Source organism: Hoplias malabaricus, chromosome 17 (assembly GCF_029633855.1).
Source record: "Hoplias malabaricus isolate fHopMal1 chromosome 17, fHopMal1.hap1, whole genome shotgun sequence".
NCBI classification, from domain to species: Eukaryota; Metazoa; Chordata; class Actinopteri; order Characiformes; family Erythrinidae; genus Hoplias; species Hoplias malabaricus.
In genome coordinates this window covers 17,273,089-17,417,267 of record NC_089816.1, presented here as the reverse complement: position 1 = coordinate 17,417,267, position 144,179 = coordinate 17,273,089, and the positions used below count along the sequence as shown (strand labels likewise).

The following is a 144,179-nucleotide window of genomic DNA, read 5'->3' as shown; positions in this document are numbered from 1 at the left end:
AACAGTTTTATTAGCTGAACAGTACTCAGTATGAAAGACTGTCAAAGAAAAGCTTGCTTTCCACAAACTGCATCTTTGTTCATACAGATATAAGTAGAACATAGAAAAACACTTTCTGACTTGTTTGCAATAAACACCAGAAACACAGAGATGTACTTCCTAAACCGCTCTGCATAAGGAAAACGTTCAAAGAACAGTTTGTATGAAGCATTCTGCAACTTTGCTTTTGCCATCCAGTATGAAGCACAAACACACTTTCAGGCTTGATGGCAATGAACAGTTTTATTAGCTGAACAATACTCAGTACGAAAGACTGTCAAAGAAAAGCATGCTTTCCACAAACTGCATCTTTCTTCATAAAGATATAAGTAGAACACAGAAAAACACTTTCTAGCTTGTTTGCAATGAACGCCAGAAACACAGAGATGTACTTCCTAAACCGCTCTGCAGGAGGAAAACTTTCAAAGAACAGTTTGTATGAAGCATTCTGCAACTTTGATTTTGCCATCCAGTATGAAGCACAAAAACACTCTGAGGCTTGATTGCAATGAAAGGCAGAAACAGTTTTATTAGCTGAACAGTACTCAGTATGAAAGACTGTCAAAGAAAAGCATGCTTTCCACAAACTGCATCTTTCTTCATACAGATATATGTAGAACACAGAAAAACACTTTCTGGCTTGTTTGCAATTAACACCAGAAACACAGAGATATACTTCCTAAACTGCTCTGCATAAGGAAAACTTTTACAGAACAGTTTGTATGAAGCATTCTGCAACTTTGCTTTTGCCATCGAGTATGAAGCACAAAAACACTTTCAGGCTTGTATGCAAAGATAGGCAGAAAGAGTTTTATTAGTTGAAAAGCACTCGGTATGAAAGACTGTCAAAGAAAAGCATGCTTTCCACAAACTGGATCTGTGTTCATACAGATATAAGTAGAACACAGAAAAACACTTTCTGGGTTGTTTGCAATAAACGCCAGAAACACAGAGATGTACTTCCTAAACCGCTCTGCAGGAGGAAAACTTTCAAAGAACAGTTTGTATGAAGCATTCTGCAACTTTGATTTTGCCATCCAGTATGAAGCACAAAAACACTTTGAGGCTTGATTGCAATGAAAGGCAGAAACAGTTTTATTAGCTGAACAGTACTCAGTATGAAAGACTGTCAAAGAAAAGCATGCTTTCCACAAACTGCATCTTTCTTCATACAGATATATGTAGAACACAGAAAAACACTTTCTGGCTTGTTTGCAATTAACAACAGAAACACAGAGATATACTTCCTAAACTGCTCTGCATAAGGAAAACTTTTAAAGAACAGTTTGTATGAAGCATTCTGCAACTTTGCTTTTGCCATCGAGTATGAAGCACAAAAACACTTTCAGGCTTGTATGCAAAGATAGGCAGAAAGAGTTTTATTAGTTGAAAAGCACTCGGTATGAAAGACTGTCAAAGAAAAGCATGCTTTCCACAAACTGGATCTGTGTTCATACAGATATAAGTAGAACACAGAAAAACACTTTCTGGGTTGTTTGCAATAAACGCCAGAAACACAGAGATGTACTTCCTAAACCGCTCTGCAGGAGGAAAACTTTCAAAGAACAGTTTGTATGAAGCATTCTGCAACTTTGATTTTGCCATCCAGTATGAAGCACAAAAACACTCTGAGGCTTGATTGCAATGAAAGGCAGAAACAGTTTTATTAGCTGAACAGTACTCAGTATGAAAGACGGTCAAAGAAAAGCATGCTTTCCACAAACTGCATCTTTCTTCATACAGATATATGTAGAACACAGAAAAACACTTTCTGGCTTGTTTGCAATTAACACCAGAAACACAGAGATATACTTCCTAAACTGCTCTGCATAAGGAAAACTTTTACAGAACAGTTTGTATGAAGCATTCTGCAACTTTGATTTTGCCATCCAGTATGAAGCACAAAAACACTCTGAGGCTTGATTGCAATGAAAGGCAGAAACAGTTTTATTAGCTGAACAGTACTCAGTATGAAAGACGGTCAAAGAAAAGCATGCTTTCCACAAACTGCATCTTTCTTCATACAGATATATGTAGAACACAGAAAAACACTTTCTGGCTTGTTTGCAATGAACGCCAGAAACACAGAGATATACTTCCTAAACCGCTCTGCATGGGGAAAACTTTCAAAGAACAGTTTGTATGAAGCATTCTGCAACTTTGCTTTTGCCATCGAGTATGAAGCACAAAAACACTTTCAGGCTTGTTTGCAATGAAAGGCAGAAACAGTTTTATTAGTTGAACAGTACTCAGTATGAAAGACTGTCAAAGAAAAGCTTGCTTTCCACAAACTGCATCTTTCTTCATACAGATATATGTAGAACACAGAAAAACACTTTCTGACTTCTTTGCAATAAGAACCAGAAACACAGAGACATACTTCCTAAACCGCTCCGCATAAGGAAAACTTTCAAAGAACAGCTTGTATGAAGCATTCTGCAACTTTGCTTTTGCCATCCAGTATGAAGCACAAAAACACTTTCAGGCTTGTTTTCAAAGAAAGGCAGAAACAGTTTTATTAGTTTTACAGCACTCAGTATGAAAGACTGTCAAAGAAAAGCATGCTTTCCACAAACTGCTTCTTTGCTCATACAGATATAAGTAGAACACAGAAAAAACTTTCTGGCTTGTTTGCAATGAACGCCAGAAACACAGAGATATACTTCCTAATCCAGTCTGCATAAGGAAAACTTTCAAAGAACAGTTTGTATGAAGCATTCTGCAACTTTGCTTTTGCCATCCAGTATGAAGAGCAAAAACACTTTCAGGCTTGTTTGCAATGAAAGGCAGAAACAGTTTTATTAGCTGAACAGTACTCAGTATGAAAGACTGTCAAAGAAAAGCTTGCTTTCCACAAACTGCATCTTTGTTCATACAGATATAAGTAGAACATAGAAAAACACTTTCTGACTTGTTTGCAATAAACACCAGAAACACAGAGATATACTTCCTAAACCGCTCTGCATAAGGAAAACGTTCAAAGAACAGTTTGTATGAAGCATTCTGCAACTTTGCTTTTGCCATCCAGTATGAAGCACAAACACACTTTCAGGCTTGATGGCAATGAACAGTTTTATTAGCTGAACAATACTCAGTACGAAAGACTGTCAAAGAAAAGCATGCTTTCCACAAACTGCATCTTTCTTCATAAAGATATAAGTAGAACACAGAAAAACACTTTCTAGCTTGTTTGCAATGAACGCCAGAAACACAGAGATGTACTTCCTAAACCGCTCTGCAGGAGGAAAACTTTCAAAGAACAGTTTGTATGAAGCATTCTGCAACTTTGATTTTGCCATCCAGTATGAAGCACAAAAACACTCTGAGGCTTGATTGCAATGAAAGGCAGAAACAGTTTTATTAGCTGAACAGTACTCAGTATGAAAGACTGTCAAAGAAAAGCATGCTTTCCACAAACTGCATCTTTCTTCATACAGATATATGTAGAACACAGAAAAACACTTTCTGGCTTGTTTGCAATTAACAACAGAAACATAGAGATATACTTCCTAAACTGCTCTGCATAAGGAAAACTTTTAAAGAACAGTTTGTATGAAGCATTCTGCAACTTTGCTTTTGCCATCGAGTATGAAGCACAAAAACACTTTCAGGCTTGTATGCAAAGATAGGCAGAAAGAGTTTTATTAGTTGAAAAGCACTCGGTATGAAAGACTGTCAAAGAAAAGCATGCTTTCCACAAACTGGATCTGTGTTCATACAGATATAAGTAGAACACAGAAAAACACTTTCTGGGTTGTTTGCAATAAACGCCAGAAACACAGAGATGTACTTCCTAAACCGCTCTGCAGGAGGAAAACTTTCAAAGAACAGTTTGTATGAAGCATTCTGCAACTTTGATTTTGCCATCCAGTATGAAGCACAAAAACACTTTGAGGCTTGATTGCAATGAAAGGCAGAAACAGTTTTATTAGCTGAACAGTACTCAGTATGAAAGACTGTCAAAGAAAAGCATGCTTTCCACAAACTGCATCTTTCTTCATACAGATATATGTAGAACACAGAAAAACACTTTCTGGCTTGTTTGCAATTAACAACAGAAACACAGAGATATACTTCCTAAACTGCTCTGCATAAGGAAAACTTTTAAAGAACAGTTTGTATGAAGCATTCTGCAACTTTGCTTTTGCCATCGAGTATGAAGCACAAAAACACTTTCAGGCTTGTATGCAAAGATAGGCAGAAAGAGTTTTATTAGTTGAAAAGCACTCGGTATGAAAGACTGTCAAAGAAAAGCATGCTTTCCACAAACTGGATCTGTGTTCATACAGATATAAGTAGAACACAGAAAAACACTTTCTGGGTTGTTTGCAATAAACGCCAGAAACACAGAGATGTACTTCCTAAACCGCTCTGCAGGAGGAAAACTTTCAAAGAACAGTTTGTATGAAGCATTCTGCAACTTTGATTTTGCCATCCAGTATGAAGCACAAAAACACTCTGAGGCTTGATTGCAATGAAAGGCAGAAACAGTTTTATTAGATGAACAGTACTCAGTATGAAAGACTGTCAAAGAAAAGCATGCTTTCCACAAACTGCATCTTTCTTCATACAGATATATGTAGAACACAGAAAAACACTTTCTGGCTTGTTTGCAATTAACACCAGAAACACAGAGATATACTTCCTAAACTGCTCTGCATAAGGAAAACTTTTACAGAACAGTTTGTATGAAGCATTCTGCAACTTTGATTTTGCCATCCAGTATGAAGCACAAAAACACTCTGAGGCTTGATTGCAATGAAAGGCAGAAACAGTTTTATTAGCTGAACAGTACTCAGTATGAAAGACGGTCAAAGAAAAGCATGCTTTCCACAAACTGCATCTTTCTTCATACAGATATATGTAGAACACAGAAAAACACTTTCTGGCTTGTTTGCAATGAACGCCAGAAACACAGAGATATACTTCCTAAACCGCTCTGCATGGGGAAAACTTTCAAAGAACAGTTTGTATGAAGCATTCTGCAACTTTGCTTTTGCCATCGAGTATGAAGCACAAAAACACTTTCAGGCTTGTTTGCAATGAAAGGCAGAAACAGTTTTATTAGATGAACAGTACTCAGTATGAAAGACTGTCAAAGAAAAGCTTGCTTTCCACAAACTGCATCGTTGTTCATACAGATATAAGTAGAACACAGAAAAACACTTTCTGACTTCTTTGCAAAAAGAACCAGAAACACAGAGACATACTTCCTAAACCGCTCCGCATAAGGAAAACTTTCAAAGAACAGCTTGTATGAAGCATTCTGCAACTTTGCTTTTGCCATCCAGTATGAAGCACAAAAACACTTTCAGGCTTGTTTTCAAAGAAAGGCAGAAACAGTTTTATTAGTTTTACAGCACTCAGTATGAAAGACTGTCAAAGAAAAGCATGCTTTCCACAAACTGCTTCTTTGTTCATACAGATATAAGTAGAACACAGAAAAACACTTTCTGGCTTGTTTGCAATAAACACCAGAAACACAGAGATATACTTCCTAAACCGCTCTGCATGAGGAAAGCTTTCAATGAACAGTTTGTATGAAGCATTCTGCAACTTTGCTTTTGCCATCCAGTATGAAGCACAAAAACACTTTCAGGCTTGTTTGCAATGAAAGGCAGAAACAGTTTTATTAGCTGAACAGTACTCAGTATGATAGACTGTCAAAGGAAAGCATGCTTTCCACAAAATGCATCTTTCTTCATACAGATATAAGTAGAACACAGAAAAACACTTTCTGGCTTGCTTGCAATGAACGCCAGAATCACAGAGATATACTTCCTAAACCGCTCTGCATAACAAAAACTTTAAAAGAACAGTTTGTATGAAGCATTCTGCAACTTTGATTTTGCCATCCAGTATGAAGCACAAAAACACTCTGAGGCTTGATTGCAATGAAAGGCAGAAACAGTTTTATTAGATGAACAGTACTCAGTATGAAAGACTGTCAAAGAAAAGCATGCTTTCCACAAACTGCATCTTTCTTCATACAGATATATGTAGAACACAGAAAAACACTTTCTGGCTTGTTTGCAATTAACACCAGAAACACAGAGATATACTTCCTAAACTGCTCTGCATAAGGAAAACTTTTACAGAACAGTTTGTATGAAGCATTCTGCAACTTTGATTTTGCCATCCAGTATGAAGCACAAAAACACTCTGAGGCTTGATTGCAATGAAAGGCAGAAACAGTTTTATTAGCTGAACAGTACTCAGTATGAAAGACGGTCAAAGAAAAGCATGCTTTCCACAAACTGCATCTTTCTTCATACAGATATATGTAGAACACAGAAAAACACTTTCTGGCTTGTTTGCAATTAACACCAGAAACACAGAGATATACTTCCTAAACTGCTCTGCATAAGGAAAACTTTTACAGAACAGTTTGTATGAAGCATTCTGCAACTTTGATTTTGCCATCCAGTATGAAGCACAAAAACACTCTGAGGCTTGATTGCAATGAAAGGCAGAAACAGTTTTATTAGCTGAACAGTACTCAGTATGAAAGACGGTCAAAGAAAAGCATGCTTTCCACAAACTGCATCTTTCTTCATACAGATATATGTAGAACACAGAAAAACACTTTCTGGCTTGTTTGCAATGAACGCCAGAAACACAGAGATATACTTCCTAAACCGCTCTGCATGGGGAAAACTTTCAAAGAACAGTTTGTATGAAGCATTCTGCAACTTTGCTTTTGCCATCGAGTATGAAGCACAAAAACACTTTCAGGCTTGTTTGCAATGAAAGGCAGAAACAGTTTTATTAGTTGAACAGTACTCAGTATGAAAGACTGTCAAAGAAAAGCTTGCTTTCCACAAACTGCATCGTTGTTCATACAGATATAAGTAGAACACAGAAAAACACTTTCTGACTTCTTTGCAATAAGAACCAGAAACACAGAGACATACTTCCTAAACCGCTCCGCATAAGGAAAACTTTCAAAGAACAGCTTGTATGAAGCATTCTGCAACTTTGCTTTTGCCATCCAGTATGAAGCACAAAAACACTTTCAGGCTTGTTTTCAAAGAAAGGCAGAAACAGTTTTATTAGTTTTACAGCACTCAGTATGAAAGACTGTCAAAGAAAAGCATGCTTTCCACAAACTGCTTCTTTGCTCATACAGATATAAGTAGAACACAGAAAAAACTTTCTGGCTTGTTTGCAATGAACGCCAGAAACACAGAGATATACTTCCTAATCCAGTCTGCATAAGGAAAACTTTCAAAGAACAGTTTGTATGAAGCATTCTGCAACTTTGCTTTTGCCATCCAGTATGAAGAGCAAAAACACTTTCAGGCTTGTTTGCAATGAAAGGCAGAAACAGTTTTATTAGCTGAACAGTACTCAGTATGAAAGACTGTCAAAGAAAAGCTTGCTTTCCACAAACTGCATCTTTGTTCATACAGATATAAGTAGAACATAGAAAAACACTTTCTGACTTGTTTGCAATAAACACCAGAAACACAGAGATATACTTCCTAAACCGCTCTGCATAAGGAAAACGTTCAAAGAACAGTTTGTATGAAGCATTCTGCAACTTTGCTTTTGCCATCCAGTATGAAGCACAAACACACTTTCAGGCTTGATGGCAATGAACAGTTTTATTAGCTGAACAATACTCAGTACGAAAGACTGTCAAAGAAAAGCATGCTTTCCACAAACTGCATCTTTCTTCATAAAGATATAAGTAGAACACAGAAAAACACTTTCTAGCTTGTTTGCAATGAACGCCAGAAACACAGAGATGTACTTCCTAAACCGCTCTGCAGGAGGAAAACTTTCAAAGAACAGTTTGTATGAAGCATTCTGCAACTTTGATTTTGCCATCCAGTATGAAGCACAAAAACACTTTCAGGCTTGTTTGCAATGAAAGGCAGAAACAGTTTTATTAGTTGAACAGTACTCAGTATGAAAGACTGTCAAAGAAAAGCTTGCTTTCCACAAACTGCATCGTTGTTCATACAGATATAAGTAGAACACAGAAAAACACTTTCTGACTTCTTTGCAATAAGAACCAGAAACACAGAGACATACTTCCTAAACCGCTCCGCATAAGGAAAACTTTCAAAGAACAGCTTGTATGAAGCATTCTGCAACTTTGCTTTTGCCATCCAGTATGAAGCACAAAAACACTTTCAGGCTTGTTTTCAAAGAAAGGCAGAAACAGTTTTATTAGTTTTACAGCACTCAGTATGAAAGACTGTCAAAGAAAAGCATGCTTTCCACAAACTGCTTCTTTGCTCATACAGATATAAGTAGAACACAGAAAAAACTTTCTGGCTTGTTTGCAATGAACGCCAGAAACACAGAGATATACTTCCTAATCCAGTCTGCATAAGGAAAACTTTCAAAGAACAGTTTGTATGAAGCATTCTGCAACTTTGCTTTTGCCATCCAGTATGAAGAGCAAAAACACTTTCAGGCTTGTTTGCAATGAAAGGCAGAAACAGTTTTATTAGCTGAACAGTACTCAGTATGAAAGACTGTCAAAGAAAAGCTTGCTTTCCACAAACTGCATCTTTGTTCATACAGATATAAGTAGAACATAGAAAAACACTTTCTGACTTGTTTGCAATAAACACCAGAAACACAGAGATATACTTCCTAAACCGCTCTGCATAAGGAAAACGTTCAAAGAACAGTTTGTATGAAGCATTCTGCAACTTTGCTTTTGCCATCCAGTATGAAGCACAAACACACTTTCAGGCTTGATGGCAATGAACAGTTTTATTAGCTGAACAATACTCAGTACGAAAGACTGTCAAAGAAAAGCATGCTTTCCACAAACTGCATCTTTCTTCATAAAGATATAAGTAGAACACAGAAAAACACTTTCTAGCTTGTTTGCAATGAACGCCAGAAACACAGAGATGTACTTCCTAAACCGCTCTGCAGGAGGAAAACTTTCAAAGAACAGTTTGTATGAAGCATTCTGCAACTTTGATTTTGCCATCCAGTATGAAGCACAAAAACACTCTGAGGCTTGATTGCAATGAAAGGCAGAAACAGTTTTATTAGCTGAACAGTACTCAGTATGAAAGACTGTCAAAGAAAAGCATGCTTTCCACAAACTGCATCTTTCTTCATACAGATATATGTAGAACACAGAAAAACACTTTCTGGCTTGTTTGCAATTAACAACAGAAACATAGAGATATACTTCCTAAACTGCTCTGCATAAGGAAAACTTTTAGAGAACAGTTTGTATGAAGCATTCTGCAACTTTGCTTTTGCCATCGAGTATGAAGCACAAAAACACTTTCAGGCTTGTATGCAAAGATAGGCAGAAAGAGTTTTATTAGTTGAAAAGCACTCGGTATGAAAGACTGTCAAAGAAAAGCATGCTTTCCACAAACTGGATCTGTGTTCATACAGATATAAGTAGAACACAGAAAAACACTTTCTGGGTTGTTTGCAATAAACGCCAGAAACACAGAGATGTACTTCCTAAACCGCTCTGCAGGAGGAAAACTTTCAAAGAACAGTTTGTATGAAGCATTCTGCAACTTTGATTTTGCCATCCAGTATGAAGCACAAAAACACTTTGAGGCTTGATTGCAATGAAAGGCAGAAACAGTTTTATTAGCTGAACAGTACTCAGTATGAAAGACTGTCAAAGAAAAGCATGCTTTCCACAAACTGCATCTTTCTTCATACAGATATATGTAGAACACAGAAAAACACTTTCTGGCTTGTTTGCAATTAACAACAGAAACACAGAGATATACTTCCTAAACTGCTCTGCATAAGGAAAACTTTTAAAGAACAGTTTGTATGAAGCATTCTGCAACTTTGCTTTTGCCATCGAGTATGAAGCACAAAAACACTTTCAGGCTTGTATGCAAAGATAGGCAGAAAGAGTTTTATTAGTTGAAAAGCACTCGGTATGAAAGACTGTCAAAGAAAAGCATGCTTTCCACAAACTGGATCTGTGTTCATACAGATATAAGTAGAACACAGAAAAACACTTTCTGGGTTGTTTGCAATAAACGCCAGAAACACAGAGATGTACTTCCTAAACCGCTCTGCAGGAGGAAAACTTTCAAAGAACAGTTTGTATGAAGCATTCTGCAACTTTGATTTTGCCATCCAGTATGAAGCACAAAAACACTCTGAGGCTTGATTGCAATGAAAGGCAGAAACAGTTTTATTAGATGAACAGTACTCAGAATGAAAGACTGTCAAAGAAAAGCATGCTTTCCACAAACTGCATCTTTCTTCATACAGATATATGTAGAACACAGAAAAACACTTTCTGGCTTGTTTGCAATTAACACCAGAAACACAGAGATATACTTCCTAAACTGCTCTGCATAAGGAAAACTTTTACAGAACAGTTTGTATGAAGCATTCTGCAACTTTGATTTTGCCATCCAGTATGAAGCACAAAAACACTCTGAGGCTTGATTGCAATGAAAGGCAGAAACAGTTTTATTAGCTGAACAGTACTCAGTATGAAAGACGGTCAAAGAAAAGCATGCTTTCCACAAACTGCATCTTTCTTCATACAGATATATGTAGAACACAGAAAAACACTTTCTGGCTTGTTTGCAATGAACGCCAGAAACACAGAGATATACTTCCTAAACCGCTCTGCATGGGGAAAACTTTCAAAGAACAGTTTGTATGAAGCATTCTGCAACTTTGCTTTTGCCATCGAGTATGAAGCACAAAAACACTTTCAGGCTTGTTTGCAATGAAAGGCAGAAACAGTTTTATTAGATGAACAGTACTCAGTATGAAAGACTGTCAAAGAAAAGCTTGCTTTCCACAAACTGCATCGTTGTTCATACAGATATAAGTAGAACACAGAAAAACACTTTCTGACTTCTTTGCAAAAAGAACCAGAAACACAGAGACATACTTCCTAAACCGCTCCGCATAAGGAAAATTTTCAAAGAACAGCTTGTATGAAGCATTCTGCAACTTTGCTTTTGCCATCCAGTATGAAGCACAAAAACACTTTCAGGCTTGTTTTCAAAGAAAGGCAGAAACAGTTTTATTAGTTTTACAGCACTCAGTATGAAAGACTGTCAAAGAAAAGCATGCTTTCCACAAACTGCTTCTTTGTTCATACAGATATAAGTAGAACACAGAAAAACACTTTCTGGCTTGTTTGCAATAAACACCAGAAACACAGAGATATACTTCCTAAACCGCTCTGCATGAGGAAAGCTTTCAATGAACAGTTTGTATGAAGCATTCTGCAACTTTGCTTTTGCCATCCAGTATGAAGCACAAAAACACTTTCAGGCTTGTTTGCAATGAAAGGCAGAAACAGTTTTATTAGCTGAACAGTACTCAGTATGATAGACTGTCAAAGGAAAGCATGCTTTCCACAAAATGCATCTTTCTTCATACAGATATAAGTAGAACACAGAAAAACACTTTCTGGCTTGCTTGCAATGAACGCCAGAATCACAGAGATATACTTCCTAAACCGCTCTGCATAACAAAAACTTTAAAAGAACAGTTTGTATGAAGCATTCTGCAACTTTGATTTTGCCATCCAGTATGAAGCACAAAAACACTCTGAGGCTTGATTGCAATGAAAGGCAGAAACAGTTTTATTAGATGAACAGTACTCAGTATGAAAGACTGTCAAAGAAAAGCATGCTTTCCACAAACTGCATCTTTCTTCATACAGATATATGTAGAACACAGAAAAACACTTTCTGGCTTGTTTGCAATTAACACCAGAAACACAGAGATATACTTCCTAAACTGCTCTGCATAAGGAAAACTTTTACAGAACAGTTTGTATGAAGCATTCTGCAACTTTGATTTTGCCATCCAGTATGAAGCACAAAAACACTCTGAGGCTTGATTGCAATGAAAGGCAGAAACAGTTTTATTAGCTGAACAGTACTCAGTATGAAAGACGGTCAAAGAAAAGCATGCTTTCCACAAACTGCATCTTTCTTCATACAGATATATGTAGAACACAGAAAAACACTTTCTGGCTTGTTTGCAATGAACGCCAGAAACACAGAGATATACTTCCTAAACCGCTCTGCATGGGGAAAACTTTCAAAGAACAGTTTGTATGAAGCATTCTGCAACTTTGCTTTTGCCATCGAGTATGAAGCACAAAAACACTTTCAGGCTTGTTTGCAATGAAAGGCAGAAACAGTTTTATTAGATGAACAGTACTCAGTATGAAAGACTGTCAAAGAAAAGCTTGCTTTCCACAAACTGCATCGTTGTTCATACAGATATAAGTAGAACACAGAAAAACACTTTCTGACTTGTTTGCAATAAGAACCAGAAACACAGAGACATACTTCCTAAACCGCTCCGCATAAGGAAAACTTTCAAAGAACAGCTTGTATGAAGCATTCTGCAACTTTGCTTTTGCCATCCAGTATGAAGCACAAAAACACTTTCAGGCTTGTTTTCAAAGAAAGGCAGAAACAGTTTTATTAGTTTTACAGCACTCAGTATGAAAGACTGTCAAAGAAAAGCATGCTTTCCACAAACTGCTTCTTTGTTCATACAGATATAAGTAGAACACAGAAAAACACTTTCTGGCTTGTTTGCAATAAACACCAGAAACACAGAGATATACTTCCTAAACCGCTCTGCATGAGGAAAGCTTTCAATGAACAGTTTGTATGAAGCATTCTGCAACTTTGCTTTTGCCATCCAGTATGAAGCACAAAAACACTTTCAGGCTTGTTTGCAATGAAAGGCAGAAACAGTTTTATTAGCTGAACAGTACTCAGTATGATAGACTGTCAAAGGAAAGCATGCTTTCCACAAACTGCATCTTTCTTCATACAGATATAAGTAGAACACAGAAAAACACTTTCTGGCTTGCTTGCAATGAACGCCAGAATCACAGAGATATACTTCCTAAACCGCTCTGCATAACAAAAACTTTAAAAGAACAGTTTGTATGAAGCATTCTGCAACTTTGATTTTGCCATCCAGTATGAAGCACAAAAACACTTTCAGGCTTGTTTTCAAAGAAAGGCAGAAACAGTTTTATTAGTTTTACAGCACTCAGTATGAAAGACTGTCAAAGAAAAGCATGCTTTCCACAAACTGCTTCTTTGTTCATACAGATATAAGTAGAACACAGAAAAAACTTTCTGGCTTGTTTGCAATGAACGCCAGAAACACAGAGATATACTTCCTAAACCTCTCTGCAGGAGGAAAACTTTCAAAGAACAGTTTGTATGAAGCATTCTGCAACTTTGCTTTTGCCATCCAGTATGAGGCACAAAAACACTTTCAGGCTTGTTTGCAATGAAAGGCAGAAACAGTTTTATTAGTTTTACAGCACTCAGTATGAAAGACTGTCAAAGAAAAGCATGCTTTCCACAAACTGCATCTTTCTTCATACAGATATATGTAGAACACAGAAAAACACTTTCTGGCTTGTTTGCAATTAACAACAGAAACATAGAGATATACTTCCTAAACTGCTCTGCATAAGGAAAACTTTTAAAGAACAGTTTGTATGAAGCATTCTGCAACTTTGCTTTTGCCATCGAGTATGAAGCACAAAAACACTTTCAGGCTTGTATGCAAAGATAGGCAGAAAGAGTTTTATTAGTTGAAAAGCACTCGGTATGAAAGACTGTCAAAGAAAAGCATGCTTTCCACAAACTGGATCTGTGTTCATACAGATATAAGTAGAACACAGAAAAACACTTTCTGGGTTGTTTGCAATAAACGCCAGAAACACAGAGATGTACTTCCTAAACCGCTCTGCAGGAGGAAAACTTTCAAAGAACAGTTTGTATGAAGCATTCTGCAACTTTGATTTTGCCATCCAGTATGAAGCACAAAAACACTTTGAGGCTTGATTGCAATGAAAGGCAGAAACAGTTTTATTAGCTGAACAGTACTCAGTATGAAAGACTGTCAAAGAAAAGCATGCTTTCCACAAACTGCATCTTTCTTCATACAGATATATGTAGAACACAGAAAAACACTTTCTGGCTTGTTTGCAATTAACAACAGAAACACAGAGATATACTTCCTAAACTGCTCTGCATAAGGAAAACTTTTAAAGAACAGTTTGTATGAAGCATTCTGCAACTTTGCTTTTGCCATCGAGTATGAAGCACAAAAACACTTTCAGGCTTGTATGCAAAGATAGGCAGAAAGAGTTTTATTAGTTGAAAAGCACTCGGTATGAAAGACTGTCAAAGAAAAGCATGCTTTCCACAAACTGGATCTGTGTTCATACAGATATAAGTAGAACACAGAAAAACACTTTCTGGGTTGTTTGCAATAAACGCCAGAAACACAGAGATGTACTTCCTAAACCGCTCTGCAGGAGGAAAACTTTCAAAGAACAGTTTGTATGAAGCATTCTGCAACTTTGATTTTGCCATCCAGTATGAAGCACAAAAACACTCTGAGGCTTGATTGCAATGAAAGGCAGAAACAGTTTTATTAGATGAACAGTACTCAGTATGAAAGACTGTCAAAGAAAAGCATGCTTTCCACAAACTGCATCTTTCTTCATACAGATATATGTAGAACACAGAAAAACACTTTCTGGCTTGTTTGCAATTAACACCAGAAACACAGAGATATACTTCCTAAACTGCTCTGCATAAGGAAAACTTTTACAGAACAGTTTGTATGAAGCATTCTGCAACTTTGATTTTGCCATCCAGTATGAAGCACAAAAACACTCTGAGGCTTGATTGCAATGAAAGGCAGAAACAGTTTTATTAGCTGAACAGTACTCAGTATGAAAGACGGTCAAAGAAAAGCATGCTTTCCACAAACTGCATCTTTCTTCATACAGATATATGTAGAACACAGAAAAACACTTTCTGGCTTGTTTGCAATGAACGCCAGAAACACAGAGATATACTTCCTAAACCGCTCTGCATGGGGAAAACTTTCAAAGAACAGTTTGTATGAAGCATTCTGCAACTTTGCTTTTGCCATCGAGTATGAAGCACAAAAACACTTTCAGGCTTGTTTTCAAAGAAAGGCAGAAACAGTTTTATTAGTTTTACAGCACTCAGTATGAAAGACTGTCAAAGAAAAGCATGCTTTCCACAAACTGCTTCTTTGTTCATACAGATATAAGTAGAACACAGAAAAACACTTTCTGGCTTGTTTGCAATAAACACCAGAAACACAGAGATATACTTCCTAAACCGCTCTGCATGAGGAAAGCTTTCAATGAACAGTTTGTATGAAGCATTCTGCAACTTTGCTTTTGCCATCCAGTATGAAGCACAAAAACACTTTCAGGCTTGTTTGCAATGAAAGGCAGAAACAGTTTTATTAGCTGAACAGTACTCAGTATGATAGACTGTCAAAGGAAAGCATGCTTTCCACAAACTGCATCTTTCTTCATACAGATATAAGTAGAACACAGAAAAACACTTTCTGGCTTGCTTGCAATGAACGCCAGAATCACAGAGATATACTTCCTAAACCGCTCTGCATAACAAAAACTTTAAAAGAACAGTTTGTATGAAGCATTCTGCAACTTTGATTTTGCCATCCAGTATGAAGCACAAAAACACTTTCAGGCTTGTTTTCAAAGAAAGGCAGAAACAGTTTTATTAGTTTTACAGCACTCAGTATGAAAGACTGTCAAAGAAAAGCATGCTTTCCACAAACTGCTTCTTTGTTCATACAGATATAAGTAGAACACAGAAAAAACTTTCTGGCTTGTTTGCAATGAACGCCAGAAACACAGAGATATACTTCCTAAACCTCTCTGCAGGAGGAAAACTTTCAAAGAACAGTTTGTATGAAGCATTCTGCAACTTTGCTTTTGCCATCCAGTATGAGGCACAAAAACACTTTCAGGCTTGTTTGCAATGAAAGGCAGAAACAGTTTTATTAGTTTTACAGCACTCAGTATGAAAGACTGTCAAAGAAAAGCATGCTTTCCACAAACTGCATCTTTGTTCATACAGATATAAGTAGAACACAGAAAACACTTTCTGGCTTGCTTGCAATGAACGCCAGAAACACAGAGATGTACTTCCTAAAACGCTTTGCATAACGAAAACTTTAAAAGAACAGTTTGTATGAAGCATTCTGCAACTTTGATTTTGCCATCCAGTATGAAGCACAAAAACACTTTCAGGCTTGTTTTCAAAGAAAGGCAGAAACAGTTTTATTAGTTTTACAGCACTCAGTATGAAAGACTGTCAAAGAAAAGCATGCTTTCCACAAACTGCTTCTTTGCTCATACAGATATAAGTAGAACACAGAAAAAACTTTCTGGCTTGTTTGCAATGAACGCCAGAAACACAGAGATATACTTCCTAATCCAGTCTGCATAAGGAAAACTTTCAAAGAACAGTTTGTATGAAGCATTCTGCAACTTTGCTTTTGCCATCCAGTATGAAGAGCAAAAATACTTTCAGGCTTGTTTGCAATGAAAGGCAGAAACAGTTTTATTAGCTGAACAGTACTCAGTATGAAAGACTGTCAAAGAAAAGCTTGTTTTCCACAAACTGCATCTTTGTTCATACAGATATAAGTAGAACATAGAAAAACACTTTCTGACTTGTTTGCAATAAACACCAGAAACACAGAGATATACTTCCTAAACCGCTCTGCATAAGGAAAACGTTCAAAGAACATTTTGTATGAAGCATTCTGCAACTTTGCTTTTGCCATCCAGTATGAAGCACAAACACACTTTCAGGCTTGATGGCAATGAACAGTTTTATTAGCTGAACAATACTCAGTACGAAAGACTGTCAAAGAAAAGCATGCTTTCCACAAACTGCATCTTTCTTCATAAAGATATAAGTAGAACACAGAAAAACACTTTCTAGCTTGTTTGCAATGAACGCCAGAAACACAGAGATGTACTTCCTAAACCGCTCTGCAGGAGGAAAACTTTCAAAGAACAGTTTGTATGAAGCATTCTGCAACTTTGATTTTGCCATCCAGTATGAAGCACAAAAACACTCTGAGGCTTGATTGCAATGAAAGGCAGAAACAGTTTTATTAGCTGGACAGTACTCAGTATGAAAGACTGTCAAAGAAAAGCATGCTTTCCACAAACTGCATCTTTCTTCATACAGATATATGTAGAACACAGAAAAACACTTTCTGGCTTGTTTGCAATTAACAACAGAAACACAGAGATATACTTCCTAAACTGCTCTGCACAAGGAAAACTTTTACAGAACAGTTTGTATGAAGCATTTTGCAACTTTGCTTTTGCCATCCAGTATGAAGCACAAAAACACTTTCAGGCTTGTTTGCAGACAAAGGCAGAAACAGTTTTATTAGTTGAACAGCACTCAGTATTAAAGACTGTCAAAGAAAAGCATGTTTTCCACAAACTGCATCTTTATTCATAAAGATATAAGTAGAACACAGAAAAACACTTTCTGGCTTGTTTGCAATGAACGCCAGAAACACAGAGATATACTTCCTAAACCGCTCTGCATGGGGAAAACTTTCAAAGAACAGTTTGTATGAAGCATTCTGCAACTTTGCTTTTGCCATCGAGTATGAAGCACAAAAACACTTTCAGGCTTGTATGCAAAGATAGGCAGAAAGAGTTTTATTAGTTGAAAAGCACTCGGTATGAAAGACTGTCAAAGAAAAGCATGCTTTCCACAAACTGCATCTGTGTTCATACAGATATAAGTAGAACACAGAAAAACACTTTCTGGGTTGTTTGCAATAAACGCCAGAAACACAGAGATGTACTTCCTAAACCGCTCTGCAGGAGGAAAACTTTCAAAGAACAGTTTGTATGAAGCATTCTGCAACTTTGATTTTGCCATCCAGTATGAAGCACAAAAACACTCTGAGGCTTGATTGCAATGAAAGGCAGAAACAGTTTTATTAGCTGAACAGTACTCAGTGTGAAAGACTGTCAAAGAAAAGCGTGCTTTCCACAAACTGCATCTTTCTTCATAAAGATATAAGTAGAACACAGAAAAACACTTTCTAGCTTGTTTGCAATGAACGCCAGAAACACAGAGATGTACTTCCTAAACCGCTCTGCAGGAGGAAAACTTTCAAAGAACAATTTGTATGAAGCATTCTGCAACTTTGATTTTGCCATCCAGTATGAAGCACAAAAACACTCTGAGGCTTGATTGCAATGAAAGGCGGAAACAGTTTTATTAGCTGAACAGTACTCAGTATGAAAGACTGTCAAAGAAAAGCATGCTTTCCACAAACTGCATCTTTCTTCATACAGATATATGTAGAACACAGAAAAACACTTTCTGGCTTGTTTGCAATTAACACCAGAAACACAGAGATATACTTCCTAAACTGCTCTGCATAAGGAAAACTTTTACAGAACAGTTTGTATGAAGCATTCTGCAACTTTGCTTTTGCCATCCAGTATGAAGCACAAAAACACTTTCAGGCTTGTTTGCAAACAAAGGCAGAAACAGTTTTATTACTTGAACAGCACTCAGTATGAAAGACTGTCAAAGAAAAACATGCTTTCCACAAACTGCATCTTTGTTCATACAGATATAAGTAGAACACAGAAAAAACTTTCTGGCTTGCTTGCAATGAACGCCAGAAACACAGAGATATACTTCCTAAACCGCTCTGCATAACGAAAACTTTAAAAGAACAGTTTGTATGAAGCATTCTGCAACTTTGCTTTTGCCATCCAGTATGAAGCACAAAAACACTTTCAGGCTTGTTTTCAAAGAAAGGCAGAAACAGTTTTATTAGTTTTACAGCACTCAGTATGAAAGACTGTCAAAGAAAAGCATGCTTTCCACAAACTGCTTCTTTGTTCATACAGATATAAGTAGAACACAGAAAAAAATTTCTGGCTTGTTTGCAATGAACGCCAGAAACACAGAGATGTACTTCCTAAACCTCTCTGCATGAGGAAAACTTTCAAAGAACAATTTGTATGAAGCATTCTGCAACTTTGCTTTTGCCATCCAGTATGAAGCACAAAAACACTTTCAGGCTTGATTGCAATGAAAGGCAGAAACAGTTTTATTAGTTTTACAGCACTCAGTATGAAAGACTGTCAAAGAAAAGCATGCTTTCCACAAACTGCATCTTTCTTCATACAGATATAAGTAGAACACAGAAAACACTTTCTGGCTTGCTTGCAATGAACGCCAGAAACACAGAGATATACTTCCTAAACCGCTCTGCATAACGAAAACTTTAAAAGAACAGTTTGTATGAAGCATTCTGCAACTTTGCTTTTGCCATCCAGTATGAAGCACAAAAACACTTTCAGGCTTCTTTTCAAAGAAAGGCAGAAACAGTTTTATTAGTTTTACAACACTCAGTATGAAAGACTGTCAAAAAAAAGCATGCTTTCCACAAACTGCTTCTTTGTTCATACAGATATAAGTAGAACACAGAAAAAACTTTCTGGCTTGTTTGCAATGAAAGCCAGAAACACAGAGATATACTTCCTAATCCACTCTGCATAAGGAAAACTTTCAAAGAACAGTTTGTATGAAGCAATCTGCAACTTTGCTTTTGCCATCCAGTATGAAGAGCAAAAACACTTTCAGGCTTGTTTGCAATGAAAGGCAGAAACAGTTTTATTAGCTGAACAGTACTCAGTATGAAAGACTGTCAAAGAAAAGCTTGCTTTCAACAAACTGCATCTGTGTTCATATAGATATAAGTAGAACATAGAAAAACACTTTCTGGCTTGCTTGCAATAAACACCAGAAACACAGAGATATACTTCCTAAACCACTCTGCATAAGGAAAACGTTCAAAGAACAGTTTGTATGAAGCATTCTGCAACTTTGCTTTTGCCATCCAGTATGAAGCACAAAAACACTTTCAGGCTTGATTGCAATAAAAGGCAGAAATAGTTTTATTAGCTGAACAGTACTCAGTATGAAAGACTGTGAAAGGAAAGCATGCTTTCCACAAACTGCATCTGTGTTCATACAGATATAAGTAGAACACAGAAAAACACTTTCTGACTTGTTTGCAATAAACACCAGAAACACAAAGATATACTTCCTAAACCGCTCTGCATGAGGAAAACGTTCAAAGAACAGTTTGTATAAAGCATTCTGCAACTTTGCTTTTGCCATCCAGTATGAAGCACAAACACACTTTCAGGCTTGTTTGCAATGAACAGTTTTATTAGCTGAACAATACTCAGTATGAAAGACTGTCAAAGAAAAGCATGCTTTCCACAAACTGCATCTTTCTTCATAAAGATATAAGTAGAACACAGAAAAACACTTTCTGGCTTGTTTGCAATGAACACCAGAAACACAGAGATATACTTCCTAAACCTCTCTGCATGAGGAACACTTTCAAAGAACAGTTTGTATGAAGCATTCTGCAACTTTGCTCTTGCCATCCAGTATGAAGCACAAAAACACTTTCAGGCTTGTTTTCAAAGAAAGGCAGAAACAGTTTTATTAGTTTTACAGCACTCAGTATGAAAGACTGTCAAAGAAAAGCATGCTTTCCACAAACTGCATCTTTGTTCATAAAGATAGAAGTAGAACACAGAAAACACTTTCTGGCTTGCTTGCAATGAACGCCAGAAACACAGAGATATACTTCCTAAACCGCTCTGCATAACGAAAACTTTAAAAGAACAGTTTGTATGAAGCATTCTGCAACTTTGATTTTGCCATTCAGTATGAAGCACAAAAACACTTTCAGGCTTGTTTTCAAAGAAAGGCAGAAACAGTTTTATTAGTTTTACAGCACTCAGTATGAAAGACTGTCAAAGAAAAGCATGCTTTCCACAAACTGCATCTTTCTTCATACAGATATAAGTAGAACACAGAAAACACTTTCTGGCTTGCTTGCAATGAACGCCAGAAACACAGAGATATACTTCCTAAACCGCTCTGCATAAGGAAAACTTTAAAAGAACAGTTTGTATGAAGCATTCTGCAACTTTGCTTTTGCCATCCAGTATGAAGCACAAAAACACTTTCAGGCTTGTTTTCAAAGAAAGGCAGAAACAGTTTTATTAGTTTTACAGCACTCAGTATGAAAGACTGTCAAAGAAAAGCATGCTTTCCACAAACTGCATGTTTGTTCATACAGATATAAGTAGAACACAGAAAAACACTTTCTTGATTGCTTGCAATGAACGCCAGAAACACAGAGATATACTTCTTAAACCGCTCTGCATGAGGAAAACTTTCAAAGAACAGTTTGTATGAAGCATTCTGCAACTTTGCTTTTGCCATTGAGTATGAAGCACAAAAACACTTTCAGGCTTGTTTGCAATGAAAGGCAGATATAGTTTAATTAGTTGAACAGTACTCAGTATGAAAGACTGTCAAAGAAAAGCATGCTTTCCACAAACTGCATCGTTGTTCATACAGATACAAGTAGAACACAGAAAAACACTTTCTGACTTCTTTGCAATAAACACCAGAAACACAGAGACATACTTCCTAAACTGCTCCGCATAAGGAAAACTTTCAAAGAACAGTTTGTATGAAGCATTCTGCAACTTTGCTTTTGCCATCCAGTATGAAGCACAAAAACACTTTCAGGCTTGTATGCAAAGATAGGCAGAGTTTTATGAGTTGAACAGCACTCAGTATGAAAGACTGTCAAAGAAAAGCTTGCTTTCAGCAGACTGCATCTTTGTTCATACAGATAAAAGTAGAACACAGAAAAAAATGTTCTGGCTTGTTTGCAATGAACGCCAGAAACAGAGATATATACTTTCTAAACCGCTCTGCATAAGGAAAACTTTCAAAGAACAGTTTGTATGAAGCATTCTGCAACTTTGCTTTTGCCATCCAGTATGAAGCACAACAACACTTTCAGGCTTGTTTGCAATGAAAGGCAGAAACAGTTTTATTAGTTGAGCAGTACTCAGTATGAAAGACTGTCAAAGAAAACCATGCTTTCCACAAACTGTGTCTTTGTTCATACAGAAATAAGTAGAACACAGAAAAACACTTTCTGGCTTGTTTGCAATGAACGCCAGAAACACAGAGATATACTTCCTAAACCGCTCTGCATAAGGAAAACTTTCAAAGAACAGTTTGTATGAAGCATTCTGCAACTTTGCTTTTGCCATCCAGTATGAACCACAAAAACACTTTCAGGCTTGTTTGCAATGAAAGGCAGAGACAGTTTTATTAGCTGAACAATACTCAGTATGAAAGACTGTCAAAGAAAAGCATGCTTTCCACAAACTGCATCTTTGTTCATACAGATATAAGTAGAACACAGAAAAACACTTTCTGGCTTGCTTGCAATGAACGCCAGAAACACAGAGATATACTTCCTAAACCGCTCTGCATGAGGAAATCTTTCAAAGAACAGTTTGTATGAAGCATTCTGCAACTTTGCTTTTGCCATCCAGTATGAAGCACAAAAACACTTTCAGGCTTGTTTTCAAAGAAAGGCAGAAACAGTTTTATTAGTTTTACAGCACTCAGTATGAAAGACTGTCAAAAAAAAGCATGCTTTCCACAAACTGCATCTTTGTGCATACAGATATAAGTAGAACACAGAAAAACACTTTCTGGCTTGTTTGCAATGAATGCCAGAAACACAGAGATATACTTCCTAAACCACTCTGCATGAGCAATACTTTCAAAGAACAGTTTGTACGAACCATTCTGCAACTTTGCTTTTGCCATCCAGTATGAAGCACAAAAACACTTTCAGGCTTGTTTACAATGAAAGGCAGAAACAGTTTTATTAGCTGAACAGTACTCAGTATGAAAGACTGTCAAAGAAAAGCTTGCTTTCCACAAACTGCATCTGTGTGCATACAGATATAAGTAGAACACAGAAAAACACTTTCTGACTTCTTTACAATAAACACCAGAAACACAGAGATATACTTCCTAAACCGCTCCGCATAAGGAAACTTTCAAAGAACAGTTTGTATGAAGCACAAAAACACTTTCAGGCTTGCATGCAAAGAAAGGCAGAAGGAGTTTTATTAGTTGAACAGCACTCAGTATGAAAGACTGTCAAATAAAAGCTTGCTTTCAGCAGACTGCATCTTTGTTCATACAGATAAAAGTAGAACACAGAAAAAAACTTTCTGGCTTGTTTGCAATGAACGCCAGAAACACAGAGATGTACTTCCTAAACCGCTCTGCAGGAGGAAAACTTTCAAAGAACAGTTTGTATGAAGCATTCTGCAACTTTGATTTTGCCATCCAGTATGAAGCACAAAAACACTCTGAGGCTTGATTGCAATGAAAGGCAGAAACAGTTTTATTAGCTGAACAGTACTCAGTATGAAAGACTGTCAAAGAAAAGCATGCTTTCCACAAACTGCATCTTTCTTCATACAGATATATGTAGAACACAGAAAAACACTTTCTGGCTTGTTTGCAATGAACGGCAGAAACACAGAGATTTACTTCCTAAACCGCTCTGCATAAAGAAAACTTTCAAAGAATAGTTTGTATGAAGCATACTGCAACTTTGCTTCTGCCATCCAGTCTGAAGCATTAAAACATTTTCTGGCTTGTTCGCAATGAATGGCAGAAAGAGTTTTATTAGCTGAACAGCACTCAGTATGAAAGACTGTCAAAGAACAGCTTGCTTTCAGCAGGCTGCATGTTTTTTCATACAGACATAAGTAGAACACAGAAAACACTTTCTGGCTTGTTTGCAATGAACGCCAGAAACACAGAGATATACATCCTTCAGAGGGGAGGCTGGGCTTACCTCCACCTTAGCCCAGAGGGCGTCACTCCTTGGGCATGAACTTACCATCACTGGTGTGTATGGAAGTCTTAACTTAGGTTTTTTTAACCTCCAGAGGGGAGGCAGGGCTTATCACCACCTTAGCCCAGAGGTGAACCACTCCTCGGGCATGAAATCCGCATCACCGGGTTCTAATGGAAGTCTGGAGTTTTTGGTGACTTCCAGGGAGATTCAAACCTAATATTCCCAATTTTCAAGCCCAGATGTGAACCACAGCCTTGGGCATGTCATAGTTACATAGGGTGAACGCAAACTTTTGTCTTTTTCAACCTACCCCTAATATCCTGACGAGACCTCACTGGAAACACCACTTCCCCCTCGAATTTGGGGGGTCTCACCCATACCGACGTTGACCGACGAAGGTGCATCTTCTCGGGCTTGCTACAAGGATGAAGGAGGTGGATGAAATTGTCCAAAAATTGACTTTCAGCCACTGGGAGATCTGGCTTTGACCAAACCAAAAAATGCTGGCTGAATTGTATTTTCACATCACAGACCTGCCAATTAAACACACGGGAAATACGGTTCTCTATTGCCCCATGCATGAGGCACTATTATCGGCCATGGGACCTCTGGGGTGAGGCCCCCCTGGCTCCTACAACAATTATTTAAGTTCATTCTGCCCACTGCGAGACCTGAGGAACATCCACGCGTTACTAAGGGAGCGACCTGCCTCCCTATGCCCACCACTGGCTCCATTTAACCGGTGTACAGACTCTCGGGGCCCACGCCCCAGAGGACCAGACGTTCAGAAATTGCACTAAGTCCTGACTTCCAGGACTTTTTAAGGGAGCAACCTGCCTCCCTATGTCCGCCACTGGCTCACCCTTACCGGTGTACGGACTCTCGGGACCCACGCCCCAGAGAACCAGAGTTCCTGAAAATTCTCAAAGTCCAGTTTCACCCACTGCAAGACCTGGACTTTTCCAGAAGGCCGGGTGGGTTAAGGGCCCTAGGGCATTCACCTCCCCCGACAAATGTTTGAGTGGACGGGATGACTTTCAATGGATCGTGGTATATGCACCCGCTCTGCCACTTATGACACCCACACTCAGAATCAGATCATTAACGAGTCATTTCTGGAGTGCACTCTGGAGGTTTAAAAAAACTAAGTTATGACTTCCACACACCCCAGTGATGCTAAATTTATGCCCGAGGAGTGATGACCCTCTGGGCTAAGGTGGAGGTAAGCCAGGTAAGGTAAGTCCAGACTTCCATAGACCCTGGTAATGCGAAATTCAAGTTGAAGGAGTGACACCCTCTGATCTAAAGTGGTGATAAGCCCGGCCTTCCCTCTGGAGGTTTAAAAAAACAAAGTTAAGACTTCCATACACCCCAGTGATGGTAAGTTCATGCCTGAGGAGTGATGCCCTCTGGGCTAAGGGGATGGTAAGCCCAGCCTCCCCTCTGGAAGCGAACAAAACCTAAGTCCAGACTTCCATACACCATGGTAATGCGAAATTCAAGCTGGAGGAGTGACGCCCTCTGGTCTAAAGTGGTGATAAGCCTGGCCTTCCCTCTGGAGGTCTTAAATTTTAAAGTGAAAAAATTCTATGTTGACTTCAAAAGCAAATTCAGGTACCCCCTCAAGCCTTGTAGTGTGTCCGAGGAGGGTGCATCATTCTCGGTCAAAGTCGGTTGGGGCGAGACCCCCCCAAAATCAAAGGGCACTGGCGTTTCCAATGCGGTCCCGTCGGGATATTAGGGAGGTGTTGAAAAAGACAAAAGTGTAGGTACACCCAATGTAACTATGACATGCCCAAAGGAGTGGTTCACCTCTGGGCTTGAATATTGGGAGTTTTATGCCTAATCTCCCTGGAAGTCACCAAAAACAAAGTCCAGACTTCCATAGACCCTGGTGATGCAAATTTCAAGCCCGAGGAGTGATGCCCTCTGGGCTAAGGTAGAGGTAAGCACGGCCTCCCCTCTGGAAGTGGACAAAAACTAAGTCCAGACTTCCATAGACCTAGGTGATGTGAAGGGCTAAGCCAGAGGAGTGGCAACCCTCTGGGCTAAGGGGTTGGTATGCTCAGCCTCCCCTCTGGAATTCTAAAATTCTACCTTGAAAAATGTCTAAGTTCAAGAATGAGCACTGGCAGAACTGGTAAAAGACTTCCATAGACCCCGGTTATGCGAAGAGTTAAGCCCGAGGAGTGGCGACCCTCTGGGCTTAAGGGATGGGCAGGGGAACCCTCCCTGGTGGAGACTTACCTCCATCGAAAACTGGTTCTTTTTGAACTGAGGTGCCCAGAGGAAGTGGCAACCCTCTGGGCTAAGGGGATGGTGTGCAGGGCCTCCCCTCTGGAAATATTAAAAACTCTAAGTCCAGACTTCCAGAGACCCCTGTTGATGTGAATACACAAGCCCGATGAGTGACCCCCTCCAGGCTAAGGGGTTGGTATGAATGACCTCCCCTCTGGAAATATTAAAAACTCTAAGTCCAGACTTCCATAGACCCCCGTTGATGCGAATACACAAGCCCAAGGAGTGACGCCCTCCGGGCTAAGGGGTTGGTATGCTTGGCCTCCCCTCTGGAAGTCTAAAATTCGAACATGAAATATTTCTAAGTTCAAGAACGAGCACTGGTAGAACTGGTGAAAGACGTCCATAGACCCCGGTGATTCTAAATTCAAGCCGGAGGAGTGACGCCCTCCGGTCTAAAGTGGTGATAAGCCCAGCCTCCCCTCTGGAGGTGTTAAATTATAAAGCAAAAAATTTCTATGTTCACTTTATAAGCAAATTCAAGTACCCCCTCACGCCTTGTAGTGAGTCAGAAGGGGTGCATCACTGTCGGTCAAACGAATGAGGTTCCAATGCCTGGATGTCTAAAGGGCATATGCCTTTACAGACTGGTCCCGTCGGGATATTAGGGAGGCATTTAAAAAGGCGAAAGTTTGGGTAACAGCAATGGCAATATGCTATGCCTGAGGGAGTGGCGCCCCTCTGGGCTTAAGGGGATGGTATGGCACGGCCTCCTTTCTGGAAGTTGAAACATTTCTAAGTTCAAGAACGAGCACTGGCAGAACTGGTGAAAGACTTCCATAGACCCAGGTGATTCTAAATTCAAGCTGGAGGAGTGACGCCCTCCGGTCTAAAGTGGTGAAAAATTTATATGTTCCAGCTTATGCTCTCTCCCCAGGTTACCCCAGGTTGTAGTCAACTTTTTACCTTGCCTCCTTGCTTGAGCTCCTCTGCACCTTTTGGATTTTTCTCTTTCAGAGTTTTCTCCTGTGTGACAAAATGCCTTCTCTCTATCTCGCCTTTCCTGCGGTGCTGACCATTTTGGGCTTCTTAACTGGCCTCATCTGTCATCCCTCTAGATCACGATTCTGTTCTCAATTCCCTCTATGCCATTGGAAATGCACCACCAGGGCATACCTGCCAACTAAGCATATCTCGCTTTATTAACTCTGCCCCTCTGTAGTACTTGACTTCAAGGCTGCTACTAATCCACTTTCCACCTATTGTTGCCAGCCTCAGACCCCTCACTATTGCCCAATCACCATTAATTACACTGAAGAAGAAATTGGACTTAGCAACACTCTGTCCAGTGCATCCAGCCTGATGCACTACCATGGTGGCCCCAGATAAATGTCACTATTATTGTTACACTGTAGCTTAATGACATTTAGCTGGTGATACTTTAAAATTCTATTATTAGTTGATCAATTTGATTTCTTCAGACGCGATGATCTTGTCCTTCTTAAAACCAACTCTGACTCTATATCACTTTTCGCAATCATATCCCCTTTACCGCTGCGGCATCTGAATACTCAAATTACCAGTCATGCTAGAATTTCCATTATCATAATCAATAAAGGACATTCAGCTTACTCATGCTATTTCTCTACCGTCTCACATGACACTCAGTCATGCACCAGTTTATTAAAGGTAGTTCATTCAAAGACTCACTAACCCCTTCATTCACCTACACACAATCAGGACACCAATAAAATCCTTGACCAGAGTACCTGAACCTATCCATTCTGCAGCACTTAATGACCAGCATTCCTGTACATTTTTGGGGGTCTGGCTTCATACACATTCAAAAGCCGCCCTGAATTCTTCCCCAAAAGACTTCTGAGTTCACCTCCCCGTTTCAGCCTCTATGGGCGTGGTCCGTACTAGCAAAGAAAGCCATGAGAGTCTGACGCCTGCAAGGAAGCCTGCAGAGTCATTTCAAATCATGAGTCATTTTCCTCTTTAGCCTTGAAAAATGCTAAAAGAGAGAAAGTGTGAAGTGAAGAGAAGGTGTGGGGAAAGAAGCCTGCAGTGTCTGAAGCCTTGAGTAGAAGCCTTTTTCATTTGGCGCCACTGCCTTTTACCAGAATTTAGAAGACCCACTTTAAAGACCTGATTGGATCTCAAAGATTGAGATCTTGCTCCTAGTGATATCACATAAAGTTTATGACCCTTGACAAGACAAAGACGATTCCTATTGAATGACCATCCAAAAATGTCTGAATCATACTTTTGCGATATAAAAGATTATATGTTAACACAAAACAATATCATTCATGCAAACCATGTTTCATCATTTTTGACTAGATAACACAAAGTATTTGGCTACCTCGTTTCTACATAAATTCATATAAAACAAAATTGACTTTAAACACATGTAAATTAATCCCACCTATTTTGATTGTCCAAATGGAATTAATTTCCTCACCCTGCTTCTTATGGTACTGTTTTCATTGATTCCTCCAGCTGACCTCTCCTCTTGGCAACCATGTTGTTCCAGCTTATGCTCTCTCCTCAGGTGTTGTCTTGAATAGCCGCCCTTCCCAGCACTCAGGCACTTGAAGCCACCTCAAATTCAATTCACCCTATCACATGTTGCCTCTTCTGTGGCACCTGTTTTCACCATCTAGGCATCTCTGTTATCCTTGAGTCAACTTTCTACCTTGCCACTATGCTCCTCAGCAACTTTTGGAATTTTTTTCTTTCAGAGTTTGCTCCTGGGTGTCAAACTGCGTTCTCTCTGTCTCACATTTCATGCAGTGCTGACCCTTTTGGGTCTTCTTATTTTGCTTCATCTGTGATCCCTCTAGATCACCCTTCCATTCTCATTTCCCTCTCATAGATTTCTGTCATTGTCATAATCAATAAGGGGTATTCTATTTACTCAACCTAATGCTCCTCCTCTACCATCTCACGTGGTGCTAAGTCATGCACCAGTTTATTAAAGGTAGTTCATTCATGGACTCACTAACCCCTTTCATTCACCTTCACATGATCCCGGACACCAACCAAACCCTCGACTAGAGTACTTGAACCTGTCCATTCTGTAGCACTTAATTTAGGAATGATGGTCATATCATTCCAAATTTGGGGTCCAGCTTCATATGCATTCATAAGCCACCCTGAACTCCTCCCCAAAGACTTCTGAGTTCACTTCCCCATTTCAGCCTCTATGGGTGTGGTCTGTACTAGCAAATTGAAGTTATGTAATAACATAATTTGTGAGTAGGACCACGCCTGAACTCCTCTTCTCAGCCTTATATATACCCCTGAAATTCATGTCATTTGATGTTCAGTTAGTAAGAGTATTCTTCTGTTTAAACAAAACATTATGAATAATGATGTGGGACACAGATGACTTTCATCCAAAAAGGCCTGTATCTCTTTAAAATTATGCTCGGAGAAGAAATTAGTAAAATATCTGAGCTATCAGCAAAGTGTACACAGGCATGATGTATAAGTTTAGGGGTTAAGCAAACTCTGTCTTTACCTGTCCAATAGTACATACTCACTCCAGATTAGTACATATATTTTTGCAGGTTTTTTTCTTCCAATTTTGGTATGTAATAGTACAAAGACTAATTGTCAAGACTAATAAAATACCAGATAGGGGATGATCCTAAAAGTAATTTTTGTTGTGCACTGTTGGGGAATTTCAACTCCACCGTAATTTCCACCACTTCCCAAAGGATAAATCCTTAAGACAAATATAGATATGGAATTTAAGAGGAGAGAATTTATTCATTAAATTACCATGACCGTCTGTAATAGACATTTAATTTTCACTGATGTTTTTTGGGGAACAGACATGGTTTCAAGATTGTAGCTAGATGAAATATCAAGGCAAACAGCAGACGGCTGATTTAGATTGTCTCATGGCCTTGGCTCTCATTTTATCAGCAGCATTTAATCTTACTGGGTCACTAAGTAAAATACAATGTGAAATGCTGCAAGAAAGCAGAGTGATACCCTCCCAGGAGTGGTGACATATTTTCTATAAACCCCACACAATTTTCTGAACCCTGAAACCTTTCAAAGAAACAAGATTCAAATGGGGAAAGTATAAAGTTTTCTTGCTTTTGCCCCAAATTACTGCAGTGAAATGCCCAATATTCAATATTAATCCTGAAAACAAACAGCTGCTTGATGTGTGGCAAAAGTGAGAAAACTTTACATATTCCTCATTTGAATCTTGTTTCTTTTAAAGGTTTCAGAGTCAGTATATTTTAAAAGTTGCTTCAGGACAATGGTTGCTGCAAAACAAAATAATAATAATTTTTATTAAAAAGTCATGACCTATTTTAAACTAGAATTTGTTTACTGTTTTGTTATTCTGGTAAAGATGAGCAAAAATACATACATGAAAATGGTATATGATGAGATAATAAGAAGGCCTTTATTCGAGAACTTGGAAAGGTCAGAGAATAAACAAAGAAGACAAAAGGCAAATATTATTCAAAAATCTGTCAATGACTATAAATGATCACATCATACCTGAAAATACACTGATTAGCCCATCTAGAAGAGAATGGAAGTTTCTTCTTCCCATACACATTAAGGAAAACTGTAAAAGCCAACGTGTTGTCCAATTTTGGACAATTGCTGAAAGTTAGTTGCAACTTAAGATCAAAAATACAAATATATGGCAAACAGAGGGAGGGTGTAGCATACAAACAACAAGGTAATATAGAAAAAAAAGGAATCCTCAATGTACAGTATGTGCTACAAAGGGGCCTAGGAACGTAGCTGAGATTTATAGCTGCATTTGCTCAGAGATATCTTTAAACATATGCTGGGCAAGCGAAAATACACAGAAGAGGATTCCAGGCAGTGTAATGACCAATGGGATATTTCAGAAAACATCTAAGAAAATTTGGTCAGCGCATTGTCACTAGCTCCTCTGAAGAGGTAGGGTGAATGGCAATAGTTCTGTCAAAGTCTGCTTTGGTAGCACCCATCTTGATGGCCACTGCAAAACCCTGAAGCATCTCATCACATCCAAGTCCTTGCATATGGAGCCCAACCACCTACAGAACAGAGAGAGAGAGAGAGAGAGAGAGAGAGAATAAGAAAATTGGTTTGCAGGCTTCCACGGGTGCCTCAGTTTCAGTATTAAGGCTCATGATATTTTATTTTTGACAGGCTACTCTACATTTTGTAAACCCTAAAACCATTTTTGTTTTACAAAAGTAGCTTTTTAAATCCAAACTGATCTTAAAGTGTTGGCATTTTAAATGATTCAATCCAAAATTGTAACAGGAATCTGATTTCAGTCAAGCTAGATGTTGGCTCTGAATAATGTTTGGGTAAATTGTTTTTGTTATCTAAATTTGGCAGTTCATAAGATTAAACACTATTATTACTGAGGGACAATATATTAGAATAAAGTGTATCGAATTGTTGGTGCAACCATCCCTGAAGAATCTAATATATCTAATAAATATTGGTTCTGTCATTATGTTATTACATGTATGTTATTACATGTACATAGACAGCCTCTGAAATATATGGTACCTTGAGCATTGTAAGCACATGCACTGCATTACAGTGCAGTACCATAGATTTGTACAGTATAGAAAATAGCTGGCTAATGGTTTATAAATAAGATTGCTGTAAGCAATCACACTCCTTAAGACATTATTAATGTGATTTCAGTGTTTGAGTTATTAGGGCATTGGGGAGGGAAGACAGCCCCATAGATATCAATGCAATTTGTTAAAAAGATAATAAAATGTTGTAATTTTGTCACGGCTGAAGGGAGGATGAGGGATGCAGACATACTTGCAAGGAATAATTTATTTTCAAAACAGAAACAAACACAAAACACAACATGAAAATAAACAAGAGCAGGAGAAACAGAAAACAAACTAGACTAAACTGAACAGAATAAAACAGGAACAAACAAGAAACAGCTGTGAACCGGTGTTGACATACATAAAGACAGACAGAGAAACGTATCTACACACACACACACAAGACCGCACAAAGGAGCACTGAAACTGAAAGAGATGGCAGTGGCAGTGCAGCAAAGGAGGCATAGACGCGGGGACTAAGGCAGGGCTAAGACAGAGAGAAGGGAGGAGACAGAGACAAAACAAAAAAAGAGCCATGTGATTTTTACCACATGGTAAACAAGGGAACTTGGAAACAGACAGAGCAGGACTATACAAAACAGGGAAAAAGCGTGACAAATTTGAGCTTGTGAAGGCCCTTTTTCTTGTGATAATCTTGTGATAATGAAGGCACTTACCTTGCTATGAAACCACAAATTCATGCTAAATTGGAACCGTTTTTTCCTCTAAAGCAATCATCAAAATATCCTTACCTGAATAATGTCACTGGTCAGGCAATTTGGGAAATATTTGTCTATGCTTTGAGCATTTGTTTGTACTGAGGCAAATTAGTTTTTTTCTCCTTTCATTGCAGTGGCACCAATAAAACCACACGTTCTTGCTCAATCTGTACAGTTCTTGCACTTAAGTGAACATTCAAGTGTCTTTACCAGAATAATGCCACGGGTCAATATTATCTAAAGTTTGAGCATCTGTTTGTAGTGATGAAAAACCACTTTTTTATAATTTTCCAGATTAGATTTAAAGACAAATTTTGCCCTGCCAACTCAAAGTTTAAAGAGTTCTTCCTCATTCATATTTAAGTAACAAACACCAAATTTGCAGGCCTGTACATAAATTTTCACATGGGAAAATACTCTGTTGTTATTATTATTATAAGCACCAGTGCAAAGCCTTAGTGTTTTGGTGTGTTTGTTATTAGGGCTTGAGAGGAGCCAACCATATTCTTTTCAGTTTTTATTATTCTTTTTTTAAATTTTTTTAATTTATTTTTTTATTTTAATAAATAGGCTCTTTAGGCTTTAGGGTCATGATGTGTCTGGAGCCTACCCAGAATCACTGGGTGCATGGCACACCCTGGAGGGGACGCCAGTCCTTCACAGAGCAACACACACTCACACACATCCTAGGGACACTTCTGAGTAGCCAATCCACCTAGTGTTTTTGGACCATGTGAGGAAACTGAAGCACATGGACACAAGGAGAACACAAACTCCTCACACCCAGTCACCCAGAATGGGCCTCAAACCCACAAGCCCAGGACCCTGCAGTGCTCTGAGGGAGGGGCACAGGCCTGACGCCCGCCAAACTTAACTTTGTCAATTTCCGATCTGCGTCAATCTGTTACGTTCCGCTTCACGCTCTTGAATTTTAATTTCCAGCTCCAACTCCTTCAGCCGGACAGCCAGGCGGAGATCTAATCAGAACAGCACTTGAAGCAACACCCAGGGAAGTTTCCCTTCTAGGTAAGATCCCTTTACTAATGAGCTCAATGTCAAATAAACGCTTCATTTCATATTTTGGAGCAGAACGGGAAACACTAATAGAAAAAAATATCAGCCACCAAAAGAACGTCGTCTTTTCGACACAAATCAAAACTTAAGGTAGGCTCGAGTGCAAACGCAACTAAGTCAAATCTAGCCATGTCACCCACTACCTTCCCACCCACAAAAAAAAAACCACCAGCCAGAACAAAGAAAACAAAAGGGACGAGCCCTCAAATATGTTACAACCCAGTCTAGGTCAGACCGCAACACAAAATGAAATAATGGACAGTGTGATGTTTGCAAAAAATATACTACAACTAGGACAGTTTTTGCGAAATGTATTGAAGGTAATTTATACAATTTAGTGAACCAGAAAATTGACTTCAGGAGTGACCCAGGCCAAAACAACAAACAAACCCCACACTAACTAGTTTAGGTACACTAAGTAACCTGTGCAGGACAACAAAAACACAGTGCTAACCTTACTCCCTTGCTATGGATAAAGAGAGACAAATCCCAGTTCCCCAAACAAAAATGGCAGCCACTCCCTACAACCGGTACTAGTTTACAAATATATAAAATAAACAGATAGCCAAAGATCACAAATTACAATTAACAAGTCAAAATACGAACAGAGTACAACCGCACAAAAGATAAACAGTCTAGTGAGGAAATCTTCCTCCAGAGTGTGACATAAACATCTCTTTTATAGTGGACAGTTGAAGCCAAACCATGGACACAGATCTGGATCCTAGAATATATAAACAGGACAGGATAGAGACACAAAAAAAACATCCATGCCCAAAACAAGCCAGAGACCCACACAGTCAGCCAGAGCTAATTCCCAGCATGCAATTTCACCTGCTCTTTGTTGTCTACGTGTCTCAATAAAAATACTTTATGAGTATTTTCAGTTGTAATGCTGCACTATGGAAACAATAACTATTAAAAATTTCTGTACATAATTATTTTTCAAATAATGATGTATTAGGATTCTCATTATGTACAACAAAGTTACAATACTTAATTAATCAGTGCATTTCTTCCACAACCCTTAGAACCTCACAACCTGTCAGGAAAAGCGGGGCGGACTGACGGAGGCGGACGCACACGCTAAAACGGTTCCTTTATTTACAAAAAGGATAACAAACCAAAGACAAACTAGGTCTACAAAACAAAGGAAACGACTTGACAACAAATGGAAACGACAACATGAACAAGGAATATAGGTGCAGCAGAGACAGACTAGACTGGGCAAAACGATGATAGGAAATTAAACAATACAATACTAGACAGGGAGAGCTAAACAAACAAACCTAGACAGAGAGAGTTAAACAGACAATACTAGAAAGGGAGAGCTAAACAAACAAACCTAGACAGGGATAGTTAAACAGACAAACCTAGACATGGAGAGCTAAACAAACAAACCTAGACATGGAGAGCTAAACAAACAAACCTAGACATGGAGAGATAAACAAACAAACCTAGACATGGAGAGATAAACAAACAAACCTAGACATGGAGAGATAAACAATACTACTAGACTTAGGAAAGGAAACAACAAGACTTGGAATTGGAACGAGAAACAACATGACCTGGGAATTGGAACGAATGACCGACAAACAAGAACTGAGACAAGGGAACTTAAATACATGACACAGACAAGACACACCTGAGACAGATAACGAGGAGGACGGACAAGGAGGCGGAACAAAGGCAGGACATCGGCAGAGACATGGACAATAACAGACAGAGCCATGTGCTAAGAGACCACATGGCGGGGAAAACAGACATGACAGGACGAGGGCGTGACACAACCCACAACCCTCCACAACCCAATCAGTTGTGAAGCTCAAGCATTGTTGTGAAGCATTGTTTTATATTATGAAGAATTGTTTATATATATATATATATAAAACACACACACACACACACACATATATATATTTCCCCATAACTTTCCCCATAACAGACTATTGCCAGTCCTGGGCATTCTCCAGTTGTTTTGGTTCCCCTGTCTCTCCCTTTTCTGGTCCCTGTCTCTGTCCTTGTTCCTGTGCCTGTGTCTGCTTTTGTCTCGGTTCCTGTCCCTATCACTGTGTTTGTGTCTGTCCCTGTAAACATCCTGGTCCCTGTTCCCCTGCCAAGTCCTGTCCAGTCTCCTGTTAATCCAGTCCAGTCCTCGTTTCAACCCTCTGTTCTGTCTCAAGTCCCGTCTCCTTGATTAAAAGTTTATTGTGTTTTAGCAAGTGCGTCCGCCTCCGTCAGTCCGCCCCATGATCCGTGACATCTATTTGTTTATTTTTTTTATTTGTCTAAATAAAATCCAACACATTTTGAAATGAAATTAATAAATTTCAAAAGAAAATATAGTACTGGACCTAATCTGATCAAGATCTCTTTCATCTTAAAAGCAGACTGCTTTTGTTTAAGTCACCAGCCTGATTTCTCTAAAGATTAAAGAAGATTGGGGATGATCCAATCACCCAATCTTGCAGTTGGCACCCTTTGTGATTAAAATGTATTGACACAAAAGGTAATACATGGCCCTACTCACAGCTGAAGATAACCTAACCCAATGAGTTTGAAACAATCAGGATACCTTATATAGCTTATATATAGCTATATAGCTTATATAGCTTTTAAACTAGCAGTTATTAAACCTATGATCAAGAAACCAAATCTTGATGCTAGTACACTGTCTAATTACAGGCCTATTTCTAATTTGCCATTTCTGTCCAAGATCTTAGAAAGAGCTGTGGCCCAACAACTTAGTTCATATCTACATAAGAATCATATATATGAAAAATTCCAATCTGGATTCAGGCAACATCATAGTACAGAGACAGCTCTAGCCAAGATAACAAATGATCTTCTTCTTGCCTCTGATCAAGGCCACGTATCCCTGTTGGTGCTTCTTGACCTAAGCGCAGCCTTCGATACAATAGACCACAATATTCTCATAGAAAGGTTAGAAAACATGGTTGGAATCACAGGGACAGCCCTATTATGGTTCAAATCTTACTTAACGGAACGTTATCAATTCGTAAAAGTAAACAATCTAAATTCAAATTATTCTAAAGTAAGATTTGGAATTCCACAAGGCTCTATTTTAGGACCATTATTATTTACATTATACATGTTACCGCTAGGCACAGTTATAAGAAACCATGACATTAACTTTCACTGTTACGCAGACGACACACAATTGTATATTTCAGCCAAGCCCGATGACAAACACAGATTAAAGAAAATAGAGGACTGTTTAAAAGACGTGAAAGGCTGGATGTTGCATAACTTCCTCCTTCTAAACAGCAACAAAACAGAGGTCCTGCTTTTGGGTCCAAAAGTGGCAAGAAATAAATTATCAGATTTAATTTTAAATCTCGCTGACTCTCCAATTAAACCTGGTTCAGCAGCAAAAAATCTTGGTGTCATAATTGACCCGGATTTATCATTTGATCAACACATAGGTAGTATCACTAGGACAGCTTTTTTACATCTTCGCAATATTGCTAGATTAGAAATGCCTTATCCCTTCAGGACGCAGAAACATTAGTACATGCCTTTATTACTTCAAGGCTTGACTACTGTAACGCACTACTGTCAGGATGCACCGGCAGCAATTTAAGAAAACTTCAACTAGTTCAAAATGCTGCAGCTAGGGTCCTCACTAAAACTAGAAAATTTGAACATATAAGCCCAGTTTTATCATCACTTCATTGGCTGCCTGTTAAATTCCGCATTGACTACAAAATTTTGTTATTAACATATAAAGCTCTACATGGGCTTGCTCCTGAATATCTTCAAGATACAATTTACTATTATGAGCCTCCACGTTCACTCAGATCACAGAATACTGGATTTTTAATTGTTCCCAGAATTCAGAAGGCCTCAGCTGGGGGAAGAGCCTTTTCTTATAAAGCCCCCAGACTCTGGAATGATCTTCCAGAAAATGTTCGGGACTCAGACACAGTCGCAATCTTCAAATCTAGGCTAAAAACACATTTGTTTAGTTTATCTTTTGGTAGCTAATGCTCCCCCATAGATAAAGGCGGCAGATCCGGGGGGTCCATGGACACAGGGAATTATAGTAAACTGAGATGCTTGTGCTGTCGTCCCGCCGGTTCTCGCGATCACTCAGGTTTGTTGACGGTGGAGCGGAGGGATGCCAGTGTTTCAGGATGCTCCCGTGTCTGTGTGTCCTCCTGGTTCTCTCCTTTTAGTTAAAGCTGTCATAGTCAGATCTGCCGGAGTCATTAGCCACACTCTGGAAATATATATTTTCTACTTTACAAACACAAAACAGTTCAAAACTAATTCCATCCCTTTACATTTTTCCGAGTAAACAACTGCCCACCTGTCTGTCTGGACACTGATGGATGACTGTCGGTGACCTCCACACTTCAGACCAGCTGCCCACGCTCCAGCAACCACCAAGTGCCTTGAAGCTGTCCCTACACTGAAGTTCTCATGGACTACTAACTATCATCACCAGTAGATTGACCAGAGGAGGATGGGTCACCCCTTGTGAGCCTTGGTTCCTCCCAAGGTTTCTTCCTCAGCTGGGGGAGTTTTTCCTTGCCACTGTCGCCCCTGGCTTGCTCACTTGAGGGTTTTACATTTGTTTTTACATTTCATGTCAAATCTTTGTCTTACTGGAATTCTGTGAAGCTGCTTTGTGACAACAACAGTTGTGAAAAGCGCTATATAAATAAATTTGATTTGATTTGATATCTGATTGTATAACATCTGAAAAAAAAACGTCACGTAGTAATTTCAACAACAACAAAAAAGAAATCTCTTCTCCGATGTGCAATATTGAATGGATATTACAACCAAACTTATCATCTTACAAACCATCCTGCATCATTGTGACCCTGATGGGATCCACTTGGATTGTAAGGTGAATGTGCTGCATTTGTTTTGTTTACGGGCGACGTTCAGTCATACAAATTCCCCACAGAAAATATGAGTCAAATTACTAAGCCTGTTTTGTTATCTTTTTAATAAGATCAGTGACTCTAGCCAGTAATCTAAAATATTTTATACTTTTATACTGAAGCCCATCAATGGATAATTTCCTAGATGCTTGGTTTAACAAAAACAAACAAACAAACAAACAAAAACTCTTTATTTCATATATTATTCTGTATTTGGGTTAAACTGTTTGGTCATATGCTATGTATCAATGATTGTGGGATAGTCCACCAGGAAACATGTTTTATTCCAAATATCTTTCTTTATATGCCAATTAATTCCTGGGCGAGCTCTAAGTGAAGGACCAGCCAGTCGAGATTGTAAACTGATGAAATGAAGTTTATTGGATGTGCAAGTCTGAAACTCTCTGTACAAAACCATTTTCATTCGCATACTCAGAGATGGCTAACTTCAAACGCACTTAATGAATAGCAGCATACAGATTATACAGATTACACATTACACAGGATAATCCCTGGTTTGTTAGGGGCATCCAGTCTGTCTGCAGCTTGGCCTAAATGGTTGCAACAAATGGTAACTATGGTAATTACTTTTTCTTTTGAGTGGCTTGTTGAATTACCAAGGCACCAAGGTGACTGCGTCCTGAATTATCTTACAAAGTTCATGTGACGAAGAGAGAGAAAGAAAAATGATGTACAACAGTTATCAATACTTAATGGCAACAAGTACCTGAATTACTGCTTCAGATACTCTTTCACAATCTTAGGCAGAAAGCTAAAAGGACCTGCTGAGCAGGCAATCACCCCAGAACACGATGCTTATACAACTTTGGCTAGACATGCAGGACAGTTATAAGAAGGGGGACCTAGTATGAATCAGGATTCATCCTTCATCCAAATCTAAAGCTGGAGTCAATTTTAGTGCCAAATTAGTACCAAAGATGTTAAAATGCCTTGGTAATATGAATTACACAGTAGCTGTGATTAATTATCCTGATCATTTCCACATAGCAAATTTGAAAAAGTATTCTGGGCTACGCTTTTGTCTGTAGGAGGGAGATTTTAACTATTGCCTAAGGTTACTTAATCAATGTGAATTGAATATTCTTGTAATCTTTACTCCTGCCACTAGAGGGCAGGAGTGCAATCTGTAACTTCTTAAGAGAAGTGTTTCTTTGTTAGCCAGAACAGCATGCTACAAACAATGTAGTGGTTACTTCTTTCTCAATTTTATGTCCTCATTTTGAGAAACAAAATTTTGAGAGTGCAGGTGTGATTTTGGTTTCGTTTTCAAATTATGGACAACAAAAAAATAAAGCCTCAAGTACTTCTTTATATATATATATATATATATATATATATATATATATTTACCATTGTCAAAGAAATGAAATTTTATTTGAATGAAGTATGCTTTGATATAATTATATGTAACAAAAATCAAACCACAACTCCTCCACTCTCAACAATAAATAATGCGCAAACTATGCTCTCTCCCTCCCTCATTAGCGGCATGGGCTGATTCTGTATTATACTTTGCAGCTGAAACGTTGGCACAGGCAGCGCAGGACGTTTCTGCATTATACTCAGCAGAAGCATCGTTGGCACAGGCAGTGAGGGGCGATTTTGCATTATACTCGGCAGCCGAAGCATTGGCACAGACAACGTGGGCCATTTCTGTATTATATTCAGCAGCTGGAGTGTTGGCTCAGGTGGCGTGTGCAGGTTCTGTATTATACTCAGCAACTAGAGCATTGGCACAGGCAGCATGGGCCTATTCTGTATTATATTCTGCAGCCGAAGCATTGGCAAAGGCTGTGCAGTCAAATTCTGTATTACACTGTGCAGTACAATTCTGTATTGGCAGCCAGAGTGTTTGCACAGGCAGCGTGGTCAGATTCTGTATTTTACTCAACAGCTGCATGCGGCTAAAATACAAACAGCCAAAAAACTTTCAAAACACTCATCTGAAGCTGGTAATTTGTCATTTGTTAGATTGTTTTGTTCGTTTGTATGTTTTTTTTACTATAGTCTATATATATTATGACTGAGACATTTTTTCCATATATGCTTACTTATTTATTGATTCACTGCATCTTCAAGCTAAACTAAATATGCTAAATACTTCTTTTAAAAGACTCATCAGAAGCTAAAATTGTGTTATTCGTTAGATCATTATTTTTACAATATATAAAATATATACATATTTATTTATTTATTTAAAATAAACTATAGTCAAAAAAATAATGTAGACATTGATTAATTTCTTTCTTTCTTTCTCATATATATATATATACATATATATATATATATATATATATATATATATATATATATATATATATATATATATCCATGCTAATGTCAGCTGGTATGCAGTACATTAACAGAACATAAGCTGTACCCAGCATATTCATAGAGACTTAGAGAGAACTATTTATTACTAGATTATGATAAAAGCAGCTGATCTAGCAGATGAAGGCATACATACACATGTAAGAGAATGGAAAATGTCAGTGAGGAAGTAGCCCAAAATGCCTTTACCCCTAATTATCCCCAACAAGCTATCCGCAAATTTTAAATGCAACCCTATCAGTGACTGGAATGCAAAATATATGCAACAAAGAATAGATGAATACCAGTGAGAGAAAAGAACAGCCACAAACCATGATAGGTTTAGTCAACTCAAAAGCTATTCCACAGCATGTTAGCCTGTTTTTTCCCAGTCACCAATTCACATAATATAAACCAGCATCATGCCCCCTTTGTACCCTCACCGTGCCTGCCCACTGCATGATCATGCCGCCTTCCTGCAACAAATTGTCTGCCGTGCTGCTGGAAGACATGGATTATTCTGGTCCAGTACATTCTGCCGTTTAACTTGCATGCTGTTCTCAGGTGACTGCTTTAGATGACTCTGTAGTAAGCAGGCAGAAGATTCTAGGATATACTGAAGAGACACTACAGCAGATTGAACTAAGTGGACTGGATCTTGATAAAAATCTTGATATGTCTGAGCAGTGTAAGTGAGTTGTTCACTCTGGTTATACAATATGAAGATGTTTTTTTCTTGCCACCATATCGAAGCAAAGGTGTTGCACATTCTTCACTCATCAAGCTAACTGGTCAGCTACACTAAGTGCAATACTGTGTTTAGCACTATGGACCTAACCTCTGGATTTTACAACATGCCACTCTATGAAGAGGACAAGAAGTACTCTGCTTTTACAACCCCGATGGGGCCGTACGAGTACAATCATCTCCCTCAAGGTCTCTGTAACAGTCCTGTGAGCTTCATGCGTATGATAACAAGTACTTTTGGTGATCACAATATTTTGAGCTTACTGTACTACCTAGATTATTTGCTTGATTTTGCACCAAACAAGACAGTGTCCCTGGAAAGCTTAGAGATTGACTTCACCAGACTGGTCACAATCTAAAATTGGCTCCCAAGAAACATTTCTTTCTTCAGAAATCTATTACATTTCCCGGCAATATAATCAATGAGGAAGCTGACCTTGGAAAGTTTGTGTGCATCGCAAAGTCAACTAGTGCTGACCTTATTGGGGAAGATGGTATGCCGCCATGCCTGAGAGGTGTCAGAATATTTCTTGGTATGATCAATTACTACCAACATTTTGTGCTAAGCCATTTTTTTGAGTTGCTATCTGGTCAGAATGGGAAGTATACAGGTGCATGGAAGCCAACCAGAGTATCTCACTGTCAGAAACCAGGCCCCACGGACTGGACACCTGAACACCAGCAAGCTCGTTGCTGATGCCCTTAGACGAGTGCCATTTGTAAATGTGAGCTGTAGACTATTGAACAAGTCTATTTCTTGCTTTATTACTGATTTTAGGGACGTGTCCAAGTTTAAATTTAAATGAAATTTGTCGTTCCAGATTCCCTCAAAGCTATAGTCCTGAAAGGTATTCACAAGCATGTAGGTCACCAAGGCCAACTGAGTCTTAATTTAGCAAAAAAACAAATTCTTCTGGATACATTCTTCTGAATACATCTGGACTGTAATGTGAGAGAATATCTCCGCCACTGCCAGCACAGTAAAGCTGCTCAATAAGACAGTAGAGCACCACTAGGGACCATAGCATCAACAAGAACCCTAGGGCTTGTGTGCACTGATTTTTGGTCAGTAGAAGATGCGAGTAATAAGTCCAATGACATTCTGGTTATCACTGACCATTTGCAAAAATAAGGCCACAAACTCCTGTGGGATAAATACTTCTGTATGTATGGTTTTCCAGAAAGGGTTAATTCTGATCAAGGAGCAAGTTTTGAAAGTTATTACAAAGTGAACTCCTCAGAATCTCTGGAATACCAAAATCCCACACAACTCCTTATCACCTGATGGGAAACGGCAGAACTGAACAGTTCAACAGGACCCTTGGTAATATGATTCAGACACTTGTCTCAAAGAGAATACTTGACTGGCCAAGACAACTCTAGACACTTTCTTTAATGTACATATGTACAATCCATGAGAAGACAGGGTATGCACATTTTTTTAATGTTCGGGAGAATTGTTATGTTCAGAAGTGTTCTGAATGACAGTGCCAGCAGACTATGACAAGTATGTAATATAATTTATAATTCATAATTCAGTCTGAGGATCAACCAGAGCACTCAATAAACAGCATTATATACAGACTGGTCTCCTCTCTTCACTTTGAAACCACCAGAAGACAAGTTTACAACAGTTGGTGTTTCCGCCCGGTTCTGATGGTTTCAGATGGTTTCTGAACACTCCTGGTGGCTCTTCATGACGGTTTTGCTCCCTAAATCTGGATGGAGTGGTGATTCTCCCTCTGACGACAACAAACTACATGCAAGCGGTGAGCTACTAGAACCTTATGAGTCCATTTATGAAGAAAAAGAGCTGTTAAATTAAGAGAGTCTATGTTTTGTCTTTGTATTGTTTTTGGCTTCTTCGTACTACCGTGTTTCCCCGATAGTAAGACACCCCCGATTGTAAGACGCAGTGTGGGTTTTAGGGGGGTCGGCTAATGTAAGACGTACCCCGAAAGTAAGACATAGTAAACTGTACGTTGGAAAAATATAAGCCATAGTACCGGTACCTTTTGCTGCATTAACTGCGGGATGCGGACGGATCTGGAGCGGAATGAGCGGAGGGATGTGGAGGCCGCCGGAGCAGCAGTAATGTTGTCCGTGGTCCAACACGCAGCCTCAGTGCCCTCATGTGCAGCCGCTGGTGGCCGCTCTGATTGGCATGGCCATGGTTGTCATGGAATAAATCTGTTTTATCTTCCAGTATAACATATTCAAACTGTTCGTTCTTACCGTTTTCATTGTTTTACATGTTATACATGGAAATACCGTCATGATACGGTTGTAACAAGACATTCTTGGCACTTGCTTTTATAAAACTGTTTTATGGTGAATACCATACTGTTCAGGTTGTTAATAAATGTTAATTTTATGGTTAAAACAAAAATCGACATTTTTTACCAATATAAGACATACCCCGAAAGTAAGACATAGTGGGACTTTCGGGGGTAAAAAGAATGTAAGACACTGTCTTACTTTCGGGGAAACACGGTAGTTCTAAGAAGTGAGGCAGGGTGTTTTCCTGGCCTTAGCACACAGTCGTTCCTAATTGGGTTTATTAGGATTTAGTGGGATTTGAATGTGATCAGATCCAGTTTCCGGTCTTTTGCTACACGCAGGTATTTTTCCTAATTGTGTTTCATTAGGACAACAGGTGTAGGAATTATTTGCCTAAGGTCTGTTGCAACACTGCGATATTCTTAAGTGTGTTTCCTTAAGACAGAAGACAGTGTGGGGCAGAGTGTTTCTCGTGCCCATAGAGGTGTGCTTAAACTTTCCCTAGGAGTTCCTGGTCAAATAGACGCAAGGGTAAAACGGAATTATCTCTAGGGTGTGTTTGTTTGTTTAATTTGTGTTTTGTGTTAAAATGTCTACATCGGATATTAACATGGCAACAGCATTTGTAGACAGAGCTTCATTTGAGGCTGGTCTCACAAAAATGTTAGACAAATTATGCTCCAAAAGGAAGGCTAAGTTATGTAAGAAATTTAATATTCCAGTAGAGTCAGACTGGAATCAGGAGCAGTGTTTTACAGTCTTAGCAAAATGTATGAAAAAGAAGGACCTTGGGGGTGTGTTCAGGTGTTCAGACAGTGGCATTCTTTACCAATGAATGAACAGAAGGAACAAAATGCACAACTGTTACAGGAGTGTGCTAATCATAAACGTGCAGCCATTAGTGCACAGAACACATGTGAACCCACTCAACGCACTCTCAATGCACTACAAGTTAAAGTAGATAAACTTATAAAAGAGAAAAGGGACCTTCAGGAATTAGCTGCAAAATAGGTGGAGAAGCTGTATCCATCTCTTACAAAATTTCAAAGTCTAGAAGAGAAGTCTTCCAGCTCAGGTTCTAGTAACAGCACTGATGAAGAAAGTTATGATCTAACAATGTTAGAAGCTGCTCCAGTTGTAGTAAAACAAGTAAAATCTAGAGAGTGGGAGGATAAAATTTCAGTTAAACACATCCCACTAAATCCAGAACAGATAGATCGCCTGTCTAAAGAATTTAAGCACCCTAAGGAAATGGGCATTGGTCCTTTCTTAACACAAATGACACGTAAAATCAAACTGTACTCTCTCCATCCATTAGACATCATATCTGTGTGCTCGCAAATACTCCTGCCAGTTGAGATTGAAGGCATGGACGAATATTATGAGTCACAGATAGATAAGTTGAAATCTAGAAAAGCAGTGCAGGACTGTAATATGGGGTTGCTTACAGTACTTAGAAACAGTTTATGGTCTACTGTTTGCTGGCTAAAAGTTGTGGAATGTCATCTGGGGAAAAATGAGCCTGTGAGTCAGTACACACAGAGGTTTGCTGAGGTGTTTTTGCTCCATGGGGGAAGTTCAGAGTTTGTATCACTAGCAGACGTTCTGAATTCTTGGGTGTCAGTGGCCCAGTGGGCTGATGGCTTATCTCAGGAAATGAGGAAGGTTTTGCCACTGTTGAAGCTCAACTGGCGCACTAGTACACTGACTGAGTTATCTGAGTGTTTAACAGCATACGAGAGAGATGCGCAGGTTAAACTACATGTTGCCTCTGTTTTGCAAACTGTTCCCCAGCTGACAAGTAGTCAGGTCCTCCAGAATAAACATAACAACGTGTGTCACTTTTGTGGGAAAAAGGGACATTTGAAACGAGATTGTAAAAAGAGGAGATGGCAAAATTATAAATACAAGTCTAGTCCAGAAGAATTACAGTCTCAGTCAGATAGTCCTCTCACCTCAGAGGTAGCAGGACAGCTGCTAAAACTTATACAACAGGCTACTCAGCTGGCTGCCCCCACTCGGATTTCTGCTCTTTCAACAGATTCAGAGCATTTAAACTAGAGATGTCAGCTGTGAGAGCGTATTTGGAGCCAATTCTCCAAAATAATGTCAATAGATTGTATGTGAGAACCACTGTGAATGATAATGAATGTGATTTTTTGATTGACACAGGAGCACAAGCTACTTTACTACCCACTGCAATGGCTAAAAAATTAAAACTGTCTTTGGTTAATACTGGTACTGTGATTACAGGTGTAACAGAGCCTGTGTGTTTAAGGTTTGGTCCTAAATCTATTTCTCTCTCCCTCATAGTAGCTCCAATTAAGTCACCTCCAATTTTGGGTATTGATGCCATTTCTCAATTGAAAATGCGATTGGAATTTGGAGCTGGGAATCCTAGGCTATCTGTCCTTCCAGTTCAAGTGTTTGATCCTCAAATTAAAGATCATCCTATCTGGTCAAAAAACAAGGATGAATGTGGACTGTTGGACATTGAACCAGTAAAGCTCACAGGAAAACCTCCACTTATGACTAAGCAACATCCGCGAGCCAGGGAAGCAATTGAAGGTGTTCGACCAATTATACAAGAATTGGTTGATAAAAGTATATTAATTAAGGCACAGAGTGAGTCATGCTCTCCAATTTGGCCTGTAAAAAAGGCTTCAGGGGCATGGCGTCTCACAATAGATTATCGCATTGCTTACACGTGCATAGATCGTATAACACCTATGGTTGCAGATACTAGCAGCATTTTTGATGGAGTACCAAACACACACACAGTCTTCTCTGTTATTGATATGTCTAATGGATTTTGGTCTGTTCCACTTCACCCAAACAGTTGAACATGGTTGGCATTTTTCATGGTGAAATGACATGGTGAAATGTTTCAGTGGTCAAGACTACCACAGGGCCTACACAATAGCCCAACTATTTTATCACCAGGCACTAAGGCGGCATTTGGCAGAACCACAATGTCCTGTTAAAAATTCCACACTAGTTCAATACATTGATGATGTCATGCTTGCTTCACCTAATAAGGAAGTGCACATCAATGAACTTGTGGCATTACTAACACATCTCAGTGCACATGGTCACAAAGCTAGACTGGCCAAAGCAAAGTTAGCCACACCTTCAGTGCATTATTTAGGGCAGTTAGTAACTGCTGGACAAAGGTCCATTCTTCCTGACCGTGCTTCTGCAGTGCGTGCACTCCCAGTACCAACCACCATCAAAGGTCTTAGGTCATTCTTGGGCTTGTGCAATTATTGTCGTCCATGGATTGAAAATTATGCTCAAATTGCTCAGCCATTATATGATATTTTGAAGAGAAGCCCCAAAGAAACAGACAGTGTTCAGGTTTCCAACACGGCTGAAATAGCAATTAAAGAGCTTAAGGATGCTCTGACATCTGCCCCAGCATTAGGTTTTGTTCAATCCGATCTGCCCTTCACATTGTATGTTCATGAACATGATGGTTTTATGACAGCATGCCTCATGCAAGATCATGGTGGGCAAAGGGCACAGATCACTAATCCCTCGTCATTAATGATGACTGCATTGTCTGATACTTGTAATGAGGGTGAAGATGATCATGACTGTGTTGTTTTGTCACACAGTCCACATATGGATATTTCTGAAATTCCCTTGGAAAATCCTGATTTGATTTTGTTTACTGGTGGTTCAGCACAGATTCTGAATGGCTGTAAACATGTTGGATGGGCTGTCTGCTCGCCACATGCAGTAATTGCTCAGGGTCGTCTTCCTGATCATTTTTCTGCCCAAGCTGCTGAATTGGTGGACTTAGCTAATGCTTGTATGCTAGCTTCAGGTCTAACTGCAAGAATTTATACGGATTCCAGGTACGCATTTGGTGTAATTCATGATTTTGGCCATATTTGGCGTTGTCGTGGTTTTCTGACAGCTGCTGGTACCCCTATTAAACATGCCTCTTTGGTTTCTGATCTCATGTCAGCTAGTGAGCTTCCAACAGAACTTGCAGTTGTTAAAGTAAAAGCTCATAATTCCTCTTATACTGATGAAGCACGGGGTAATGCCATGGCTGATGCAGCAGTAAATGCTGCAGAGAAATTACCAGCAGTGACAGTGGCTGCTACAAAAACTAATGACACTAATTTACAAACTGTACGTTCATCACTAATGCAAATGTACTCTGATGCTCCTGCTATTGAAGTGTGGTCTTGGGTGGATAAAGGTGCGTGTCTTGATTCCAGTGGGTTTTGGACAAAGGGAGTGAAGAATATAGCACCTGAGGCACTTTTACCATACTTGGCTCAGCAAATTCATAGTTTAGGACATGTGGGTGTCCACAGCATGGTTCACTGGTTCTCCTCAGTATGGTGGAATCCCAAATTCCGCTCCCATGCATCTGAGGTAGTGAGGCGGTGTATATTGTGTCAGTCAAACAATACAGTGGCGGGTGTCTCCACACCTGCTGTGCACACAATGGCACCCCCAGGACCATTCACACATCTGCAAGTTAATTACATCACACTACCTCCCTGTCAGGGAAAGCAAGATGTGTTGATTGTGGTTGATAAATTTTCACGCTAGATAGAAGCTTATCCAACAAAAAAGGGAACTGCTTTGCACACAGCCAAGGTTCTGGTCCAAGACTATATTCCACATTGGGGTTTGCCTGACATCATAGAGTCTGACCAGGGAACACACTTTACAGGAAAATTAGTGCAGGAAGTGATGAAAATGTTGCATGTTAAATGGAAGGTCCACTGTCCGTACAGACCTCAAGCATCTGGTCAGGTGGAACGACAGAACCAAAATATAAAGCAGCGTTTGTCAAAGCTACACCAAAGTGGGGTTTCTTGGGTGGATGAGCTACCTGCTGTATTGTGTAGCATCAGAGCCTCACCTACACGCAAAATTGGTTTGAGTCCATATGAAATCATTACAGGACGTGCCATGTCTCTACCAGGAAGCATTGACCTTAGACAGGCAGATGTGCATCTTACGTCATGCCTGTACTGTAAGCAGCTCACCAATTCTGTACATTCTGCTCAACAACGTGTTAAAGGTGCTTGGACTGAGCCTTCCAGGGGGGACATCCAATTGTTCCAGGACAATTTGTGATGATTAAAAATCACATAGCTGGTCCACTTGAAGCAAAATGGAAAGGCCCATTCCAAGTGCTATTAGTAACAGATGCAGCAGTATTGTGTCAAGGGAAGAAAGCTTGGACACACGTGTCACATTGCAAAGTAGTGTTACCACCTAACTAGGGACAGATGGCTGAACTGGTTGGGAGAGCTTTGGGAAGAACTGTATGCATGTAGGCTACAGGGGCCACACCCAAAGTGAAGACACCCTCTTTTCACCCTACGATTAGCGTTCCACACTTCCAGCCAGTATCTTAGGAGCCCAGTGTTAGGTAGGGTAAGACGTGGTAATACTCGATGTAATAGTGAAGTGATGCTCCTCAAAATGTTAAAAGTTTATATACAGCCAACATGATACTGCCAAGTCTTTTAGTTTTTGTTTTTGATTTTTATTTTGTTGTTAACATGATACTGCCAAGTCTTTTTGTTTTTGTACCTTCTAGGTAAAGTCAAGAACAACAGTGGATGAAATGAATCTCCCCTGAAGATTTCTGCATGGATGTGTTCATCTCACCATTCCTGATAATCATCAAGGAAGATGTCACAAATGAAAATGTTGTTTCTTCTACTGACTCTATGGACTATATGTGCTGCTGTTCACATCTCAGATGTGAGCTGTGACAATGTCTGTCAACTACACTACACTACGCTACACTATATCTAATGTAAGATACATTAGGAAAGAAATAAGGTCTATTCCACTTAGGAATATGAAACGTTTTTTTGTTTTGTTTTGTTTTGTTTAATTTTTCTTTAATTTATGGTGTGTAGGTTTCTTTTACGTACAAGAGGGAGGAATGTTGTATTGTTATTTTTCCTTTGGATCTGAATTGTACCATTTCTCCTATAACATTTTGGACTGTTTAAGTGATCACACATTCCCAGTTTTAAACACCTTTGATAAGAACAGCTGTTAACTTTACGACAGTACACCAGGAACTCAGATGATGGATATGGCCTAGGTTGTTTATGGCTTGTTCATGACAGTGATGTGTTACGACAGTTCCTGGTGCTTCCAGATCCTGTTTTAGGTAAAGATCAATCCATGTGTGAAGTTGTAAAATGGGTATAAATATGTGTGTCCCTTATGTTGTGAAAAATAATTTTATTACTTTGTGTTAGTGGATAAATATCCTTAAATGATTAGTTAAAATTAAGCAATTATAATTGTGTGAAACCTTGTATCTTATATGTACTCAGATGAATGATTAACCAGTATTTTAACCATGCATTTAAACAGTTTAGAATCTGCACACCTTCTGACATGCTGACTCAGTGTTTACACTTTTCTAATTTCTTAGATCTTTAACAGATCTGCACTTAGGCTTGTAGTATAAATTCCAAGTGTTAGTTAGGACAGTTGAACTTTAGGGCACCTCAGTGACCTTAACTCCATTAGTGACCCCTCTGGATCTTGGTGACAGAAAAGGAGTGAAGGAGTGTGGGTAATAAAACCTACAGAGTCAGAAGGGCAGGATGAGTGTTTTGGGGTCATAGGTGCATGGGAAACATGCACGCAGAAACCTGAGTACTAACATGTCTAATTATGCATATTAATATATGTTAATCAGCCAGAAACGCCTTGCCAGTAGGGTATTCGTGTGAAGTGTGAGAACAAGACCGACTTCGGACTCCTTTCCACTCGCGGCCGCAATTTATTGAGGTGGGTGAGCAGACCCTGTTTTATTCAAATTCTGCATATTGGAATTTCTAAATCAGAGTGGTGCGGAGGTCTGAAGGCGGTCTGGAGTGAGGTAATGAGCAAATCAATTTATTTTAAATATGTTTTTATAATTTTTTATTGGTTTATACATTTGGGGTTGCTTGGTTATGGTATTTATTATGGTTTCGATGGAAGTTGTGCCCATCATGGTTTTTTATAATGGAATTTATAATGGTTTAGATGGAAGTTGTGCCCATCTGAGACAGAGTGGTGGCGTCCTCAGCTCGGAACCTGACGAGGTTTCGTGTTAATTGCCTGGTCTAAGGGTTAGTCCGTGAGAGTTCGTCTCCTCTAAAGTATATTAATATTAGCGGATGTCGTGCCCGCGAGCGGAAGTTGTCCCCGCGTATTTATTGATTAAAAGAGCGGATGTTGTTCCCGCCACAATTTGTTGTATATTTTAATGAAATTTGATTGTGTATTCATGTTTTATGTCTGGTCTGAGAGGCTGTGTTATTTTTTGGGGCTGTTTGCATGACTGTTGTGTACGTCTCTGCTCGCTAGAGGGCGATAGAGGAGTGTCTTGCTGTGTATGTGTATGTGTGTGTGTCAGCTGAAAGAATTTTTTTTTTTTGGGAGAAAAGGGAGAAAGTGGGGGACTGATCAAACCCCTTTTCTTCTGCGGTTGCTTTAGACAGAGTGTGTTTAAAGAGAACGGAAAGTGTTAGAAAGAGAGATTTAGACATTAATAGGGAAAGAAATTTGTAATGGTATAAATTATGAGCTTCGTTCAAGGACAGTTATTTAAAGAATATGAACCTCAATAAAATGAGGGGTTTGTTTATCTATGACAATGAGCCTGAATGGAAGACGTTTTTAAAGTAAAAATGTATAAAGTAAATTAAATGAGCTTTCTTGGAGACTATACATTAAGAAAATATAGACAATGAGCTCCAGAAAGACGTTTTTAGAGGTTGAGAGTAGGAGAAAGGAGAGCAAGGTGTAAAGCTGAGTTATTGATAGGATATATTGAGGTAATTGTAAGGTTTAAACATGGGAATTAAAGGGAAAATTGTTAATTGAACACTTGCTCTAATTTTGAGTATGGTTTCTTTGATATTGTTAATTTAGGCTGGTGGTGGATAAAATATATTTTGTTTACTGCTTATTGTCCTAAGAATCTTATTTTTCCGGTTTAGTTAGTATTTTTTAACTATGGTAGTTTGTCTAAAAAAAAAAAAATTTATTTTCTGCCACGGTTTGAATTTTTCGTTCATCATAACATATTTTGTAACCTGCTTGCTATTTCTCTAGTTCATAAAATTTTGCTTTCACTTGCTATAATATATCTTGTGATTTCACTGTGGCCTGTGGACTGTTGAGTGTGGCTGGAACCTTGTTTTCGTTTTTAAAATATAGTCGTTGGTTTAATTCTGTGTTGTGAGATACTAGTCCTGCTTTTCTTGCTTTTTCTATTTACTATAAATTGTATTTCGTATATTGGCGTGGTATTTGCTTCTGCCTAACAAGCTTTTTTCGGTCCGTGGGTCGGTTTCATACTTCATGTAAATTAGGCTTGACTTGCTTTTATATTCAATACTGTGTTTGAAGACAAACTTATGTTTTATATCTACCTGTGAAATTCTTCACAGGGTTGAGGAGGTCCTGCTTTTATTGGCTGAGTTTGTAAACTTGACTGTAAAACTTTGGACTTTTTCTTTTATATAAACTAAGGCGGACTGTGCTGAGAGCAGCGGCGGCTGCGTGGGCGATTTGCGTGGGTGTTGGGAAACTGTTTTAATTCACTCTGAATTGCAATGAAACCTAGCGGTGATAATTGATTTGCAATTAAAGGGTGAACTAGAACGAAGACCATTTCAGGTAAGGTCAAATTTTTTAATCAGCTTCTTACAGACATTATGGCTACTACTAGAGACTTACATAATGAATTAAACGCCATTTACGGCGTGGGGAATTGGGAATGGAAACCGTTTGTACAATAAATTGAAATTATTACTGAGGGATTAAAACAGGGAGAAATATATTTGAAAAAGCGGGATATTGTGCACAAAAGTGTGCTACAGAGATTTGAAACATGGGCTAAAAATACACACAGGAGAGAAAACTTCTTTAATTTCCGGTATTAATCAGTTGAAAAGAGAGCTGGAGGTAAGATTACGTCAGGCTGAAGCAGAGGTTAGTAAGGCTAGCCTTTTCCAAAGACCTAAGGCAAACGCAAGTTTAAAAATAGCTAAAATAGACATTGCGGAGCTTCTAAATTTTAAAATGGCATTCCTCAGTCTCATTACGCAGCTCTTACTTTGAAAACAACAGGTCAGTCACACTCGAACGCCGTTTAACTCACTGCCGTGAACACGGAAGTGGACATTGAGTATATGAAACACAAGGGGGAGGAGCCTACAGCTCCTACAGCTCCGCCTCCCCCATATAACATAGGTCACGTCACATTAGTTGATAATGTCCCACCAGTTGATAATATCCTCCCTGTTTTCAGTGTTGATTCCGGCAAAGTGAGCGTACAGACAGACACAAGAGGCCGGGATTTTGCTTGTGAGCAGCCAGCTCAAAGTGACACATATACAAAAGCACACATACACGACCCATTCCAATTGCGAAAGCCACATGAGTCAATTTTAAATACACATACGGATATTAATACTGACCGTTATGACATTATAGATGACACGGGAAAGCATGTAGAACAGGATAATCTGCGCCTTGTCGATAAACAAACACTAACAACATCATTTAAGAACTCGATGCCACGTAAAAATAAACAAAACATCAGGATTAAAGCAGATTTAGAGGGACATGTCACAACGGCTGACTATAATCAGGATGACGGACATATAGCAGATGATGAGGACAGTGAGAATGGACGACGTGGTGGTAGACGGCTTTCTGATTTGAACAAAACATTACGTGCCATGGAAAAACTTATACTAGAAGAACAGAGACAGTTGGACTTAGAAAAACAGACTTTAGAATGCGACATGCAAACTTCAGACAAAACGGACATTTTGAGACGAAGCACCAGACCCCGACACCCGCCTGACAGGTATACAACTGACACTAACGTCGGCACTATGCTTCCATTAGTGGCCACTAGTACAGGAACATATAAATATGTACCATTATCACTGACTGATGCACAGACTTTGGTCGATCAGCTTCCGCCTTTATGTAGTGGAGCGGCTGCCTGGATTAGAAAGCTGGACAGTCTGACAGGTGGCATGACTGTAGCACTTGGGGATTTTAGAAATATTATTAAAAGATCAACTACTTCCATGGAAGCAACTGAAATAGAAAAACAGGCTTTGACATTTAATAAACCTAACTATGATCTTTTCTATATGAACAATTATAAGGAAAAATTTGATAATATAGACAAGGAGATATATAAGTTACAAAGAGACTTACTAACTGTTATACTAGCAGAAGCCAGGAAATCTATAAATAATAATAAAAAGCAAACAAAGTCTGACACCATGATGCCTATGACTGCACTGCCACATATGCAATCACCACAAATAATTATGAACAAAAATACATACATGCCTACTTAATCTGGGCCACCACAAAACCCACCATATAATTATGGACTAAGTCCATATTTCCCATATCAGCCCTACTCAGGAGGCAGGGGGCGTGGTAATGGTGGGAGGAGGGGCAGGGCCCGCCGTCGGACAGCGGCATGTCTAAGATGTGGAGCTTTGGACCACTGGGCAGCACAATGTAGGGCACCACTGTCTACTGACACCAGCTATCCACAACAGGCACCACACCCACAGGCGGCACCAAAACCGGAGCCATCACATCTTCCTGCTGGCCAATACAGCATGGAGCCGTGGGGTGGACATTGACGGGGCCAAGAGGAGCACCAGGACAGCAGGGCCAGGGCAGAACCATGCTGTCATTAACTGTGGGGGCCTCCGAAATCTTTTTTCTGGTAGACAAGGGAGCCACATGGTCAGCCATCAATAAAGTATTACCTGCACATCTGATGAGCGCTATTTTATGCCAACCAGATGGGATCACACTTATGTGGTTGGACGGATACAAAACTGTGGCAGTGGTGGGGTACACTGACGGTATGTACCTGATGAGACCTCAACAGGATGAGTCGATAGACATTTCCTGGGCTTTAGTGACTGGACAGACGGACCGGTCACCACGACTCATTGCCTTGTTCCACCACTGGTCGACTTGGATTACAGCCATGGCACCCTACGTTCCTCCGCCCGACCCATTCCATGTCACCCTGTTTTATGATGTAGGGGGAGATTTAACTTATTATGAATATTTTCAAACAGAATTAGAGGGCATACAGTGGTCGGTTAATACCACAGGGATTTATGTGGGTCTTGAAGGGGTGGCATCTCCTGTTTCACTAACACCACAACAACATTGTTGGTACAAACTGTCTGACACGGCGGCACCACACATTTCACTAGCTGTCGATCAGAGACACGAGGCCAAGCAGTTGGGCCGTATGGTAAAAAGAGCAAAAGAGGCCACGGATTGGGTCTGGACCCAGCTGCCTGGTGTCATGTTTTCGCAGTCCACACAGACATATCACATCACTGATAACTCACCAATCTTAGTCACATTACTCCATTAATTGCTGCCTAGACACCATGGTTGTGAGGACTGTGATTATCTACAGATGGAGGTATTATTAGCATCACTACCTGACACATTGTGGTCCACAGGACCAGATGATGTATGATAGACTAATCAAACACTTGTCTATTTTTGTATGAATATTACACAACCAATTTGGATTGCACAATATAAACTAAAAACTAGAGACTGTGTAAGAACATGTTAGCATTTTTAGAACTGACTGGTTACAGCAGACAATACATTACTGACTTTGTTGGACGAACATAACCTTTTAGACATGGTGAAATCTCTAGGGATGAGAAATTTGTCTGGTAAGCTTAATTGGACGGTGGAGTCTGAACAGGCGTTTATAGACGTTAAACAAGCCTTATCCGTTGCAGTTGACTTGGCCAGACCTGACTATTAATTACCTTTTTACATGAATGTTTCTGAAACAGACACTGTGATAAATGGTGTACTGTTTCAGAAAAAGGGGGATGGTAGAGCAGTACTAATGTATTTAAGTGTCCCATTGGACCTTATAGAGAGGAGACAACCACAGTGCACAAGACATGTAGCAGGACTGACCAAATTAGTACAGAAAACAGCACATTTGGTAGCAGGATATCCATTGCGCATTCTAACCACACATGGAGTAGTAGCGTAAATAAGCTCACAGATGTTCACACTCACTACATTGAGACAGAGACGCATTCACAAAGCATTGACTGCACCCAACATCACCTACACACGAAGGAGTTAATATGGCGGATGGGATGATGGAAGGTCCACCACATGAGTGCGAGGAACAGGTGGAAAGGCAAGGAAAAGTAAGACCAGACTTACAAGCCACACCCATTCCAGGGTCATGGAATCTATGGACGGATGGGTGTGGGTACAGGGCAGATACAGGTGAAGTCAGAGCAGGATACGCAGTAGTTCAGGAAGCGAAGGGGGAAACACAAGAGTTTCAGACAGTTATTGCAGACGAAGTGAAACAAAACTCATCGGCGCAGAAGGCAGAACTGCTAGCAGTAATTTCAGCATTAGAAGTGGCACATATAGGAAAACAACAAAACACTGGAAAATCTAAAACAATGGTGGCACCCATACATGTCAGCATTAGTGGTTGATTACATCACTAAATGTCAGATTTGTAACACTCAGAATGTAACAAAAGCATTTAAACTAGCTCCAGGAAGGTTTCCATTGCCAGATTCTCATGGACATGAGATTCAAATGGATTACACAGATATGATTGACCCCATTAGGAGATATAGATATCTCCTGGTCGTAGTAGATAGATTCTCGGGGTGGGTAGAGGCACTCCCCACTCTGAGGGAAGATGTAAAATGAGTCTGTAAGTTTCTGATTAATTGTTGGATTTCGAACTATGAGTTTCCTAGGAAAATTTTTTATTTTTTATATTTTTTCAGATAGCGGGAGTCATTTCACGAGTAAAACACTGCAGTGGGTGGAGCAGTCGTTGGGGCTGCGCCATAGCTATGGTTGTGTGTATCATCCTGCCTCACAAGGTCAGGTGGAGAGGATGAATCAAACTTTGAAAACCAAATTAGCAAAAATCAAACTGGCCACGGGCATGAATTGGCTTGATGCCCTTCCAATTGTTTTAATTAGTGTCTGTAGTTCAGTAAATAGAACTATAGGATTTACTACTTTTGAATTAGGGAGGGGCATCCCTTTTTAAGGCCCCTCCAGCGCGCTTGCGTCCCCCCAGAAACTACCTCAAGCAGAGTACCGACAGCTATATGAGAACTAAAAGCTGTTTGTAAAGATTTCTCTGTATAGGTGCAGGAAAGGAGAGAAGGAGAAGAAACGGAGGAGAAGGATCCAGAAGTGACAGTCTCACCCTGGGTCCTCCTGAAGGTCATCAAGCGGAAGTGGTACGAACCTCGCTGGACAGGACCCTACCAGGTGACAGAGAGAACCAGTTGGGCAGTCCGGCTGAAGGGTAAAGGCTTATAGTGGTACCACCTCACACAGTGCAGAGCCGCACCGACACCTAACATCAAACATTCACTGAAGGAAAACAACACCTCAGAAGAGGCTGATCAAGCAGCCTCAACCAACATAGGGGCAGAATAATCCCCTGAGGCAGGGGCACGACAAGGAAAGTCTATCCTTGCCCCCAGCGCAGATCCCTACCAACGGATGAAGAATACACTTTAACACATACACATATAGGGCTCATTGTAATCTCTTAGTCCAGAGAGTGAGTGGTAGGACAGAGGTGTCCACTCCTAACAGGAGTGGTGTAATTGCCCGCTACCACCACAATCTGCCATCACGCTCTACCTAAGTCACTCGCCAAGCCGGGGGTGACCTAGGCAGACCAATTTAACATTAATTGCTTACCATTTATCTAAATGTATTGACCTGTCAGTTGGACAGGTCAAAAGGGGGAATTGTTGTGAAAAATAATTTTATTACTTTGTGTTAGTGGATAAATATCCTTAAATGATTAGTTAAAATTAAGCAATTATAATTGTGTGAAACCTTGTATCTTATATGTACTCAGATGAATGATTAACCAGTATTTTAACCATGCATTTAAACAGTTTAGAATCTGCACACCTTCTGACATGCTGACTCAGTGTTTACACTTTTCTAATTTCTTAGATCTTTAACAGATCTGCACTTAGGCTTGTAGTATAAATTCCAAGTGTTAGTTAGGACAGTTGAACTTTAGGGCACCTCAGTGACCTTAACTCCATTAGTGACCCCTCTGGATCTTGGTGACAGAAAAGGAGTGTGGGTAATAAAACCTACAGAGTCAGAAGGGCAGGATGAGTGTTTTGGGGTCATAGGTGCATGGGAAACATGCACGCAGAAACCTGAGTACTAACATGTCTAATTATGCATATTAATATATGTTAATCAGCCAGAAACGCCTTGCCAGTAGGGTATTCGTCATTTGGGGTATAAAACTGTGGAGTCAGATGGGAAGGTCAGAACTTTGCGTGGAAGGGCACTAGGTTGCGTTTCTTATGTATTAGTTCTCCTGGTACCAGTATTGAAATAAATACTTTGGTTTGCTTTGAACTTCACTCGACTGGTATTTGTAACGCTTCCGGAATGAGCACGCCTCCCTCAGGAGAGAGGGTGTATTTTGGATCTTTTGGAGATCTTTTAAATTTTAATTACTTTGGGAACGGTCCAAAAAGAACATTTAATTCTTCACTTACAAACAATTAGATCAGCCTGAGATTCAGCCTGTGACCAGATCATTCTGAGGATCAACCAGAGCACTCAATAAACAGCATTAAATCCAGACTGGTCTCCTCTCTTCACTTTGAAACCACCAGAAGACAAGTTTACAACAGGCGCAAGGCAGGAATACATTCTGGAGGGGGTGCCAGTCCTTCACAGGGCAACACAGACACACACACACGGACACTTTTGAGTCGCCACCGGAAACTGGAGCACCCAGAGGAAACCCACACGGACACGGGGAGAACACACCAACTCCTCACAGACAGTCACCCAGAGCGGGAATCGAACCCACAACCTCCAGGTCCCTGGAGCTGTGTGACTGCGACACTACCTGCTGCGCCACCGTGCCACCCTAATTTATATTTATATTCACTATGTCTAGGCAAGATGTTGTTAAGGATGCTAAAGATAATGTTCAGACCTTGTTTAGGTCAGTTTTTCTGATTTTCAGTCATTGTGATGTGAGTTGATTGTGATAAGTATTCTAGACCTAATATTTGTTAATATTATGGAAGATGTCTGTGTGGGAGTGTGGCACTACTACTACTACTACTACTAATAATAATAATAATAATAATAATAATAATATCCTCACCAAATATTAAAAAAAATGTTGAAAATTTTTTCTGGATCTTTTTTCCAGCCAGTACTCTTGACACAAACATGAGGATTACTCAAGAACGGTTTGACGGAGAGACTCAAATTCAGTCTTGTTTTGAAGGGGACAGCCTAAGGTAAGCACTGCTATGCTAACTTTGTTTGTGAGCTGCCTGTGGGCTCTTCAGGCTTCAAGACGCAGCAGTTTTGTCATTGGTGAAGGAAGAAATCTGGGCTTATATCCTCATGATCCTGAGAGTCTGCCAAAATTTGTACTGTCACCAATAGTTTTTCATAACAATTTCCTGACAAGGTATATTTTGAACAAAAATACTCATTTATTGAGTGGAATTATACATAAAAGTATACATTAAATCAATGAAAAGCAGTGACTTTAAGCTTTAATTTGGTACCTTGACTGTCGACATTGGACCTGTAGTACTTGAGATATACTTACGGATATAACTAAGTGATTTTTTTTTGCTCGCCGGCGTCCAAAATTGAAAAATCAGTGGCCTAAAAGTTAATGGAACTCCGTGAAGCTGCTTTTTGACAACGTTAGTTGGATGGGTATTGCTGGGTATAAAAGGCATCCTTACAGCCTGTGGTTGATTTGAGGTTTTAGTGCTGCTCTCCTTCCACTTCATCCACAAGGACACTTCTTAAAGTTGGCAGCCCACTTTAGGACACTTTGTTTGGTAGAGGTTTTACTTGCTTTGTATTTGTAGTTTTGGCAGAATTCAGTGAGGGTGTGTGTAACAGGGCTGAAAATAATGTAATTGAATGCATTCAACCAAAATTATAATTTTTTTAACAGTGTAAATTTTATGAAATTATACTTTCCTGTAATGAAATTCACTGTTTGTGTGCAGAGAGAGAAATTAAAGAGAGAGTGATCTGGAAAAATGCCTAACAGTCCTTTTTTGAGCATACGTACACTCAAGTCAGATCTGTCCCGTAACAACCATTACATCTGCTTAGACAACTTAATGATAAAATGTATTGCCATACACTCTCTTGCACACAGAGACACATGCACAATACTCTGTGTGTGAGTATCTGTCTTTATCTTTCACTCACACATGCATGCACACAGCTCCTGATCAGAGATATGGACAGATTTCAATGTATTCCTATGGGAGTGTCCTCAATGCTTAAAGCTCGGAAAAACTACTGCTTACGCACGTGAACAAATGCTTATGTAAACGAATGCTTTCGGAAAACTGTACCCGGATCATTAAGAGAAACTGAAGCAGTGTTTAGGTATTGGTTCTACAATTTCATATATTTTGTTGCTTCTACCTTAAAAGCTGTATGAGCTGGAAATCTGGATCACTCTCTCTCTTTAATTTCTATCTCTGCACACAAACAGTGAATTTAATTACTGGAAAATATAATTTCATAAAATTTACAGAAAGAATCGGAAAAAGCTAATAAATTAGCTGTGTTATAGCAGTTTAAACACAAATATGTTTTGAAAACACTTGTGCACACCCACCCCAAAAATACATTTAAGTCTATGGAGCAGTGAACTGTCCCAACTACTGAGCAAATGCTCATAACTCGAAAACTGTATTGTGAAATTATTTCAAATGTACAGGTATTAGAGATGAGGGATATTTCTGCTATTTAAAGTTGCCCAAAATCTAGGTGAATGTATAAGGATTATAGGAGAAAATGTTCAGCAGAAAAGTGAAATTAACCAGTTTCAAATAGCTAATTCAGATGAAGGGAGGAAAACAGAATGAGAGATAAAACAAGACCAATGAGTGTGATCGGTTTAAATTTGGCCAAATTTAGCCGATGTGGCTACAGGTTTTTGTTGCAGGAAGAGATCAGTTGTTTAAAGACAGAGACTGACTGATTAAAAAAGTGGAATCAAGTGTACTCTTCTTGTTTGAAGTGAAAACCTGAAATCACACTTTTATAATAGGGTTCTACATGGCAACAAAATCGGTTCATTTATTGTTACAATGTCAAGTTATTAAAGCCAAAAGAGATTTTTTTTTGGAAAGAATGTTTAGAGTTAACTTATGCAAAATATAGATTATATTAATGACTAACTGCTCTCACATTATTTTTGCTGAATTTGTGCTGAATATAAGGATGTACATTAGAACAATTAGCATTACGGGATTACAGTTTTTATGTACACTCAAACATAATGGTGCTACAGAAGTTGGTTTGGGTGATGCCATAGAAGAACCACATTTGTTTCCATAAAAATTCGCATTTAACAGATGTGTGGGTGTGAAGAACCTTTTAAAGTTATAAAAATCCATCCCTTGATCCTAACGTTTTTCCCATTTAAACTGATTAAAGTTTATTCATCATTAAAAATTAACAGTTAATGTTCTGTTTCTGTATAACAATTTTATGTATCCATTTTTTTACTTATACTGTTAACTAAAAATTGCAGACAGACACGTCCCCTTTAAATGCCCTTTTGAAAAACTAGAGCTCCTGCCCTCAAAAGTGTGTGCACACTACTTTCTGACAATTTCACTGTTCAAAAAAACTAGGCCTAGGAGAATAAACAACATCAATATATTTTGCAATATATATGTCATAAACAATAATCAGAAAATGTTTCATAGATTCAATAAACCACAAACTACAAATGTTTGGCTAAATGAAATTTCTCCCACGCTGGCTTTAAAAGGAAATGTCTACGATTGTGGGGAAATGCAGTTTTTTGTTTTGTTTATGTTCAGAAGCTCCCTGTCTTTTAGTGTTGAATGGTTTATTTGAGGAGAAAAATGATTGTTTGTAGGTGGCTAACATTTAACTTGTCTATATTTTTTATTCACTGTTAGCACTCGTTCACAAACTGGTCTGTGTTTAGTTTTATACAGTTTGCAGTGTTCCAAATGTGGGGTCCTACCTAATTATCTGAAACAGAAAAATTAAGTCAATATTACCTACCCATGGGGCAGGAATAAAGCAATATCTCATATTTTTTCAATGTTGGTGATCTCTTTACAATTTCTAGGAGCATAGAGAGAGAGAAAGCCTAGTATGTAACTTTGTTTTGTTTTTTGATGTTGTTGTTTACTGACACAGGATTCATAAACACATTAGACTGGCTTCAAATGTGCAAACAGACTGGAAAACATATGGCTAGATTTAGGGTTAGATGGAGAAAAAATTGTGAGGAAACATTCATTCATTCATTCATTTATTATCTTTAACCGCTTATCCAGTTCATGGTCACGGTGTGTCCAGAGCCTACCTGGAATCACTAGGTGAAAGGCAGGAATACACCCTGGAGAGGGGCCCAGTCCTTCACAGGGCAACATACACACATTCACTCAAACCTACGGACATTTTTGAGTTGCCAATCCACCTACCAACATGTGTTTTTGGACTGTGGGAGGAAACCGGAGCACCCGGAGGAAACCCACCAAACTCCTCACAGACATGCACCCGGAGCGTCTCTTGAACCCACAACTTCCAGGTCCCTGGAGCTGTGTGACTGCGACACTACCAGCTGTGCCACCATGCCATTCCTTGAGGAAACATACTCAGAAATTTATAAAAAGTGTTTTAGACATGAACGTTGCCTTTAAACAGACAATCTTGATAAATGAACATGTCAGGATTTACATGCAAATTACAGCCAAACATGTATCACAGGGTTTATCACTTGGCTGCATCTTGTACTTAACAACAAAAACAGTGTGTGTGTGTGTAAAAATTTGTGCAGCCACAGGCAATCATGAATTAAAAAAGCAAAATCAGTTATTTATTACTTTGAAAATATTTCTGTGTTTCAACTAAAAATACAATGCTTAAAATAAAGTGGTAAAATTCATTTTAAAAAAGTGTAAAAAATGTATTAATATCTGTTAAAATATTATATTGTGCCAGCCCTAGGAAGAGTTTTAAAAAATATTTATATTAACAATCACTGATAATAACTTACCTTTTCCTCCTTTCCTACACACACCAACTTCATGACACACTGAGTTTTACGTGTCGTAATGGCATGGTACATGGGAGTGAAGGAAGTTGTATAACTCTTCACATTTGCCTTTCCCCAGATCTTGATCGCATCATCTAAAAAACATGTAAATATTAGAACTGTTGATTGATTAAAAATAAACTTATTTAACAATTTATTTGATTAATTACAATTACTTGTATTGTCCCTTCTTAAGACTGAAGCTTTAAATAATGGTTATCTTAAGAGCAGACTCCTTTTATTTAAGTCACACATCTGTTTCTTAATTAAAAATGCATGAAACAGAGGTTACACAGAGCTCCCATTTCACACATTGAGAAAATCTCTTCAGGTGAAGGAGCCAGATGTTTGTAGGTTGACACACTCACCATTGATATGTAAAAAAAAAATATCAAGACAGCCTCTGACTTTCTAATCAAGTCAAATCATGGAATTCCAATATAAAAAAGAAATACGTTCAATATGTAATGTTCCCATTCATTATGGAGTGGAGATCACAACCAAACACTAGGACTTCACATGACAATTAAATTGACATTAAAGTATGATTCATAAAAAGAGATCCTGAATAAAGCTTTCAGTGTAATGTGCTTTGTGTTCTGTTCTGTTTTTGTTCCTTGTTTGTGCTCCCCTTGTCATGTGACTGTTTCCCCCTGTCTTGTGTGTGCTTCCTGCTTGTTCCCTGGTCATGTGATACTCTTCCCTTTTGTTTCTAGTGTCATGTGTCTTAATTAGTACCCAGGTCTTTCTTGTTGGTGTTGTCTTTATATAGTCCTTGTCAGTGTTTCTTGTTTGTGAATGAATGAATGAATAAATGAATGAATGAATGAATGAATGAATGAATGAATGAATGTATGTATGTATGAATGTTTTCTCTGATTGATGGCTCTGTTCCTTAGCCTTGCTCTGTGTTTAGCCCCTTAGTTCTGTTTAGTCCTTGTTTTATGTTTAATTCCTTGTTTAGTGTTTAGCTTTGTTTAATGTTTAGTGTTTAGCCCTGTTTATAGTTTAGCCCTTGTGTTTAGTGTCCTTCTGTCTAGTTGAATCTTCAGTAAGAGTGAGTTGTTTTGGAGTTTAGTTCAAGTGGAGTTTGGATCATCAAGTTCCAGCACGGAAAATCAACTAAGCAACAAATCGACTTCAGGATTCACCAATGAACAAAGGACAACTCACTCCAGCTTTACAAAGGAAAGCCCCAAAACAAAAAAGAACTGACACTATTTTAAATATTGAGCCTTCTGCAGAAATACAGTACTTTTGATATTGTTTTTGTTTTGTTGTATTTTACTTTGTTAATTTGTTTAATTTATTGCTCTACAAAAGCTTCCATGTTAGAACAGATCAACAGCTGATCAACTTTACTCAGCCAAGCAAGTAGACTGCCCTAGATTAGTCCACAGATTAGAGATTATAAAAGATGCATTATAATAGATGGCATTCTTTCAGGTGTCAACAACCACGGCTAGCCCATGATGTGGACTCGTGGTGTCTGCAAGGCTTGAGGAACCAACCCTTCACCACCAGGACCTGGCTACTCTTGAAGAGCCCAATTGATCCAATGATCAAACCCGATAAGCAATCCTTCTGGTCCCCCTTATCAGCAAGAGGACCAATTGCCCAGGAGCTCCACCGTAGATGCTTGGCATTCATTCAGGTGTCAACAACCACGGTCAGCCCATGATGTGGACTCGTGGTGTCTGCAAGGCTTGAGGAACCAACCCTTCACCACCAGGACCTGGCTACTCTTGAAGAGCCCATTGGATCAAACCCAATAAGCAATCCTTCTGGTCCCCCTTATCAGCAAGAGGACCAATTGCCCAGGAGCTCCACCATAGATCCGAATCATTTGCTGGGAGCCAGTGGCCAAAAGAATTCACGATTGTGTGCAGTAAGGCTTCATTTCAAACATGCTTTCAGAGTGAATGCCAATTTTTAATCTAGGGAAACTGCATATTTATAATTAAATAAAACTGTATGAATTACCCACTCAGCTAATTAATAATTAATAAGTCATTAATTCATGACTAATTAATTTACTGATTCTGGTACATATTTTATTTGCACCCAACGTGGGGCTTGGTAAAGGAACTTCTATGAGCAAACTCTATACATAAACACCAAAGCTAAGAACAATCTTAGCTTGGGGTGTACTGAATACATATTCTTCTGTTTTTAAATCTCTATCGCTGATTAACATTCTCATTTTAAGGCATTACGAAGTTAAAAGCTTGAATGTGGGCAAATTTGTTCTGTGTTATTTAATTGTGTGTTTAAGTCCTGTTGCTGTTTGGTATACCATACATTAATAGCGTAAGATACACTCATTAAAAAGGCCTTAGCAATAGCCAAACTGCGTGAATTCTGCATTGGTGATTTGCTCCTCTTGATAATCCTCATTGCAAATTCCAGTGACAGACTATCGACCTGGCCCCTTCGCTCAGCTCAGAAATCTCAGGGTCACTTCCGGAGCTGAACGGTTGCAAACTAAGCAATAGAAGGGTTATTTTCTCAACAACTGCTTAATCTGGTTTGGTTGAACGTGAAAGCCATGTAAATCACCTATGCTATAAAGTACAACGCTGCAAATGTCCGGCTTGTTTAAAAAATTACATGGTAAACCGCGTTACATTGCAAAGCAACTTTGTAAAGCAATTTAAATTTAACTTCAGCTTTATCTAGAGCGTGACACTCACCACTATTTACCCTTGCTATTGCAGTTGAAATTGCTTGGGTATTCTTCATATTTAAAAAAACAAACAAAAACTGTTAGTGCAAGTTGATATGTTCTTTCCAACTTTTGTATATCTAAGTAACTGTGCTGTTAACTAATTTTAAATTACATACAGATTAATAAAATGGCAATATGGTTTATATAGCAACTAAAAATGATGTCCTAGCTTCTATACCGACTGATAAAGTTGTAACAACTTCTACTTCACTCAGCTATTATTCACTCATCCATTTATTCATTCAGTCCCCAAGTGGACTTAGGGAACAAACAATTCATAGCATTAATCACTAGGGTGTACTGGTTGTGACTATTCTGTGTCCACATTTATGGTTGACCTGCTTTCTTGTGCTTAGCACCAGATACTACATCTCTCTGCTCTGAGACCATAGGTTTTGTAATTGGAAGGTTCCCAATTTTGAACAGTGGTTCTGGTCCATCTGGAGAGTCTTAAATACACACATTGTTTACTGTGCTCCTTGTTAAAAGCTCCCTGTGTGTTCCAATAATGAGTTTCCGGGAAGATAGTTTGTCAGATGAAATGTTTGCGGCAATGGCAAGCCTCACCGGTGATGTCCTGCCAGAATTTGCAGCTGCGAACATATGATGACCAAGTGGGTAAATGTCCACTTGACTGATATACTCAAGGGCAAACCTTTTGTAGAAGCATTAAGCCAAATAACCATCCTAGAAGTACTACAGATTAGAGCCAGTGAACAAGATCTAGATAAAGGTGTCATGGTAACACTAGGCAAAGCCTGAGAAAGAATTAAGCCAGATTAAATAAGAAATGGAAGTTACAGCCTTACTACATTTCTCTCCTTGTATTCCTCCAGCCACAACAAGGGTAGGACAGGATCACCAGAAAAATAAAGATGACCAGGTACCAGACTTTGTACCTATAACCTATGGAGCTGCTGCAGCAACTCTTCCAGTATCAACAGGTTTCAATATGCCCATGCATCTCCTGTAAGCCGTCCTCACACATTCATTATCTGTAACCGCTCATCTAGTTCAGGGTCGCAATGGCCCTGAAATCATTGGGCGCAAGGCTGGAACACACCCTGGAGGGGTCAGGGCAACTGACCTCCAGTCGAGACGTCATTAATTTTATTGAACGCTAGCCAGAATATGTGAAATCGCAATATGAATTGCTTTGCAAAGCACTGGAGGAAGAATTCTCCAACCACCTGTCACAGACAGGACTGTCTGCTACTTTAAGTTTAAAACAACAATGTCAGGAATCACCTCAACTATATTATAGCAGACTCAGGCAAGCATATTTCAAACTGCAAAATGACTCTGGAATGGAAGAAGATTTAAACTTTAAAACATTGTTTGTTCAAAATATCCATCCCAATCCTAGCCACCATTTAGGAGTTTCCACTTGTCCACACATCCTGTCTAGTAAACAGTTAAGGTTTCCTAAAATCTCAAAATGCAAATAAATGGTCTGAAACTCCCCAGGTTTTAAATATTAATGCTGATTCTTTGCCCTTATGATTAGAGGGTGCCACGCTGATCCACCAAATCCGTTCGTGAATCCCAGGTCCACTGGCCAAGAAAAGGCTTGGGATCTCCCCGACTTGCACTATGTTGCGATCACTACGAACCACAAAGGACGGACAGAAATCGCCACACAGATTTCTGGGATCACCGGACCAGGCCTTATTATGGATGGGACAATTACCCACCTGAGAACCAAGGCAATGGCTGTAGTAAAAACTCATATTCCCATAAGGGATATGATAGGTCAGCTTGAAACCAGCCATCTGACTCAACTAACAAGATGAAAGACATTACCTTAATGTCCTCTACTCTGTTCCATCAGGTCAAAGCCATCACTCTTGAATTCAAATCTTGAATTACAGCACCAAAGCTGTTCCCTATATATTTAACCATACCCCCATATGGGTATTATAATTGAATCTGTGGCATTGATACACTTATATATAGGACCTATGAGCTTTGTCAATTCTGTCCATGTATCCCCTCTTGAAACTATACTGATCCTTATTGGCAAAGATCTCCTTAATTGATTTGAACAACTGATGTGAAGAACTGAACTCAAGTGAGTAAGCCTCTGCACATATTTTTTCCAAACCACCAGGAAGCTCAGTGTTGCCGCCTCAAGGCTTGTCCCAACTCACTATGAAGTTCACACCTTTCATTGAACCCATGGTTGCCACTCAAGAGACCACAGTCTTGAGTGGTCGGATAAGACACCGGATTGACAGGCCTCAGCCTCAAAAGCCTCAAAAGACTGAAGTCTTTTTGCAAAGGATTCTATGGACTCCCACACACCTAGTATTAAAGGCATATTCCCTGAAACTACATTTGAATGTGCCTACTGATCCCCCTCCTCCACAGACTTCTTCAATGTCCCCTGAGGAAAATAGACTCATAAAAGGGGGGATGTGTAGTGGACTCAGGACTAATCTGATCAAGATCCCTTTCATCTTAAGGGCAGACTCCCTTTGTGTAAGTCACCCATCTGTTTCTTCTAAAGACCAAGGTAGAGTGGGGGATGATCCAGCCAACCCAACCTTGCAATCAGCACCTTTTGTAATTAAAAATGCCCCTATAGCATGAACAAATCCCATTGAGATAATCTCTTCAGCTACAGACATCTGTAGGTTTGACACACTCACCATTGATAAGTAAAAAACGTATCAAGACAGCCTCTGATTGAGTCAAACCATGCAATTCCAACATTGAAATAAAGTTAAGAAATCTATATTCCTTTGTTCACAACCAAACACTGAGACATCATGTGACAATTAAATTGACATTAACTAAGATTCATAAAATGAGATCCTGAATATAGCTTTCAGGAGCAACTGTGTCTACACTTGAAGCCAGAGTGCCCCCAAGCAGACATCCTGAGATACAACACCACGCGATATCAAATAAGTCCATTGTTCCTGTGCCTGTGGGAATTCCTGTATATTCTAATTTCTATAACTTTTAGCCTGTTAATCAAAGTTGTATCATCTTACAAACCTTCTAACATTCCTGAGTCCCTGATGGGATCCACCTGGATTGTAAGATAAGTGTGTTGCTTTTGTTTTTGTGTACGGGCTATGCTCAGTCATAAAATTCCCCACAGAAAAAATTAATCAAACAACTTAATTTACAACAGTTTAATTTTTTTATGATTATTGACCCAGTTAGTAATCTAAAACAGGAGAAACTCATTCAGAGACCATGTGAAGGGATAAAGTCCTAAATGTTTGATTTAACATGGCTTTAAAGAAACCCCTCTTTATTTTATGTACTATTCTGTATTTGGGTTAACACAATTTAACTTGTATGCTATGTGTAATGAACTGTGGAATCTTCAGTAAGAACAGTAACAGCAAAAGTAAGTTATTTTGGAGTTTAGTTCATGTGGAGCACAGATCTTCAAGATCCAGCACGGAAAATCAACAAATCAACATATCAACTTCAGGATTCACCAATGAACAAAGGACGGCTCACTCCAGCTTCACAAAGGAAAGCCTCCAAAAAAGAACTGAAGTATTGAGCCTTCTAAAGAAAGATAGTACTTTTGATAATATTTGTTTAGTTTTATTTTACTTCATTCTTTTGTTTTCTTTATTGCTATACAAAAGCTTCCACATTAGAACTAATCAATGGCTGGTAAACTTAATTTGGCCAAGCAAGTAGACTGCCTTATATTAGTCCACAAATTAGAGATTATAATTTAATAGATGCTTGACATTCATCCAGGAAGCACGCCAAGAGAAGCTGAACCTGTGACCATAAGTGTCCGACAGCTTCAGCATTAGACACAGAAGCTTTAACTAAGAAAATTAGCACTAAAGTGCAGCTCATGGCTCAAATGAGTGAGGTACATCATGAAACAGGAGCTCTATCTCCCTGTGTGAAAGCATGAGAGACAGAGAGCGAGAGAGGAAAACGTGAAAGAGTGGGAGTTAGTTATGATATTTAATATTTCACCAATTTTACATATTTCATTATAAATAAAATGTAACCTACAATCTGAACTCAACAGTAGTGATGCCCTGTTTACCATCCTTAAATTAATCGGCTAATTCGTCACTATGAATTGGTGATGGAAAAATGATTAAGTTTAAAAGATTAAGCAAAAAAAATCAATATAAATACACAAACACACATACACTTGCTAAAGTTTACTCTGGGGTGTGACTATGTGGGTTCTGACCACTGAAGAACAAGTTCAAATGGTAAATAATGGATATGTTTGTATGTAAAACAATAGTTTAAAACATGGGAAAGCTAAGGTCACAAAAAAAAGCATGACTATATATTATTATTTATAATATTATTAAGGATTTATTAAGAATCTCTGGAAAAGAAAGTTATTAAATTGCAGGTAAACAAAAAAAATAACTTTGTTTTACTCATTAAACAAAATAAATGAACAAAAACCCCTCCCTGGATCACCACTTTAACGTGGTGGAGGTTTGCCTCCCCGGTAAGGTCTATGCTGAGGAACTGGCGGGAGTATGGGGTTCTGGGCTCTTTGCAACGAGCTATCCAGTCCTTGTATAAACAGAGCAGGAGTCTCATTCATATGGCTGGCAGTAAGTTGGACTCAGGGCTGTCCGTTGTCACCGGTTCTGTTCATAATTTTTATGGACAGAATTTCTCGGTGTAGCCAAGTGGTGGAAGGTGTCCGCTTCAGTGGTCTCAGGATTCCACGTCTGCTTTTTGCGGATGATGTGGCTTCACCTACAGCTCTTGCTGCACCATTTTACAGCCAAGTGTGAAGTGGAGGAGTTCAAATACCTTGGGGTCTTGTTCATGAGTAAGGGAATGATGGAGCAGGAGAATGACAAGCAGATCGGTGCCACATCAGCAGTAATGCGGGCTCTGTACCCGTCCGCTGTGGTGAAGAGAGAGCTGAGCAGAGAAGCAAAGCTCTTGATTTACGTCCCAACCCTCACCTATGGACATGAGCTTTGATTAGTGACCGAAAGAAAGATTGCGGGTACAAGCGACTGAAATTAGTTTTCTCCGCAGGGTGTCTGGACTCTCCCTTAGAGACAGGGTCAGGAGCTTGGACATCCAGGAGAGACTCGGATAGGAGCCGCTGCTCCTCCATGTCAAGAGGAGCCAGTTGAGTTGGTTCAGGCATCTGGTTCAGATGCCTCCTGGACGCCTTCCTGTTGAGGTGTTTCGGGCATGTCCAACGGGGAAGAGGCCCCGGGAAGACCAAGTCTCAACTGGCCTGGGAACACCTCAGCATACCCCCAGGGGAGCTGAAAGCAGTGCCTGGGGAGAGGGAGGTCTGGGCTTCTTTACTTGGACTGCTTCCCCTGCAACCCGGACCCAGATAAGCAGTATATAATGGATGGATGGATGGAAATTAACAAAAAATGCATACTCTCTCAGAGGACATTATGACAGCCTACCCCATAATAGCTAGTATTAACCCCTTTGGCTGAAATAACATCAGTGAGACACTTCTACCAGTCTCTGACATCAGTCGGAGGAAAGTTTGTCCCACTCCTCAATACAGAATTTCTTCAGCTGTGAGATGTTCGAGAAGTTTCTTGCATGTACAGCCTGTTTAAATTCATCCCGCAGCCTCACAATGGGATTAAGATCTGGGATTTGACTTGGCATTCCATGACTCTTCTTAGTTTTCAGCCAGTCCTGGGTGGATTTACTTGTTTGTTATGGCCCATAACTGCAAAGATCTTTTTTTCTGATGGCATTAGTGGTGTTCACTCTCACTTTAACAGTCAGGAGTACATCAAGCAAAATGCCTGAGGTTTAAATTAGGCAAGCATATTTCAAAATGCTGAGTAACAATGTTCTAACCACATTTACCCAATGTGATACACCTGTGTGTTATTTTAGCAATTTGAAGTGGGAATAAATGTGGGGGTGTCCTAATTTATTCATCACCTGAAATTACTCTTTTTGCCGGACTTGTCCTCTTTTCGGGACCTAAAAAATGCGTCCGGCCAGGATTCCAAAACTGCCCGAGATTTTGCCGTGCACAGTCTCCCCCCTGTCCCAATTCTTACAGGACGCCCTAATCCCTTTCTTGAAGTGTGCACTTAGATGGCTTTGTTTTCGGTGAGCAAAAGGGGTGCACAGGGATCAAGTGTTCAAGGGGTCGGAGCTCAGAGCAGAAATGCAACACACTTCGCCGCTCGTGCCTTCTTGTGCTTCACTGGAGCCTTGAAAAATGTAATTATTTTATCATTTTTGCTTAGGGCCAAATTTTGAATGGAAAGGAATCTGTCCAAAAAGGCATTTGTTATTTATCTTGTTAACAAGTATCTGTTTATGTATTAAAGTTCAGCAGCATATTTGCATGGTTATGGAAGTATTTATGCTGCCAAACTGCCTCATGTGTCCTCTTTTTTGAAAACTCAAATATGGTCACCCTATTAAAAAGTCTTTTCCTTCAGTTGTAATTGTTTAGTTAAATTACTTGTATCTCACAGCATTGTTAGCATTGATATTAAATATACATTCATTGTCTATAACCGATTATCCAGTCCTGGCTTGGGGTGGGTCTAATCTATATCTATATCTATATGTCTATATATGTTAAAAAACAAGTAGGCTTTCATAGGGTGTTCTAATAACTATAAAACACAAACACTCTTTATTTTTTTCTTTTACTGAAAGGCAATACCAGATATATGCACATTACTTACCTTCAGTTTGACCCACTGTGCCAATAGGTGGATGGCTGAACACAACAGTAGGAATATTACTATAGTCAATTTTAGATTCTGATTTCCCCTCAAACAGTCGATGAGCGAGTTTTCGTCCAGCAGCAATGGCAACTTGCAAGAGAGAAATAACACACACACACAAATTCAGTCAGTCTTGCTGGATTGTGCTGTTTTCTAAACCCAAGTTCAAACCCAAACCCTATCTCATGTATAGGTGAATACAAATAGGCAAGCCTTATATTAGAGACTCCCAAGGCTGTTGTGCAAGTCTATAATATGCACATTACATTTTTGTACATAAGAATATACAGTGGGGCAAAAAAGTATTTAGTCAGATACTGATTGTGCAAGTTCTCCTACTTAGAAATAAGAGAGGTCTGTAATTTCCATCATAGGTACACTTCAACTATAAGAGACAAAATAAGAAAAAAAAAAGAATTTATTTGTAAACTATGGTGGAAAATAAGCATTTGGTCACCCGCAAACAAGCAAGATTTCTGGTTCTCACAGACTTGTAACAACTTCTTTAAGAAGCTCTTCTGTCCTCCCCTCGTTACCTGTATTAATGGCACCTGTTTGACCTCGTTATCTGTATAAAAGACAATTGTCCACAGCCTCAAACAGTCAGACTCTAAACGCAACCATGGCCAAGACTAAAGAGCTGTCAAAGGACACCAGGAAAAAAATTGTAGACCTGCAGAAGGCTGGGTAAAATGAATCTACAATAGGCTAGCAGGTTTTTGTGAATCAATCAACTGTGGGAGCAATCGTAAGAAAATGGAAGACGTTCAAGAGCATTGATAATCTTCCTTGATCTGGGGCCCCATGCATGATCTCATCCCATGGGGTCAAAATGATCTTGAAAATGGTGAGCAAAAATCCCAGAACTACACAGAGGGACCTGATGAACGATCTGCAAAGAGCTGGGACCAAAGTAACACAGGCTACCATCAGTAATACACTATGTTGTGAGGGACTCAAATCCTGCAGTGCCAGGCATGTCCCCCTGCCAGAGAGCATACGTTGGCCAGAGAGCATATGGATGATCCAGAAGAGGACTGGGAGAATATCATGTGGTTAGATGAAACCAAAATAGTCTTTGTGCTGCCCCTCCAAACCACCAGAAGTCGCTTCTGAGTATTAAGCCCAATTTATGCTTCTGTGTTGAACCTATGCCATAGGCAGTGCAGCCTGATGTGCAACTCTCCAGAAATGTAACTTGTCATGTCTACACAGACCACAATGACGGTGAGTGGTCTGTAGTCGGACAAAAATGTGTCAAAAGTCCAGAAATATTAACTCTTAAATATTAAGACTAAATATTCAAATAGAAAATGTTTGAAATTCAGCCCTAGTGGTTGGCGGTGTAATTGAAGAGTGACAGAGATGCCAATGCAAAAGTATAAACTTTTACAATGGCGTAAGACACTTTAACACTTTTTTATGCAAATACGAGGTAAGAGTTGGGGGATATTTTTTTTTTTTTTTGACTCCTGGGTCTCTCCCTAGTGCAATTAACTTTTGTTTGGAGCTATATTAGGCTCTAAAGTTTTGTTCATTTGAAAAAAAAAATCAGAAACTGAAAGTTCAAATCTTGAGATTGAACTTTGAAAAATATAACATATTCAAAATTTTATTAAATTTTATTAAAATGTAATTTTTTTAATCAATAATTCATTTTCTATTTTCACTTTGCTATATATTTTGATATTTGAATTCTTATATTTTTCAATTGCAGATTTTATGTTTTCAGATTCAAATTTAAATTTTTTTAGTTTCATATTTTTTTCGGTCACAGATTTTATTTTAATATATATATCAGACATATTATTTATAGCTTAGTTTCGGATCCTTTTTTTCCAGTTTCAGATTTCTGACCTTTTTCTCGCATGGGAGGTGGGACATCAGCAGAGAAGGGTAGGGTATAATGACTGACAGCATAGCAATGAAGGCGGAGGAACTTCCTTAGTGTTGACAATGAGAACTATCACTGAACACTCACATTATATGCAATTATTCAGTGTAAAACATTGAATTTAGTGACAAAGTCCTTTATAGTGAGCACTTTTAGACAACATTTGGCACCTATCGCTATAAAAGAGCTATAAACTCTGTCAGAGTGTGTAGTTCCACAGCCACATTTTAGTTTCCCAGCACTTTGCTGGCGATGGTGTCCACTCCACCAGGACAAAGCTGCAGCGAGTGGTAACGGATCTGAATAAGCTACTTATTCCTCAGGTTCATAGTCTGATGTTCTGTTCCACCTTAAATCAGGCTTTAATTTAAACTGGTTCTGTTGCTGTGTCCGCAGCTTTATCCTGATGATAAATACAGATAGTGAAACTTTGAAGAATAATATTAATAACATTCTTTATAATTTTCTCACAAACACAAAATGAAGACAGTGAACTTTGCAGCAATTTCACTTAACTTTATTAAATGTTTAGTAACTATTTATATAAAAAAAAAAAACAAAAACAGGAACATTCCATCATTCTCTGCTTTTTTTGGTGACTTGAGTTTCTTTTTTCTCCTGCACTTTGTCCTCCACAGAATTTCTGTAACACACAGTGCACATACAACAGTTTTCAATATACAGGGTGAACTCTGATTTTCATCATAAACAGACCAGTTCAATCATTGGGAAATCACTATAGAAAAGTTCAAGGCTCACTTATGTAGGAACCTCTACAGCATTCTGATGTGAAGAGGAGCTCAATAGTACTAAATTGTACTCCTTGGAAGCTGTTTGCTCCTCTACTGAGGACGCATAGTGAATCCAGGGGTATCCTGTCTACTGAATGATACCCCTGCTGTATCTTATCGTTGATTATATGCATTTGTTGGCTGTATATAAATGTGCCTTTGAAATGGGACTGCAATGGGACTACAAATGAGTCCTTCAAAGGATGAAAGATTTTACAAATGAGAAAGTAGTCTCAGTGGTTCTTTATTCTAACTGAGGTATTGGCATTAGATTTGATAAATTGTAATTTTATAAAATTATTTCATTGTTAACCTGTCAGCATGTCATTTGAGATTACTGACTCAGTGTAAATTACACTTGGCATTAATACTTGATTCACAAAACACATTGAACGCTTCACAGGCAGGTTAGACACTATAAAATCACTTATATATTAAGTGACTATGATACAGTTTATGTAAAACCTCAAATGTTTGTTGTAATAAAAAATGCAAGAACAAAGATGTGGCTCTCCACACCATTATTGTGGGGGTGCATTTTTCTGGCAGTGCATAGCTGTATGACAATTCTTTGGCTCAGACAGGCTGGATTTTGCAAACTGCTATATTTATAAACTGCACTATGGGTTCATGTGGGCCCAATATATATAGTTATGTTGACTGGCCACCTTTATCTGATACAGGCAGCCAGTATGTTACCAACATACCCAGAACCCATGCACACCTAAAAAAAAAAAAAAACTAATTGATATTTTAATTCATTCATTGTCTGTAACTGCTTATCCAGTTAAGGGTTGGGGTGGGTCTGGAACCTGCCCAGAACAACCAGACAAAAAGTAGGGACCCACTCTGTAGGCAGTGGCCGTCAAACACAGGGCAACAGACAGCCAGTCTGTTGCAATTTAAATACAATTACAATTCGACAAAACTAATATACCAAGATGACTCTTTTAATGACTAGTGCAGTCTCAGAATTATTCAGCCATAACAGGCATCTTTACTACATAGTGCAAACTTCTGCTGTTATATTCTTCTGAAAATGTGATGCATAGTCAGATGCCATAGTTTCTGAGGCCTATTCATTAGTCTACTAATGTCAAAGTGTCTAAGGCGGAATCTAGCCACTTACTCAGTGACAGCAGGGGGCAGTGTGACATGGAGAGTTTCCTTACACTCATTAGTGAAATTCTCTCACAGCTGCAGATATCTCTGTAATGTTAAGACCTGCCGCTCTGCCTCATCATTTCTCTCCTGTTTTCAGGTTAGTAATGTGGAATAAAACTTTAAAGACATCACAAACAGCATTATGAGCTGTGAGCCAGCACTTTCCATGGAATACTATTCATTAAGATAATCATTTTGTTGCGATATAAGCCACTGTTTGGGATGAAAACACTAAGCTCTGCGGAGTGTAGCTGACTAATGATAACATCATGTTTTTGTTTGAGGATGTCAGGTTAGTATAAGTCACACCCATGATGCCAAAGTTTGTATGTCCCTTGCTATTTTGTTAGTTATATATGGAAACTCTTTTGTTTAGAAAAAGAAACTGTAAGAAATTACAGCATGGACCCAAATGTGACTGGCTTAACTTGCTGCAATCAACAGTATTAATATCATTACAAATGTTCCAAACCAGTGTGTCTTCCTAGAGATAGGTTGACCATTTGGCACATTTAGCATATAAACAGGCAAAGCAGGAAGAGCCACAACAGCTCTCACTGTGGGACCAGAAGACCTAATCAATATCAAAGGAAGTTTATTACTGAGTAATCAACAACCACCACAGACAAAGTGAACTAGTCTAAACATGAAGGTGACAGAACTCAATTTCCACTGAATTAGAACTTGAGTGATATTTACACATGGACTGTATTCAGACACAACTGATATTACATCCTTCAGGAGGAGCTTAGGGGAAGGCGGTATTGTCAAACTATATAAGCTGTGTTTTTCTATTACTCAATGTTCAATCTAGCTCCACTGAACCCATGGTACATCTTTGTATCTTGCAACTGCTTGCTGTAATAAAGGTTTTCCAATTTTCATCAACTTTTTGAGAGACGTCCCATTTTTTCCTACAAAATACCTGGTGTAATTTTACAGAAAAAATGTTAGTACAGAGAATCCGTTGCAGTACACTGTTAAACAATTTTGATATATTTGAAGTGTATTACTTGAGCTGGTAAATGCAAACATTGAAAATTTAAGTGATAAAACTACAGTTCATAATTGTATATTGTTACACAGAACTTTGATAAATGGTGAATTCAAAATTTTCAATTAGAAAATTTTAAATGTATTTTTGTTTCTATAAAGATACATTGAAGATTAAGGGAATTGAGGAAATAAAATCATGTATGTACATGAAGAAAATATAATGGTTTAATAAATATAGCTGCAGAGAACTCAGTAAATTTAAGACCTGCCATCCTGCCTCATCATTTCTCTCCTGTTTTCAGGAATTTAACTGTTAACTCTTTGTCATGCAGTACCTGTAATATTAATCCAATGCACCCTGGGACCTGCAGCTTTTATCCTACGTCCACCAGCAATTTCCAATGTCGTGCTTCACCCCATCTTCCAATAGTTGTAGCCTGTGCACTTTCTCGAAAGCATTCCAATCATCAATGCATTAATCTTTAGCCGTTTGCTGTCCAACAAAAATGCTAAAACCCTTAGCACCTGATTATGTCTCCATGTTTCCTGATGAACTAACTTTACAAGCTGATAGAATATGCTTCAGCGTGCCAACCCCTGTACATAAATCCACAACTAGCGTCTTCACCTACCCACGGTCCAAGATTTTGCGGTGTTGGAAGAACGTCATAAGTTGCTCCCAGCAAACAGTTAACACGACTTGCCTCCATTGCTCACAGCTCTTGCCAGGAAATCTTCTGCTATCCAAGCCCTGCTCTTCTGCATTGTACTTGGCCAATCACATTCCTTAGTTCTAATGAGCTCCTGGCTGCCTGCATGACCACTTTCGCATTGCACTTCCTTCCTGTTTTTATAATTGACACTGCTGCTTTTACTACTGCATCTTTCAATCCTGACAAAATCATCTCACAACTCACCTTTGCACATTTAAATTCCTCAAGTAAACTTGTGAGTGGTAACTCCAGTACCCTCTCCCATACCATGACACACTACTGCGGCACCCCTAGTCACTTCCTTATGGCCTTGTTAATAATCCTTTCAATCCTCTCTACGTCTGTGATTAAAATTTCATAAAATGTCAATGGCCACCTAATACAAGGCAGTAAGCCAAACTGCAGACATCATAAAACATCAAAGTTTGACCTCCCTCTCACCCCTTTTTAATTAAGTGTAGAGGTTATCAAAATTAAAAATCTTTTTACAACATCAAATGGACATGTCAACCAAATATTAGTCTTTCTTGTGACAAACCACCTGATATCAAGCAACATTGTCATGGCTGCAGGGAGGATGAGGAGGTGGACGTAAATGCAAGGAACACTTTATTAACAAAATGAAAGTAAAATACAAACAAAACAAACGGACAGAAAAGACGGAATACAGACAGGACTAAACTTAACTGAACTAAACAAAGACAGACAGGGAAGAGCCATGAATCGGTGCAGACACATGTAAACAGAAAGACAGAGAAACACATCTACGCACACAACACCAGACCTATTAACATGGACGTAGTGAGGAATCCATGGGTTGTGTGTGCCATTCGTCGGACTCCATTTCTTTCAGGTCCTGGCACACCCATTGGGTATGTAAAGGAGGAACCAGCGACCTCCACATCCCGTCGCCATAGGCTTCGATGAGGGCAGCGTGCTGGAGCCTCCCCCTCACTGGAGGACAACCCCTTCAAATCAGGGGAGAATTTGGGGTGGGGGGGCATTTAGGGTTGGTGCTATTAGCCTCAAGCCTCAGGGAAAAGGAGGTGAGGCTAACGGGCGCGTATTTCATGAGGATCCTTGTTCAGGAAACTTCTTGGATTTCTTCATGAATGCGCCGATTAGATCTCCTGAACCCTCAACCCTTCAAGCAGCCCAAGTCCCTGCCTCCATGGATGTTGTTGCAGGACCTTTGCTGCTGCTCCAGTGATGACGGCGCCCGCCACTTCTGTTCCTGTGATGGCAACAACCCCTCCTCCTTCTGTTACTGTGAAGGCAGCGATCCAGGCTGCTCCAGATGCAGCGAAGGCGGATCCTGTCCACATATACCCCTTTGGTTTCAGTGCTCCTTTGTCTGGTGTGTTTCTCTGTCTTTCTGTTTATACATACCCCAGTTCATGGCTCTGTCTTTTAGTCCATAGTTTTGTCCTGTCTGTATTCCCTGTTTTTACCCATGTTTGTTTTGTATTGTATTTTGCAAGTGTTCCTTGCGTTTACGTCCGCCTCCTCGTCCTCCCAGCAGCCGTGACAACCATAATGAAATTCCCAAATTCGAGGACCGAGTTGTTGTAGGATCATTATTTATTACAAGTGAAATGGTAAATAAGTGATCTTGTTCCAAATTTTTGTATTGGAACATTTATGTGTAAAAGAGTCTCCCTTTGTTCTAAATTACCAAAAAAAAAAAAAAAAAAAGCAGGAAAGCCCTAAGAACCAGGCAACACCAATGGTCCATTTTTGTCGTATCATTAGAAACCTAATGCTTTTTCCAAACCCCAAGATCCAGTTAGAACATTAGTTCCCTGCCATGGGGGCAGAGCAAACAGCTGCTCAAAAGTCAGCATGAGCTGCTCAGAGTTCAGTCAAAGGAGTTCAGTTTGGAGACCTAGCTGAAGAGAGGGGAGTTCCATTTTTAGTTTAATTTTAAAAGATTAAAATTGTTTGAAAGATTGAAAATTTTTTAAAAGGACACAGATGAAAATACTTAAATTAAAAATATTATATAAACTGGTTATTACAAATGAAAAGGCTGTAGTTAAAATTAACTGTTAACTGAGGTTATAATGTAGTACTTTTTTTTAGCTAAAGCAGCCAAGCACTGGTATTCAGGCATGCTTTAAAGACGAAGTTCATGACTGTAATCAAAAAATACTTTTAGAAAATTCTGAAAATGTTTCCTCACCTTTTGCTATCTCTCCAGCCTGTTTTTTTGCTTGCTTGAAAGCAGTCTAATGTTTTCAGTTATTTTTTTCAATTTCATTGTTTAATGTAATGTTAAAAGAAAAAATAAATAAATAAAAATAAACCTTCATTCGAGTATACTAATGTCTCTCTCGCTTTCTCTGCGAGAGGTATGTGGAGATTGTTTAGACAATGGGGAGAACTCCAAATGTTGAAAAGCATGAAGCATAAATAAGGTTTGCCATATTCTTTTTCCATAGGTGGGTAATATTGGTCTTTTTGCTGTTTCAGATCATTTAAAGTGGAAATGTCTCCAAACTCAGGAGATGTGAACTGCATTACAGAAAGTGCTACAGAATGAATCGACTCAAATTACAAATGAGTTTCTGTGGTAATTCAAACAGTGAATAAAAACATACAAAAAAATGTTGTGCTTCAAAAGCACTATATTGTTATTCCTAACTTTCTTACATTTTATTTTGTTTATAAACATCTCAGTTTCACTGCTGGACTGAGAATAGTCCACCGAACAAAACCATCCAGTCGACAGCATCCATTGTCCACTGAAGAAGGACGACCAACACACAGTGTGCAGTGACAAATGAGCTACTGGCTCTGACTTAACATCTACAAGGTGGCCTAAGATGTAGGAGTGTTTCACAGAGTGGACAGTGAGTGGAAACAGGGTTTAAAGACTCCAGCAGCACTGCTGAGTCTGATCCACTCATACCCACACAACACACACATCACCAACACGTCAGTGTCACAGTTCTGAGAATGATCCACCACCCATCATACCTGCTTTCTCTCACACATTAACACACACACACTTCAAGCTATTTTCAAGCACTATGTAATTCCTTCAGAAAATGCAAATCTAGTTGTAGTCCTTGAAAAGCATTATATTGTTATTCCTCTTCTTTTTATATTTTGTATTTCTTATCATTATTCTACAGTTTTCTGCGATTAATACAGCCTGAACCGCTTAACGTACAGACTCAGTTCAAACTGCATTTCAAAGCTCTTGGCTCTGAGAGATGTGTATGTATTTTTTGTTATTTTTAATAAATTTGTGATTAAATATTAGAAATCCCTTTTTTAAATGAATGAGTGGAATGTTCAAAGCTTAACTGCCATTGATGATGTAACAGTCAATCTCTAACTGCCACCGAGTCTCACAGACACAGCACACATGCACGGCCCCTTCTCTCTTTCACTGATACACACTCACCTCTACCCCACAAACACACGGACACAGTCACAGACACAAACACACACACACCTCTCCACCCCACAAAAACACACACAACCCCTTTTCTCTCTGGCTCTACAAGACTCAGCATGGCTCAGCTCGTTTAATGCTTGTCACTTTTCGGCTGGCACAGCTAACCCGCGATGGGAATTGTGGGCTTTGAAAACCCACGATGAGTGTTCACTGATTTACTCTGTGTTCCTCCTGCCAAATTACGCAGGTATGGTGATGCAGTTACCAGAGTTTTGGAAATCTTCATATCTGCCAGTCACAATCCACCTGTAAGAAGCATTTAAAAGCTTTACTTTTTCAAACTGCTTTTCGTAATTTGTAGTTTTATTGCCTCACTGCTCTGTTGTTTTCTCATAGATTTAGTTGTCCTCTATTTTTATTATGGTTTAACCTGCTTTATTTTATTTTTGTTTTTGAACCCTGCAATTTTTCTCCTATAACTGTTTGACTGTGAAGTGTTCTTGAGTATCGTGAATGGTGCTTTTAAATAAAATGTATTATTACTATTGTTATTATTATTATTATTATTATTATTATTATTATTATTATTACTATTATTATTATTGCTATTATTTAACTGATTTGGAAGTGGAGACATGATAAAGGCCAACTATGGAAGTCACATAACACATGATATGTTCTGTGTGTGAAATAGCTCTTCATTCACTATTCCCTATGTTACAGCACTCTATTACAAGGAACTGAATTCAGGAGCATAGCGTCAAATCAAGTCAAATCAAATTTATTTGTATAGCGCTTTTTACAACTGATGTCACAAAGCAGCTTCACAGAATTCCAGTAAGACAAAGATTTGATATGAAATGTAAAAATCCCCAGGTGAGCAAGCCAGGGGCGACAGTGGCAAGGAAAAACTCCCTCAGCTGAGGAAGAAACCTTGGGAGGAACCAAGGCTCACAAGAGGTGACCTATCCTCCTCTGGTCAATCTACTGGTAATAGTTAGGAGTCCGTGAAAACTTCAGTTTAGGGGCAGCTTCAAGGCACTTGTTGGTTGCTAGTGAATGATTTCATGTGGGTTTAAACCAAACAGTGCCATGCATTATGAGTATCCACTATCCACCAATGTCAGCTATTTTACATTGGCCACACATGGTTCTCTACTCTGAAAGTAAATGGATAGTTCCATATTAGGGGGCTGTAGATGAGGCATTCAAAAGGAAGAAGCTGAAGTATGTGGACTTGGCAGCTGAGGTGAGGGAACGATGATGGCAGGCATTTGTGGCCAAGTCTGCCACGTCCCTGCCTGTGCAGTTCAGCATCAGGGGCCAGAAAATAAGGGCAGTTATCTGAAAGTCACCAGGGAGGCCAATGTAGATTTACGGTTGTTGATGGTATGGTAAGGTAAGACTGTAAAGCTGGCTTGGAGTGGTGTGTGCCTGGGATGCCAGACTTCATTGTTGAGGCTTCTGGAGGTGTCGTGGGCTAAATTCAGTGAAATACCAACAAGGAGAGTTGCCTACCTGATGACCCTTGTGAAAAACTAGTGATACAATGTGTGTATATGGCACTCAGGGGCTGGGCTCTATGAGTAACCGTAGTTTTTAAGGATAGCTGGTTGCTGATCGGATCATAAATGGCCACAGCAACCCTAGTGGGTAGGGTTAGGATAATATAAATGCTGCTAGCTGTAGCGAGGTTCTGATCAGATCATAAATGGCAACAGGAGCAATAGTGTTGAGGTGTAGGATTCAACCAACAGAAAATTTGGGGCTGCAAGTAGGAAGAGAGTGTGGTGGGCCCTATGTAAAGCTCAGGTTGGCATAGGATAGTTTACATCTTATCCTGTGCATGAATATAATCACTTATCTAGGTTACCTAGTGAATGTTGTGAACAGAGCAGCTGATAACAGAGGATACACCTTGTGGCAGCTTGGAGAGACAGCTGACATAGGGGAACAGAATCTGGTGGGGCTGCCATGGGCTAGCAACCCATAGCAGCCATGGTGTGATCAACCATGTAGATGCAACCGATAAATATTACAATGAGATATCTAGATTCATTAACACATAAGTCTGCACGTTGGGTTGGAAGATGACTCACAGGAGAATTACTTGGCTATGGACAGTGGAACGGCTCTAACTACAAGGAAAGAGATAAACTTAGAGGCAACTGGGGTGATAGGAAATGGAAAGAGGTTGCAGGTTTGTGTGTGCGGATGGGTCTTCATTGGGACTGAGGCTTCATTAAGGAAAGAGAAGGTGCATGGATGAGGGAGTACAGGGGCCCCACATTGAACAATACTTGATACAGGGTTGTTCAAATCAGTCAGCTGAAGTCCAGTGATAGGTCACTAACAGGATATCAACATTGCTGCTACTACTGAAGAGAACACCAGCACAGATGTACAGGAAGATTAATCTAAAGTTAAACAGAGGGATGGTAGGAAACTGGAAAATGTGAAACAAGAGAAATGACTTGGGCAGGGAATAAAGATAAAATGACCAGCTGCAGGAGATAAGGTAGGGTGGAAAAGTATAAATGATTATTTGAAAGGTATACTGACTGGTTTGAAGGAATCAGCAGAGAGGAAATTGAATAGGTTAGGTATAGTTATTTACGATTATGGAATGGCAAGGTTTGGTACATTTCAGAAAAAAGCAAAGGGAACAAGACAGAGTGAAGTCAAGAATGCAAGTAGAATTAGATAACTATTTCATGAGTTAAGGTCTCTTAGAAAGCAGTGGAGGCGAGTACGAGAAGAGGAACGAAATTATATTAAGGTACTACAAAAGAGCTTAAGAATAGGCTGGAAGTGTTAAGAAGGGCAGGGAATTTGAGGAAAAGGAAGAAAAAGAATGAACATGCTAGGACTTTAGGAATTCTTTGAATTTTGTGAAGACCTTATTTGGTAAAGAGAAATCTGGGAATTTAAAAGTTGGAAAGAGGGAATTTGAGGAGCCATATTGGTGTGCAGTATCGTGTGTAAAAGTATGCACCTGGGGTGTAGTTTTTGTGGAGATTGATGGTCATTGTTTGGAAGAAAGGGATCATTCCAAAAGAGTGGAGAAGAGCAGGTGGTATCCTTATACATAAAGAGAAAGGTGCTGTGAGTTTTGGCCCATAAGTCTACTTAATTTGGACGATAGGATTTTCTTTAGTGTACAAGCACAGAGACTTGCTGCTTATTTGAAAGCAAACAAATTAATTGACCGATCAGTACAAAAGGTTGGGGTTGCTGCTTTTGCAGGATGTTTGGAACATAGCAGCATGATGGCATGGCATCAGATTCAGACAGCAAAAAAAAGAGGGCAAGGATTTACATATAATTCTCCTACATTTAGCTAATTCATTTGGCTCAGTGCCACCTAAACATATGTGGAAAGTTTTTGAATTCTTCCAGGTGCCAGATAAGGTTACCAGGCTAGTTAAAGCATACTTTGAAAATATTCAGTTTCACTTTAGTACAGGGGAATCTGTTACATCATGGCAGCGGTTAGAAATAGGTACAAGGGCTGGATTTCACCATTAGCATTTACTTGGCTCCCCCCAATTAGGGCTTACATGGATGACATGATGAGGCTCATTACTACTGTGCCTTGCACACCACAGTTGCTGGAGAAGTTAAAAGATAACCTAAGGTTGGCTAGGCTGAAAGGTAAACCAAACAAGTCTAGTCGATTGTCAAAAACTTGTGCCTGAACATTTTTTGATGGCAGGAAAAATGATCTCTACAGTATGGGAGAGTGAAGTGAAAAGTTTAGGTAGATGGTATAGTGCCGCACTAAATGATACTGAACAAGTTATGGGACTAAAAGCTGAACGATTGAAGGTTGGTAGCCCTATGAACCCTATGTATATAGCTATTAAAGATAAAAATACACAATAAAGAATTATTTAAGCTTTTTAGTTTATATTTATATATTTATATATATTATATATATTATATATTTACTATAAATCAATAATAGGAATATGTTTTTGCTGATGACTCATAGTTTTCTGCCCAGAGACAGCGTGAGATGACGTCATTTGAGTCAAAACGAAACTGAAAGTAAACGCCGTCTTTCTTGTTCCTTTGCAGCGTCTTTATTTCTGATTATAGCGAATATCATTAGAATCTTTTATGACGAACATGACACACAAATTTTGAAGGAGCACCTTGATTGGTGGTTTTTCACACTGGATTACTCCCAGAGGCTTCACAGCACCGTGATAAGAGCGCTATTTTTAGAAACGGTAGGATCTGCGCTTTCTAACGGTATACGGAGCTCACAGACACATTCAGACATTCAAGACTTACAAAGCTGATTATATAAGGTGTGTTTCTACCCCGCACAATGCGGGGTTAGGTAATAACATTGATAGATCATGCTTGCCAGAGAAGTTGAAATTGTGGTGTCTGCAGTTTGGCTTACTGCCTCGTATTAGGTGGCCATTTACAGTTTATGATGTTTCAATCACAGAATTAGAGAGGATGGAAAGGATTATGAACAAGGCCATTAGGAAGTGGCTAGGGGTGCCGCAGGTTTTAAGTAGCATGGCATGGTATGGTAGAGGAGTATAGGCGTTACACAGGAATTTAAATGTGCAAAGGTTGCGAGATGATTTTATAAGGATTAAAAGATGCAGTGGTAAAAGCAGCAGCACCGGTCACAAAAGCAGGAAGGAAGTGGAATCTGACAGTGGCTGTGCAGGCAGCCAGGAGCTCATTAGAGCTAAGGGATGTGATTGGCCAAGTACAATGTGGAGGTGCAGGCCAGGGGGTGACACTCTCACTTTTATTGTTCCACAGTTCTACAGGAGAGGCAGCTGCCAAGGTAAACATGCCACATGAGGCGTTACACTGTGCAAAGTATTCTCCAAAATTAATCAGTGTTAAAATAGCTCCAAAAAGTGATCACACAACTGATCAATTTTTGATACTGTATGATAATAAATGTCTGTACACTACATGTTTTTAATTTCAAACCCCATTTTCAATAAAGTTTGAAATAATTTGTTCTTACCTTTCAGGATGTTCTAATACCAGTGGATCCCACTGTTGAGTTCACTGAACAGAACTCCAACCACTGAAACATAACGAGATGGACTAAAATGAAGAAAGTAAAAAAATGTTAATCTTTGTTAAAAGTACTCTCCAGTGATTGTTTAAACATATACAGCATGGTTAAAAATATAATACAAGCACTGAACTAAACTACAGAGTACATTTCTCCTGTCTTAAGAAGGTATCTACACTTTACAGCAATATCCCTCCTGCCCTTAAAGCAGTAGATATATTCCTCCTGTCTCCTGATAACTACACTGCAATTTTTATTTGTTGGTTCTCCACCAAATCAAGCTAGTAAAGTTATAAAATTTGTGAAGTGTTACTAAAGGGACATGATTCAAACTGATAGGTGACATTAGTGGACCTATTGTTAACTATAACTTAAAGCAGTTAAGGTTTATACACTTAGTTGAAGTTTGATAAAAAAAAAAAAATAAACTCAGAAAACCAAATAAGATAAATAAAAGTGAAAAATGCTTACTGTCACACCTTGACACTTTCTGCTTTGTTTTCCTCTTCCATGTGCTCTGTTCGTTGTTTTCCTTCTCCTCACATGGCTTTGTTTATGTTCACTCGCTCCACCTCTTGTTCCGCCTCTCTGTAATTGTCCTCGTTATCTGTGTCAGGTGTGTCTAGTTAAGTTCGTTTATTTAAGCCCTCTTCCCTCACTTCCTGGTATCGGTCATTTTGTTGGTTTGAGTTTGTTTGTTCATCTCTTTGTTTGTTTCATGGTTTCATTGTGTTTGTTTCACGCTCACGTTTCTTCGTAGTGTTTCTCGTTTGTGGTTCCTCGTTCATTCCCTTACTCCTTTCGTGACCCTTTAGTTCGTTCGTGTTTTGTAATGTGTGATCTCTAGCTTGCCCTGTTTCCTGCTCGTTAATGTTATTTCGTGTTTCTCGTCTAGTTCGTTTGTTTTGTTATTTCATTATTAAAGTCTGTGTTGTAGCGAGTGTGTCCGCCTCCCTGAATCTACTCTTCACACCACCCTGACACTTACCTTTTGTGAAAGTTTTGTCCAATTTTCTCAGCTGATCAACCTCAATTCTCCAGTGCTGGAATTTGTATTTATTTGTTTTAAATTTTGGTCCCATCTATTTTGCCCCACTTCCGCGAAAAATTGACTAATTAATTTTTAGAACAATTAATTCTTATTCTGCCCTCAGAACATTTATGTCACTAAATAATTCAGTGGGCTCTTTTTATTTCAGAAGGACATTGCTCCCACCAGAGAGGGAAACCAAATGGAGAAACATCATTGGAGAAACTTAGGTGGGAGCATCTCCCACTTCCTCATTCCCCAGTAGATTTACCAAACGCAGTTTCAAGCATGGAGTAGTCTTCCAATTTAGCCTTTGAACTGTAATATGTCTGTACCTTTGCCCTGTGTCGCGAGTAAAGCCATGAATCCGTTTTTCTGATTTTGGTTCAAAAGTTATCCATATCACTGCGAATAGCCTTAGCTCCAGTAAGTTTGGTTTCAGACTATCCACTCAGTAGCTAACAGTTTGTAAATACTTAACCTGGGTCTCTTGCTCTTCAACTAGATTCAGTTGCTGTATTTAGACATGCATTTCTAATGCGCCTAAGCATTGGCGCTCTGTCCTGGGTGAAATCCTAGTGCCGGATGCAGTCCTCCAGGTGGACGGTTGTTTCTGGTTGAGAGTACGCTGTGCGCGTTTGGCTGCCGCTTCTCACCAGTGTGTGAATTGAGCATTCTGAGCAGTGTGGATTGTAAAGCGTCCTTGGGTATCTAGAAAGGCACTATATAAGTGTAACGATAAATAAATTTAAAAAAAAAATGTAATTTAGAAGTGTGAGAGTGGTCTTCCATAGCAATATTTTTTGAACCTCTTTACTCTGCAGGATTCATTTCATGTCTAGGGCCATATATACACCAGCATCAGAGGGTTAGAAAAGAAATAGGGCTCTCTTTAGAGGAGTAGAGGAGGGATCTACACTGCAAACTTTACCACATCCCAGCTGGAAATCTAATCTTAGTTGTTAGGTGTATTCGATTGCTGATCTGATTTTAAAGGCCACATTAAACTTAGTGGTTAGGTGGAGGATACTATTTCATTTAAAGGTTGTAAGGTTCAGCTTGGAGTAGCATAAGATATCTTACATCTTATTCTCTGTATAATTACAATTATTGGGTCTGTACCCCAAATGACAAAATAAATAATTACATTTGAATTATAATTTTTTCAGCAGACATTAACTGTGAAACATTCTAATTCAAATACTATTACTATTTAAATGTATTTAAATTTAAATGTTTACATTATTCTTACTTAGAATATGCAAGAATGAATAGAATCAATTTGATGGATAGATTCAATTCAGAGACATTAATTGAAAGTCACAGTCAACAGAAACTTAAGCAACTGGAACAATACCAGGTGTAAGGAGAGCCTTCCCGCAAACATCCCCAACTGCATAGATTCCTTGACGTGTAGTGTTTTGAAATTCGTCAACAATTATATGCCCCTTTGAATCAAGCTCCACACCCTGCAAGATAGCATAGTATTATGCAATATTCATCAAAAATAGATAACAGTGCTTACGCACTAAAACACTGCTTAACAGCATTATAGTGAATAGGCTGGAATGTTTAAGGCATGTATGCATGAGTAAGTTAATCTTATTTACTTATATAAATAAATTAATTGCTTTCAATTGGTCAAATAATGGCAGAATAACCTTAAATAAATTTTGATGATTTAAATACAGTGACACACTGTTTAATCAAACAAATAAATGTAAAAAATATTATTATAAGTATTAATATTTATTACCATCTGACTGAGGTTGAGACCAGCTGTGTTGGGCTCCCTCCCAATAGCCCACAACAAACAGTCCACCTCTTGAATGTTGTTAGTCTTCTCATCTGTGTCCCTGTCTTCTAGGTCTTTTGTCACTAGTGTGATGTTCAGGCCCTTTGTTGATTTTTGAACTGACTTCACCTATAAACACAATTCATAGTCATGAATTAAATCTCTTAACATTTTGCAACACTTAAATGTAAACAGTCTGAATGGTCATATATCCTGTTGCTGAGAACAATAATAGCTGCACTGGCACTGATCTGTTTTTAACAATATGCCCATTAACTGTCCACTTTATCAGGCCTACCTACCTTGTTGGTCCTCTTTGTAAAAGTAAAGTCAAACAGAGTAGCTCATCTATTCCATATAGTTTGTGTTGGTATTCTTTAGTCCTTCATTAATGGTCATTGGATGCCACTCACAGAATGCAGTGGATTGGAAATTTTTTGTTGCTAGATTATCTTCAGTTCAGCAGCGAACCTGAGTGGTTTAAAAAAAAAATACTGCAGTGCTGTGTGTGATCAGCTTGTACCAGCAAAACACCACCTCACCGTCATGTCACTGCAGGGCTGAGAATGATCTTTCACCCAAATCATAGTGGTCCTGTATGGCTTCTGATGGAAGAATATTGTACAAGGGGACACGTATTGTGACAGAAGGGCAGAATACAAGACTGAGCCATCATTGTCTTTAAACACTCTTTATTTGGCACCCTTATAATGGCACTAAAATTAAAGCAAAGGAAATAGCACCAATTTGGTCTTGCTGTGAAGTGATATGCAGGGGCACTGCCCATGCAAATCCCCCATTTTTTGGGACAGTGAAGCCCCACACAACACCACATCTCACTACAAACCAAGCCCCAAACACACATGCAAAACATCCAAGCACAATGACCCCAAAAAAACTTTAATCCCTCAAAATAACCCCTAAACAACCAACAACCAGGGGGCCACTACCTGTGAGCTTCTCATCCCTTACCCTACAAGGGCCAACAACATCCACGTAAAGACATACAATATTTTTCAATCTTGAATTCTCAGTGCTTCAGTGACACTAACGTGGTGGTGGTGTGTTAGTGTTTGTTCTGGTACAATTGGTTCAGACCCAGCAGTGCGGCTGGAGATATTAAACTCTGTGTCCACTCGCTGCAGTATTAAGAATGATCCACCACCCAAATTATACCTGCTTTGTGGAGGTCCTGACCATTGAGGAAAAGGGTGGTAGGAGGCTAAAAAAAATATGCAGAGCAATAGATGGACTACAGTCTGTAATTGTAGAACTACAAAGTGCTCATGTCTGGTCAGTGGAGCTAAGAGAATGGATAGTGAATGCAGAAACAAGGAGTTGGTCATACTGTTATGGTTGATGGTTGTATAGGACAAGGAAGCCTGAAACTTCTCAAATTGAGTTTAGTTTGTGGCTGGTGTGACGCAGCCCTTTCCACATGGCAATTCAGCACGGAACAGTAAGGAGTTCAGAGTCTACAGAACAGAGTGCCTGAAGAAGCTTATATGTGTGAAGTAAATAAAAAATATATGTAAGAGTCAATACATTTACAGCGTTATACATAATATAATAATTTAACAGTGATTTAATAATTGAACCTGGGAACTAATGGAGATTATAGAGAACAGGAGTAATGTGGACATGGTGCTTAGTCCGGGTCAGAAGCCTGGCTGCAGAATTTTGAATAAGCCAAATTTGTTTATCTGGAATTCCAATCAGTAAACATTAAATAAGCTCAATGACTGTTTAAAAGATGTAAAACACTGGATATCGAATAAAACAACAGAGGTTCTCCTTTTGGATCTAAAATTTCAAGAATAAACAGTCAGATTTCACATTTCCGCAGGGTTGTTTTAGCACCGTTGTTATTCACATTATACATCCTGCCACTGGCACAGTTATAACATGATAACATGTTGTCAGTTTCCACTGTTATGCTGATGATATGCAGCTGTACTTATCAAACAAAGCAAGCTATAAACTTAGATTGAATAAGATGTCTAGTAATTTTCTTCCACTGCACTCTGACAAAATAAATCATATAAAATTATTTATATAGCATTTTTTTTTATAGCTGAGGTTGTCACAAAGCAGTTTTACATAATAGAAGTTTCTTCCTATGGGTCCAAAAGCTTCAAGAAATAAACTGTTAGACTTAAGTTTAAATACAACAGATTTATCTGTAGCACCTAAGTCTGCAGCAAAAAATATTGATTAAAATATTGATAATCGATTATTTGATGAACACATAGGTAACATTAATAGGTCTAGAAAATGGCTAGGCCACTCCAGGTTCTAAATGTGCTTCTTCATAAGCTACTTCTTTGATACACTGATCATATTTCTTGGGTTATTGTCATGCCGGAAGACCCATCCACATTTTCATCCCCATCCATCCACATTTTCAGTGTTCTGGCTGAGGCCAGGAAGTTCTCATTCAAGATTCTATGGTATATGACTCTCTCTCTGTTAAAGTACACCTACCATAAAACTTATAGACTGTTCATGTCATTGTAAGGCATTAAACTTCAGCAGGTGATCAAGTAATGTTTTTTCCCCCCTTTACAAATCCCTTCATGGTCTTGCCCCTTGTAGTGAGATGAATGTGCTTTAATTTCTAGTAAGAAACTTGGCTTTCTGGGTCTTTAATACTAGAATTTAGACTGGTCACTTTTGTAGACATCTTCATTTCCCAACCCAGATTGTCTGTAAAAAAATAATAATAATAAAATTAAAAAAAAAACACTCCAGGCCCTGTTTATGACCCAAGGTCTCTAAAACGGTAAAGACAAGAATTTTTGGTGATGGCAGAGACATTTCATTTCAATTAATGCTCTCTGTAAAACTGCTAAGTCAAGGACTTTTCAAACCATAGAATTAAACCTTAATTCCCATTAGTTTAAAACAGTTTCAAGTTGCGTTGGACAATCAAACAATTAATTATAATCATGTGTTTAAAATTACCTTTGTATGAACTTAATTTAGGAACCCCCAAGATTTTCACATACTATGTGTGTGTTATTTGGTTAAGAATTATGCAAAACATGGTACAAAACCTTAACGTGGTGGAGGGGTTTGCGTGCCTGCGTGAGCCTAGGAGCTATGTTGTCGGGGGTAATAACCCCTGGTAGGGTCTCCCATGGCAAATTGGTCCTAGGTGATTGGCCAGACAAAGAGTGATCCATAAAGACAGAGATGAAGAGATCAAGAACAGGGACACAGCTTCCCTCGCCAAGATGTAGGGTTACCGGGGCCTTACCCTAGAGCCAGGCCTGGGGGAGGGGCTCCTTGGCGAGCGCCTGGTGGCCGGACTTTCACTCATGGGGTCCGGCCGGGCTCAGCCAGAAGGAGCAACATGGGTGCACTGTCCCATGGGCCCACCATCCGGATCTATAATACATCCGGGTCTGGCGCAATGTGGACTGGGTGGCAGCCGGGGTCGAGGGACCCTGGTGTTCTGATCCTTGGTTACTGAAACTGGCTTTTGGAACATGGAACGTAACCTCTCTGGTGGGAAAAGAGCCTGAGCTGGTCCGCAAAGTTAAGAGGTACCGGCTAGATATAGTTGGGCTCACCTCGACACACAGTATGGGCTTTGGAATGTATGGGATCTCCTTGAGAGGGGCTGGATGCTCTTTCACTCTGGAGTTGCCCAGGGTGAGAGGCGTAAGGCAGGACTGGGCTTACTCATAGCCCCCTGGCTTAACGCCTGTACGTTGGGGTTTACCCCAGTAGACAAGAGGGTAATTTCCGTTCGGAAATTCAGGTTGGGGAAAGGGCTTTGACGGTTGTTTGTGCTTATGCACCGAAAAGCAGTTCAGAGTACCATGCCTTCTTGGGGACCCTAGAGGGGGTGCTGGAGAGCACTCATTCTGGGGACTCCATTGTTCTGCTGGGGGACTTCAACACTCACGTGGGTAATGACAGTGAGACCTGGAGGAGCGTGATTGGGAGGAACGGCCCCGCTGAACTGAACCCGAGTGGTGTTCAGTTATTGGATTTCTGTGCCTGTCACAGTTTTTCCATTACGAACACCATGATCGAGCATAAGGGTATACACAAGTACACCTGCTCCAGGATACCCTAGGCCGCATTTCAATGATCGACCTTATAGTCGTATCATCAGACCTGCGGCCATATGTTCTGGACACTTGGGTGAAGAGATGTACTGCGCTGTCAACTGATCACCACCTGGTGGTGAGTTGGATCAAATACCATCAGGCGACTGAGGAGGGGAAAGCGGTGTTCCACCAACACTGTATATGGTGGGGGTGGGGAACTATTGACCTCGACTGGGGACATAATTAGGCGGTGGAAGGAATACTTCGAGGATCTTCTCAATCCCACCAGCACGTCTTCCGCAGAGGGCGGGGGGGGGGGGGGGATGGGTGCTTGTCTATCACTGGGGCAGAGGTGGCCGAGGTGGTAGGAAAACTCCTTGGCGGTAGGGCCCCGGGGGTGTATGAATTTCGCCCCGGGTTCCTCAAGGCTCTGGATGTTGTGGGGCTGTCCTGGCTGACAACATTGTGTGGACATCAGGGCCAGTGCCTCTGGACTGGCAGACTCGGGTGGTGGTTCCCCTTTTTAAAAAGGGGGATCGGAGGGTGTGTTCAAACTATAGGGGGATCACACTCAGCCTCCCCAGTAAAGTCTATGCGGGGGTACTGGAGAAGAGAGTCCGACTAATAGTTGAACCTCTGATACAGGAGGAACAATGCGGATTCCGCCCCAGTCGTGGAACACAGGACCAGTTCTTTACCCTCGCAAGGATCTTGGAGGGTGTGTGGGAGTTTGCTCAACCAGTCTACATGTGTTTTGTGGATCTGGACAAGGCATTCAACCATGTCCCTTGGGATATTCTATGGGGGGTGCTCTGGGAGTATGGGGTACTGGGCTCTTTGCTACGAGCTATCCAGTCCCTGTATAAACAGAGCAGGAGTCTGGTTTCCAGTCAGAGTTGGACTCCGTCAGGGCTGCCCGTTGTCACCAGTTCTGTTCATAATTTTTATGGACAGAATTTCTCAGTGTAGCCAAGTGGCGGAAGGTGTCCGGTTTGGTGGTCTCAGGATTCCATATCTGCTTTTTGCGGATGATGTGGTCTTGTTGGCTTCATCGAGTCGGGACCTCCAGCTCTTGCTGGGCCAATTTGCAGCCGAGTTTGACGCGGTAAGGATAAGGATCAGCACCTCTAAATCCGAGTCCATGGTACTCAGTCGGAAAAGGGTGGAGTGCTCTCTCCAGGTTAGAAGTGAGATCCTGCCTCAAGTGGAGGTGTTTAAATACCTTGGGGTCTTGTTCACGAGGGAGGGAAAGAGGGAGCAGGAGATTGACAGGCGGATTTGTGCAGCATCAGCATTAATGCGGGCTCTGTACCGGTCCCTTGTGGTGAAGAGAGAGTTGAGCAGAAAAGCAAAGCTCTCGATTTACTGTTCAGTCTACATCCCAACCCTCACCTATGGTCACGAGCTTTGGGTAGTGACCGAAAGAACGAGATCGCGGGTACAAGCAGCTGAAATGAGTATTCTCAGCAGGGCGTCTGGACTCTCCCTTAGAGACAGGATTAGGAGCTCTGACATCCAGGAGAGACTTGGAGTGGAGCCGCTGCTCCTCCACATCAAGAGGAGCCAGTTGAGGTGGTTCGGGCATCTGGTGGTTCGGATGCCTCCTGGACGCCTTCTTGGTGAGATGTTCCAGGCATGTCCAATGGGGAGGAGTCCCCGAGCAGACCAAGAACATGCTGGAGAGATTCCATGTCTCGACTGGCCTGGGAACGCCTCGGTATACCCCCGGAGGAGCTGGAAGCGGTGGCTGGGGAGAGGGAGGTCTGGGTTTATTTGCTCCAACTGTTTCCCCCCGCAAGCTGGACCCAGATAAGCGGTGGGAAATGGATGGATGGATGGATGCATGGATTGATGGATGGATGGACAGTCACTCAACAGGAATCTTTCTCAAGTCTTTGTCTTGTCAAGAGTCCTAAATTATATGTGATGTCACTACTTCAGGGAGGTTATGGTTTAAAGAACATCCAATCAGCATTTGGACAGAGCAACCCTCAAGCACTAAGGGTCAATCAAGACTTCATGGCAGGGTTCCTATGGCCCAGTGGCACGAAAACACTTTGCTCTCTTCAGCTTTTCAGCAGTTCAGAGAAAAGAAAAACAGAACAGAAAAGAAAATGGGAAAATTGTAACAAGAGAAGTTTCCCTTGAGAAACTTGGTCTCCCATTTTGGAAGTTCCGCACTACAGAAATTAAGTGAGAGAGGAGAATCTACTTAAATTAAGTTTAGAGCCATTGCCTCAATGCAATATTAAATTGCAGTCAAAGTTTTATATTTATTTCTATTAGAAATTTTAAAGCTATAATTCAATACAACAAAGCTCAACTACAAGCCTACAAGCATGAACTCCAACCTCTGAACCATGAAGTTTGAGCTTCAGAATCATGAAGGAAAATCCCCACATGCAATTTTGATCACTTTTTGATGTGGCATCTCTGAGAAAGGGCCCTGGAGAGACATGCATGGATGTAGCTCTCACAAGGAAGCAGACCCTGCGAAGGAGAATCCCCACATGCACCCTCAGAATTCCACCTGCTCTGATGGAGTGGTCACCGTGTCCAAGGCTGTGTCTCTGACCAAAAGCCCAGTGGAAGAACAACTGCGATGCTACAAAGCCCATGTCTGCAAAAAGCTACAGAAAGCCTGGTGTCTTTGAAGTCTTCTGCTGACATTGGTTCCATGTGGCTCAAAGGAAATTTGAGGTCACTGGTTAAATTCTTTCATAGCTCAGGAGATTCATGCTGAATGCTTTGCTGGGATAAACTTTAGAAATTAAAATATTTAAAATAGAGAAATTCCCTCATATTAATCTTCCTCATGTTTTGCTGTAGTCCATTTTATTATATGAACGTACAAGCAATAAATATTCATTATTTGATATTACCTTTAATAAATGTAATATCAAATAAAATGTACAATAAAACCAGTCCTTGGTTATTTGTTTGTGTGTGCACCTTTCTTGTACAGAATGATTATTTTCTGACCAGATTCAATTTCGGAACCAAGAACCTTCAACGGATCAGTGAACATATTAATTCATTATTATATGCTCAATTATATTACATAATAATTAATAATAATTAATTCTGCTATATTATATGTAATGTCACTCAACATTATGGTCTACTTGTCCAAGCTGAAACTGGACTGGTAAAGACACTACACCATAAAAACTTGCAAGAACTCTTTTCCTATTGCAAACTATCACATCCACTTATGTCACAGGACTCTGACTTTCTATTAGTTCAAATAATGAACTCTTAAGTCTATAGGTGCTGGTCATAAAGAATGAAAAAGTTGATTATTTCAGTAATTCTGTTCAAAACGTGAAACCTGTATGTTATACTCATTCATTACACACAGACTGATATATTTCAAGTGTTTATTTCTTATAATTTGATTATAACTGACAAAAATGAAAACCCCAAATTCAGTATCTCAGAAAATTAGAATATTGTGAAAAGGTTCAATATTAAAGACACCTAGTGCCACACTCTAATCAGCTAATTAATTCAAAACACCTGCAAAGGCCTATAAAATGGTCTCTCAGTCTAGTTCTGTAGGATACACAATCATAGGGAAGACTGCTGACTTGACAGTTGCCCAAAAGACGAACTTACACTGGCAGGGCAAGACACAAAAGGTCATTGCTAAAGAGGCTGGCTGTTCACAAAGCTATGTGTCCAAGCACATTAATAGAGAGGCGAAGGGAATGAAAAGATGTGGTAGAAAGTTTTTAACTGGTCAGCAAACTCGACTGACCTTAACACCATAGAAAATCTATGGGGTATTGTGAAGAGTAAGATATAATACGCCAGACCCAACAATGCAGAAGAGCTGAAGGACACTATCAGAGCAAACTGGGCTCTCATAACACTTGAGCAGTGCCACAGACAGATCGACTCCATGCCACACCCCATTACTGCAGTAATTCAGACAAAAGGAGCCCCAACTAAGTATTGAGTGCTGTACATGCTCAGCATTTCTAAAATTCTTTATTTTTGTATTGGTCTTAAGTAATATTCAAATTTTTTTTAAATACTGAATTTGGGGTTTTTCATTAGTTGCCAGTTATAATCATCAAATTAAAAGAAATAAACACTTGAAACATATCAGTCTGTGTGTAATTAATGAGTATAATATACAAGTTTCACTTTTTCAATGGAATTACTGAAATAAATCAACTTTTTCATGATAGTCTAATTTTATGGCCAGCACCTGTAAACTGCAAACTTGTTTAGATCCATGGTTACATCGACATTGGGAATTGTGGTAAACTGAGATGTTGGTGCTGTTGTTTCGCTGTTTACACGTGATCACTAAGGTTTGTTAACAGTCACCATGCGGCATCGCCTGGATATGCGATGGGACTTATTCAGCACAGACCTTCAACTAAAGACCACTGTATTATTACCTATACAGATTCCAAGGCTGCTTCTACCTTCAGTTATAAATTAAAACTATATTGTTTATTTTTGTTGGACCACAGGAGAATGGATCCCCCTTGTGAGTCTTGGTTCCTTCTAGGGCTTTTTCCTTTGGCTTTGAGGGAGATTTTAACCTAGGGTGAGTAATTAAAATTTTGTTTTAACTTTCTGTAAAGCTGCTTTGTGACATCATCAGGTTGTAAAAATTGCTATACAAATAAATTTGACTTCACTTGAATTGACACATTGGTCACTGCAAGTGTAACTCGCTTCTTATTTGCATAAATTTGAAGAAATCTCAAATTTCTGCAGTTCGCTTCACCTCTTTCATGCTACGACTGCTTCCATAGCCCTTTTTCACCAATAAAACTCTGGTTCTTGAACCAGTTCATTCTGATTCTTGGAACTTTGCTGCTCTCCCATGAACCAACCTGAATGATGTGCAGTAAGTGATGCACACTAAATGACCACGTCAAGATCCACTGCTCGATAACCACATTTAAGGATCAGCTGTTTCAGGAGAACAGTCACTGCCCATAAGCAAGTAACCTAACCCCCAAATTGCATAGTTGGCAGCCCACGTGTGTGTGTTTTGACTGCCCCTAGTGTGTGTGAAGAATTGGTCACTTGTGTGTTTGTGTGTTCAATACCACAGATGGTATAAATGCAGAGAAGCAATTTCCCCAAGGGAATTATTAAAGGTGACACTTATGTTTTCTCATCTCTTATTTTTTTAAATGATGTCCAGAATTTACCAAATTTTACTTGAACTGATCATATATTATATATGAAATTATAAATGTGAATACATGATTGCTCATGGCAGCAGGTAGTGTCGCAGTCACACAGCTCCAGGGACCTGGAGGTTGTGGGTTCGATTCCCGCTCCTGGTGATTGTCTGTGAGGAGTTGGTGTGTTCTCCCCGTGTCCGCGTGGGTTTCCTCCGGGTGCTCCGGTTTCCTCCCACAGTCCAAAAACACACGTTGGTAGGTGGATTGGCGACTCAAAAGTGTCTGTGAATGTGTGTGTGTCTGTGTTGCCCTGTGAAGGACTGGCGCCCCCTCCAGGGTGTATTCCCGCCTTGCGCCCAATGATTCCAGGTAGGTTCTGGACCCACTGCGACCATGAATTGGATAAGGGTTACAGACAATGAATGAATGAATGAATTAACGTTTCCACTGATTTTTGCAATTCTATGTTTTGTGTATTATCTGCATTGTAAATGTGTCCCCCTTAATGTACTTGAACAATGGTTCAATAATGGTTTAAAAAAGTTAATTTTTTATGAATTTGTCTTTAAGAAACAGAACAATTTTTACGAAACACACGGTACTAGTTTAATACAATAAGCATATTCCCAGGTCAGACAAAACTAAGATTAACTTTTTAACGGTTTTGATCAGATAGGGTTCACTGTGTTTCTCCTTACTTGGCCAGGCCTACCACAGTTACTGCAGATTTGCTAACTGTGAAGCAGACTATACACTTCTTCATTTATAATTTGAGGGTTTTAAATTAAATAAAATGATGGATACCGTACAAATTTAAATTCAAAACAAACTATATATTAATATTACCTGAGTGTTCTTCCATAGATCAATACCACTGTTTTGCAATTCTTTTGTACAATTTGAGCTTATTAAGGCATCAAAATTCCTTAGCACCTTTGGGGGGGGGGGGGGGGAAACAACAACATTAGCTAGTAAATTGTTTGCCGTTTCACATATATGTTCTCACATATATTCTCAATACCCAGAAAAGGGATTCTTACCCCACTCTGACGAATGATGAGAGATGTTTTGGACCCAAGAGAGGAGAGGATTCCAGCCATTTCCACAGCAATATATCCAGCCCCAACAATAACACAACGTCTATAAAAGGAACCATATTAGGTTTTTATAGCTGAAACTCAACATAAACTTGTCCAAAAAACAAAGTAAGTAACTAAGGTATTCCTGGGTACAGACAAATACAAGACTAGCATGATAACCAAAACTGAATGTTAATTGACATTATAGTAAAAACTTTATTAATATACATTGAATTCAACAGATAAGTAGGACTTACTTGGGACATGATTCCAGTTCAAAAAATCCATCACTGGTAATGCCAAGGCTAGCACCTGCAAGAAAATCAAATGATTACAAACACCCGAGCATATTGCACCATTAAGCATCAAGTATATTTAATGAGAATTGAATACATTAAATTTATTTTCACAGATGGTAAATTTCCTAATTGTATAAGCAAGGAAATTTAAGTAGTAATGATTGTAAAATAAAATGTTTAAGTTTGATTTTCACAAACGTGTCACAAAACCTTTTTGTCATTCACATATTGAAACCAAAACGTCTTGTTAGCAAATGTGTTCTACAGCAAACATGGTGTATAAACCATGTTTAATAGTTTAACTCTGACTATCAATTTATCTATGGGGCAGCTTTTAAAAATTGAGAGCAGAAGAGAACAGTCAAAGTGAATGCACCTTTAGTCACCTACACAACTTTCTGCAGTTGAATAAAGATAAAAGAGATTATTCTATTTGGGAACAGCAATGAGAGACACAGATTGGCTGCACATCTGGACTCGAGAGCCATCAGATCTGGTGTATTAATGGACTCAGATCTCTGTTTTAGTTGTCATGATAAAACGGTTACTGGATCATTTTAACATCTTAAGAATATAAGTAAGATTAGAGATTTTCTTACTAAACCAGACCAGGAGGAACTTATCCATGCTTTTATGGGATTGATTACTATAATGGTCTCTTAACTGGATTTCCACAAAAGACCATTAAACAGATTCAGCTGATTCAAAATGCAGCTGACAGAGTTCTCACTAGGAGTAAAAGAAAAGATCATGTAACACACATTATCACTGGATACCAGTCTGTTACAGAATAGACTTTGTTATTACTGGTTTATAATGTCTTAATGGTGTAGGACCAGCATATTTATCAGATCTGAGATACGAGTCAAGCAGAGATCTTAGATCGTTAGGAACTAGTCAGTTAGTCCTGCCTCAGGTGAAAACTAAACATGGAGAAGCAGCGTTTAGCTACTATGCTGCTCTCAAATGGAATCAGCTGACTGAGAATATTAGATTATTATGATAATAATTATTATATATAATAATTATTATAATAATTATAAGAGATTATTATTGTATCATTTTAAATTGTTTGAATCATTTTTATCATGTTTTCTTGTACTCTTTGTATGTATCTCCTTTTATTTCACTAATTTAATTGTTTTAATGGACTTTTATGATTTTTATTTTTGCTTTTAATTAATTTTTTTTTTTCTGTAAAGCACTTTGAAATGCGGGGTGGCACGGTGGCGCAGCAGGTAATGTCGCAGTCTCACAGCTCCAGGGACCTGGAGGTTGCGGGTTCGATTCCCGATCCGGGTGACTGTGAGGAGATGGTGTGTTCTTCCCGTGTCCGCGTGGGTTTCCTCCGGGTGCTCCGGTTTCCTCCCACAGTCCAAAAACACACGTTGGTAGGTTGAGTGGCGACTCAAAAAGTGACTGTAGGTGTGAGTGTGTGGGTGAATGTGTGAGTGTGTTTGTTGTCTTGTGAAGGACTGGCGCCCCCTCCAGGGTGTATTCCCGCCTTGCGCCCAATGATTCCAGGTAGGCTCTGGACCCACCGTGACTCTGAATTGGATAAGCGGTTACAGATAATGGATGGATGGATAAATGGACTTTGAATTGCTTTGAATTGAATGTTTCTCTATAAATAACTTGCCTTGCCTATAGCTTAACAAAAATGGCAGTGTGTATATAAAAAAGGGGCTTTCCTCCCAATTGTTGTGTGAGAGGCAGGATGGATAAATGAGTTTACCAGGGCAGCACATAATATGGATGCCCATGTCAATTTACAGTGTACATATGTGGTGCAAATTATCACAAAACTATGTTTTTTGGCTCATAGTACAGTAATATAATATAAAGGGCACATCTAATCATAACCCGTGATGTGGAAAGAATTTACTTTGGCACATTTAAGCACTGGGAACATACTACATATTTACTTGTAATGCACAAATGTATCACAAATGTTGATAATTAATATATAGAGAGAAAAATGAATATTACTCAACTAATTTTAACATTAAATTGACTCTGAATTGTTTTAAAAAGTGAATATTCTACAAACATTTCCAAAAATACAATAAAAGCAATTATCTGTGATTTATTAATTATGTTATATTTATCACCTAACCTTAATTGTGCAACATGGCATGTATAACACATTGTTTTGAAAAAGGATACGTGTTTCACAGTTCTGAGGGACTGATTCAGTTGCAAAGTTATGGAATTTGCTTGTTTGTAATATATCCCATTCATTCAGTTTACCAGTTCATGTGTAATTTAAGTGAAGAACTGGCTAATTGCTTATGGGAAGGGCCTTAAAATTGCTACATTTACACTATTTTAAAATATAAGGAAATGTTAAAGTATTGCAAATACTTTAAAATGCTGTGTTAACCTTGTCTAATAAAACTGGTGATGTGTTACTAGACTTCATATAAATAGTTAATTGGAGGAAGATTTGGCCAAACTAATTTTTTTTAAGCAAATTAATTATTTTGCCTAAAAAAATTAAGAATTAATGTTTCCAGATTAATCATGTGTTAACATCAACAGCACTAATATATTTGTTAAAATGAACTCTCACACAGAAAATATTTTCTTTGTAATTTGGTCCCTTAAATAGGTTAATGTTTTTAATTGCATTTTACAAAATGTTCCAACATTTCTGTAAATGTGATTTGTATATGCATACACATATATGTTGATCAGCTAAACATTACACCTACACCTACACTCTTTGTCCATGATCTTATGTTTAAGTGTTAAAAAAATAGCAATGAAAGGTATATATCAAAGGTGACCTTTTCTTTTATTTATATTAACTGAAATCAGACCTACACTCACCTGGTACTTCGTCATCACTAACTGTAGATGGATGTCCACCAGTGGCAATAAGGATATGGGGTGCTGAATATTTCTTTCCATTGACTTCAACAGTCGGCTCTGGGTCATCAGTAAACCGTGCATGCCCTTGAATTGTCTGAATATTGGCCTGCAAGGAGTATTGTCACACAAAAGAGAATTTACCTATTATTCAAGAAGCTTGTGCAATTAGAGCTAAGTATTCACCGATAAGTATGGCAAATCACTAATGAACAAATGGTTAAATTACAAATAAGTACATACCTTGTCTAGATTGCTTCTGTAAATTTCATTCAGACTGCTAACATAAGCATCCCTTTTGTTTTTAACCATTCTGAAAACAAATGTTTGAGTCATCTGTCAGTGACACAATCAAGCCATTTTTATGTGAAAAGCAACAAACAGAAAATCTACAAAAAACAAAACAATATGTAAATGATTTCTATACATTTAACACACACTGCACAATTAAATGTATTTTTTAAAAAAAAAGAAAAAAATTAACATGAAAATATTTGGCAGCGCATAAACTTAAAATTACAACTTCTAAATTATTTTGATGTTCCATGGAGCTGTAATAGGGAGAATAGAGTCTCTGTGGCTTCTATGCAGGCTCCACTGCTGGTTTACTGGACTAAGTAACTTCTGAACACTTCACAATAAAAATTTACGGCACAATTTTTTACATTAGACATCAATTCTGGTAATAAGTTATTTTCTTTGGTTGATGTGTGGATGAAATGGCTAGAGTTACACTTTGTGTTAGTGGAACCCAAGCTTTGTTGAGTACAGTGTTAGAATCAGGTTTTTGGGAGTTACTGATGAATGAGGGCCAGCGCTAGTGCCTGCTAACTTTAGCTGGATTAACTCAGTTTTTAGCATTGGACATCAATTCTGGTAATAAGTGCTTTTCTGTCGGTTGCTGTGGTTATAACGGCTAAAAATAACCACCACCAAATTAACACTTTATGGTTGTAATAACATGGTCCAGTGTATATTATGAGTGATATATGGGTGTTATTGTGTAGTAAACATCATTCCCACAAGGAGAATATGTTAGTAGAGCCGGTCATGTTTATGAGAGAGAGAGAGAGAGAGAGAGAAAGAGAGAGTGAGTGAGACTTGATTTCATGACAGTACTCTAAACATGAATTACACTCAGCAGCAGGTAGTTGGAGCTGAAGAGATAAAATAAAAAGCCAATTCTTACATTGTATTCATTTACGTTTCAAAAGAGTGAGTACATCAGACTTATCAAAATCATGTGTAGAACTTCAGAGCATGACATTATGTAGCTCCTCAAATAACGTGTTTTGCTTTCATTCCGAAGCCATGGACTCATCTTGAGGAGATGAATGAATATAAAAAGCAAAGCAAAACTATAAAAGATCTCTTTGACATATTCTGTTAATAAGATCCATCTGAAATTCCATTAAGAAATTAAAGCTTAAAAGAAATATCAATCTAAAAACAAGATCCAAAAACCTGGAGGTCTAATGCAGTCCCCACATAAGTGACAAGGACCCACAGGGCAGTGGTACACACAATCTACATGGAAGGATAAGTTAACCTTAACTGTGATCTTATTATCCTTCCTCCTAACCTTCCATTTAGATTGTGTGTACCACTGCCCTGTGGGTCTTTGTCACTAATGTGGAGGACATTAGGCCTCCAGGGTTTTTTTTTTTTAAGATACTTAGGTTTTTGGATACTTGAAATGTGCAAGTCACCCTTCAGCCAGAAATTGCCAAAGGTATGCTGCAGGAAAAAAGGTCAAGTATATTAATGAAAGTATACCTTGCCGGCTATTAACTACAGTCATGGATTTGTCATTGTTATAAACTCTTGACATTTAGTAACAGAAGAATTCTGTTAAAAAAAATGTATTGAGGCTGTGACTGCACAGAAGTGAGGTGCTGACTAAAATGTTTAATATTTATGCCGTTTTTACTCATGAACTCTGGAGAATTTATAGAGAAACTATAACTGTATAGAGTATTGGGTGTGGATATGTCCCGGAGTGGTCGGTCACACATCAAATCAAATCTCATCAATTTGTATAGCATTTTATACCACTGATGTTGTCACAAAGCAGCTTCATAAAATTCCATTAAAGACAAAATTTTTAATTATGAAACATAAAACCCCCAGGTGAGCAAGGGGTGCCAGGAGTGACAGTGGCATGGAAAAACTCCCTCAGACCTGAGGAAGAATCCTTTGGAGGGATCAAGTTTCACAAGGCAAGGCAAGTTTATTTATATAGCACCTTTCATACAAGAGCAATTCAAAGTGCTTTACAGAAAAAAACAGTTAAATTAAAACCAAGAAAAGGAGGATAGCGGGGACTATTCCTCCTCTGGACAAACAACCTACAAATTATTGACAAATTTCACCATCACTTAAATCTGCTGTTATGATCATGTGTACATATATAATCATATTAGTAACAGTAGATAATGAAAGCAATGATGATGGTGGTAATTATAATATTATTTAATACATTATAATTAATATTAATCATACACAGGATAAGATATCCTATGCCAACCCATCAGAGCTTGACATATGGCACAACACACTCTCTTCCTTCCTGCAGCCACAACATTCTGAATAATTCAGCTTCTTTCTTTCAAAAGCTTCATAGACTGCGTCCTTACATGGTATTGTAAGTTCTATGAAATAAACTACCTATTTACTTTCAGAGTACAACAACATGTCTGGCCTCAGTGGAGTTAACACAATTTACTCAAGGTACCTGTAATTTTTTTTTACCTATATCTGCCTGCAATTTCCAGTCATGCACTTCACCCCATTTGCCATCTGCACATGCTCCTGATTATTTTCCCCCTCACACACAAACCTATTCACTTTATTACTTCCACCACTTGGTCGGCATTAACCTCTAGGTGTTTGCTGTCCAATGAACATGCTAATACCCAAATATGTCTCCATGTATACTGACCCTGTGACAAACTATACTTACAAGCTTATAGAATATGTTTCAGTGTGCCAACCCAACATAATCTATAGCTAGTGTCTTAACCAGTGGCAGATGCTGGTCTTTCAAGGAGGGGAAGCTCAATTTCGTCTCAAATGATCTGTGACCCTGTCGTACCAACATGGCGTCTTTTCCAGGGACATGACTAGTGTCCTCTCAATGGCCGGCAGAGCTTGGCTGCTTAAACGGCCTTGGCCCATTTGAAGTGTGTCCGCCTGTTAGTGCTTTGTGATGGTAGAGGGGCTCATCAGCACACGCTGGACAGAAACTGCGATAGAAGTCAAAAAGAGTGATAGAAGTCAGTCTCCAAACACAAGCAGCTACAAAAAAACCCACCAGAAATAGAAGCTTGATTTGTCGCTAGTCGTTTTTAACAAAGAAAATGCTGCTAAGAGGTTTAAGAAAGTCTCCGGTTCAACTCAGAACAGAATGAAAATGTAATGCTCCCACGGATCTTTACACCAAAGGATCGCTGATTCGCTCATTTCACTGTCAATCAAAAAGGGATTCAGCCTCAGACAGATCATCCAATCATCATGCAGAAAATGAGCGTCTGGGCCAGCCGAGGCTAGCCCACTGCCCCATAGACCCCCAGAGACGCTGAGCGTCCGATGGGTGGGACAAAGCCCAGCATTTATCCAATGGCTCGTCTCGTTTCGCTGCACTTCGCTATTGAACTCTGTGGATGCTCAGCGTCCACACTGTTTAAAGCACCATGAAACTTGACTCCATTGCCTACAACTCTTGCCAAATGATCTTACGCTTCTTGAGATTCTCCCAGCGAAGCCACTGGCCTTGCTTTGCCTGTGACACTACACTTGGGCAACATGCCTCCTCCTCCTGCTCACGAAAAAAACTAGTCATTATTCATCTTCTTCCTGGTAATGTGGCCTTACCAAACGCTTTTCATTCTCTCTGTGATTGGAAAACCCAAGGGTTTCATTGAACTTCAAAAGCAACTGTTGGGTGCAAGGCTGTCACGCCCTTGTCCTGTCATGTCTATTTTCCCCGCCATGTGCTCTCTCAGCACATGGCTCTGTTTGTGATTCCGCCCATGTCCCGCCTTTGTTCCGCCTCCTTGTCCGTCCTCCTCGTTATCTGTTTCAGGTGTGTCTTGTCTGTGAGATGTATTTAAGTCCCTTTGTCTCGCTTCCTCGTATCGGTCATTCGTTCTAAATTCCCAGTCTTGTTTCCTTTCCGAAGTCATGTTTTGTTGCTTCATGTTGCTTAGTCCGGTCTGTCTGTCTCTGTCGTTTCCTCGTTCCAATTCCTAGTATTGTATTGTTCCGTTCCAATTCCTAGTATTGCATTGTTTCTTTACCTGTTTTGTTGTTTTCTAGCCTCTGTCTCTGCTGTCTCTCCGTCATCATTTCCCTAATCAGTCTTTGTTTGACATACTTGTTGTAAATAAAATTCTTTGTGTTGTAGCGTGTGCGTCCGCCTCCGTCAGTCCAACTCCGCGTTCTTGACAAAGGCACAGTAGTGGTCAGGGCCATCATGTCGTCCATATAACTGGGTGCAGATGAGAACTGTCATACAACCTCTCCCTGCCTATGACCCACCTAGACACCCTAATTATGACCTCGATCACCATTGTAAACACTAGTGGTGAAATGGTGTATCCAGCCATTATACCCATTTACAATCACTGCCATGATGGAACAAATCCTCCCATACTAAAACCAAACTGAATATTATTAAAATAAGCTTTGATCAGCTTCGTAATCTTATCTGATATCTGGAAGAGTTCAAAGGCTTTGCACATAAATGCATTAGCTAAGTCTAAGAAAACAACATGTAGATCCGTACCCTCTTTCTTCACTGTCTGAATCTGGTGCCATGTTCCAAACAACCAGCAACCCACAACTGCTCCCCAGGTGTTGGGGATGGGTGTGTGTTCAGTACCACAGATGGGTTGTACATTGTATGTTGTAGAATGACAAATAATTGCACAATATTACAATATTATTATTATTATTATTATTATTATTATAAGAAGACTTACAGGCTGAAACTATACCAGCAGCATCATTCTCTTTTGGGATAAGGATACCCCCTGCAATTTTCCACTCTTTTGAAATTAGAAAGTTCTCCTCAGTAGTAACAGAGATGTTGATATCCAGTGAACTGTGATGAGTTTCCTTGTGCTGTACTTCAGCAGACAGATTTGAATGACCCTGTAACAAGTATTGCTCAATGTGGGGCCCCTTCTCTTTCCTTTCCTAGCTGACTCTAAGTTTATCTCCATTCTTGTGAAAACTGCAATGTAGTGTGGGCAGCTAGTCTAAGGCACTAGCTAGAACATGGGCAGTTAGTGTGAAGTGGGTAGCTTAACAGTCAGTCATCCATCAGTGTCCAGCCGGACAGGTGGGCAGTCATTAACTCAGGAAAAAGGTAGGGATTTGGAATTTGTTATGGTGTATGTAATACAGTGTGAACATTTCCAGTGTTTGGCTGCCTAATGACTCCAGCAGATCTGACTATAACAGCTTAACTAGGAGAGCACCAGAAGGACACGGACAAAAGAGCTTTTATCTATATTGGGAACATTAACTACCAAGAACTAATCAAATCAAAGATTATTTGTAACATACATATTTATGCACAGTACAACTTGCAGTGAAATTCTTTGACGACTGTCCACACATGTTAACAAAAATATGAGTTAAGGAAATAGACCATAGAAAAAAAAAATATATATATATATATATATTTTTTTTTTCCCTAAAAATATATATATATATTTTTCCCTATGTTCTATTTCGTTAACTCTTATTTATATATGCAGTGTAGGCAATTTATATGGCTACACCTTAATAATATGGTGATATTAACTTCCGGTTTGTGGCACATTAGTATATTTCAAGATGGGTGGTGACCATGGTGGCCATTTTGAAGTCGGACATTTTGGATCTAACTTTTGTTTTTTTCCAAAGGGAAGAGGGTCATGTGACACATCAAACTCATTTGGGAATTTCACAGGAAAAACAATGGTGTGCTTGGTTTTAATGTAAGTTTATTCTTTCATGAGTTTTACAGGTTTGCAAGTTTCTCTTTGTTTACAGTCATTGACATGTCACAGAGGTTAACCAGTGAGGAGGGAATAGAAGTTGTGTTGATGTCTGGTGAATGCAGTAACCGGGACATTGCAGCAGATTTCAATGCAAGACACTCTACATGACCACCCATCTCACATGCTACAGTTAGCAAACTGCTTGCCAACTGGTTCAGTGTTGGATTTGCCAAAAAGTGGACACATGAAAACTGTCACTAATGAAGAAACATCATTGGCTGTCCTAGCTTCATTCAGCAAGAGCCCACAGTGTAGCACTCGCCGCATGTCACTGGAAAGTGGCATAAATCGAACATCCCTTGGGCGGATATTAGCTACTCTCAAATGGCACCCTTACACACTCCAGCTGCTACATCTTAACGAGAATGACCCAGATCTGCGCACAGAATTTGCAGAATGGACAAAACAAAAATTGGAACAGGACCCTCTGTTTACACAGAAGATTTTGTTCAGTGATGAGGCAAACTTTTATGTGAATGGTGAAGTTAACAAACAAAACCACCCCTGTTGGTCTGACACTAACCCACATTGGATAGATCCCTCCAAGACTGTTGGAACAAAAATATTGATGGCATGGTGTGGTATATGGAGTACAAAGATAATGGGGCCATGCTTCATCAATGGAAACCTCAAGGGTTACAGAGACAGCAGAGAGCACAGAACTCACTCTACAATTTTACCCTGGATTCTGACCCAAAGTTCAGGACCCCCACAAAGCAAATTTATTTAGGTGGTGGATCATTCTCAGCACTGCAGCAACACTGATATTGTGGTGATATGTCTGTGTGTGTAGCACTCTTATGAGTGGATCAGACACAACTGATTTTAACACCTTTGTGGTAACTCACTATCCACACTTTTAGATACACCTATTTTATTGTTCCATCTTATAGATATACAATTAGAGACAGTAGCTCATAAATTCTCAGCACTGCAGTGACACTGACATTGTGGTGGTATGTGATCAGTGTGTATTGTGCTCTTATGGGTGGATCAGACAGAGCAGTGCTGATGGAGATTTTAAAACCTGTGTCCACTCACTGTCCACACGGTTACACACACCTACCTTGTTGGTCCACCTGATAGATATAAAGGCAGAAACAGTAGCTAATCTGTTGCATCACAAGTTGTGCTCAATATCCTCTAGACCTTCATCAGTGGAGACAAGGCACTGTCTGCTGGAGGACTATTCTCAATCCAGCAGTGATGATGAGGGCTTTAAAACTCCAGCACATGAATCATACCTGTTGTGTGGGCATCCTGGCCTTTGAAGAACAGGGTGAAAGGGAGCAATGAAAGTGTGCAGGGCAAGAGAAGGACACCTCTCTGTAATTTTAGACTTACAAAGTGCTCCTATGTACATTGGAGCTGAAAATATGGAAAATGAATATAGAAATAAGGAGGTGGTCATAATGTTAGGCTTGAATGGTGTAGATCTGCATTTTTGTGTCTGTGTCCTCTGGCCCTCCGTCACTGGGAGGGAGGAGGGGATGGGAGAGGTGACAGTCTGTGTGTGAGGAGAGGGAAGGCTTGAGGGGGGATTCTGCATAACAGAGGCAAGTCTGAAGGCATAGATAAGATGTAACTGACATATTTTTGAACTAGTCCCTGGATAAAAACCCAATAAGGACATATGTGGTATCATGAGAATCTTAAGAACTTGAACTTTAATAATTATCGAAAAATGTGGAACTTTCATTACTGTGTGATTGCAGCCTCTGCTTCAAAAGAGCTGTGAAGCTTGCCTTTGAAACTTCGCACAAAAACAGCTGTAACTCAAAAATGCTATAGATGTATGTTATGAAAATGCACAAGCTCCTTTCCCATGGTCTTCAGAATATTTCTATCTCATGTTGCAGGTACTGCTTCTCTAGGTGGCAGTGTAATCAATTATTAACCTTTGCAACAATTCGCTCTGTAATTGTAGCACCCCCTTTCTGTGCAATGTGGTCACATTTGGCACACTACTTCAGAGTAATGACATACACATGTGTACCAAGTTTTGTTTCATTTGGGTGACGTTTGTTTGAGTTATAGCTCAAAGAGTGCACTGAACCCTGCCCATGCACATTTGTTGAATAAGTGCGGCAACAGCTTGTTAAAAGTTCAAACATTTTTTGATGATTATTTACCTACAGTCTATACAGATTGTTTATTGACAGGACAAAATTCCAGGGAGGAGTTTGAAAAGCTTCATTTTCACATACCAGACTATTGTGGATAAACTAAGCATGTTTTAACAATAGTTGTAATTGCAAAGTTGTAAGACACTACGCAGAGTATTCAATGAAGCAAATTGCTTTTCAATATAATTAATTTTCACTGAGTTATTATATATTTCCATGTTGAAAATTTGAATTGCACCCCCTAGTGGCTATCATTATGAATTTTTTTTATCTGCTTAGGAAATGCTGCCATGGACATACCATGCAAGAGTCATAATGATAGGACATTTTTAAGGTTGTCAACTAGCTGCTGAAATCTAATTGGCCAATGGCATATTAGCTCACAATTTAAGTGGGCAGAGCTTATGGGTTCTTGAGGTTTTTTGTAGGGTCTAACTCAAGGAACCATGGAAAAAAAGAATTTTGTCTCTACGTCACACAGAGTAGGAGATACAGATGTCAACGCATTCTGTGTCGCTATAGCGACACCATCAGGCTGATTCTTTCAGGGTCGTTCCTGGTCAAGAGCACAGTGTGTGTGTAGACTGAATTTTATGTTGATTGTAAAGCATCCTTGGGTTTCTAGAAAGTGTAACGTTAAATATCATCTTTAATATTGTGTGATAATAAGGCATTAGAATGTGGGGTGTGTGAACTAAATGCTACTGAGATACTAAGAACTAGGAAAGGTGTATAATTCTGCAAAAGTTATGGACTTGGCATTCACCCTAAAAAGCACGCTTGAGAGCCTGCCAGAATCCCAAAGAATGAGCTTTTAACTGCCAGATGAGGGTTGTCGTGGGAAACAATTTTATTACTTTGTGTTTGTGGACAAATATCCTTAAATGATGATTAGTTAAATTAGCATTTATAACTACATACTCATTGTGTGAAATCTTGTACCTTATATGCATTTATATGAATGACTAACCAGCATTTACATTATTACTTACACATGTAGTTAAACATTTTTTGATCCTGCACGACTAACTCATATGATAAATACTCTTAAAAGATATATTATAAGCTAACTCTATGGCATGATAACTCACGTGATATTTACACATTCTTAATTCTTAGCGTCTAACCTTGAACAGATGTGCACTCCAGGCTTTTAACACACTGACATCAATCATAGTGTTGGTCAAGGAGGGCTGATTTGTAGGTGCATGTTGTTGACCTTGAAGTGTATTTCTGACTCCCTAAATTTTAGTCTCTCGGGAGAGGAGTGCTGGGAAGAGAGGCCCATTGTCAGCCTGGCCGGATAACGAATGTCTTCGGGGTCACGGCATGCACCTGAATCTTGCACGTGAAGAGCTGAGTACTAACACGTGAAATTATGCATATTAATATACGCTAATCAGCCAGAAAACGCCTCACCGGCAGGGTTTACGTCATTTGGGGTATAACTGTTGGAGTCAGATCTTGAGAGGTCAGAGCTTTACTTGGGAGGGGTATTACACTGTTCTCGATGTATTAGTTCTCCTGGATCCAGTATTGTTAAATAAATACTTTGATTTGCTTTGAACTTCACTCGACTGGTGTCTGCGACTCTTCCATAACGAACACGCCTCCCCGAAGAGGGAGGGTGTATTTTGGACCTTTTTGATATTTTCTAAATTTTAAATACTTTGAGAACAGTCCAAAAGAACATTTTTATCTTTAGGGTCCGCGTCTGAAGTGAAGGTCCTGGGCTATTAGTCGCCTGCATAGTCAGAGAATCTGAGGGGCTGTCTCTCTGGGCTTATTGGTTGGACTCTGAAGAGTGGCGAATCCTGGTTGACGGAGGATGAGTAACCCAAGCCTCACCCAGGGACATCGGCAGTTGTCAGTCTGGGCTGGCTGGTTCTTCTGTGCTCTGGACGGCAGATTCAGGTGGTCTGTGAACCGCTCGTTCCTGTGTGAATGCTAACACCCTTGGTCCTATTCTTTTGATCTATAAACTAATCTCAGTGCTCTTGCTTGGCCAAATCAAATTAACAAACCATTACAATAATTAACTCAATCGTACTATTTATTTCTTAAGAAGGTATAATACTTAAAATAGAGTGAGTTCTTTCAGAGATTTTCCTTTTGTGGAGTCGGAGTGAATTGTCCTTTATTCATTGAAGATGGATCTGGAAAACGATTAGTTCCTAGCTGATCCTCCATGCTGGAGCTGAAGATCCGAAGTTCATTCGAACTGAACTCTGAACTGAGGTCCAAAAACTCACTCAAACTTACTGACTCGAGCTTACTGAAGATTCATTATCTGCACGAGGGCCTTTTCGGCGACCTCCCATAGGAGGAGCCTGTACTCTGATTGGACCCTGAGGTTTCGGCAGATTGCTGATGATTGGCCCCGTGGGGTTCAGGGTGGAGCTTAGTCCTAAGAGCCCACTCAGAAATCCAGCAGGGCTCATCAAAGCATTTTACTACTTGTTGTACCATATGTGAATATGCTGTAGTGGACTATGGGCTTAAACTCAAAATAAATCTCTTGCAAGTAATTCAGATGCCCCAAGTTAAAATTCCTTGTTTACTCAGGGACACAACATAGACCCTTTCGGTCAGGCCACCCCAGATAGCGAGCATATATCAGCCCACTGGCATAAAAAGGCTGGCACACCACTGAGTGTTCCACCATATGACCACTCAGATTACTGTCCTGTAACTCATTATATAATCTCCTCAAACAGATTTTACATTCACAGAGACTTTTATTCTGAAAAACAAACTAATACAAGTATAACCAACAACTATGAGAGATATAAGTATAAGCCTGATATAAAAATGATTATGATTATGATTATGTGAATATGTATTAATGTTGACACTGTGCTGGATTAAAATTATTTACTTATATATAAAGGATAACAAAAGAACCTAATGAAAGAAGAAAATGTAAATTGGACTGTGAATGTTCTAAAATGTGGCATTTTGTCTAAAATTCTGTTTAATCACCAGTGGACCGTCCAGAAAACACTGTGCAAAACACTAGTGGACCCCCAACTTTGCCCTCAGTGGGTCAACAGTGGTCTGCCGTCTCCTTGCTATCAGGGACCTGTTCTCTCTAAAGATCAAGCCCTAGAAGATACATCCCTCCAACCTTTTAATAGACATTTTAATCGATATTCATCAACACAGAGCTTCACCTATCACACCTTGAGATAATCCCCATCAGCTGAGGGAGCCAAAGTGTCTGCAGGCTAACATACTCACCATTGTTATATAAGACTTATCAAAACAGCTTCTGTCTTTCTGATCAAGACAAACCAAGGAATTTCGACATTAAAAGTCATTTTTACCATGTTCAATATGGAATGGATATTACAACCAAACACTTCAAGTAAAAGTTTAAAATGGAACACATTAGAAATCCTTCAAAAAGAATGCTTATCCCAAAGATAAATCTTCAGGCATCATGGGATAAATTGTGCCCTCACATGGAAATACAATACAAGTAAAGACAACACCACATGCCTTCAAAGAATCCTTTGTTCAGGCGCCTACTAAAATATACAACAAATTTTTCTTTTGTATAATGATTAAACTTCTGGCACAACTCATTGCTAAATTTTTCCCTAACACTGTACAATTAAAAATTTTACAGTCATCTTTGTCTTCTATAGTTCTTTCACCCACTGCCACTGAACAGTGCAGTCAATGAAGCACAGCCTGATCACTCATTTTATTTATTTATTTTATTTTTTTGTTAAGTAACATGTCATGGGCATTAACGAATATTTGCTGCCATAAATTTATATAGCCTTTCTTGTTTGTTAAACTATACATAAACACTAGCATGACTGAAATTTCAGGATCCTGAGGACATGACCCCTTCTTCTTCATAACACCCAGGGGGGCATTTGTCCACTTTTCTTATGCAAATGATTGCCAAAGTGATGTTACAAACAGCCCCCTCCCCAACACCCACCCAAACTGTCTTTCTCTATCCGTCTCTCTAGCCCTCCTACTGTGTTCCTTGCAAATCTGACCAAGTTTTCACTTTAAACTAATTCAGCGGCTGCGAGTGGAGATTTAGAGGCCAAGAATCTGCATGAAAACGCTCATTTGTTTATTGTAAACACAGAGCACGTGTCAGGAATGTGTTTTCATTCTGAGGAGCTTTGTCATGATGCACACAGGGTTAACAGCTGTGGACTGCAGAGTTTGAAAAGGATTCGGCTCATCTGCCGAAAGCGGGGAGGACAGTAAGAAATGCTTTATTTTGAGAAGTGGACTGATCCCATGGAGGATTTTTGTGATAGGTAAGTGAAATCTTTTCTTTCAAATGAAATAAACCCGTCTTCTGCGTTCATTCGCGCTTACCGTGTAAACACTGCAAATTCCAGGAAAATTAACATAAATAATAAACTAAATAAGTATTACTTTTGTACGTTACAAGCATAAATGAATGTAAAAACATGTAAGATATATAATTATGTAAGAAAATGCGTTTATTCACGCTTATACATACAACGAATGCTGCTGTTACGTGTAAATGGCACATTCAAGTGTAGCCTGTTGCGACTCTGAGTGTGAATGGCATGTTGTACATTAGTATACAAGGCTCCTGTACCATAAGTGTAGCTTATTGTCATGCTATAATGTGTAAATGGCTGTATATGTTTAGCCTATTGTGGTAATGTAATGTGTAAATGGCCTATGTAAATGTGATAGCATCATGCTATGTAGCTTGTTGCGCTATGTACCGCTAATGTAAATCTTTGGTTCGATTCCCGCTCCGGGTGACACCAAACTCCCCGTGTCCGTGTGGGTTTCCTCTGGGTGCTCCAGTTTCCTCCCACAGTCCAAAAACACACGTTGGTAGGTGGATTGGCGACTCAAAAGTGTCCGTGTGTGTCTGTGTTGCCCTGTGAAGGACTGGCGCCCCCTCCAGGGTGTATTCCCGTCTTGCGCCCAATGATTCCAGGTAGGCTCTGTACACACCGCGACCCTGGATAAGCGGTTACAGATAATGAATCACATTTATTATTTTTCAGAAATGTGGAAAACATTACACCTCCACCCAAAAAAAGCATGCCGTCTGTCCAGTCTACAACCACCACCAGGAAGAACAGAAACACATGAAGCTACTCCACCGCTGCTGTAAGTTGTGTTTTGCAATACATGGGCCATATGTAAACACTGTACATTAAATACAAGTAAATTGTTGCAGTGGCCGTTGACATGTATGATGTACAGTGATATGTAGATCTTATTACTGGTCAAAGGGAATCTACTCACATTGATTATTTTTCAGAAATGTGGAAAATATTCCACCAACACCAGAATAACCATGCCGTCGGTCCCATGTGCAAACACCGTCATGTGAACAGAAACACGTGATGCTACTTCACCACTGCAGTAAGTCTGAGTGCTTCAGGTCATAGGTCATGTATAAATACTGCACTTGTATTATTAGTAAATATTTGCAGGGGCTGCTGCAATACACACTGCTACGTATATCTCTGTTACTGCTCACAGGGCAACTACTCACTTGTTGTGTGTGTGTGTGTGTGTGTTTAGCCAACATCATGGAAAACCAAAGTAAATGTGATGTCTACCTTTGCATGCAATCAGACAGAAACTGTTTTAGAGCTTGGCACCTTTTGCAGAATTGACTCATACAAATATACACACAAGGACATATAGTATGATGTCCTTGTGTGTATATAAGTCAAGGCATGTCAGATTAACCACTGTGTCTGAAAACCCCTCAGACTCCAGGGGGTTAATGCTGACTTAGACATAGATTGCTCACACAACCGAACTCTTAAATGAATGCATCATTTTACTCACTGCCAGTTAAAGTGTGCTTGTACTCCTTCAAAGCCATAGTCTGCATGATCATGAAGGTATTCAGCATGGGTTGATGCATTCCACATAACCTGCCACCAAAAAATAAAATAAAAAGGAAAAAAAGAGAACGGATGTTTTCAGCAGACACATTAACAAAATAGTTTAACAAGTCATCCCCTAGTCTGTATGAAAAAAAAAAAATTACTAACTCTAGAAACAATGAATTTATTAAAATAGATATGAAATGTCTATTTAACATTTGTTGAGATAACTGAGAGGCATTTTGGACTTTCAGAGAAAGGCAGAATTGCAGTTATAAGTGCAAGGGTATATGGTGCCAGATCCATGCCCATAGTGATATATTTAACACAGAAAAATCATACACTGAAAAATACCACAATTATTTATTTATAGGTTTACTGTAACAGCTTTATCCTGTTCAGGGTTGAGTTGGGTCAAGGACCTACCTGGAATCATTGTGTGCAAAGCAGGAACACACCTTGGAAAGGGGGCCATCACAGAGCATTACACACTCACACTTTCACTTATACAATCACAACTGTAGATACTCGAGAATAGTCTACCAGCATGTTTTTGGACTTTGGGAGAAAACCAGAGCACACAGAAACCCATGCAGACAGGACGAATCCCATGGATTTGGTTCTATAGGGTTAAACAGGATTTTTAATATGAGACAAAATCTACCCATAACCATAGTAGTCCCAGTGTGACAACATATCACCGCTGTCCAATGAAAAACATGCATCTCCAATATAGCAACTTTGCAGAAAGAAAAAATTTTGATTTTTTTTAATAACTGGACATCTACAATAAGCTAAATCATTGTGCAATGTCACAATTAATTGAAATTATTAAATTACTCACACACATGTGTAAAAGTTTAATCTTAGCAGGTATCATATTTTGATAAAATAAAAAAATAATGTTTTTTTTTTACCTGTCTTGAACTTGTGATGGCTTTGTCTAACCAAATTGTTTTTTTTTTGTAATAAATATAAGCTAAATCTTTCATTTGATGGCTGCAATACACAAGAAAAACTAGTTGGCACATGGGCAATCACAGTCAGAGTGGAAATTTTAAGAAGAAGTTACACTTGACACATTACATTCCATGAGATCATTTTTAAGCAGTACAAATGAACTAATACAAGATTGCAAAGTATTGATATCTATCACCATCTACCATTCATTATTTTGTGAAAAGATTCACAAAATCTGTAGATTGTGTTTTAGTCATTGGTGTTTCTCTACTCTGAGTAAATGCCACAGGTGCTGCTGCTGATTTGCTGCTGGAACCGTGCTCTGGTTGGCTGACAGGATTAAGGCGGAACAGATAAAAAGCCCTGCTGGGTGACTGAAAGAAGCTCCTCCTCTTCCTCCTTGCCATTGCTTCTTCCTGCCAGACTAAGGCTTGTGTGTGCATATGTTGACACGCTATTGTGTGTGATTCAGCTCATGCTATTGTGTGTGAGTCAGCTACCTAATGTGGTGTTAACTTAATAGTTATCCTACTAAGTTGGAAGCTGTAGGGGGTGTAGCCTTATTTCTTTTCTGTAAAAAGGTTGAATTGCTTCTGTTTGTTAGGGAGTTAGGTAATGTTTTTGTATTTTCTTTCTTTATTATTTATGGGTAGGTAAGTTATATATGTTGGGTGGAAAGGGGTTTTGATTATTTTAGGCTTAGACCACTCCTGACGCTTTTGCTTCCATTATAATCTTGCAGTCAATAAAACATTTGGAGACTGGAGTCTTGTGACATTGTGTAGTTTTCTTGGTCTGGTGGGATCGAAGTGTGAGGAGTTGGGGGAGACATATTATTTCTTTTTTTTTTAATAATTTATGTTGCAGCTTACCTAGACAGGCTGTAACAGAGACCTAATGGATCATAAGTTTGCAGTTAACCCCATAATCAGATTACCAAAAATATATAATTAAAATATCAGGAGTGCTATGTATTTCGTTTTCACTGAAACGTAATATTTTAAACTACAACTAGTAGAGGTTACCTAGTTCTGTTGGAGATAAACTATGCCTTTTTTCAATTCACAAATGCTGCATTTCCTACATTCGCCTTCCCACAAAACATCTAGATCCCCCACTTGTTGGTTTCTACCCACTTGCTGGTTTCCGCCCACTCCGGCCTGCAGAGATTTGTACTTGGCTTTGCTGCAAGAGCTCTGTCCACCTTGAACCAGGGCTCAGGTTTAACTCTCGGTTGTCTGGATTTTAATGGAGCCACAGAGTCCAGTATGGTACTGAGTCCAGATTGTCTCCAAGCAGATTGAAGGCAGCAGAGAATTGAGCAGCAGTCAAGGGGTTAAAACTCCAACAGAGCTGAGCAGGAGCGCAAGGAGAGCAGGTGTGGTGGGGGTGGAAATCCCCGTTAAAGCCAAGAATTGAAGCCAAATTGAGACAAAGTCCTTAGCAGATTTGCAGTTGTAGCATTTGAAGCATACATGTAGTAGCTGAGTAGTCACTAATTACTAATTAATTATTATTTAATCCGCTGTTCAGGTAAAACATATAATTTAATTCAAGTATGAATATGCAATTTCCAGAGATTAAAAGGTCAGTTCTTGGACCTGAACCTACACTTAAGCTTCATGAGCAAATTCAATACAAATGCAGAACACTTGTATAGAAAAAGTGGTTTATTTGGATAACAACTTTGGGACTTTTGGGACAACCTGGGACTAATTATTAAAGTTTCATAGATGAGGCTAATTAGTGAATCAATCCCTTTTATGACCTTCAATATTGTCTGTTGGAAGGAAATTAATCTGTAGAGTGCAGTAACTGAGGCTATTAAGAGATTAATTATGACAGGTAACTAAAAGAGGTGTGTAGTCATTAGTTAAACTGGATCTGGCATTCACCCTGAAAGCATGCATGAGAGCCTACCAGACCACCGAAGAATGAGCTTTTCATCGGTGAAGTCAGGGAAACTGAGGGCTGTCTCTGAGAAGTAGTGATTCCCAGTGGGAGGCCTGAAGCCTTTTCGGGTCCACTAACCGCTCTCGATCTAGGCTGGCTGGTCTTTTGGCGCTCTGGATGGCGGGCTGTAGCTCGATGAAGCGGTGAATCTCAGCGGTGCTCACTTGTTTGGCCAAACCAAGTTTACAAGCCAAGGATCAATTCTAGCATGGGAGATTTTGTGGAGCAACAAAGAACAAATTAATGAAACAAAAGAAATAATTAAAAATACTATCTTTCTGCAGAAGGCTCAATACTTAAAATAGAGTCAGTTCTTTTAGGAGGTTCCCTTGATGGAGTTTTCTCTGAGAGGAGCGGATCACTGTGTGAATTCTCGAGTCAATTTTCTTTGTTGAAGCTTGGCTGTTGCTGTTGTTGAATGCGTTCTCCTCTCGACTCTCCTTGACTCTTGCTGACTGTCTGACTCAGATTCCGAACTCTGTAAACCCTGCCTCAAGGGAGGAGCTTGCGCTCCGATTGGACCTTGAGGGTTCGGCAGAGCCGCTGTGTTGGTCCACAGTGTTTCGGTCATAGTTTAGACCCGAGGCTCCGCCTTATGGATTTGATGGAACGGAGACACAAGAATCTTTTAGACCAAGTCATGGATTATTTGTATGTTCATCACGGAGTCTATTAGTGAAAAAATAGTAACTTGGTATTTATCGTGGTGAGTTATTCTACAGATTATTCTACATAGCATTGTACGTACAGTTTTAACACAAATACAGAATAATGCATGAAATAAGGGAAGAGTTTCTTTCAATCTCACGTTAAAGCAAGCACCTACGGTTCATCAACTTATTCATTCTGCTAAGTGCTGCCCGTGGAACAAAACCATTCATCTTTACAAATCCAGGTTGGATTACATCAGGGGGTTCAGGAACATAAGTATATTTATAACATTTTACCATCGAGATTAAATTTTAGGAAGGAACTTGAGGGAGATTAAAAACTTTTATACATTTCCAGGGCTGAGTCCAATACACAGTCAAGAGTGTTTACATGAATATTGAAGTCAATGACTAGCAGCAAGCGGGGAGAAATTGGAACAAGCAAGCCGTGAGCAGCTCAGATAATTAAGAAAGGAATGATGTTTTAGATTTTGGTGGACAATAGAGTAACACAGCAGTTACAGAGACAAGTAATTTCAGGGCTAGATATTCAAAAGAGGTAGCAGATATAAACTTAACCTCTGTAATGTTGGGATTACCATTAGAGAATACTGCTAAACCACCTCCTCTTCCGGAAGAACAACGTTTGCAGAGATATTTGAAGTTGGATGAGGTTGCCTGATTTAAAAGCATAGAAATCACCAGCTTGCTGCCATGTTTCAGTTAGCATTCAGTTAGCAGTTAAACTGTCGAGCATATACTCTTGCATTACAGCAGCTTTCCTAGTAAGAGAGCGAACATTTAACAATGCAAAAATCAGTACCAGGTGAGGCAAAAGGAAGACAGGTTAGCAGCACGACACACAGTCAATGCCAATAGGGTGGGGTGTAGTCCAGAATGAGCATATGTTAGTACCATCGGAGTAGTGTATAGTTCTGTTGTGATGATATCTCAAATCCCGATGTACGTAATGGTGACAGCATAATATAGCAGCTCTACTAGATTTTCTGACAGTGACTCTGGGGAGGCGGAAATTGCCATTGAAATGATGTAGTTCAACAGCCGCTTAAGACAAAAAAAACTGAGATTGTAGGAGGATGGAAAACTGGGGAACCTAGAAACAGCACCAGGACAATTAACAACAGCATTATGAATTAGAAATAGTCAAATTGTTGAAGCAGACACACTGTATGTTAGTGTACAGAGCAGTGGAGGAACCAGGTACAATCAGCCTGTGGAGCAGAGTATCCGCGGCAGGAGAAGCAGTATTCAATCTGCCTTTGAAGCAGAGTATCCGTGGCAGGAGGAGCCGTGTTCAAGAGTATTTGTGGTAGTAGAAGCTGCGTTCGATATATCGACCAATCGGCATATGGAGCAAAGTTGACACAGCAGAAGACCGGTGTTCAGTTATAGTGCAGAGCAACATAGCCATGGTGGAACAGACACGTTAAGAAGGCAGCAGTTTTGTAGACAAATTTCACAAGGAACGCAACAAAGGGCACGTGGGGAGAAGTGCCATTCGGCAAAGAGATGCCAGCGTTATCTCACCCGGAAATGACGTTAGACACTTAAGATTGTTGTAAGTAGGGATTAATTAATGTTTAATTGAGACATTAAATATATAGCATTAGCTTAATAACATCTTAACTAGTGTCAATTAATAATCAGTTAAATCATTATTCAACAATTTAGTAATGTTTATTATTGTTGTAAATACTGTTAATGAATGCACACTTATTGTAAAGTGTTACCGAACATTAATTTTAAAGGACTGACATTTCTGAATTGTTAAATTCAGTGAAATTGTGGAGCTGTAGAAGGTTAGTAACGTTTCTTGCATATTTTCACTGTACCTCTTGTATGTAAGAGACATGGATGTAGTTTCTGTAAGTGGTGCAAATCTAGTTTATACTGTTTTTTGTGTGTTCAAGACTAAATGCAATTAATATACTGTTTAGTGTTTATTTATTCATTTCCCATCCATGGCAAGGTAACACCCACTTCACTGCTAAATCATTCAATTTTCAGTGCACATTTCCAAGGCTACACACCACTTCAGCTGATGACTGGCTCACCAAAGCACGTGGTGATTTTGGCCTTGTGTGCAACTGCTTGGGTATGGAAACCTATTTCATAAAGCTCCAAACTCAGTTATTGCATTGATGTTACTTCCAGGATATATGACATTCAGTAGTGAATGATGAAACAAACACATGGTTTTATTATGCATTCCATGCTTAAGCACAGTGTCCTGATTCTCTCAGTGGCAGAAGTGTTGTTACTTGTAAATGTTAACATTTTGAAATTAATTTAGAAGGGCAGAAATAATAAAAACTTATAGCAAAGGTGGCATTCTATGATTCTATACTGAAATCTATTATATTTAAAGTGCCAGTATTTCTCTGTACACTGATTTTATACTTTCCTATATTCAGTAATTAACCTCTTTTGGCCAACTTTTGGTCACTGAATGCAGCATAATACTGAGGCAAACGTAAAACAATGCAAATAATTATGACATGTGAAGTTAAAATTACCTTCTTTGGAACACAACCAACATTTACCTGTAATAGAAAACACAAAATCTGAGTTACATTTGTGTTATTGTTGAATCAAGATTAACTCAATAGTTTAAAATAATACCAAGAGCAAAGCAAGAGCTGGACTACAGTCAGTAATTGTAGAACTATAAAGTACTACACCTGTGCACAGGTGATTGATATTTGATCAGGGTTAAGAACTGTGAGATAATGTGTGCTTCAAATGTGTGTGGTAGTATGGAGTAAAGCTTATGGTGAAACAAAATTGTTATATATTCATAACATCACACCAAAAACCAGCATTGAGATGGAGATTGTATTTAAACCTACTTATTACTTTGTCTTCTCAATGTGTTTAAGCAGTTTTATTCCTTATTTTATTTCTTATGCTGAGGTATGCGGTTCTGTGACATAAAAGCCCACAAAAATGCTCACATTGTCTTGTAAAATATGCCATCAAATCGCATAATTACTCAAATTAAAATACTTATTTATGAGCAATTGTCATGTCATTTAAAAGTTTTCTATGTCAGAGGGGGAAAAAGAGCTAGCTAAACAGGTTAGCTAAAGTTTGTCATTTAAAAAAACGATTCAATATTACATATGTAACGTATGTGCACAGGTGATTGATATTTGATCAGGGTTAAGAACTGTGAGATAATGTGTGCTTCAACACCAATGTTGTGTGTGGTAGTATGGAGTAAAGCTTATGGTGAAACAAATTGTTATTGTTATAACCTAGAAATATAGCGGGTAACCATTAAATTCACAGAAGAAATGTGGAAAGAACAGTTCATGTACCTGGATTTACACAACATAAATGAGTAAATTCCACACAAACACAACACAATAGTGTAGAAGAGTTATTTATTTGGATGACAATATTATTTGTAACAGAAAATTAATTACATTTTCATAGACTGGGCTAATTGGCAAACCAAAACCCTAAAATGATCTATATGATGTCTTGGCCAAGATGTACGGCCGTAGTGCCAAACTCGGCCCCTATCTGGCTCATTATCGGTTGTAATAGTTCATTACTATACAAACCCACCCCCCACTCCTTTCCCTCAAAAAAGGTCAGAATCAGGTTCATGGTGAAATTACTGCGTTATTAAATAATTAACACTCTCAGAAAAAAAGGTACATTATTGGTCACTAAAGGTACAACAGTGTTTAAAAGTCCAGTTTTGTTCCTTAAAGGTACATTGCATTCTCTTCTCCAGGGGGAGAGATACTTGTTTGTAATATTTCATTATTGAAATGTCATATAAATAAACAAAGTCCTGGAGATGAAACCGGGTGTATGAAATTATCACATTTTAAAATCTACAATTATAATATAATTATATTCCCTAATTAAATGTACAAATATGTACACTTTAGGGTAACACCACAAAGACAGCAAAAGGTATCACCACAGTGCCAACATATCTGACAGTGTACATACATAGCTTTTAAAGCCCAATTCAACGCAATGCTATCAGTAACTGTGCTTTTCATACAACCTTGAAACAATGTAAACATACAGCAATTGCAATGTACACGAACAATACATAAAATCAATAAATAGAAAATACATTTGTAACTGGCATTGAAATTTTAATTTGGTAGTGTCCTGATTTCCTAAATGCAATTAACATTTAAATACTGTTTTTCAAAGAAACATAATTGGGTTTACACCCTAAGAACTACCATTTACATTCAGACTTTTCTTTAGAAATATGTTTTTATAAAAAAAAATTTCTACATGACACAAGGGTACTTTACAACAGTTTGAGTTTCCTCAAATGTGTGGAAGTACACATTTGACATTTAGGCTCAGATTTATGGAATACATCAGTTCCATCAACAGTTTGCAAGCCTCTGCTGTGTTGTCACACTTTGTCAATACCACACTGCCCTCAACAATGATGGAAATATTAGCTGTATCCTCATCTCTGGCAGCCTGGACAACAAAGACCTTCAGGACATGTAGTCTAGTGAAAGAACGCTCAAGTGTAGTCACCTCAGTTGTACTCCTTGTTGAATTCCAGCTCTATAATTAAACATATAGAGATTATGTACATGTTCTGTTCTCTTCAATATATTTTCTTTAAAAATCTTTAACGAAAATCTGTAAACTGTTTATGCATGCAAATTCATTAACTACAGAACTTCAAATTTCTCCATCTGCATTTTTCACTGCCCCACTAGTTTTCTTACTGCAGTCCATCTTTACATAATTACATTAAAAAAAAAAGAATTAGTTCACGTTCTTTTTTTTTGAAAAATGTAACTAACTTCACAGCTCCAAAAATAAATTACTTCACATGCTTTTCCCTAACAAAGAATTAGTGTATGTGGAATTATATATTCATAACTTCACACCAAAAACCAGCATTGAGATGGAGAATGTATTTAAACCTACTTATTACTTTGTCTTCTTAAATGTGTTTAAGCAGTTTTATTCCTTATTTTATTTCTTATGCTGAGGTATTCGGTTCTGTGACATAAAAGCCCACAAAAATTCTCACATCGTCTTCATGGCTCAAATACGCCATCAAACCGCATAATTACTCAAATTAAAGTACTCATTTATGAGCGATTGTCATGTCATTTAAATGTTTTCTATGTCAGAGGGGGAAAAAGAGCTAGCTAAACAGGTTAGCTAAAGTTTGTCATTTAAAAAAACGATTCAATATTACATATATAACGTATAGCAGTTGATAGAATAACGTACATAATATTAACGATGTTTACTACATTTGGGCAATATCAAAATACACATGTATCCAAAAATATAAGGTTAAATTGTAATACTTACGGGATGAAGCTGTACCCTGAGGCCGGTGAGAGCTGCTCGCGCGCCGCAGTCACAGAAAAATGCGTGAATTTTCATCGTCTCATTCTTCAGTGTTTTTACAGCGGCTCGCTTCTGCCACCTTCCGGTTTCTCACCCAGAGTACATTTATTTTAAAGACGTTGTTCCAGTCCAGTCGTCTTCAAAAACGTAAATAACAATTTCCTCCCTTCAGCACGGTCTCCTTATTATCCCTATTTATCATAATAATTTCTGTCATTCGTGTCCCAGTCATTACATTAATTTTCTAAAATATTACAATATTAACAAAGCTTTTTTACATCGTTTTCCAGACAGTTACCAGTATTGTCTTTTATCTTTAGACGTGGGGCACATATGATTAATATACAGTATTTAATAAAATGCTCTGATCAGTGTAGTGTGCTAACGGCAATGGCAATCAACTCACCATCCGACAGTGCCAACGTGCAGCCGAAACTGGGCCAGATGCAGTGTGCTGCATTCACGCCGAGCCTCAGCTAGCCGACAGTGTCAACGTGCAGCCGAAATTGGGCCAGATGCAGTGTGCTGCATTCACGCCGAGCCTCAGCTAGCCGACAGTGCCAACGTGCAGCCGAAATTGGGCCAGCTGCAGGGTGCTTTATTCATGCCGAGCCTCGCCAGCCGACAGTGCCAACATGCAGCCGGAACTGGGCTAGATGCGGCGTGCCAAGACAGCAGCCAGTCGACAGTGCCGAGTCTGAACCAGAATTGGCCCAGATCCATCTTGTTAGCTGGATTTCTACAGAAGGCTAAATAATTATAATGGAGTCCGTTCTTTCTGAGATTTTTTGTTGAGTTGAGCTTCTCTGAGAGGTGTGAATTGCCATTGTGGATCTTCGAGTCGATTCTCTGTGCTGCTTCGATGCTCTGAAGCCGTTTCTGTTGACCCTGAAGTCACTGTTGCTGACTCTCTGACTCTGGAATCCTTCATTCATTCATTATCTGTAACCGCTTATCCAGTTCAGGGTCGCGGTGGGTCCAGAACCTACCTGGAATCATTGGGTGCAAGGCGGGAATACACCCCGGAGGGGGCGCCAATCCTTCACAGGGCAACACAGACACACACACCTACGGACAATTTCGAGTCGCCAATCCACCTACCAACGTGTGTTTTTGGACTGTGGGAGGAAACCGGAGCACCCGGAGGAAACCCACGCGGACACGGGGAGAACACACCAACTCCTCACAGACAGTCACCCGGAGCGGGAATCAAACCCACAACCTCCAGGCCCCTGGAGCTGTGTGACTGCGACACTACCTGCTGTGGCACCGTGCCGCCCACTATGGAATCCGATTTGTGAAAGAATAGCACAAAAAAAAAAAAAAAAAAAAATCATCTCTAACGTAAAACTTGTAAATTGCAAACAAAATATCCAGCTCTGACCTTTGTGCTCCATGACTTCTGTGCGTGCTCTCTTTGGAAGCAACTTTGGCACAAACTTCTCACGTGGTGTGTTTTCTCAGGGGTGCCTGCCCATTGGCTAATGAGTTTTTGAGTGATAGCTCAGGCCACGTTGCAGCTCAGCAGTGGAGAGACACAAGAGTGGGTAACTTTACGCAACTTTACTGTGAAAACAAACCTGTTTCGTTACCCGATACTGGTCTGAATCAAGCGATACTGTCCGTTTACTCATGGAGAAACAGAATAAATTAGCATTTATTTATGTTTATTTGTAAAATACTATGAGTATGAGCTCCTGTTCAGAAATCTATCATGTTTACTAGCGTAGTGAGCCTTCCCTTTTCCACAATCACTGACATATTTTGATTTGAAGGTCAGAGTTAACTCTGTTTTTAACAAACATCATGTGTATTTTGTGTTACAGGATGTCGGAGAAACAAGAAACTTCTGATAAATTCACTGCCATTTTTGCATTTTGTGAGGAAACCTGAATGACTAATTAAAAAAAAAAAGATTAACAATCATTATTAATAATCTTTAATAACAACAAGCACAAGTATGCTCAAACCCATAATAATAAAAGTAGGTGAAGTGACAAAAATGTCAAAATGTTCTAAAAGTATGTAGCGCAAACAAAATTAACTATCTGTTTACATATTATGAAATTAATTAAATATCAGAGCTATACACAACATAGATGGTCATATGCATGATATTTGGAACATTCAGCATCCCAAAGCCGAAATATATACGCTTGTTGCACTCAGAGCTGAGAAAAATATCCAGGGCACTAAGCTGTCACTCAAAAACTCATTAGCCAATGGGAAGGCACCCCGGAGAAAACCCACCCAAACTGCTTGCAAAACTCAGGAATCACAGGCACAGTATTCTAAACGTGGTTTAGAATACATTTCTCCTATCTTGGATTGCAGACAGGATCATTGATCTTATAAAAAGATTAACAATTGGTAGGTTAATACATTTGATTCGATTTTTTTGGTGTGGGGCATTTTATGGTGGAGCATCGCCATTAAACACAAAGGCAGAAGCAACATATTCAAACTTATAATCTTGAGTTACTCAGTGACTCAGAATTTAAAAAGTTATTTTCTCAAGTTATACAACGTTAATTTATAAAGAATTACTCATTGTACAACAGAGGAAATGTACGCAAAGAGAGGTATACATGAATTGCATCAGTGCCAGAATAAAGGGAATTCTTGCGTTCTTATTCCATATGTGGATGGAAAAAGACTTGATTAAGTCTTTTGAAATAACAGTGGTGGGTGTGATTGCCGGTTGACCTCTTGGCTGCCAGGTGACGAGATTATAGTGGGTACATCTCGAGGGGTGAAAAACAGCTCTGTGTTCATGAATATAGACTGAGGTTCTATTTAAAAGATTGTGGGAATGTGTCCCCTAGACATGTAAGATAATTATATATATTTAAAATAATGCCTTCTCAGTAAGCGGGGAGCTTGTATAAATTTATATATAATCACAGAAATAAACAAATAATATAAAACTTTTTTTTTCCTGTAAAGTGATAGGTTTGAGTGAGTGTGAAGAACAATGTTTTATTCAGATTCTCCTTGACTGCATGAATTTGTTAAATCAACAGCACACACTATTTAAAAAAAATTATTAAAACTAGGTATTGGATGAGAATTTCAAATAGTACAGACTGCCAAGAGGAGATATTTGGAAAGAGTTAAACCTCATTCATACACAGAATATCAACCTTGCTGGAACAATGTTATTTGGTTTTATTCTTATGTCTAATGGACAAACACACTTGTTTGTCCATTAGCTTACTCTGTTACTCTGGTCCAGTCTCTGGCTCATCCATTAGCTTGCTCTGTGGGAATTTCAGGGGTCGATGTGGCATCACAGCATTATTATTGCCACTGTGTCACCCTACAATACACCTGTAAACCCATTGCGTAAATCAAACGTAAATCACCTTTTCGTTTCTGAAAACGGCTCCACAGCTGTGGGCATCCTCGCCAAGGATCATGGTGGTAGTTATCGCCCTGTGGCCAATCTTTCAAAAACTTTTGATTCAGTCATTCAAAGGCATGACATTCTGCTTATGCACTGTGGCTGCCTCTGACCTGCTGGTCACCGGTGCATAGAAATTTGTACAGTCTCATCTTTTGATACTTCATGTCTTCTAGCATGTGCTCTGATCCTTCTAATATGCCTTCATGCCACATGACTTCGGTAAGATTTGGCACTACAGGGGGTTCCGCAGCTCAGACGGTAAGTCCATTTCTAATTGGGACTAGCTAACAGGACTAGTGTCTGCATGTACACTATCAACTAGGCTGGCTATAGTAAAGGTCAAAGTCATGAACCTTTGAATCTGACACGGCCACTGGCAACGCCTTAGCAGACAAGGTGGCACGCTGGGCAGCTGTTAATGCCCCCTCATGCCCATATCTGGTATCTTCCATGTGTGAAGCTTCCTCCATGTTTTCTAATTGCTTAGTGCTGACTGATATCAATCTGCTTTTCTTACAGACTCGGGGTACACAACAGAACGGCTCTAACTGGGCTGCTCAGGCCTGTAGCCCTGATAAAGATGGCCTAATCTGTGACCCGGAGGGGATTATCAACTTCTTAAATCTATTTCTTGTGCGTCGTTTTCATTGTATGTGAAATACACAGAGGGCAGGTGATGGCTAATGTTTAGAAAACAGTTTTGCACGTCTGAAACGTGTCACAAGCTACCAAGGTAAAAAAAAAACAAGCAAAACAGGATGCCTTACCTGCTCCTGAATATCACTTTCAGTGTCTACAAACAGATTTTACGCACATGCCACCTTGTGGTCAGTTGAAGTACTTGCTAGTAATTGTAGGCAGGTTTTCTATGTGGACAGAGGCATTTCCTAGTTCTAAGGAAAACGCCTGCACTGATAAAATCCTAGCCAAGGAGAAAATACTGTGGTACACATTACACCTTTGGTAATAGATTTGGATGAGGGACCCTGTTTTATTTCTAAAGTAACTTAGAAAATGTGCACCTATCTAACTTTTGACTGGAAGTTTCACCTCACTTATCATCCTCAGTCATCTGGCATTGTTCAGAGAATGAATTGCTGTGACCCGAACCGCTGTGCTAACATCTGGATCAGCACAGGTTATACACACCAGCTGGCTGAAGAAATCCCCTGTACCAGACATGCCTGCCAAGCCAAATGCACCTTAACACATACTGTACAAGATTTGTTATATAATTTCAAGCTGGGGGACTTACCCGTAGCTGAACCACACACACCAAGGAAGTTCTCCTTGGCCCTTATGATGTAAATACACTTTAGCATTGGTACTATATAAATTAAAAGTTTTCCTATCCGCCTATTAATATCCTTTGCAGATTCTTAGTTCTACCTCTCCTTGTTTTCCTTTTTCATTGCATGCAAAACCTTAGAGTAAGAAAAATGGGCCACGTCTGTGTAATAATATTAGCATTACTTTCAGTCCCAACAGGTACAGAAGGGGTATAGTGGGCTTCAGAATCATCAACAGCAATGCAATAAAAATTTAGCTTGTGTAATCTCCCAGGTAGGTAACAGAAGGAGAGGTAGAGCCAGGAAAGGTCTGTCTGGTATCTAAAGCGTTCCATATATCATAGGTACCATTCCCGGAAGATGATGTTACAGCAACAGCACTTAGTTGTAATTCTTCAGACTGTGAAATCAATACAGGAATAGGATTCATGCTAAATTGTAGGTGGTAGTATCCCATCGTGGGCCTTGGATGATAGTTTGTGGCCAAAACACAGGACAGGCTTTAATAAAATTTATTATCCCAAATTCCGAAATATGACCCTAGCTGTATTACCTGTAATGGGTACCAGCTGTTCTGCAGACCTACCCGATGGTACATTTTTAGGCCAGACACCATGTAAAAATGAGGTATGGGCGTTAGGTGCCCATTAGGTGCTCACCATCTCTTTGCTCTGCGATCTTGGGCACTGGAACTCTGGAATCTCTGTTGTGGGGAAGCCATTAGATGGCATAACCTAGCCTACCTATTTAATAATTAATAATACTCATCAGATGAGGCATTAAGTATACTGTCTCTTTTTTTGATAACGTGAAACTCTCTTGGTTTCACTACCATGGTGTGCGTGTCTCTTGACTTCAGAGGATGGAGGGATGAGGGTAACTTAGAAGAGAGTGAACCTGAGGGTTTTGTTCAATTTGGACCCGTTTCTAAGACCGATCATGCATACTGCCCACAGTACAGGATTTAAAACCCAGTGCTATGATCTTGGGTTTCTTCAGTTGGCCTGGTCTAGGTTCACCAACATTTTTTGGCAAGTTTAACTGTCCTGAATGACTAGGTCATTCTATCAGTTTTTTTTCCTCCTTGATTGAACTGACATATTCCAGGATGACAATATCAAAATATCTTGTTTGCACTAATGCTTTTGATCCATTAAAAACAGCCTAATACGTCTGGTTTTGTCGCAGCATGGAGTAGACGTGCTTTCGGTGGTCTCGGCAGAGATAAGTTATATTTCATTCCTATAACACACCATTATTTTTGTCAGTCGAATATTAGTTTATTTTATTCTTTTTTTATTAACAAGTTTTCATTTATTACTTCCAAAACGTTGATGCAGTCGCTTATCCAGCTTGTAGCACAATCTGCATCCTCCCTTGCAGGTACTGCTTCACCCCAGCAGAGGCGGTTGCCTCATTAGACATAGCAGCACTGAGATCCAAGTTGGTGAATTGCAAACAATTCTGAAAGACCCCAAGGCTAAAATAAGAACCGAGCTCCCTGATATGAGAGTTGAGCTGACACGTGTTTTTGCAGCATAAAAAACAGAATTCGCTAATATGAAAACCACAGTATCAGATATGGAACATTTTTTAACCATGTGCACAGATGATACTGCCATGCTACATGCTAAAGTTGAACTTTGCACTAATGAGGTAAACAAGCTAGAGGCTAAATGTGAAGACTTAGAGGCCAGATTCCGTTGTCCCTACGGATACTGGGAATTCCAAAAAGCGAATCCTTTTCCATTTCTACTGCTATGATTTCTAAGCTCTTGAAGGATTTGTTCACTCTGGATAAATGCACACAGGTGGATAGACTTCACCATTCTCTTGCACCTAAATCTAGGCCTGGTGAATCACCACGTCCCATGATTGTGAGAGTTCAAAAATACAAACCGGATTCCAAAAAAGTTGGGACACTAAACAAATTGTGAATAAAAACTTGATGCAATAATGTGGAGATGGCAAATATTCGGAATACAGCATAGATGACAGATCAAAAGTTTAATCTGCGTAAATGTAACATTTTAAAGGAAAAATATGTTGATTCACAATTTCACAGTGTCAACAAATCCCAAAAAAGTTGGGACAAGTAGCAATAAGTGGCTGGAAAAAGGAAATTGAGCATATAACGAACAGCTGGAAGACCAATTAACACTAATTAGGTCAATTGACAACATGACTGGGTACAAAAAGAGCTTCTCAGAGTGTCAGTGTCTCTCTGAAGCCAAGATGGTAAGAGGATCACCAATTCCACCATTGTTGTGAAGAAAGATAGCAAAGACTTTTAAGTTATCATCATCAACCATGCATAACATCATCAAAAGATTCAGAGAATCTGGAACAATTGCTGTGCGTAAGGGTCAAGGCCGTAAAACTCTACTGGATGCTCGTGATCTCCAGGCCCTTAAATATCACTGCACCTCAAACAGGAATGCCACTGTCAAGGAAATAACAGAATGGGCTCAGGAATACTTCCAGAAAGCATTGTCCGTGAACACAATCCACCATGTCATCCGCCGTTACCAGCTGAAACTCTACAGTGCAAAGAGGAAGCCATTTCTAAGCAAGCTCCACAAGCTCAGACGTTTGCACTGGGCCAGGGGTCTTTTAAAATGGAGTGTGGCAAAAAGGTAGACTGTTCTGTGGTCAGATGAGTCCCGATTTGAAGTTCTTTATGGAACACTGAGACGCCATGTCATCCGGACCAGAGAGGACAAGGATAACCCAAGTTGTTATCAACGCTCCGTTCAGAAGCCTGCATCACTGATGGTATGGGGTTGCATGAGTGCTTGTGGCATGGGAAGCTTGCATTGCTGGAAAGGCACTATTAATGCAGAGAACTATGTTCAGGTTCTAGAACAACATATGCTCCAATCTAGATGTCATCTCTTTCAGGGAAGACCCTGCATTTTTCAACAAGATAATGCCAGACCACATTCTGCAGCAATCACATCATGGCTACGTAGGAGAAGGATCCGGGTACTGAAATGGCCAGCCTGCAGTCCAGATCTTTCACCAATAGACAACATTTGGCGCATCATAAAGAGGAAGGTGCGACAAAGAAGGCCCAAGACGATTGAACACTTAGCCTGTATTAGACAGGAATGGGAGAGCATTCCTATTTCTAAAGTTGAGAAACTGGTCTCCTCTGTCCCCAGACGTCTGTTGAGTGTTGTAAGAAGGGGGATGCCACACTGGTAAAAAGTGGCCTTGTCCCAACTTTTTTGGGATTTGTTGACTTGAAATTTTAAAACAACATATTTTTCCCTTAAAATGATACATTCTCTCAGTTTAAACTTTTGATCTGTGATTTGTGCTCTATTCTGAATAAAATATTAGATGTTGGCACCTCCACATCATTGCATTCAGTTTTTATTCACAATTTGTTTAGTGTCCGAACTTTTTTAGAATCCGGTTTGTATGAAGATTGACATCCTCAAAAACACCAGGCGCCAAAAAATGTGTTACAGTTTGCAGTAAGGTACTTTCTGAGTTTCTGGATTTCACAGCTAAAACAGCAAAGGCTAGAGCAGTTTTAATAAGACCTGTAAACTGCTGTAAACTCCCTGCTCACCTTTGTGCAATTTTACACACAATGGTAGGCATTGCGATATTGTTTCACCCGATAAAGCCATCAAGTCCATCAGGAGCCTCATTAAATAACTGTTATTTGAGACGCTCTTTATTGAAGTGCCTCCCCCACCCACTAGTGATATTGCTTGAAGTTATACTGTATGAATTTTTCGCCCTATATTAATAGTCCATATTTATTTGTTTAGTATTACTGTTCACCAGTGTTTAAATGAGCAAAAGTTAATCCACCCAATGATTTAGGTTGCTGTAGAATAGAAAGCCGAATCCTAGGTTTTCTGTCATTCCAAATAAATTGTCTACATTCCCTTTCCAGTTCTTTAAAAAAAAAAAACAATGCTGGAGGAGAAAGAAGAATCATAGAAAACAAAAATGAAGAATATGCATCTTAACTACCGAGACTCTATCATTAAGAGAACAGTATATACATTTCCAACGCCTAAAATCATCTCTAAATTTTCCCAGTTAATTTTTGGAAACATTTGAATTCCCAAATATTTAAAACCCTGAGGCGAAACCTGAATAGGAGGTGTACTCAGAAGAGAAAGTGACGCTAATTCAATATTCAAAGGCATCAGTGTAGACTTAGTCCAATTAATTTTATATCCTGAATAGGAACCAAACTAGGCAAGTACCAATGGGAGGGATTGTTCAAGATTGGAAATATAAAGTAGAATGTTGTCCACATATATGACATGATAGGAATTTTTAATTAAAATCGGAGCAATGATGTTACTTTGCCATATAGCCTGTGCCAAGTGTTCTAACGAAAGAGCAAACAAACCAGGAGAAAGAGGGCAACCTTATCTACTTCCCCTTCCCACTGGAAATGATCCTGAGATCAAGGGCCCTGTGTGTATCTTAGCAGATGCATTAACATATAAAATTTGAATCATATGGATAAACTGTGTACCAAAGCTGAATCGTGCCCATAAATACATCCATTCAAGGCAATCAAATGCCTTATATGCATTCATTGAAAGGACACCACAAGGGATTTGTGTATTATGAAACTGATCTAAAATTTGAGTCAGCCTATGTAAATTATCTGCAGCTAATCTGCCCAGGATGAAACCTGTCTGATCACGATGCACCACCATGGTAATTACAGAGTTAAGTCTGATGGACATAACCTTAGCATATATTTTTAAATCAGAGCTGATTAATGAAATTGGTCTATAACCTTCCCTTTCTAATCTTTACCCTTTTTAAGGAGCAGCAAGATCAAAGCTATATTTTGATTCTTATGAAATGAACCAGATTCTAAAGCATAATTTATGGAATCTAAATTTATGGAATACCATCTAAACAAGGTGATTTCCCTTTATGTAAAGAGATCACTGCAGCCTTCTATTCTTCCAATGAAATTGGGGCATCCAAGCTTTCGGAATGAGCAGGATGCAATGAGGGCAAATCCAAGCCCCGTCAGAGAAATTATCCAACTCTTCTGATTTGTACAATTGCATATAGAATTTCCAAAAAAAATTCACTAATCCCTTCTGGTTTTGTAAACATCCTCACTGACTGTTGTACAACAACAATGGAAGCAAACTGTTCTGAATGTTTTAAATTCAGTGCAAGTAATCTACTAGGCTTGTTCAAATATTCATAATAATTCTGCCTTGTTTTAAAAAGTAAAAAAAAATCAGCCTGCTGGGAGGTTAAAGCTTTATACTCCAATTTTAACTTGCTTCTATCCTCCTGATAATTTAATTTCTTACAGATTTCCAACTGACTGTTGTCAGATTCCAGTTTGTTAATTTTAGCTGAACGTATTTTAGATAAAGGGGAAGCTTAAGAAATAGAATGACTTTATATGACACTTTGTGGCTTTCCAAAGAATCTGTGGTTATCAATTTCAAAAAAAGTCTTTACTTACATTTTTATATAATTAAAAAAAAAAACAGAATTTTGAAGAAGAAAGATATTGAAACGCCACCTTTTCTATGGGGCTAGAAGTACAAACCAAATTGAGAGATAATGTTATAGGTGAATGATCTGAGATTAGCAAAGAGAGGATAGAGGTATCGGGTATATGCTGAAGTGCTCCAGATGAAGTAAAAATATAATCGATTGTGGAATGCGATACGGAAGGAGTATAATATCTGGTGTTAGGATTATTTATACGCCAAGTGTCCACCACATTAACATCAGTCAAAAAGCTTTTCAAGTCAAGGAAGTATTGGGTACACACTTACGGCAGGTGTTACACGTGTCTTATCCAAGTTTACGTCTAAGACACTATTATAATCCCCTCCCAACAATAGCATACAATCCAAACAGTGTAGAACTACACTTTTAAGAGACTCAAAGAAAGATGTATCTAAACAGTTTGGAGAATAAACCAAAAAAGAAAAAACAAATATGAGCAGACTATAAAACAATAACTCCCAAATGTATCCGCAACAAATTCAAGTAAATTTAATCTTAATTTCCTACTACTTAAAATAGCAACTCCCTTTGTTTTGTTTATAGCAGAAGAAATTGCAGCTAACTTATAATGCCTATTTTGCAGTCTATGTACATCTGACTGTTTCAAGTGGGTCTCTTGAATAAGAGCAATATCTACTGTGTTATATCGTAGAAATTCCAAGAATTTTCAACTGTGAATTCAAACCACGGACATTCCAGGATAAAAACTTATAACTTGTCATTATATAGGCACATTCTATTCTTGAAGGCCCCCTTAATCTTGCTGACAAAGATCAAAAAAGAACAGTAATGTGATAAAAATAAAACCCTCTATGAGCATCAAAACACAACTTTACAAATACAAAAAATGTTAGCTGGCAGGAATTAAAGACAAGCACAACTCTGAATACACTAACCAAATTATAAATACCAAACTTCCCGGACTCTCCATCAAGGAGAAGCCAACCAGAAATCCAAAACGTACTGAAACATCAAACAATACCTAGATATAAACAAAAGTCTTTGTAAAGTCACTGACTGTTGTTTCTTTCTCACCAATAAAATATGCTACATCTGAATTAAATCTTTTGAAAAATTATTTCTAGTTATATAGCTCGAATGGAAACAAGTTGCTTCCATATCATTCCTTCATAATTGAAAAGGCATGAAAGCTGGCAGGGAGGGCGTGGCTAGGTTCCAGAGACTGTTTTAGGTCACCCATCAGTGAGCAATGGAAATTCAAGGTGAACGCCTTCCTCTAAGGCCCTCCCACATGTGAAATTATCTCAGAATTCAGAAGCAAAATAAAACTAATAAAACAAAATAAAACAATAACTGATGGGGAAGAAAAAAAAATACATGAAATAGAAGACTGGCAAAATACAAACAAATATCAGTATCAAATAACTGCAGAGCAAAAAGGTAGCCAAGTATATTTTAAAAACGTACTTTTGATATATTATTTCTGTTTAGCATTCATAAAATATTTACTTTCTGCTCTTGATTCTCAAAATTTTGCTTGCAGATTTATTTTAGCTTTTGTAAATCTTTTGACAAAAAGTTCATTCCATACACCTCATCCCAAAATACAAGCAGAGACTCAAAACAAACAAGCCTATTGTCACAACAGCAAAGAGTACAGTTTATACAGATACAGTGATGTCATACATCAGTTTCTGTGAGGACAGCTGCATTTCTGCTACAACATGGGTGAAGTAAAGCAACAATAAACCACGGTTTTTAGCTGAACTTAAGCTGCATAGTAGGGAAAAGGAAGCAGCATTCAGGAGTGTGAAAAGAATTCTCTACAATGAGGGCAAGTACAAGATGGGGAAAAGGATTAAAAGCAGCAAAGAAAAAAAGTTGAAAAGCCAAAATGCTGCTAATGACCCCCTTGGGTTTCTAGAAAGGCAATATATAAGTGTAATAAATAATTAAATAAATAAAAGCTTAACTGTAAAGTATATTAAATATGTTTTGTTTATTACAATATTTTTTGTTTTTTAACTGAAAGAGTTAATGCTTTTTGCTTTTAAAAGGTTTAAGTAGACTTATTAATAAATTACATTATACCAAAATTACAGTGGGGATTTTAGTTAACCAAAAATAATTAAACAATTTGTTGTTTAGGTTTGTAATTTCAGTTTATTAATATTACAAAATGAGGTTCTGAATTACAGTAGGTGGATTTAATGTGTACAGTGGATTATGTTCCAATTATTAGTGCTAAAGGTATTCAAACCAATAAAAAGACATGGGTGCCCAAATTTACGCACCTCCCTAATTTTGTTTAAATAATTATTGCACACTTTCTGTAAATCCTATAAAATTTATTTCACTTCTCTAATATCACTGTGTTCATCTGCTATATGATATATTAACTTAAATTGCTGACCCGAATCCGAACAACCAATGATTTATAAAGGAAAATCCTGAAAATTATCACGTGTGCCCAAATTCTTTTCATACCACTGTATATGTGGTATATGTGTTGAAGTTGGGGGAATGGATATAATGTATGTGTAAATGTAATCATTACTTTAATAGTGATGCATGGCTCTTAAGAGCCTTTAAGTGTAGGTCAAGCCACAACTGCCACCCTCAGAACAGATTTTCGTTTTGAAGGTCCATTTTCATACATACTTTGAACGTGTTTTATTATTATTATTTTTTTTATGTAGCTACATTTAAAAGGAAATATTTATAATAACCTATATTTTAATATGCATGTTCATTTTTTACATTCCATTACTTACATATAAGTTTTTATTCAAAACAGCATTGTGAATGCTTTATCCTACATTACCAAGCATAAACATAAGATGAAAGGAGACCATCAGGAAGCAGTTAATACAGAAATGCAAGTATTTCAGTATATATCATGCTGAAGCCATGACCAAGTGAACAGAGATAACATTAGATTCTACAGGACCTAAAATGCCTCAGTGTCCTAAAAATCTCCATGACCAGAGACAAAATAAAATGAGAGGAAATACTGGTGATGTATGTGAAAGATGAAGGCAGTTTAGAAGCCAAAAAACAAGACAGGTTGAGAGTTGGCAAATTGTCTCCTAAACGCATAAGCAAGTAATTTCCGAAAAAAAGTATGAGTCCATGTACAAGTTAAAGGTGAAAATCCCATAGTTCATGTATTTTACATGAAGAAAGTAAGGGATAGCTGATGGCTGAAATGTGTTTCAGTGTTTTATAAAAAGGTGAATCGTGATATGATTCAAAGGTAAAAACACCATGGTTTGTTTGTTTTACAGAAAATGAGGCAGACTGAGTTGTGTGAATTCTGCCAGTTTTATGTTTTAATCTGGAGTATGAAACCATTAGCTTATTGCTAGTGTAGGTAGACGTTTTAGTCATAAGATGTACACTTGGTTTGTGTGTTTTAAATGGATACCGTGTGTAATTAGTGTTGTTTTAAAAGAGATAAATAAATAATGAAGATAACAGCCTCATCTTGAGCATAGTACTTTAGTAGATAGTAGTTCTACAATCATACTGTAGTCCATTTGTTGCTTTGCATACTTTGTTAGCACACTTTTACCTTTTTCTTCAATGAAGCGGATCATTCTCAGTGCCGCAGTGACACTGACATGTTGGTGACGTGTGTGTGTCTGTCTGTGTGTTGCACTGATAAAAAGTGCATCAGACACAGCGATGTGCAATGCACAGTAACGAGAATACTGCAAGATCTAGAAAACTAGCAAGTTAGCTAGCTATTGCTAATAAACTAAACCATAAGGGTTGTCTTTCATTTTTCCCCGTTGATTGGCTATGACTAACAAGCCAGCAATGTTCCATATTATTATAGCACTTTCAGTTCTTTTTAAGGTTTGAAAAGTGGAACTACTCAGATAAAAGGAATAAAATATAACTGACTGCATTCCCCATGATTCTGACGTGAGGACATAAATTTATGGTAAAGTTGGTTTCATATTCGCATATTCAGATTTCTTTTTTCAATAATTCTCAAACGGTGCATGCAAATGACTTAATACTTGCAAAGTATTGTTTTTGGGATCCAAGACAAGCAACTACAACTCAGTTTATGTCAGAAATGTTTGCCATTTAAAAAACACGAAATATATTGTTTTCTATGGGCTGCCGCCATCTCCGCGAGAGCTAAGGGACCGTTTACAAACTACACTACACAGTAAAAATGAAGATGACGAACCTCACACATGATGTATACTACATCTCTTACCTTGATAAATTTAACCATTACTGGCCCGTGGTGATACATTTTTCATTACAAATTTCTATAGCTTTTGAACCTTTGATGATATTGTTTCAAAACAAATTGTATTTGATCAAGTGCCACCCATATGACATACTACACCTCTTATTTTGGTCAATTTAACCATTACTGGCTCGTGGTGATACATTTTTCATTATAAATTTCAATAGCTTTTGAACCTTTGATGATATTGTTTCTAAACAAGTTGTATTTGATAAAGTGCAACCCACATGACATACTACACCTCTTATTTTGGTCAATTTAACAATTACTGGCCCATGATGATGAATTTTGAGAATAAATTTCAATAGCTTTTGAATGTTTAATGAAATTGCTCAGAAAGAACATGTAGTTGTTTGAATGAAGTAATGGTGGGGTAGGCAATAATTTGAGCAGCTTTTTTAACAGGTTTTAAAATATTTTTATTGACCAACCAGAAACAGAGACAGTTTGTCTGTAAAGGGCCATTGTGGATCTAGGACATTGTCCAAGACAAGTAGCAACACATATCATGTTATGCATTACATAAGGTAGTCTCTGTTTCTGGGAATGTCAGCTCCAGCTTTCTTTAAATGAATCCTGTGGAAACACCAACATTTTGCATACACCTACTGTATGTACACCTCTGGCAAAAGTTATGTCTCTCATGAGTCAGACAACTTAATTTTTACATTGAAAGTAATTTTTTTGGATTATAACTATTGCTGTTGTTTTGTGTGTATATACTTACATTCTGCAAAATATTGACAGTTGGTCAATAAAAATATTTTAAAACCTGTTAAAAAAGCTGCTCAAATTATTGCCTACCCCACCATTACTTCATTCAAACAGCTACATGTTCTTTCTGAGCAATTTCAATAAACATTCAAAAGCTATTGAAATGTATTCTCAAAAATGCATCATCATGGGCCATTAATTGTTAAATTGACCAAAATAAGAGGTGTAGTATGTCATGTGGGTGGCACCTGTTCAAATAAAACTTGTTTAGAAACAATATCATAAAAGGTTAAAAAGCTATTGAAATTTATTTTCAAAAACCCATCACCACTGCCCAGCAATGGTTAAATTGACCAAAATAAAAGGTGTAGTATGTCATGTGGGTGGCACTTGATCAAATAAAACTTGTTTTGAAACAATATCATAAAAGGCTCAAAAGCTATTGAAATTTATAATGAAAAATGTATCACCACGGGCCAGTAAGGGTTAAATTTACCAAAATAACAGGTGTAGTACGTCATGTGGGTGGCATTTTATCAAATACAACTTGTTTTGAAACAATATCATCAAAGGCTCAAAAGCTATTGAAATTTATAATGAAAAATGTATCACCACGGGCCAGTAAGGGTTAAATTTACCAAAATAACAGGTGTAGTACGTCATGTGGGTGGCATTTTATCAAATACAACTTGTTTTGAAACAATATCATAAAAGGTTCAAAAGCTATTGAAATGTATAATGAAAAATGTATCACCATGGGCCAGTAAGGGTTAAATTTACCAAAATAACAGGTGTAGTACGTCATGTGGGTGGCACTTGATCAAATAAAACTTGTTTTGAAACAATATCATAAAAGGTTCAAAAGCTATTGAAATTTATAATGAAAAATGTATCACCACGGGCCAGTAAGGGTTAAATTTACCAAAATAACAGGTGTAGTACGTCATGTGGGTGGCACTTGATCAAATAAAACTTGTTTTGAAACAATATCATAAAAGGCTCAAAAGCTATTGAAATTTATAATGAAAAATGTATCACCACGGGCCAGTAAGGGTTAAATTTACCAAAATAACAGGTGTAGTATGTCATGTGGGTGGCATTTTATCAAATACAACTTGTTTTGAAACAATATCATCAAAGGTTCAAAAGCTATTGAAATTTATAATGAAAAATGTATCACCACGGGCCAGTAAGGGTTAAATTTACCAAAATAAGAGGTGTAGTACGTCATGTGGGTGGCATTTTATCAAATACAACTTGTTTTGAAACAATATCATAAAAGGTTCAAAAGCTATTGAAATGTATAATGAAAAATGTATCACCATGGGCCAGTAAGGGTTAAATTTACCAAAATAACAGGTGTAGTACGTCATGTGGGTGGCACTTGATCAAATAAAACTTGTTTTGAAACAATATCATAAAAGGTTCAAAAGCTATTGAAATTTATAATGAAAAATGTATCACCACGGGCCAGTAAGGGTTAAATTTACCAAAATAACAGGTGTAGTACGTCATGTGGGTGGCACTTGATCAAATAAAACTTGTTTTGAAACAATATCATAAAAGGCTCAAAAGCTATTGAAATTTATAATGAAAAATGTATCACCACGGGCCAGTAAGGGTTAAATTTACCAAAATAACAGGTGTAGTACGTCATGTGGGTGGCATTTTATCAAATACAACTTGTTTTGAAACAATATCATCAAAGGTTCAAAAGCTATTGAAATTTATAATGAAAAATGTATCACCACGGGCCAGTAAGGGTTAAATTTACCAAAATAAGAGGTGTAGTACGTCATGTGGGTGGCATTTTATCAAATACAACTTGTTTTGAAACAATATCATAAAAGGTTCAAAAGCTATTGAAATGTATAATGAAAAATGTATCACCATGGGCCAGTAAGGGTTAAATTTACCAAAATAACAGGTGTAGTACGTCATGTGGGTGGCACTTGATCAAATAAAACTTGTTTTGAAACAATATCATCAAAGGTTCAAAATCTATTGAAATCTGTAATGAAAAATGTATCACCACGGGCCAGTAATGGTTAAATTTATCAAGGTAGGAGATGTAGCATACATCATGTGTGAGGTTCGTCACCTTCGTTTTTACTGTGTAGTGTAGTTTATAAACGGTCCCTTAGCTCTCGCGGAGATGGCGGCAGCCCATAGAAAACAATATATTTCGTGTTTTTTAAATGGCAAACAATTCTGACATAAAGGGAGTTGTAGTTGCTTGTCTTGGATCCCAAAAACAATACTTTGCAAGTATTAAGTCATTTCCATGCACCGTTTGAGAGCTATTGAAGAAAGAAATCTGAATATGCGAATATGAAACCAACTTTACCGGAGTGTATTTTTTCACATATTGGCATAAAGCTGCTCTTGTTCATTTTAATGGTACAATGCGTGACCGTCCGGCAAAATTCATAACAAAAATCACCTCTATTATCGATATTAAAATAATTGTTTTATAGAAAGTTCACATTTGAGCATAACTATAACAACGAATAGTTTTACTCACGCAGGTACCTCCAAGTTTGTGACTTTCTATCACAGCAGATGTAGCACCAAGCTCGGCCGCCCTTCGTGCACCTGCTAATCCTCCGGATCCACCTCCAATCACCAGAAAATCGAAACGAGTGACAGAATTTACCGCCATGTTCCGATAAAGAACCAGGAAGGGGTTTGTCGACAAGCGAAATGTAAGAAAAGACGTCCGCACCCGAGTTAAATGTACCAAAATCTCCATAACCAGGAAGTCCACAACGCCGGATGTAGTGAGACTAATGGGTGGGACCAATGGCAGTTTTCTACAGTCATTGGGAGGAAAACAACATATGAAAGCTGGTGCTTAGTCATTGTAAATTGAAACCAAGGTCATGTGAATTCCCTGTAAAAGCGAATTGGAAATGTAAGCAATTCCGATGTTTCATATAACATTCCCATAATTGAAACCCTGGAAGCGCATATACATCTTAGCATATGTGCTAGCACATGTGTACCTCTGCTAGATATATCCCAGTTCGTCTGAAATGCGTATTTAATAGAATGCGTGTTTCCATCTGCAGTACTGGTGGATCGATGAATAGAAATATAGGAAAAAAGCAGCGAAGTGTAAATAAAATTACCACTTAATTACTGTACTTGCTAAAATGTTATATCCATGAAAATGTACACATGCTGCCACTGCCTGAACATAACTGCAATATTAATAGTTGAATTAGAAAGAAATGTACACAATTTTAATTCTGGCTACATTTCTGTTTTTGCCATGAAACTTATACAGGTATTATATTATATTTGTGTGTACAGAAAGAGAGTTATGATGGGGTACTTTTTAAGGCAGTCCACCTGCCTGAAAAGGCACCCCATCTTAATTCTGGCTACATTACTGTTATAACCATGAAACTTATACATCCATCCATCCATTATCTGTAACCGCTTATCCAATTTTAGGGTCGCGGGGGGTCCAGAGCCTACCTGGAATC

General features: G+C 38.9%; 1 protein-coding gene across 7 annotated transcripts; it reads right to left on the bottom strand.

Annotated features, from left to right (window-relative positions):
• Nucleotides 1–30,306: 30,306 nt before the first annotated feature.
• Nucleotides 30,307–143,450, bottom strand: gsr (glutathione reductase). Of its 7 annotated transcripts, XM_066650111.1 has the most exons (15): nt 143,213–143,320; nt 122,672–122,698; nt 119,452–119,687; nt 116,531–116,619; nt 102,775–102,844; nt 102,493–102,640; nt 99,619–99,673; nt 99,323–99,422; nt 99,129–99,215; nt 89,027–89,194; nt 88,628–88,739; nt 72,176–72,307; nt 62,744–62,877; nt 62,169–62,327; nt 30,307–30,953 (listed from the first exon to the last, which is right to left on the bottom strand). In XM_066650111.1, the coding sequence occupies exons 3-15, from the start codon at nt 119,476–119,478 to the stop codon at nt 30,804–30,806; spliced, it is 1,431 nt and encodes a 476-aa protein (XP_066506208.1). In that variant the 5' UTR covers nt 119,479–119,687; nt 122,672–122,698; nt 143,213–143,320; the 3' UTR covers nt 30,307–30,803. The 7 variants fall into 7 exon arrangements, with proteins under 7 accessions (XP_066506208.1, XP_066506204.1, XP_066506205.1 ...); XM_066650107.1 differs by lacking the exon at nt 119,452–119,687 and having other exon boundaries at nt 143,213–143,450; XM_066650108.1 differs by lacking the exon at nt 119,452–119,687 and having other exon boundaries at nt 62,223–62,327; nt 143,213–143,450.
• Between the last annotated feature and the right edge of the window lie 729 nt (nt 143,451–144,179).

Excerpts from the sequence above, each read along its gene's own strand:
- gsr (XM_066650107.1), bottom strand. The coding sequence starts at position 143,440 with ATGGAGATTTTGGTACATTTAACTCGGGTGCGGACGTCTTTTCTTACA. Across the intron at positions 102,641-102,774 it reads ACAGAAGCAATCTAGACAAG|GCCAATATTCAGACAATTCA; the intron begins GTATGTACTTAT and ends TACTCCTTGCAG. Across the intron at positions 88,740-89,026 it reads GTCTCAACCTCAGTCAGATG|GGTGTGGAGCTTGATTCAAA; the intron begins GTAATAAATATT and ends GCTATCTTGCAG.